Source organism: Odontesthes bonariensis, chromosome 9, assembly GCF_027942865.1.
Source record: "Odontesthes bonariensis isolate fOdoBon6 chromosome 9, fOdoBon6.hap1, whole genome shotgun sequence".
NCBI lineage: Eukaryota > Metazoa > Chordata > Actinopteri > Atheriniformes > Atherinopsidae > Odontesthes > Odontesthes bonariensis.
In genome coordinates, this window is record NC_134514.1 from 34,389,278 (window position 1) to 34,499,550 (window position 110,273).

The 110,273-nt window shown below is 44.0% G+C and overlaps 2 protein-coding genes and 5 non-coding genes across 8 annotated transcripts; all 7 read right to left on the reverse strand.

Annotated features, from left to right (window-relative positions):
- Nucleotides 1-1,782: 1,782 nt before the first annotated feature.
- fam131ab (family with sequence similarity 131 member Ab) lies at nucleotides 1,783-34,559 on the reverse strand. Of its 2 annotated transcripts, XM_075474107.1 has the most exons (6): nucleotides 34,261-34,559; nucleotides 30,681-30,820; nucleotides 24,018-24,111; nucleotides 23,721-23,903; nucleotides 7,059-7,190; nucleotides 1,783-5,207 (listed from the first exon to the last, which is right to left on the reverse strand). In XM_075474107.1, the coding sequence occupies exons 1-6, from the start codon at nucleotides 34,445-34,447 to the stop codon at nucleotides 4,561-4,563; spliced, it is 1,383 nt and encodes a 460-aa protein (XP_075330222.1). In that variant the 5' UTR covers nucleotides 34,448-34,559; the 3' UTR covers nucleotides 1,783-4,560. The 2 variants fall into 2 exon arrangements, with proteins under 2 accessions (XP_075330222.1, XP_075330223.1); XM_075474108.1 differs by lacking the exon at nucleotides 30,681-30,820 and having other exon boundaries at nucleotides 34,261-34,385.
- A 14,632-nt stretch (nucleotides 34,560-49,191) lies between these two features.
- Nucleotides 49,192-80,221, reverse strand: alp3 (alkaline phosphatase 3). The gene is made up of 11 exons (XM_075474264.1): nucleotides 80,146-80,221; nucleotides 74,454-74,570; nucleotides 74,056-74,171; nucleotides 68,354-68,528; nucleotides 61,125-61,297; nucleotides 60,877-61,017; nucleotides 60,283-60,352; nucleotides 56,609-56,743; nucleotides 51,478-51,669; nucleotides 50,261-50,377; nucleotides 49,192-49,502 (listed from the first exon to the last, which is right to left on the reverse strand). Exons 1-11 carry the CDS (start codon nucleotides 80,219-80,221, stop codon nucleotides 49,192-49,194), a joined length of 1,623 nt encoding a protein of 540 aa, XP_075330379.1.
- A 489-nt stretch (nucleotides 80,222-80,710) lies between these two features.
- trnar-ucg (transfer RNA arginine (anticodon UCG)) lies at nucleotides 80,711-80,783 on the reverse strand. Its single transcript has one exon. It is a non-coding gene; the product is annotated as a tRNA-Arg (tRNA).
- Nucleotides 80,784-81,335: 552 nt separating this feature from the next.
- On the reverse strand, nucleotides 81,336-81,409 carry trnai-aau (transfer RNA isoleucine (anticodon AAU)). The gene has a single exon. It is a non-coding gene; the product is annotated as a tRNA-Ile (tRNA).
- Nucleotides 81,410-84,193: 2,784 nt separating this feature from the next.
- Nucleotides 84,194-84,267, reverse strand: trnai-aau (transfer RNA isoleucine (anticodon AAU)). Its single transcript has one exon. It is a non-coding gene; the product is annotated as a tRNA-Ile (tRNA).
- Nucleotides 84,268-92,140: 7,873 nt separating this feature from the next.
- trnai-aau (transfer RNA isoleucine (anticodon AAU)) lies at nucleotides 92,141-92,214 on the reverse strand. The gene has a single exon. It is a non-coding gene; the product is annotated as a tRNA-Ile (tRNA).
- A 10,355-nt stretch (nucleotides 92,215-102,569) lies between these two features.
- Nucleotides 102,570-102,643, reverse strand: trnai-aau (transfer RNA isoleucine (anticodon AAU)). The gene has a single exon. It is a non-coding gene; the product is annotated as a tRNA-Ile (tRNA).
- Nucleotides 102,644-110,273: the final 7,630 nt, after the last annotated feature.

Consider the following 110,273-nt stretch of genomic DNA (forward strand, 5'->3'; position numbering starts at 1 on the left):
CACACGTTTACAGGTTCTAAGCCAAGACGCTGAACCCCATTTTGCCTCTGATGTGGAGAAAAAGCACTGTAAGACTACGAGGTGCTTTATGTTTGTGTATGAATGTGTATTAGTGGCTTGTAGTGTAGAAGCTGTTTGAATAGTCAACTAGATTAGAACAGTGCTATATTAATATAGTCAATTTACCATTACTTGGTTTTCCACTTATACCAGCTGTGTCAGTTTCTAATTCACTCTCATTTGAGTTTTCATCATCACTGTTTCTGGATTACTTTTAGTGCAAGAACAACTTTTATTACCGTTTTTGCTGCTGTTTCCGGACTTCTTTTGGATCCTCCAACAAACGCTGTTGCAAGCGCCAAAGAAAATCCATTTGTATTACCTGTGTCTCTCCCCTACAATAATAATTTGTTGCGACAGGGTTGTCCACAGCGATGTGGTGTGGAGAGAGGTAAAAGTAATTGATTATTGTTCGACCAGAACCAGAAAACACGTCACTGTAAGTAATCCTGTGAGATCTTCACCACAACATGAAAAGATAACCACTAACACACCAGACTTTTTTTTTTGCAAAGAACAATAACAATATTTTATTAACTTGAAACAATATCAGATGCAGCAAACAAGGATTTGTTTTTATCAATACAAAGTAGCAATATTCAAATAATTACATTCAGCCAAAAGAGCGACAAAAGTATTCAAGGAAAAGAAAGAGGAAAAAGAACGAGAAAGGATTGAGATTCAGAGTGCGTGTTTGATGCTGATGGTGATATGCATCCCAGTCAGGGTGTGGATGGGATGATACATTCATTTCGGGTCACTTTGTCCTCATACCCTGTTAGTTCAAGTGTGTCTGTCTCTGTTGGGGAGTTTTATGGCTTTGCTCTCTGAACTCTCTCAAGTCCTCTGTAATCTAGCGTCACTCTGTAGGTACCACAGCGTCGACCTAAACCCATGAAGATTGTGGGATGTTTTAAGTTAAGAATGATGTGGTCTGTCTTTCAGAATTCCAGACTACATTCAGTTCACACTTTCTTTGTTTCTGTCTGGGACGTGTCTGCTTGGTTTTGTTCTACTGATGGGAGCCGGTGGTGTGAGGAGTGCGGTCCTGAGCCCATGAGCTTTGTTCTGAAATGGTAAGTTGGTTTTACAGGGTTGACAAGGGCAACACCGCCAACTGAATATTCATACGCCCTCCTGCCTTGACACTGTCCAACAAATGTTTTGATGTATTTTTATAGCACTGGGTCCCCATGCAACTATAACACACACACACACATACACACACACACACACACACACAGTCAGAATCTGGAGCACTTCTCTCTGATAAGTATCCAATGTCAGCACTTGCCTGAAGCAACAAACTAAAATACGCTGCCCAGGGACACAAACACTGGTACAAGAGGGAACGTGTTTCAATCTAAAGACATCTGTCTGAATCAAAAGCAGGAGGCTTTTCTTCTATCATAGGGTGAAAAAATATCAATCACTTATCAATCAAAGAAAGAAACCCAAAACAAGAAGGCAATGAGTTTTCTGGGGTTTTCTCTAAAGCTGTCACCTGGAAACTAGTGATGGTGAGAAGGAGCAAGACAGACAGGTGGGGAAGTGCAAATGGACTGAAGGGGGGAGAAGTTAAAAAAAAAAGACAGACAGGAGAGATGTATACATCTTCCAATCATCAGCAAGTTAATAAAAGCTGGATAATTGGCCGTCAACAAAGGTAGCACTCAGAAGTCCCCTAAATTATGTAATAAACTGCCTGCAGGGAAGGATGGAGTGAGAGAGAGATTAAAAAAGTGGGAATGACAGACAGGAGGACAGGAGAGGAGGAGAGAGCAGGAAGTGAGGAATATGAGGAAGTATACAACAGCACCACCTCTGCGGAGGGCTCAGGATGCAGTCAGGGTAAATATCAATGAATAAAGTCACGGTCCTCAGATGTATGATAATAAAGACAAAACCCATTCATGTGGATGTGAGAGAAAAAATGAAAATGGGAGACACATCACAACAAGGTGCCTGCCTTTTCTGTCTCTCACTCACACACACATAAAAACACACGGGCCAGGGAGAGTATGAGGACACTGAGACAGACAGCCAGAGAAAAAGCATACACAGGAATGAACCGAGTGAGCTGATAAGTAGAGGAAAGTGGTGGCGGGGAACAATGGCACACTCGCGTCACGACGCCTGGACAAAAGCACAACCTCACCATACCTGCATCGACCACCTTTTAATTTCATCCAAAAAGACAAGGAGGCAAACCTGCACTCTGTAACCTCTCCTTACATCAGCAACGTACACAGGAACAGGTGCAGGGTGTTTGATACCTCCATCCAGCTCAGACTATCACTTTATTTGATATTCATAATCTTCTTAAGTGGTAGAGGGGAATAAAAACTAAGACCTGAGTGAAGCCATGTAAGATGTGATGATGCAATTTGAGAGGTCAAAGATGACATATGGGAGGCACAGCTTCAATGGTTCCCCCTGAGTTGTCACTGTCTATTCCAACTCTCTTTCCTGGGATTCCATGTCTTCATTAGTTTTAGGTGAAGAAGTCAACAAACTTAGCAATTTTCATCAATCTTTTTTCCAAGAATTTTTTTTTGCAATTTACTGTATTTAGTCGTTTCAAATCTCCAAAAGCAGCAAAAGCTCAGCCACAGTACACCAGACACTGTTTTAAAGGGAATCGCTGCATCTAATGGGTTTGACATCTTACACAGCCACACACACACAATCACGCACACAGTTTCACAAAATGTCACATACAAACTTGCCTCTTAAGGCTTTTCTAAATAAACAGCATAGTAGTGAAGACTGAATCTGTGCTTTGATTATTTGTAGAAAATAACTATGCACAAAATCACACACACACACACACACACACACATATGCTCACATATGCTCACATATGTGCAAGATGTCAGTGACAGAGGAGTGGTGTGTGCATGTGGGTGGGATGTATTGATGCTCTGGTGCAATGGGATTTCCTGAGTTGTATGAATGACAACTCCCTCAGGGAGTCCCTACAGCACTCCTTATGTCACCGTGGAGATGGAAAATTCTGTATGTGTCACATACATGTACCCGATTGAGAGGATCTTAGAAAAGGAGGGAAAATATGGAATAAAAGGAAAAGCTTTTCCAGAGTCAGTACAAGAGGAAAGGATGAACAGCATTCTGAAGAAAAAAAAACAAAAGTTCTTCATGAGGATCATGACAAATGGCAATAACAAACCGTATCACAGTATCCTCTTTTGAAATCGAAAATGAAAAACAAAACTCTTCTGTTCACATTTGTACTGTTACTTTTTCCTAGAAGACTATATCACACAGTGATAACAAAGAAAAGAATAGATCTACAGCCACGTTAGCTTCGTGCAAAAAACCACATACACTGGCACGCCGCATAGGCAAAGAGATAAAAGCAAGACAACGCATACAAAAATATAGAAAATCTCCAATGCAACTGATCTCTTCACAGGAAGAAACTTCTCTGCTTTTCAAACCAGTCACTTCTCACCACTGAACCACACACGTCACTTAAGGGTCGCTTCAGCGACATTCTGCTTGTGTTTCCTGTCATCACCGCTGATACTGCTGTGTGTTTTACTTAAGACAACCTAGTTAGTGGTGTCCTTCATGCAGGCATCCGCAGAACAGCCAGAAATATCCAGTCGTAGTTGATCATTATGTCAGGTGTCCATCATAATGATGTTTGGAATAACAGGAACAACATGTTTGAGTGATAGAAAACTAGTACAGTAAAAGCAGATCATTTCTGTCATCTCATTTGGGATAAAACCTTTTTTTTTTTTTTTTTTTTACTTTGTTGTTTTAAAATACATACTATGTTCTGTCACTCTGAAGACATTCCAGCATTTAATCATAATGGGTAGTGACAGTGTTAAATATTTTGGCATACTCAGCAAGCCATGCCTAAAAGGATGCTATTTAGTCTCTTGTAAAGGAGGGTGATGGGATGGGGGAGGTGAGAGCAGGTGCCTAGATGCAGTCATCCTGCTGCCCTGCCTTCCAAACCACCCTTCCGTCCCATGGGAGAAGGGGAGGAGATGGACAGGGCTAATACAGCACAGCTGAGATTACAAATCATGCTCTAGACCAGGTCAGCCCATCGATTTCAGCACTTGCAAAACACATGCAAAGATAAGTCAAAGTTTTGGACTCTTGTTTTGAAAATTGTGAGCGTCATACCCACGAGTCAGTGGTTGGACTGCTGTACCAAGTCCAGCACTCACTGTTTTCACACAGATGAAAAAGATTGTTTGGACGCCTTCAAAGCAAATAGAGTTGACACATACAATGGGGACAACGCAGTTACCAGGTGGAAAGAGGAGCTCAGATGCTGCAAGTAAGGCAAAGACAGATGATTTATACATCGGTCAAGAGAAGGGGGGGGGACAAACATCTTACTGAGAGGTTGAAATTTTTCAGATGCCATCACAGAGAGGGGGAGCTGTTGCAAAATATCAGAAAACCCCCAGGCTGGTGGAGGGATTAGACACTGAAGAGAGAAGACAAGAGTCATTAGATGTTAGGCTCCTCTGCCCTCTCATCCAGCTCCTCCTCTTCATCCTCTTCATCCAGGGAAACGACCCCAGAAGAAGCGACATCGGACACCCTCCTGCGTGAATCATAGTCAGGTGGGTATTCCACCCCGTTGCCCTCAGCATCCACCTGGCACACGGTGCTCTCATAGTCCTTGCAGGGGGTGTCACTGTCCTCACCCGGTGACAGGTACGTCTCAGAATAAGACATGGAGTAAGGAGAGTCCTGACCCCTGCAAGGCCTGCTGCCCCGTCCACCCCCACCCCGGCTGTGGAAGCCACAGTCTCCCCCACCAGGCACATTCTGCCCCACCCTCTGAAGTCGGGCCAGCAACTCCTCCCCTCCATGCAGCGCAGACAAGATCTTTGCTGCGAGCTCGGCAGCGTTGCTGTGGGAGTGGGTGCTGCGGTGACCGCCCAGGTCACGTAGCAGCGGGTGCTGCTCGTCAAGGCTGTACAGGCTGGAGCACAGGGTGTCCGGAGAGCCTGCTGTAGGGGAGGGCTCTCTGCTGCCACCTCCCTCTCCAACCCCTCCCCCACTCTCGGAACAGGGCCCCTGCAGACCCAGGTGTTGGCAAAGCTGGCTGTGGATCAGGTCCTTTAAGTAGGGTGGATAAGATGGCACATCTAGAGGGAATGATACAGACTGTGAGCATGAAGTTCTGAAGGAAGAAAACCAATAAGAGATGAAATATATTACAAAACCACAATGTTATCGGTTTGTGATCCTTCTGTGATGTTACAGCATGAAATACTAATACAAGCATTTCTGTTCATTTAAAGGCACCCTTTGGTGCCTCTGAGGATCGCCCTGTTTATGAGCAATATCACCGTTTTCTTTGTACCTTGAGGTTTACTATCAGATTTCATGGCAACGTAGATGACAGTAATTGATCATATACTTAATACAAATACTACTTCCAGACATTTTTACCACTTTTCAGGAAATGCATATATATATGACCTTTCAACTTTTTAGTGTGTAAATACGATGAAGTTTGTCTTTTATTGGTTCAAGTGAATTAACAAATTACAGGTTAAAGTCTTGGTTGCATATCAGAAACCTTTTATGGGAATAAAGTTTTTAATGTACAAAACTGTCAATACAGTTCTGAAATAAAAATAAAAATGCTTAAAAAACAATTGTTGTAAAAGAAACAGAATTTAACATTTAACGAAACACTTTTCTTTTTTTTTTTACCAAAAATGACTGTCAGAACGAGGTGTGTGAAGGAGGACCCGATTACATATATTCCAAATGAAACTGGATTTATTCAAATATCCAAACAAAAGGCACGGCTGAGCCAGAATACAAAAAACTTGATAAACCAAAACCTGACTATGACTGTGAAAACCTGAAAAAGACAACATGGACAAACCTGATACACATGAGTGACATGAGGATCTGGCAATGAACATGAAAAAAACCTGGAGACTAAATACTGAGGAGGGAGATTATTGAGCGAAGGCAGCTGAGGGGAAAAACACAGGTGACGTCAGTGAAGCTGATGGCAGGGCGAGAGTGACTGAGGAAAACATGGCAAAACTCGAGATTAGACAGAAACCTAAAACATGAAATTGTGACAATTTGTAAAGACTCATAATGATATTTTTGTTGTGTAATAAAAAGAGAGACCAAATGCAAATATTCTGTTTTCCCATTTTAGAATCTTAAAATTACACATTAAAACATAAACAGATACATTTCCTCTGTGAAATGTAAATGAAAAGAGGATCAGAAATGTTAAAAACACCAGTAGTAATTTATAAACATATATAATATGAAACAATCTGCAAACTGAAGCAGTATTTTTTTAAACAATAACTCATTAAGATGTATGTACCGAAACCATCAGTTTGATTATAATTTGATTGATTTTTTTTTGTGTGAATTCATCTTTAATTTTAGACAGAGGAGGTTAATTATGCATCCATAACCAAATACATTGCTGAAGGTCAAAGAAGTGGGTTTTACAGTATCACTGACTCAGCTCACATTTCATGAAGAGTTGATTACCAGAACATACAGGCCAGTACGTGTGAATCCACGGTTAAATATATGAAGACAGAGAAGCTAAGACATTTAGCTGAATGTTATTAGCTGCAGTACAGATTATTATTGGCTGAGCGTAATCAAGATGAAAGCTGTGGTACATGCACACCAGCACACTTGTGCCACTACTGTGGCCAAATACACTGTGTGTATGTATAACCCGCTCACACCCCATCCTCACAAAGACGTTGTCACTGCAGCAGAGAAAATGATATTAAACTTGCAGGAGGGATATCAAATTACACAGAGGAACAAAAAAAATGTCACGAGAGGATGAAAACTAGGGCACTGGGACAACGAAGGATACAGAGAAAGGGATGGGGAGAGAGAGATGGATGCGCAAGAGGGTGTGTAGAGGGGTAGGAATCAATACATGTGATTTGGCTGTTGTGTGTGTGTGTGTGTGTGTGTGTGTGTGTGTTTACCTGTGCTCTGTGTGGTGGGTTCATTGGCAGGCACAAAGTCTTCATCATATGAGTCATCGTTTGACTCGTCACCATCCACTGAGGACCAGGCCCTCAGCTTAGCCTCTGCGATGGCAAACTGCTCTGCTACACCTGCAAACGCACACATACGCACATGAGCTCCACATGCACACAAGAAATTAGACGGTTGGCATGGTAACAAGAAAGCACTGGGCAGCACTGTGCCTCTGCACCATGCAGCTGTTTTCTGATTGACAGGTCTGTGTGAGGAACAGCACAGCATAGCATTGGGGTGGACACAGACAGCATTCCAAATACAAACAATGCTCTTCAGCCGTCATTTGGCTGGTGCGTTTAAGATGGATGACACTCTGTGTTTGATGGCATTGATATGCAGGTTGAATTCCTGCCAGCACAGAGGAGCTTGAAGACGCACAAAGAAGAAGTGCAGGTTTAATCTGTGTGTCTCTCAAAAGGCCAGGAGAAATCTACCTTTGTGAGGTAAGCAGTAGAGTTTTCTCAAATTGGAATGAATCCAAGAATCACTTCATGAGGGGCCAAGGACAGATACCAATGGGTAGGGTGTGCATTTTCTTGGTATCTTAACATATCTACAAAGCAAAGGGAAGGTTGGAATATATTTAATGTGGAAAAAATGAACACACACACACTTAACTGATAGAAACATACTAAAATGGCAATTTTATTAATGATTGCATTTCTGAATTGATTTATCAGTTATCTTCAAGGCCATTCGAGCAGCAACATGTACATTAAACTAAAAGTTATGCACACTGTGAAGCCTGTGGGTTGGCAAAATAAATAAAGACACATGTCTTCTCAATCACCATCTTTAGGTGAACACAAACACAGCTCCAGAGAGAGCATCAAGCAGCCAGACTTCTCATTTTAGTTGCAACAGAACTGATTTCAACCTATCATGGCTGACCTAATTTTCCACATTTCGGCTATTTAAAAGCAGCCGCAATCAAAGGAAAGGAAGTTTCCTGATAACCCTTCCCCAACTGAAAGCCTTGTTTTGAAAGCAAAAAACAATTATTCCAGACACATGTTCATGTCAAACACACGGTTGAAGCACAAAAATAGGATGTGTGTATCCTATGTTTTTGTACATGGACTGTAGTTATATAGCTATTTTCTAGTTAACCACTTATAACACTTTTGTGGCTCAGTGGTTAGAGTCGGTTGTCCAATAACCGGAGGGTTGGCAGGTTCGATTCCCACTCTCGCCACTCAAAAAATTGGTGGACAGCTGGAGGGGTGTCCGTCCACCTCCTTGTCACAGCCGAGGTGTCCTTGAGCAAGGCACCCTACCCCCAAGTTATCAGGCCCCTCTCTTGTGGAATAAGCTGCCAGTAAATGTCTGGGAAGCAGACACCCTTTCCACTTTTAAGACCAGGCTTAAAACTTTCCTTTCTGATAAAGCTTATAGTTAGGGATGGCTCAGGTGATCCTGAAACATCCCATAGTTAAGCTGCTATAGGCCTAGACTGCTGGGGGAGCTCATCTGTCACACCTTTCCTCACTTTACTCTCTTTTTCCCCTGTTTAATTTCTCAAATGATATTATGTACATGTGACATTATTGTGGTCATTAACTTGTGTTTCCCTGTTACAGTCCCCCCCCCCCCTTTCTGTCTTCTCAAACCCCAGCTGGTCGAGGCGGATGGCCACCCTTCCTGAGTGTGGTTCTGCCAGAGGTTTCTTCCTGTTAATAGGGAGTCGTTCCTTTCCACAGTCGCCTCTGTCACACTGCGGTGAGGTCAAGTGGGTTTTTTGTCATGCCTCGTCATTTCCTGTTTTATTTTGAAAGATTAACTTCCCTCTCGTTTCTGGTCACTTGCCCTTCCTCTTGTGTTCCCGTCTGATTGTCGCATGAGTGATTCCACCTGTTCCCCGTTAACCCTGTGTGTATAAGAGTTGAAGTCTCCCCTTGTCTTGTGCCAGTGTGTCGTTATCGTTGTTGCCAACATACCTCACTCTTGCTTTCTAATACCAAGTCCATGTTCTATGCCACGTTTCGGATCTCGCTAAGAGAGTTTTTGTTTTGGATAACTTTTGTATTTATAGCCTTGTTAAAAAACAGATTAAGTTTGATAGCATTTTTGCGTTTTCCTCCGAGTGGAGTGATTTTTCGTTTCTTAGGAAATTTTCATATCTTAGTGCCTCCTAATTTTACAGGAGAGGGTTTTTGTTTTTCCTCCGTAGCAGGAGCGATTATTAGTTTAAAATATAAAGTTTCGAAGCCTTTGTTTTTCCTCCTCAGTGGAGTGATTATTATATCTATAACTTTTCATAGATATCTAAGATCTCCCAAAATGAGAGAAGTATATAATATTATTGATAACTTATATATAGCCCTTTCTGTTCTCTCTTGGAGAGTTTTGGACAACCGTGTTCCTCCTGAAATAAAAACCTTGGATTTACAACACCTGCTCCTGTGTCCTGCAAATTCTCTGGTTCTGACAGTACACACTGGCCAGAATGGACGCAGCAGGTTCCGAGTTTTTGAGCGCAGCTCTCGCTTCGCAGGGAGATCGTCTCTCCCAACAGGATGAACAGATGGCAACCCTCGGCCAAGGGCTCGAAAACCTCGCCCGGAGCCAGAGGGACTTCCAGGACAGCGTCTCGGATTACATGGGGAAACTCACGGACCAGATGCAGCGACTTCTGGGGCGCTTTGATCAGAGCACCACTGCATCTACCTCTCTGGATCCCGCGCCTCAACCCGCTCCGACCCACTCCGTCGTTGGAACCCGACTAGCCTCTCCGGAGCGCTTTTCAGGAGAGGTTGGTCAGAGCAGATCGTTTATTATTGATTGCGAGATGCACTTTGAATTAAACCCCCACCAGTTCTCCACAGACAGAGCCAAGATCGCCTACATGGTTACCCATCTGTCTGGAAGAGCGAGAGAGTGGGCCAGGGCCGAGTGGGAGAAAGGCTCATCACTCTGCACCTCCCTTCGGTGCTTCAAAGAGGGGCTGCGCAGAGTCTTTGATCCGGTCTCTTCGGGGCGTCAGAAGGCAAGAGAGCTGAGCGGACTTAAACAGGGCCGAGAATCAGTGTGCGATTTCGCCATTCGCTTCCGGACCCTTGCAGTGGAGAGTGGATGGAATGACAGGGCCCTTTACGACGTCTTTCTGAAGGGGCTGGCCGCCCCCATTCAGGAGCTGCTACTCCCTCTGGACCTTCCTGCTGACCTGGACTCTCTCATCGCACTCGCTGTCCGGACGGACAACCGACTCCGGGAGTACAAGACGCAGCGGGGAGGGCACCACCTGTCAGGGGGACATCCTCCCCCCCCTTATTCATCTCCACGTACAGCCATCCGCAGAACCCCGTCGCCTCATCTTTCTCATGCTTCCTCTCCTGCTGGAGGAGAGGAACCCATGCAACTAGACAGAGCCCAACTCACGCAGGCAGAGAGACAACGCCGCTTCAGGGAGAGACGGTGTTTCTATTGTGGAGAAACCGGACATCACGTCTCCTCATGCCCGGTGAGACCCCCTCAGGTGAAAACAAACCACGACAATTCAAGTTCCACGCCACGCAAAAGATTTTACACCCAGGTAAAACACAAAAACACCATCTTAGACCTGGAGGCTCTTATTGACTCAGGGGCTGACGAAAGTCTCATGAGCCGCTTTCGGACAGACCGTTCTAAGAAAGTAGTTATCAGAACTACCCTCCTCGAATTTCGTTCTGATAACTATCCTTCCCCAGCGGAACTGTTTCAGTCTGCATTCGCACATGAGTCGGGACCTGATAGGGACTAACGCTAGGCGTCCACCATTCCGGCACGTCAAGCCGTATCCAACGCATTCAATTCATTTTCAATGAAATCCGGCCGATCGTTGTCGCCGTGCTCGCAAAGCATGCTGGGATTCCGGCACGGCGAGCGGGGGACTTGCGGCACGTCAAAACGTTGGGCTCGCTCGAAGTTTATGCAAATTTGCCACGGCAGACGGAGTGCGTTATCCAATGACTGTGGATCATGTGATCCCCTGTGTCGGCTCAGCAGCTCTCTTCGCTCGCAGATCCACAGCCATGGTGAAATACGAAATAATTTTCCATTGCTGACGATTTATACACATTAATTTCCCTCCAAAACTCAAATTTTTAGAGGGAGAAACTTCGGTTGGTTAAAATCACAAGTTATTTACTTTTCCCCCGGAGCCCGTATGTTCTATACAACTTCGTATACAGGCCCCTCTGTACACGCCCACTGCAGCAGCAACACGGCGAGACTAGGCATCCAATCCGGCGAGTTACGTTGACGTGCCGGAATAGTGGACGCCTAGCCTGATGCGCCGCGCGCAGCCGTCTGCTTCAGTGACGTGTTAGCCGTTAGGCTAGGCGTCCACTATTCCGGCACATCAACGTAACTCGCCGGATTGGATGCCTAGTTGTCGCCATGTTGCTACTACAGTGGGTGTGTGGGGCGTGTAGAATGGCTCCGGGGGAAAGTAAATAACTTGTGATTTTAACCAACCGAAGTTTCTCCCTCTAAAAATTTGAGTTTTGGAGGGAAATTAATGTGTATAAATCGTTAGCAATGGAACATTATTTCATATTGTACCATGGATCCGGATCTGCGAGCGAGGAGAGCTGCTGTGCTGCTGCTGCTGCTGCGACACAGGAGAACACATGATCTACTGTCATTGGATAACGCACTCCGTCTGCCGTGGCAAATTTGCATAAAGTCCGGCCGAGCCCAACTTTTTGACGTGCCGCAGGTCCGCCACTCGCCGTGCCGGAATCCCAGCATGCTTTGCGAGCACGGCGACAACGATCGGCCGGATTTCATTGAAAATGAATTGAATGCGTTGGATACGGCTTGACGTGCCGGAATAGTGGACGCCTACCGTTAGCCGTTTAGCGCTACATTCAAACACAAAACAAAACGGTAAAAGTAATGAGAGTAGAAAAAACACCACCAAGAAGCTAATATGGAGAGTGGGGAGGCCACTGTGTTTATGGTCTGCATGATGGTGATATTAATCATGGACAATCACATCAGGCGTCTAATATCGAGGCTGGAAAAGCTCACAGAGAGAGTCAGTAGACGATACTTTTTCATTTCATGAAGGAAGAAAGGAGAGCAGAGCGCTGCAGACAAATGAGACCAGTGTAAGTTTAACTTATTAAACACCCGCCGGTTGTGTCCGTGTATGAGTAAACATTTCAGCCGTGATAGCATGACATGGGGCGTAGCTACCGACCACCACACACCTCCGTCAGATCGTTCTATAGAACCATGAAAAGACCCGACCTCGGAGAAGGAGCTAAATAGTTATAGGAACTAAGGGAGAAAGCCCCGAGTTCCTGTATGTCCGAACACGGGAGAAAACGGCCCCGCGGATTAAAAGGTTATTAGAACTGCCAAAGGTTCCTACAGTCCGAAAGCGGCTATGGTCTGGGAAATAGCCAAAAAACTGGGGCTAAAAACCGAGGCTCTACCACAACCGATTAAAGCCAGCGCTTTGAATGGCAGCTTGCTTTTTTCCATCACCCACGTGACAGAACCCACAACCCTGGTCACAGAGGGACACATTGATAAAATAACCTTTTTCCTGTTCCATTCACCCACTCACACCCTGGTTTTGGGACATCCATGGCTCATAAAACACATGTCCTCACATTGACTGGCCTACGGGCAAGATTCTGGGGTGGGGAAGAGACTGTGAGGGCAGGTGCCTGCAGACCAAGGCTGGCAGACCAGTTCAAGTCATGTTAAATACTGTTTCTGCTCCTATCACAGAGTTCCAGTCACCAGACCTGACGTCGGTTCCCACCTGCTATCACCATCTAAAGGACGTTTTTAATAAAGACAAGGCCATGTCTCTTCCCCCGCACCGCCCATACGACTGTGCCATCAACCTCATTCCAGGAGCCACCATTCCCAAGGGCCGCTTATATTCTCTGTCAAGACCCGAACAACTAGCCATGAAGGACTACATCCAGACATCATTAAAGGCGGGTCTCATCCGTCCTTCCTCACCACCTGCCGGAGCAGGGTTCTTTTTTGTGGACAAAAAAGATGGATCACTAAGACCCTGCATAGACTACAGTCCCCTTAACGACATCACAGTAAAAAACCGCTACCTGCTTCCCTTGATGTCCACTGTGTTTGACCAGCTTCAACAGGCTGCCATATTCACCAAGTTGGACTTACGCAATGCATACCACCTTGTTCGCATTAGAGAGGGGGACAAATGGAAGACCGGCTTTAACACCCCTAGTGGCCATTACGAGTATCTCGTCATGCCTTTCGGACTTACTAATGCTCCTGCTGTGTTCCAAGCTATGATCAATGATGTTCTTAGAGATTTTCTGGACTTTTTCGTATATGTGTATCTTGATGATATTTTAATTTACTCACCTGATTTAAGTACTCATAAGCACCATGTGAATCAAGTACTCCAACGTCTACTAGAAAATCACCTGTATGTCAAAGCAGAAAAAAGCGAGTTTCATGTTAACACCACTTCCTTCCAAGGTTTTATTATAGCTCCCGGCAAAGTCCAGATGGACCCAGCTAAGACCAGCGCGGTGGCCGAGTGGCCAACACCAGACAGCCGTAAGAGGGTCCAACAATTCCTGGGCTTTGCAAACTTTTATAGACGCTTCATTAGAGGTTTCAGCACCATCACTGCTCCTCTTCACGCCCTCACCTCACCACAGGTTCGGTTTCACTGGGGGCCGAAGGAAGAAGAGGCGTTCCAGCGACTCAAACGCCTTTTTACCTCTGCACCCATTCTCTCCTTGCCGGACCCCCAGCGCCAGTTCGTCGTAGAAGTCGACGCGTCCAGTGAGGGCATCGGGGATGTTCTCTCCCAGCGGTCCGAGACAGATGGCAAAATGCACCCGTGCGCCTTCCTTTCACGACGGCTGAGCCCAGCGGAGAGGAATTATGACGTAGGTAACCGGGAGCTGCTGGCGGTCAAGGTCGCCTTGGAGGAGTGGAGACACTGGCTGGAGGGGGCACTTCAACCGTTTATTGTCTGGACCGACCACAAGAACTTAGAATACATAAGGAAAGCCAAACGGCTCAATTCACGCCAGGCCAGGTAGACTTTATTCTTTAATCGTTTCTGCTTCATGTTGTCTTACAGGCCAGGGTCCCGGAATGTCAAGCCTGACGCCCTGTCCCGCATCTACGACCCTGCGCCTGCTGCCAAGGAACCTGAACCCATCCTCCCACTAAACTGTGTGGTTGGAGCGGTTACCTGGCAAATAGAAAAGGAGGTGAAGCAAGCAAACGGTGAGACCCCTCCACCTAGTGGTTGCCCAGATAATTGTCTTTTTGTCCCGGTTAATCTGCGCCCACAGGTGATCCATTGGGCCCACACCTCGCTGCTCACCTGCCATCCGGGAGTACGGAGAACCATGTTCGCCATCTCCCAGCGGTTCTGGTGGCCATCCATGGAGCCGGAGGTTCGGGAGTACATTGAGGCTTGCTCGGTCAGCGCCCGTAACAAAACATCCTCCGGGTCACGCAGGGGGCTGCTGCACCCGCTGCCGATTCCCTCCAGACCGTGGTCTAATATCTCGATGGACTTCGTCACGGGGCTCCCGGTCTCAGCAGGTAACACCACGGTTCTGACCGTGGTGGATCGGTTTTCGAAAATGACTCACTTCATTGCTCTGCCTAAATTACCCTCTGCCAAAGAAACAGCTAGCATTATGATGCAACATGTTTTTAGAATCCATGGTTTCCCCAAAGATATCGTTTCTGACCGGGGGCCCCAGTTCATCTCCCGGTTCTGGAGTTAGTTCTGCCGGCTCATTGGTGCTTCTGTCAGAGATTGGACTGAAGACAAGTTTCGGTGCAATCTGTTGGTTTCCTTAGCTCGGAAATTGTTTTTGAATTGGCTCTGTATGAATGAATTGGATTATTTATAAATAATTATGATTACAATTAATTGAATTCCAATTGGCTTGAATTGGACTTTATTTTCTAAGTGCCTTGAGATGACATTTGTTGTATTTGGCGCTATATAAATAAAATTGAATTGAATTGAATTGAATGTGTGACCATGTGCATGTGTCAACAGGTGCCAACCTGGATGGGTTAAAAGCAGAGGAAAAATTTCATGTGTATGCGTGCACAAATAAATCTGATCTTAATATGCACTCATACTCTATATAATTTTACAGGCAACGCAGTGGTATTCCTCTATCACATACATTTACACACTGATGGACGGATGCATCAGAGGCAACCTGAGGTTCAGGACACTTCACCATATGGTCAGGGAAAGCCAGAAATCGAACCGCTGCCGTCTGCTCTTCTTCCTGAGCTACAGCCATGTGTGTGCCTGTGCGCGTGTGCACATGCCTGCATGCAAAAGGGGGTGTTTGTATGAGGTGACTCAGCAAGAGCTATAAGGTCAAAGTGACCAATCCTCTTCTAACAACAGCAGCTCGCCAATCAGTGTCATTTCCTTTATACCTCTCTGCTCCCCCCCATTCTCCACTCCGTCATCCATCTGCTATGTATTCCTCTGTGTTCTCTTTAATGACATGCCTCTCTTCCCACTGTCTCTCTCAACAAAATTCTCTATTGACTCACCTGACTCTCCTCATTCCTGCTGTTCTCTTTTTTTTCAACCAGCAATCTTAGAGCTCTGTCCCTGTCTTTTCATTCCGATTCCCCTCTCCTCGTTTTCTTTCTCTTTATGTCTCCGTCTCTCTCAGTGGTCAATGCTCAGTATTCATATGTTGTCTCCCACAGAGGGAGAGATCGATGCTCTCATTCATCTTCCATTGTAGCTGGGTCCTGGCACAGCCTCCCTCAGAGAGAATTGTGCTGGCTGCTTTTCACTTCTCCTCTGAGAAGTCTTTTTTTCATTCTTTCAACAGAGGAAGAAAGAGAGCATTCACCTGCTGCAAACAAACTCTGTAATGCCACTGACCCACACACAGCACTACACAAAGAGTGCACATCAACAGATTCACACACGTACACATCTTCGTTTCTCTGTCGACCAAGCATGATGCCACAGCATGTAGGAGGAAGCCTACTTTAAAGGCATTTTTAATGCTATTTTGTTAAATACAAACTAACAGATTGCAACTCCGGGGTTGACTCCCTGCTTGTGTGTGGATATTGACACAATAAAGCAGATAAGGGAGAGATGGGGTTCATAGAAATGTAATGTAACGGGAGAATCATTGTGATTCCAGAGAGGGTAGTCCGATGATACACATCCCAAGACTTATCCAGCCAGGTGGTTATACTGAAGCAAGCCTGCTGACGAGGTTCATTGGGACAATGGGACGTGCCGGCTCTGTTCACCCCATACCTGAGGAGCTGCGTCAGAAATACCAAGACTGCCGAGCCATAGCTAGGATAAAGGCTAAATGGCGAACAGGACGGTGGAGGTATAAGCCTGCAGTTTCCTCCGTGATTATGGGGAATGTGAACTCTATGTCAAACAAGATCGACGAGCTGGCCGCCCTGGTAAGAAATGATAGGGCCTACGGGGAGTGCAGCCTGTTGTATTTCAATGAAGCATGGCTGACCGGCAACGTACTGGATGCTAATGCGGAGCTGCCCAGATTCCATCTGGTCAGACCGGATCGGGACTGTAAACAAAGCGGCAAGAGGAAAGGAGGGGGACTGGCACTGTATGTGAACATCAGATGATGCAACCCGGGCCATGTGACTGTGAAGGAGATGTTCTGCTCTCAGGACACTGAACTGCTAGCAGTGAGTCTCAGGCCATATTACATGCCGCGGAAGTTCTCTCATCAGCATAGTTGTTTACGTTCCTCCGCGAGCTCATGCGGACACGGCGTGTGACGTCATTCACACCGTCGTGTCGAGGCTGCAAACCCAGCACCCTGAGGCCTTGATTCTTGTCTCTGGAGACTTCAACCACTTTACACTTGACAATACACTTCAGGATTTCCACCAGTTTGTTGAATGCCCCACCAGAACAGGACAATTGACCTCCTATATGCCAACTCTAAGGAGGCCTACTCAGCCTTGGCAGCAGATCGACAACATGAGCCTGCATCAGCGGACGGTGCCCTCCATGTGGAAGACATCTTGTCTGGTTCCAATCCCCAAGAAGCCACACCCGAGCCAGCCAGAGGACTTCAGACCGGTGGCCCTGATGTCACACGTCATTCTGTACCTGCTGCACAAGGCTCAGTCTCACCTGGACAGGGGTAGTGGCGCTGTGAGGATCATGTTCTTTGACTTCAGCAGCGGCTTCAACACCATCCAGCCCATCCTACTGAGAGACAAGCTGAGCGGCATGGGAGTGGACGTGCACCTGGTCTCCTGGATTGTGGATTTTCTCACAGAGAGACCACAGTTTGTGAAGCTGGGCAGCTGCATTTCGGACACCATGTTCTGCAGCACAGGGGCGCCGCAAGGGACAGTGCTCTCCCCTGTCTTGTTCACACTCTATACATCCGACTTCCAGCATGAGTCAGAGGTCTGCCAAATGCAGAAATACTCTGACGACACTGCAATTTTTGGATGCAATGCAGATGGACAAGAGACGGAGTACAGGGGCCTAGTGGAAGACTTTGTGGGATGGTGCAGGTCTAACCATCTGCAACTTAACACCTCCAAGACCAAGGAGATGTGGTGGACTTCAGGAGGAAGAGACCCCATCTCCAGCCCATTTCCATTGAGGGCTCTGACGTGGAGGTGGTCAGGACCTGGGACTGCAGCTGGATGACAAATTGGACTGGACTGTTAACACAGACAGCAACCACTGTAAAGGACAGAGTCATCTTTATTTCCTGAGAAGACTGGGGTCCTTTAAAATCTGTAAAAAAAAAACTGCGGCTGATATTTTACCAGTCTGTTGTGTCTTTTATGCTGTGGCTTATTGGAGGGGCAGTATTAACAGGAGGGACGCTGGAAGTTTGGACAGACTGGTGAGGAGGACTGGATCTGTGGTGGGCACAGAGCTGGACTCTCTGTGTCAGTGGCAGAGAGACAGACCCTGGAGAAGACTCTGTCCATCCTGGACAACACACAACACCCACTACACCAAACTCTGATGAGACAGAGGAGCATGTTTCGCAGCAGGCTGCTGTCCCTGAGCTACTCCACAAACAGAAAACTCTCAAAAACTATTTTGTCCCCCTGGTCATGAGACTGTATAACTCTTCACTGGGTGGCCAGAGAGGATCATGATTAAACCCATTTTCACATACTGTTTGCACATGAGTACATTGCACATTTTCATATATATTTCTTTATACTTACTGTATATCCTATCTTATATTGGTACAAATTGAGTTTTTGTTTGTTGTTTTGTTTGCTGCCTTCGGGTATCTATCTATCTATCTATCTATCTATCTATCTATCTATCCACTTGCTCAGCCATCACATCCTGGTTTCTTTGGAGCCAAAAATGACTTTATTTGGAGAATACGTTGTAGGTAGGGGAAGTCTGATTCTTTATCAATCAAAATGTGAAATCATTTTCAGAAAGACCACCAGAACACAAATCAGAAGAGCTGAATCTATTTAATGAGATCTTAGAGATGCGTTTTAAAAATATTATTATTCACTAAGTATTTCAAGAGCAAAGTTTTTTTTATTGGAATTTTTTGGAGCCAGCACCAAACAGATTTCCCTGGTATCGCACTTTAACGCACTTCCACGTTAGCTTCATGCCCAGCAGTGGATGAGTTTGTCTGTACTTTTAGATAAGTAAAAGGTGAAGTTTTAAAGGCTCTGATAGAGATTGAAGAGAAGGATTTCATACACAGGATTCCAAAGATATTGGAGCTTTTTCTTTTCACTCTCTCACATTTTTTTTTCCATATTACTTGACTCAAGCCATCAAAGAAGTTGGTGTTATGACACAATCCACATGTGTGGTCAGTTGCTGAGCTTTTTAAGCAATACTGAACTGTACATTAAATGAGAGGATCTGCGTTGACACAGTGGGTGCTCATTCATAATCCAGAGTGATACGCACCATGTGATGGTGATTGAAATAAATAAATAAATCAATGTGCAATCACTGACACACACTTGTCTGATTCATGCTCTGTAGGGAATCTCCTCTGGAATCACTTTGTTCCCAAGAGGACAAAATTTCTACCTCCCAGATTTACATGTCCCCAAAAGTTGGTGTGATCTTCATCCCTACCATGTTCAAAGAATGCATGCGTGGGTGCACGTGAGAGACACGTGCACCCACTGCTTTACTAATGTATAGCATAAGTGTCTTATAGTGTGTGTGTGTGTGTGTGTGTGTGTGTGTGTGTAGGTGTTTGCGTGTTCTAGTCCAACTGGCTTGCATTCACACAAAACACACCAAACGCTCTCTTCACACATGCAGACGAGCTTGCTTTATGCACCACCACATGCACTGACAATCACACATTGTGTCTAGTCAACTGAAGCAACAGCTTTACCAGGCTGCAAGGAGAAAGCTGACAACAAGAAATGGAGTCAGCACAACTGGCAGCTCCCTGATGAAGTGGTCACACACTAATGATGTGAGCTGAAGAGAGAGCACTCAGCGTTTTCATATCAACATACCGGTAAATGGACTGTACTTATATAGTGCTTTTCTAGTTGGCCACTGAAAACACTTTTGAGCTACATGCCACATTCACCCATTCACTCACACACTCATACAGCAGTCTTAGTCTATAAAATGTAACAGGCTACATGGTGCTTTCTTCTCTATCACACAAATCCACACACTGATGGGTACATGGGTGTCTTGCGCAAGGACACTTAAACATGTGGCCCAGGGAAGCTGGAAATCAATTTACAGCTTTTACTGTGCACAGGCACTGGGTGCCCAGGTTCTAACTCCTATCCATAACTGTCTGAAGGGCTGAAAGAAACACTTTCGTTAAATTCAAATATAGTTTACTAAAAACATTTTCTGTGTTTAGCTCTTTTCTTTAAAGTGCACATAAAGCCATAAAATCTCATGACAGGGGTATGAGTGGAAAAGAGAGCGCCTGTAAACAGCTATATATTAAAGAGGAGAGAAATAGGAAAGCAGAATAGAGGAGGCACAGAGGAAAATCGCTCAGTCACAGTGGAACTAGCCAGGGGCAAAACCTTACTGTGCAAATTAACCTTGGGAGTCTGCATTGCAGGGACTGGGCAAATGAGTGAATGGATGGAGAGTATGAGGCAGGAACAGAGAGAAAAAGAAAGAAAAAGAGGTATAAAAGAGAAGAACATTAAGCAAAGGGACAGTGAGGGAGGCGGGGGTGATGAACAGAAGGGGCAGGAGTGAATAAAAGAAAAGCCAAAGGTGAGGTGAGGCAGCACTAAACAGAGGACACAAAGGAGTGCTCTCTGAAAGGAACAAACCTTCGGGTCTTTGGAGGAGGAGAGTTCAGGCCAGTACACAAAAACAAACCATCTCTGTCCATATGTCTTCACCTTCAGTGAGGCCATGCAACCATTTGGACTGTACTTGATTTGGCTTTGCAAAGGAAAAGCTCAGCTGAACCTTTTTGGAGGGTGTGGGTGAGCTTTGAAGCTGCTGGGTGATTTATGATTGCTTCCTGGTAAAAGGGACAGTCCCTTTTTTTCACGTTGTCCCAGTCAGCTTATTTCTTATAAGGCATAATATGTGGGTTATTGTCTTCGGGGGCTTTGGAAGCGTTCTGTAAAGTGAAAGAAAATAACCTTGATGATGTTAAAATGTTTAATTTAGGGTTCGAGTTGGGATCAGATTATGGAATCTTCATCCAGATGTGGATAGGTGACATCAATCTGATCCCAACTCGAACCCTAAATTAATGTTGTCACTGATTATAAAAGGTCTGTGTTATCATGGAAGTTCAAACTTACAGCCAAAATGCTGTTGCAGGATTAATAATTGGTTATCCATCATTTAAATCATTAGTTTCCCACAGCTCCTGTTTATATATACTTTTTTTAACTCCAGACATATTTTGATTTTTTTTTAGTTTGTTCAGATGAAGGTGGAGCTTGCCACCATGACACACATCCTGCTACAGCAGGGATGTCCAAAGTCGGTCCTGGAGGGCCGCTGTCCTGCAGGTTTTAGATGTTCCCCTGCTTCAACACACCTGATTCAGATTAAATGGAGCTCTTCAAAAGATTGTGAAGTTCTGCACAAGCCTGCTAATGATGCATTGATCTGAATCAGGTGTGTTGAAGCAGGGAAAAACCTAAAACCTGCAGGACAGTGGCCGTCGAGGACCGGATGTGGACATCCCTGTGCTACAGAGTGAGTAATCTACAAGCTCAGTATATCCTTCATTCTGAGACATTTTAGTGTAGAAACAGAGAAACCTTCTTATGAGTGAGGTGAACGTGCCGAAGTGGAAGTTGTGTTTGTAACAGCAGAGGAGGAAACTGTGTGCAGCAGACACTCTCTGATGCTTTCCAGAGGAGCGATGAACTTCAGCAGAGTGCAGAAAGGCTAAATGGAAACAGAAATGTTTCTTTAATTCGTCATCATGAGCAATCGACCACCTTTTGTGGAAAATCTGGATTTCACAGGCTGTTGGAAACCTTACAGCAAGGTTAGATATTATTCACTATTCAGGAAACAGGCAGCCTGCTGGATCTGAACTACCTTGACTGAAAGTGTTATTACAGCTAGCCTCTTTAAATACCATTAAAAGATGTTAAAAGACGTTTAAAAAGATATCAAATCCATATTTATTTTGTAACTTTCCTGATTTAAAACTGTAGAGCTGCATGCAGAGCAACAACTTACGGTGGCCGACACGTGCAAACGCGCTGCAAACGGCGAAACAAATCCAACAGTAAAATGCTGCAAGAGAAAAATGCGGCAATCACAAAAACGACCGGAGCACACGCGCTGCAAACATCAAAAGACATGCAAGACAGAAACGCTGCAAACATCAAAACACATGCAAGACAGAAACGCTGCAAACTTCAAAACACATGCAAGAAAAAAATGCGCTGCAAACTTCAAAACACATGCAAGACAGAAACGCTGCAAACATTAAAACACAACGAAAGTTCGCCAGGCCACTAGGCGGTCTCGACCTGTGGGATAGGGGATATCTATGGGAGATCTACCATATTAATGAAAGAGAAGAAAGTCAAAAGGTAGTTGTCATTTATGTCTTTTTTAAACACTTGGCCGTAATCTTTTACCTTATAATAGTGACATAACTCCGCTGCTCTTCTATAATAAAGTAAAAGATTTTGGCCAAGTGTTTAAAAAAGACGTAAATGACAACGTACCTTTTGACTTTCTTCTCTTTCATTAATATGGTAGTTCTCCCATTGTGGTCCCACAGGTCGAGACCCCCTAGTGGCCTGGCGAACTTCCGTTGTGTTTTGAAGTTTGCAGCGCATTTTTTTCTTGCATGTGTTTTGATGTTTGCAGCATTTTTTTCTTGCATGTGTTTTGAAGTTTGCAGCGTTTCTCTCTTGCATGTGTTTTGGGGTTTGCAGCGCGTGTGCTCCGGTCGTTTTTGTGATTGCCGCATTTTTTTCTTGCAGCATTTTATTGTTGGATTTGTTTCGCCGTTTGCAGCGCGTTTGCACGTGTCGGCCACCGTAACAACTGCTATCGAATCAGTGAATAGAGAAATATTGCTCATAACAATACAGTGATGAGCATCATTAAAGGTGAAGAGCAGCGAGGGGGAGTGCCGTTCATGCGACTTAAGTGATTTTCAGCTTCATCCATGACACAACAAAAGCAACATGACAAAAAAAAAAAACACATCAATATATAAAAGATTTTCCAAAATGCACAAATCACATTTTCAGAGGAAGACGTGTCTTAGGAGACTTCCATCTTACTTTACGCCCTGGTGGAGTCAGAGTGAGAGGCTGCTCTCACTCATAGGGGTGTAAAATGTGACTTTTAGGGCTTTTTGATGCAAGTAGGAAGCAATGTTTACCGGTAGAATGCTGCAAAAAAGGGGTGCATTTTTACAATTTTGAGTGATACACAGTTTAAATGTATCTAAATGAACTACATTCGTGTATCAGAATTGGATCGGAACCCAAAAAATGGACCGGTGTGTGTCTAATTCAGTTAGTCATCTTAGCTTGAGCTGAAATTTTGCATTACAAACAAATATTGTTAAGTTTCAATGTATGTATTTATCTGGCATCTAAAAATGCTATCACAGGAAGTGTGGGATCCGGTACTTTAATCAGTCTCGTCTCTTGTATTTTCTCCATACCACACAGTTACCCCACTGCAACTTTAATCCTGTGGTTGACTTTGTTAAGAATATGAATCTGACTGAGCCCGAAGGTGTTTCCTCCAGATTTGTAGTAGATTACAGTGCCTGCAATATTTTCTCATTCACATAAAGCTATTTTCAAAATGAGTTTCCACAACATCAATTCTGTCACCATAAAAACATCATTCAACAACTCAAACTATTTCACACAGCTAGATTTGTGCATTCCCCTTTAAAATACTTAATGCTTACCTTTTTTTAGGGTGATTTCTTATGCATCTTGTACGACATCTTGTATGAATTATGAATTATTACTTTACACACTTTCATAAGATCTCTGGACTTAGCAGTGTAAGCCATTGTTTTAGGATATTTGTTGTCAAGAGGCCTGCAAAGGACTCTCTGCTTCATGTTTGAGGGTCACAAAAGAGTAACTTTCCTGTAAAATGTATGAAATATAGAATAAAGAAAATATCTTACCAGCAGCAAAGCGTGCCTCTTGCTCTCCCTCAGTGAGGTCAGAATAAGAGTTGAAGTCTGACTCCAGGGCTACTGAGGTGTCCATAGGCTTACACCAGCCTTTCCACTCGATGAGATGGGCCACTCTGCCCTGTGCCATGGCTGTAGGCTTTGTCACATGATCCTTCACTACCTGTGAAATACCTGAAAGGCAAATATTAAGAATGACGCCGCAGTCGGTTGAATGTGTGCATGCTGTTTTTCTTTGCAATTGCATCAACTTCCATGAAGTTGATGATATGAAATGCTTTCACTCACCATGAAGGGAGGATCGTGCTAATGCAGCGATCTCTTGAATGGTAAGAGCTCTTCTTGATTTTGGTAACATTTCAACTGTGTCATCAACATTCACCTGAAACAACAAGAAATAAATGCCTCAAAACTTCAGTGTGAATGGGAGCCACTTGTGAATACATCCTGCTATGACTCAGGAAAACCTTGTACTGCCTTTTGGTCGACAAGGGACACCTGTCCTCAAAGTACTTCAGCTACTTCACTGTTCATCAAGGCTTTGAAAACAAGTGGATTGTCTCTTTACACTCAGCATCTTAATAAGTCACAAGCAGCCTGCCAGAAACCAATATGTGTACATGCACACTTACTTACTTTGTTGAATGATGATTATTTCAGGAACACCTCATAACTAAATCTACATTACATAATGTAATCCAGGTCATAATAGCACATGCAGGGTCAAGTTTAAACACTCCCGTAGAAACATGTTTAAAAACTGCCAGTCAGTGAGGGTTGAGGCTCGTTTGTTTGTGAAAATAACCTGCAAGCTAATTAGCAAACCAAGGGTTTGTTCCATTAACTGAGGTCAATCTTCTCAAGCTACACAGAGTATAGTTTAAGGCCTGACAAGCAGACTTTTGTGTGCTGTAAATTCATTCAATTAACGATATCAGAAAAAAGATACAGCTTGGTGTCCCCTCAGCTGCAGCACATGGGTCATTTCTGTACGGAGAATTAAAAGAACCAGACAGAGGGAAAAGATTGACTTCCCCTCCTCTTCTCCATCAGCCCTGCCTGCTCTGTGAAGTCAAACCACACAGGGGGTATCAGGTGTTGACAAGTTCCTTTGTCTGCTAACGCCTTTTATAGCCCTACCTGTTCTCACGTGGGAAACTGGCACATAAACAGCAAAGCCAACATTCTGAGCTGATGCAGTGGTGATGCTACTCATAATGGGTTGGCACACTTTGGGTTGACAATTTGATGATGGTTTCAGTAATATGTATCTCTCAACAGGTACTGATTGTGACTGATTGCAGATGTTTGTCTTGGTTGCTTTCATTAAGAGCAACGTCACTTAACTACTAGATTTGCTATAATGAGCAAACTATGAGTCTATTTTCCTTCCATTCATTGAGGGTCGCCACCCAATGAAGGACTCAATAACGGCAACATTTGATTTACATGGAACAGAACCCTGGACATCAGGTTATCACAGCAGCATTACCCTGACACTGACCTCCCAACTCCTCTGAACAACAACTAAAAACCAGTCAGATTAATACAAAAACAACAGAATTATCAGCCAGGGAATTCTCACAAAAGTAACGGGGGATCCCAAGCTTCTGATTGTATCAGCTGCCGCCGCGGGGTGCAATAAACCTTGTGTGCCTCAGAGCAGTTCTCAGATCCGAGGGAGGATAATCTGAAGATGTGTCATGTCCTAAAGGAGTGCTGGCATAATAAATTAGGTTGGCTATTTGATAAAAATCAAATATCAACCAGTTAATGCTGTACACCCACAGTTGAGTATATTTTGTTTTCAGACAAATCATCTTATTTTGGTGTTATTTTGGGTTATGTCTTCAGGGAAACCTCCTGCCTATAAACTTATTTCATAATTACTTCTCACAGTGGAGCAACCTGTGATGATATGAGAAGGACACTTTGGAAAGACAACCTGACGTCTGTAAAATTTTAGAGGCACATTGTGCTTAAATCTAATTTGGCTATAACTATATATTCAAATATATAAGGGGGGGAGCTTTTTTGAAGTGGCAACAACTCTGTGCTTCGCTGTCATTGTGCTGCCTTCCGGCTTTGCTCTTCTACTGACTCCCTCCCCCCTCTGTTCCCCCACTGCCCTACTGAATATCAAATTTATTTATATAGCACATTTCATGTACAAACAGTTCAAAGTGCTTTACATAAAATAAAAGCATTGCAGCAGGGAGTGCAAGAAGCATTAAAAATACATAAAAGAATATAAAAAGAAACAAATAAAATCATTTAAATCAATTTAAAAACAGGCAACAGTCTAGATAAGTTAAAAGATATTTCATGCATAGACACATGAGAACAGAAATGTCTTTAACCTGGATTTAAAAACGTCTACATTTGGTGAAAGTTTAATCTCCACTGGCAGTTTGTTCCACTTGTTTGCAGCATAACAGCTAAATGCTGCTTCTCCATGTTTAGTCTGGACTCTGGACTGGACCAGCTGACCTGAGTCCTTGGATCTAAGAGCTCTGCTAGGTTTATATTCTCTGAACATATCACAGATGTATTTTGGGCCTAAACCGTTCTGGGATTTGTAAACCATCAGCAGGCTTTTAAAATCTATTCTGTGACTGACTGGAAGCCAGAGTAAAGATTTTAAAGCTGCTGTGATGTGTTCAGATCTCTTAGTCCGGGTTAAACTCTAGCAGCAGCGTTCTGGATGAGCTGCAGATGTTTAATGCTCTTTTTGGGAAGTCCAGTTAAAAGAGCGTTACAGTAATCGAGTCTACTGGAGATGAATGCATGGATGAGTTTCTCCTGGTCTTTTTGGGAGAGGAAACCTTTAATTCTGTTGATGTTTCTGAGATGGTAAAAAGCTGCCTTGGTGACAGCTTTGATGTGGCTGCTGAAAGTCAGATCTGAGTCTATCAACACTCCGAGGTTACGAACCTGGTCAGTGATTGTAAGGTTCCGAGTCTCAAGATATTTACCAACGCTGACCATCTTCTCTTTGCTACCAAACAGAATGATCTCAGTTTTGTCTTCATTTAATTGTAGAAAATTCTCTCTCATCCAGGTGTTTACTTCCTCCAGAAACTGACACAGTACATCTGCTGGGCTGCAGTCGTCCGGTGACAGAGACACATAAAGTTGTGTATCGTCTGCATAACTGTGATAATTGATGTTAAAGTTCTGCAATATCTGACCCAAAGGGAGCATATACAAGTTAAACAGAAGAGGTCCAAGAATTGACCCCTGGGGGACTCCACAAGTCATGGCCACTCGCTCAGATTCATAGCTGCCAATTATAACAAAATAACTCCGGCCTTCTAAGTAAGACCTGGACCAGTTAAGGACCGCTCGAGAAAGTCCAACCCAGTTTTCCAGTCTGTGCAACAGGATTCTGTGATCTACAGTATCAAACGCAGCGCTGAGGTCCAACAGGACCAGGACTGAAACATTACCAGAATCAGTGTTCAACCTGATGTCGTTTAACACTTTGACCAGAGCTGTTTCAGTGCTGTGATGACGTCTGAAGCCTGATTGAAAGTTATCAAGACTTCCACTTTCATTCAGAAAGTCGTTGAGCTGGTTAAATACAACTTTCTCAATAATCTTGGATATAAAAGAGAGGTTAGAGACAGGTCTGTAGTTGTTCATCATAGAGGCGTCTAGAGTTCTCTTCTTTAGGAGTGGCTTAATGGCAGCTGTCTTTAGTGACTTGGGAAAAATGCCTGATGCCAGTGAGCTGTTAACTATAGCAGAGTGAACACAGAGGAAAACACGAGCCGTACTCAGAGCAGATGCTGTGCTGCATCTTACTCCAACACATACATATATTAAGTTTCAAATACACTGATCCTCTAATACATGATCCTGAATTTCAAACAAGCTTAATTCTTACTTTTGATCCCTTCATTTTAAGCTTAATGTTCAATGTTAGTATACTTGTGTCACGCAGTCAAGACATTTGGCCCTCATCAAAACAGCAGAAGAAAACCGCACACACACTCACACACACTGATGATGCCAAAATAACTACAAATCTCAAGGTTAACTTCTGTCTCTGAGGCAGCGCAGCAGTGTTCCCTAAAATTGGATTTAGGGAACACAGACAAAAGATCTCCATAATGGTTTCATGTCTTTATCTTTTTGTCTGTTCACAAGTGTGTGACCTTCCATTTGTTGGAATTTAAATATAAAAAAAGTTTTATCCGATTGGCACACTTCAGTGGCTTGCAGATGACGGAATCACAGAGCAGTTTTTTTTGTTGCCATGATCCTGTGACACAATCCCACAGGTCCCCTAAGAAGTTTCACAGAAAAGCACTTTTCTGCATTTGATCTATTTCCTGGACTAATTAAGGCCACATCACTGCACAAATCTTTTTGGAGCCATTGTGGCTAAATTACTTTAAATGACTTTTTTATTCTTTATTTACCAAACGTTACCTGCCAAACACGACGGTGCTCCTTGTTCAGTGGCCTATTCTGCGGCCACACACAACCATTTGGAAGTTATTATGCTGAGCTGTAAAGGAAGGTAACCCATGAATGATTTGAGAGGCTCAGACTGGTGTGATATCTGCTTTGCCTTGTGGAATGTCACCTAGACATCTCTCTCCTCCTTCAGCAGGGCACATTTCTTTCTTTCTTTCATTCTTTTTCTTTTCTTAATCTTTTTCACCTTCTCTCTATCTATTATCTTTCCCACATTTGGAAAAATTTCCATGGCAACCAGACACATTGTAATGACCCCACTGCATGCCCACATGACTGATCCACTGATGATGTCGCACATTCAGAACACTAACCGACAACAACAGCTAAATGACGGACTCTAGCATGTGCCTTCCTGTCTTCTTTAAACGTCAACGCTGCCTTCTCGGGGATGTCTTGCTAATATGGGCATATGAGATTAGGCATTTGTATTGTTCAAGAAATCATCAGTTGCTAAATATTTCCAAAAACCAGATGCATTGTTGTCTTTTTGTGGTTCCCAGAATAGTGAAGTATTACAGAGTACATCTTCAGTGAAAGAGGTATAGTTGGAGACTAGCCAACCCACCTCTCAGAGTGGTCAGTGCTTGATGACACACTCGCGTGAAGACAGAGAGGCTGCATTTCATCAGAGATTACTTAGGCTAATTGTCGCCTCACTGGCTCACTGCCCCACATAACATTCAAACCCAAAAACATCATTATCGTTATCATCATTCCAATCATCTGTGCCACCTAAGCATCTGTCTAACTTCGTCCCCACAGCAGTAAACAGACGCAGCTTTTTTTGTTTGTTTTTTTTAAACCAGAGAAAACACAAAACCAAGTTGTTTATGAGGATTCATATGCTGCCTTTGCATGCACAGCTCTAACTGTTTTTCTCTTTTTAAGACAGCATTATTTTTGTAGAGCCACTGCCCCAAGCAAAAAAAAAAACATTTTCCTCATCTTTCACACCCTGAGATGTGTGTTTTGTCTTGGGAGCGAGGCACCCTTTTGAGAGCATAATTCACAAATGTAAATGTGTTGGTCTGCAGACCTGTAAATTAAAAAAATCTGAGAGATGCTACAATTGTTTCACCTCACAGTTTAGCTCGTTCAGTCACTGAACCATCAGGACAGTCAGTATCGCTCCTAAGCAGAGATTCTACACTCAATTCTCTGCAGAGGCAAGAGGCATCACACGTCACTGAGATTCGATTTAAATTCCCAAGTTGAAAATTAATTGCTAATTACATCGGATGGCATGTAAATAACTATAGAAACCAGACCATTAACATTAATAAAAACTAAAATAGAGAAAGAACTCTCCAGAAATAAACATCACAGACCTTGATGCTTTAATTAACAAGGTAATTACTGAGCTTGGACTATTGGAAAAATAATTTGCTGCTTCACGTACTGAATCACAAAGAAACTGCCATCTCTGATTGGGCCCATCCGGTAGATGCCTGTGAAGGTTACAAAATGCTAAGAAATCTGTATCCTGTTGCAAGTCATGCAAAGTCAAATACATAAAACTGTTAGGTCACAGTCAGCCTGTAGACGTCAGTCATCTAAAAGAACTTTGAACATTTAGGGACAAAATGCCTTATTACTTAACACGAGCTTCTATTACAACTGAATTAGAACGCTAATTATTTAGCCTGATAAAAACAATGGTATTCATTGTAAATTTAAAAAAGTAAAAGAAAAAAAAGATGGGTAGATGTCATCATTGCCTTGTTTCGGTAGACAAATAGAGATCTGATGTAATTCACAAGCTTCCTCATGAACCCCATCTGCTGAAGCTATGGCCCCTTGGAGCTATTTCACTTCTTATTATTGACGTTACATAAAAAAATAAAATAAAATAATTCAATTGATTCAGCTTTTTCAAAGCAGACATCTTGTACAGGGGCAGTAGAAAAGTGAGACTACTGTGGAAAACTGCAGACAGGATGGGTCTTGTGCTTGTAATGTCTTGCATGGAAGTGTTTGTCACCTTATCACCAGAGTCCACATGTATAACAGAGTCCACATGTACAACAGAGTCCACATGCCTTGTGAAATGTGGAGTGTGAAAGTCATCATTTGTAAAATCTGCTGAATCTAATTATTTTTTTCAAAAGCTGTGTACCCCGCCTCCGGCCCAGTGACAACTGGGATAGACTCCAGCCACCTGGCCTCCCTGCATTGGATTAAGCAGGTATAGAAAATGGACAGGCTGGTCTCTTTAACATAAACTTCATCAATAAACTACATCTATGTAATCATCGAGCTCACTTAATTTTGAATTCCAACATCCATCAGCCTACAAAGCACTCAGAGTTAGTCAACAGGTTAGCCCAGGTGTATTCCGACCTTAGATCTAAGTCTCTGAGGAAAAGACATGCACGAGGCATCGTGAAGTTGAAAAAGTACACTGGGTTAGAAAGCTGGACCAAGCTGAAACTCTTCCTGGAATAAACAGAGAATTAAGGGCACCTCGCTGAAGTCCAGGGCCCCCAAAGGTGCTGTCAATATCAGTCTTCGCGCCAAGCAGGTCCGCGTGCTCCCCAAAAGTGTGATGTCAGAAATGGAGTTTGCCGCGCTCCAGTCCACGCACAAGGAACCGTCGACCGCAACTGTCAGGAGGAAGAGAGCCACGTGAAGGTTACAGCTGCTGAACAGTCGTAAAACTCATAGTGGCTCCGCAACTCATTCTTTCTCCAGAAACAGCTAAAGCCTGATATCAGACAACAACGCTTGAGTGTAGCTGTTACAGTCATAATGGGCACCCTTTTAAAGCTGGAGAAGAACAGGCCTACTCACTGTGAGTTTTAAGCTCGCCATACATGTGGCTCTATAAGGATGCAATCACTATGCCAACCTGTGCCTCCACCAGGAGCCCAAGCAGCCACCCAGGGATGAGGGCCGAAATGTAATGTTGTTGTATCTCATCGCAGTTTCCCCAAAAATAAACCCAACCATTCAAACACCGAAAAGAAAACATCCCTAAATTTCTTGAGGCTCAGCATAAGCCACAAATAAAGAGATATTCAAGTAAACTTTTCATTCAAAGAGCCTTCTGCGTTAAACAGCGTGTTTAAACTTGTACCAGAAACTGCTTATATCCGGGGAAGCACTGTCTGTCATATGTGATGCAACTCCCTTTAATGCATCAGAGACTGCATGTAGTGAGACACCATGGCATGGCATGGGGATGTAGAGGCTTGTGTATACATGCATTTTAAAGCCGTGCTCTGCATGCAGGTACGGCTCATTCAGGAGTCCAAGCCTTTTTTAGATATAAAGTCCGGAACTGCTTTGGTCAATGGGAGAAAGGCTGCAGAGTAACCATCATGCCTGTCATGACATCATGCAACTTGTTTGTTAGTGAAAAAAATCTCCGGTGTGGACAGGCCATATTGCCACGCTGCGTGATGACCTACACTACACAGAGCACAAATGTCACTGACCAACCTTCTGGCAACAACGTCACATTACTGCGAACCTATAACACGCACACACGAATATATATATACAGCATTTCGGACAGGATAGACTCTGGGACCGTAAAGGACCAAATCAAGCGCCAGCTGAGCACTGAGCCCACACAGATACAGCGCAGAAGGGATGCAGTAGGGACCTTGGACAGCTCCCATCCGCCACATACCGAAGCTGACACACTCTCACACGAGCAACGCTGCGCGTGCTCGCCACGCTTCAAATCAGATTTGCAAAAACAAGATTAAGAGGTGGGCCTCTAAATGTCAGTGCCAGGCTCTTCTTTCCAACCCGCTGCAGGGAGGCGTTTCTGGTTACTGACTGTGAAAAGAACAACTCGCTCGATAAGCCGCCATTACCCATGATACTGAGTCCGATATCAAGGCCAATCACTCACCCCCGCGGGTCAAAGACTCACTGTCTGGCATCATGAGCTCAAGTTGCCCACCAGAAGAATTCAATATGTGCCGTTTAACTGGGGTGATGAGATCAGTTGCCTGGGTGTATTGTATTGGTGAATCTAGGCCACCTAAGTCAATGAAAGTATTGTTTAGAGCAGTGAATGATGGGCACGTGCAGTAAACGAGACGATTTTCTTTCCAGAACGTGAGGGTCATTTGAGCCCGGTACTCAAACCTTGAGAGATTTTATAGTGACACGTCGGCAGCAAATAATCCAAAAATGCTTGTGTTTACCATGAATCTCCTCAGCCTCCCGGTGAGAGCAGAAAGGCTGTTCAGCAGTGCGCTCAGTTGGATTACTGCTCTTTCAAGCCAAGGAGAGGGCAGGTTCCATCCGTGTTATAGTAGCCTATAGCCATAACACCAGGGGTCAGATCGAGCAGGCTAAAAACCAGAGGCGTGGCCCCCCAGGAACAAGTCCTGCCCCCCTGAGAAATGCCCTGTCCATCCAAAGAAACTGGCCAGAAAAAAGGCCACGATATATTATCTCTGTTTGTGTCTTGTATTGATAGAATAAATGCAGGTGGTGATTTAAAAAAAAGCATATATCTGCAAAGTTTATAGCTTTATTTATTTATTTTTTTGTTATCGTGTCCGTCCCCCCCCCCCCCCCCCCCCCCCGCCTCCGTAACCTTAACCCATGCTGCTGGAAAAAAAAGGCAATTTTCACATTTTCGGATGTTTTTGTTGTATATAATGATCTGAAATGTAGACTTAATGAAGGTAATAAAAATCTGGAGTTGGCTGGATGTCTTGCCCAAAGTATCTACTTGAATTTAAACCCTCAATGGAGAATGTGGAGCATGTTAAACAAAAGCTAATGTAAGCGTTGTAATGGTGCATTTGCATGCATCATACAAGTTCTACATTTCTTTACAAAAAAGAAAAAGAAAAAAAAAACTTCATAAAAAAATTCCACACTGTTAACAAAATTGACGGTCATGATTTATGCTAGTGTGACCATATTTTCATTACCGAATTGAATTATTATTATTATTATTATTATTATTATTATTATTATGCTTAAAGTTGTAGTAGTAGTTTTCCACCGATTTTTTTCAGGTATTGTTTTCTATTTGTTTTTTTGGGGAACTTCAGACTAAAACTTCATCCATGAGGGATTCGTCTGGGTATTTTACTTACTCTCGTGACAGTGATCTCTCTAAAACGCAGCAGCATCTTCTAAAATGAGTATCACAGTCTTCGTGTTATTTTCATCGCTCCGTTATTTCTCCGTCATTTGCGTTCATACAGAAGTGGCTCACACTCACAGGCACGCTCCTTTTCTCTGTAGTATTCGTTGTCGTGGAAACAGCAGATAGAGAGACCACGGTCGTGCATCTCTCTCGCTCTTGTCTCTTTCGACTCATAACCGAGTCAACGCAATTAGGTGACGACCAGCACCAGTGTGATATAACACATGGATGGCTGCAGGGTAAATAAGAGAGGCAAACAGGTGGCTGCACTCTGCCTGTTGGCTGTGTGACTGTAGAGGCGCGTGAGCTCAGTGGGGCTTGATGGGATTGGGACACGTCCTCACGCACTCCGCGACATGTAGACGGGGACCAGCGACAGGATCATCAGGTGACACCCTCAGTTAGAAACGGGTGACCTGTTTCGCATCTTTACATGATCACCAGGAAAAATAAGAAACTATGAGTGTTTAAAGACGAAACTGGATGGATGGGCTCATAGGTGAAGGATTTATAGTTTCAGAGGAGAGCCAGTCGGAGTAGTAACAGAGGAGACAGCTGTGGGGGACACACGCGTCAGGGGGGTCAGGGTGGTACAGAAAAAGGGCCTTGGAGACATTTAGCTGCGGATGAAAGACACGCACTGTAGGTTACGGCGAAGGTGTAAACCGTGTGAGCAGATAGATGTGGAGGCAACAGGGAGCTTTATTTTCGTCACAAGCAAATGACCCTTTGCTGCATGTACGAACCCACAAAGACTGCTTCTGTTCAAATCTGGCGATGGCAGCTCATCTATGATTTTTATCTTAAAGGAAGAGGTGAAACCAATTCAATAAAACAATCATTAATGAATGAATAACCCTTAAGTAGCTGGGGATCCTGCGCGGTCACATGCGTGAGAATAAAAGCAGAAATGCGTCCTACCTTGAAACTTAACTGGGTCAGCGCGGTCAGAACCATCGTGGATCGTCGGGATGAGACTTAACGTCACAAACCTAAAGTGCGGTTTCGCAGCGCATCCCTCGACAGTGTCCGGAGCTCCTCTGCCTTCTCCCGTGCCTCGCAGAACTAGCGTGCCCACCAAAAGGGCTTCTTCCAACTCTCGCAGCATCGCGATGTTTAGGCATCAGAAAATCAACCTCTCAACTCTTCTACACACCACCCAGGTGAAAGCGCACCCCTCACCACACGCGCACACACAAACACGCGCACACCAATAAACTCCATCAGACTGTTTCAATTCCATAAATGTTACACATATGGCCCCTTATATGACTCAGCAGTGCTGTCACATTTCAAGCACAGCATGCTGTGCACCCCAAGCACCCAACATTTGCACGTAGCCTCTGCACCCGCGGAAAGGCTGCAGCAAAACAAACGCGAAAACAAAGAAAAAAAAGGCTTCCTCCAGCGTGCTACTCTAAGAGAGCAAAATTAAATCAGTTCTTACCAACTGGCGCTTTGGAGCTGATACAGCCCATTCTCACAGCTGCAAGTAGACACTTTTTTTTAAGCGCAATCTATCAAATTTCTTTCCCTAATTATCCTTATGTAAGGGACGCCTGGCGTACCTCACTGATCGGAAGCCTCTGTCACTCTCCTCGTGTGCAATGGGTCTACAGGGTTCCGGTACGACGCAGCAACGTGCTGCCGTGCTCACAGCGTCGGATCGAAGCCCAGGGCAGCAGGGAGAGTAGCCATCACTTCTGGTCCATGTAGTCTGTTTCCTTTTTGCTTCAGATGGACTGTTTTATGGAGTCTCTCTTGGGTCGGCTGTATGTCACCGGTCGCAGGGTCGTTCCCTGCAGTTCAGCACCACAGTGGACGGACAGCGCTCTGTCAGGAGGCCGCGTGGGTTTCTGTCCCAGCCTAAGAGCTAATAAAGTGATTGTGTGGAGGGGGGTCCTTACCGGTCACTGCCTGTCGAATCTGAATCACCGATCCCTGCACGCCCCGTATGCGCTCTTTCTTTCGCCCAGCCTGGGAGCGACCATTTGAGCTGGACACATCGATACAAAAATCCCACGCTTAAGTGCTTTTATACTGTCAGGATCGAGCGTCCACCTTCTGGCCGTTTTCTTCTCCGTGTAAGAGCGGAATGAGATGTGATTGGTTGGTGTCACCTTTCTTTGTAGCAGGAATGAGGAGTGGAGGGAGGAGTTAGCGGTACACGCATAGGAGGAGCAAGATGTTAAAGTATTGGATTCTTCCCCATCTTTATAGGCTACCTGTCGACGAAATGACAAATGAGGACCATGCTGTATGTTTCAACAGGTCTAAGATAGAAGATCGTAGAGGTGATGCGAACCTCGCGCAGACTATGATGCTGAGAAATAATAATGCATAAAAAAACCAAACATTTGTTCATAAGGTGTGGTGCTTACTGTTGTGTATTGTCAGAAATAATTCAACAGTCTAATAAAGAAAAGGTTGTTTTTGGACCCAAATATTCCCACAGGTTTTTCCGGCTGCATTGTGGTGGACAGGGGAGCCATAATGGAACACACATTTCCACACACAGCCCGACACGTTTCAGGACTCCAGAACTATATTTCGTACTCTCACAGTCTCATGTAGACCCAAAAGTCCATCCAATTATGGACAAGATTAAAACAAAGCAAATGAAACGAACCCTCTTTGCTCGTGCATGCACGGTCAGACTAACTCATGACTGTACAACAGTAGAAAACGATAGGCGCGGGGGGCGACACAAATGGGGAGGGAGTAGATCCATCTGTATGCGACATATCTGTAAAGTTGTCTTGAGGCAGGTTCGCGCTTAACCACGTCCATCCTCCCTCCTTCTGTCTACACTCCCACCAAGACTCTAAACATAGACCTGCAGAGCTGCTGACCCACAAGGCCGCTCCTCCACTGCGTCTTTTAGCTCCCGTGGAGTACTGCTTCATGAGAGGTATTTGCAATTCCTCCCCCAAATGGGATAATGCAGCGGTCTCCGAATGGGTGCCCAGTACTTGTATGCATGGTTAGATTTTAGGTGAAGAAACTAAAATCCCTCATTTCAAATGCACACAAATGAATCCAATGAAATCCTACTTAGTTGTGTGCCGTTTAAAAAGAAAGGAGAACATCAATGACAGCAGGAATTGAGCGGCTTTCTGTATCAGTGTTCAGTCTGTGAGTCTCTGAGAAAGATAAAATGCACAGTGCAATGACAGTTACGGACGATGACAGCGAGAATTAAAAAACTTTCTCTCTGCATGCAGGGCTTTGGGTGAAACACAACTTTCATCTTATGTGCGGAAATGCGCGTTGTGCTGTAAAGGGACAGAGAACAGCATCTTCCAGTGCAATTGCAATATATATATATTATATCATAGGCCTATATAATATCATGGAAGAGCATGAAATAGCGATTTGCAGTATCCGTCATCACACAGTTAACATGTGGGGTGATTGCCGTTAGTCACGCAGTTAGACATGCTTTCCATGTCTCCAAAAAGCTTGAAAATTTTACAGAGCTGCAATTTTCTTCCCACTCTTCTCCTGCAGTGTGCTCACAACTCTCATCCTACAACACATCAAAGTTGCGGCAAAATTTAGCTTTAAGCCTGCGCAGCCCATCCACGCTGCACGGTCCTCCTGTATCTGGTGCTATAGCGCCATCTAAAGGATGGTTGTTGTCGGGGCAGCTGAGGGAGCCGCAGGAGAGACTGATGCGCAGCACAGCATGTGACTGCAGAGCTGAGGACATGTGGATAAGTCAGTATTAGAGCCACAGGGGACTTACGCTGCATTGCCGAATAACCACATCTCCTGCTTATGTAGAGGGACAAACGTGAAAACGATCATCCTTAAAGCTAAAAAAAAAAAAAAAAAAAAAAAAAAAAACGATATACACATATATCACTGCAGTGGTCAAAGTGTTGGACGTACATGCTCAATCATTTTTTTTTTATAAATACATTTATGTTAAAGAAGGTGAGAGAAAAAATACGCATGAACAAATTTGGTACATTAACAGAAATCCTGACAATCTGTTTAGGATAACACTTGGCATTATGAGTGTATCATTTATTCTCATCAAATGTGCTGCAAATCCTGATTCGTGCCTGATTATGTAGACACTTCAGTTTCTGAAATAATTTAGCAGCAAGAATAGAAGACTGAAAAGAGGGTGTGAAAGCAGAAAACCTTTTTTCTTAGAGAGCTTGTTCTCTAGTCTGATGGAAAAAAAATTCACTCAGTTAAATTATGGTTTTACGAGGATTCCCAGCCTGTCCTTTGATCAGCCGATGGAAGCTGTTTGCAAAAAAAATGTATCTGCCCCTCTCTTCACAGAGCCCAGAACAAAATGCCCCTGATGATACACCAGTTCTCTTACTGCAGACCAAACAAGCCAACATGTCCAAACTGCTGGCTCTCAGCAACAAAAAGGAGCTTATGATCAATACTTTATAGACATAGGTTCAGATAGGCCAGCTTATAGATCTGGCTGTCTGAGAAGACCTGCCAGCTGCATGACGATGACCTGGGCTGATAACCACCTCGTGAGCCACAGTGTGCTTTGCTGGGAGGACATATCCTGTCCCTTTAGGACTTTGACAGAGAGCTTGAAGGTCCTTCAGGTGTAACTGCGAATGTAGGACATGAGCAGAGCTAGGGATAGGGAGCTGAAGGAGACAATGACCAACAAGTCAGAGAAGTCAGTTGCTGAAAAGAGTCTGTACTGCCCAGGGTTCAGGCAGCAGTGAAGGAAACAAGGGACATTCCTGAATAAATTCTACAAGACCTTAACAAATAATACAATATTAATGTATATATCTGTGTAGCTCTAAAATACCAGTTCCTTCAGTTGATATTTATTTAGTTTAATCAACTAGCAACAGCAACTAGACGCCCTCTTTCTTATCAATATTGCATTCAAAATCTTGATTGATAGATTAGATTTTTATTCAATTACCTAAACTCCTTTCACCTGCTCTTTTCTCCAAAAGAAGAGTGACACATCTCTAAAATGAATAAAGACAGTGCTGCAAATGCAATGCAATCTTTAGACATGGTCAGGAGGGTTTTGCTATCACTGTTAATTAAATCCATTTACTGTTTGAACTTGGTTCTAAAGAGCTGTTCTTAACTATGGGAGAAACACACACAATCTCTCTCTTACAAAAGATTTAGGAGGGAAGACTTATGCTACGACCCAGTCTTGTAACACTGTAACACTTAAATGACAATCCATATTTAAGTTCTCTTCAAAAGATCAAATACATTCAATATAACATGGCAATTACTTAACTTTAGAACTCTGCTATAAGGATTTCTCACAGTAACCGTCTTCCTTTGCTTCCTCACTATCTGTAGATGAATATACGCACAGGCCATTTTTGTTTAAATTAATGTCATTTAGAACTTGTGTTATGTTATACTCAGAAAGCTAATCATTCAGTGAATAGAAATGAGATCATCTGATGTAAGAAAATGTGTTGAGACCATTTGCAGCCTCTCATCATCACTTCCTTTGTGTCCACGAATGAAACAAAAGACATAACGTGTTCTCTTGCATCTCCTCTCCAGCTGCTGAGTGCTCCTCCACCATCTGATCTATAAATGAGTCCTCTGTGAGCCTGTGCAAAAGATGAAGAGCAAGCCCATCATCTGAAACAAATATGATGGCCTCTGGCCAGACTAAATAGTACAAGGAGTCAAAACTGGGCTTAACAAACTCTAATCCCCAACAGATGTCCAGAATAATTATCACAATCTGTTGCCGATAAAAATAGATGAACTTTGAATATTTTGCATTATTAATGGACTGCTGTAGTAATGTCATCAAACCAAGCTGCCTTCAACTTCAGTTAACACAGCGGATATTGGAAGAGAGGATCAAAGGAATGAGGAGTCATTTTTAGACCCGCATGTTGAATTACAATGATGATGACGTTGTTTAACTTTAATCTCAATGGTCTGTACTACAACCCCAGTTCTAAAAAAGTTGAGATGCTGTCCATCCATCCAGCAATTTTCATCCACTTATCCGATGTTGGGTTGCGGATGCAACAGGTCCAGGAGAGAGACCCAGCCATGCCTCTCCCCATCAAAACTCCCCAGCTCCTCCTGGGGAATCCCGAAGCATTCCCCTGCCAGAAGGGACATAGAATTCAATTCAATTCATTTTTATTTATATAGCGCCAAATACAACAAATGTCATATCAAGGCACTTAGATAATAAAGTCCAATTCAAGCCAATTGGAATTCAATTAATTGTAATCATAATTATTCATAAAATAATCCAATTCGTTTATATAGAGCCAATTCAAAAACAATTTCCTAGCTAAGGAAACCAACAGATTGCACTGAAACTTTGTTTTCGGTCCAATCTTCCGTCCTGAGCGTGCCTGAGAATCCCTCCAGTGAGTCCTGGGTCTGCCTCAGGGCCTCCTCCTCCTACTGGGAGTATAGAACATGCACGGAAAACCTCCAAAGGGAGGCGACCTGGAGGCATCCTAACCAGATGTCCAAACCACCTCAGCTGACTCTTTCTGATTCGAATGAGCAGCAGCTCTACTCCGAGTTCCCTCCTGATGGTTGTGCTCCTCACCCTATGTCTAAGGCTGAGCCCAGCCAGCCTCTGAAGGAAACCCATTTCAGCCACTTGTATTTGTAATCTCGTCCATGTTTCGCACTTTGTAGCATCTTGTCTTCTTTTACCAACAGTCTGTAAACATCTGAGAATTGAGGAGATCAGCTGCTAGACCTTTGGAAGAGGAATGTTGTCCCATTCTTGTCTGATATAACATTCTAGCTGATGACAAAATGTTTTCAGTTGATGAAAGGACTCTTCTACTATGAGGCCAGGCTGTTGGAATAGATACAGTATGTGGTTTAATATCGTCTTGCTGAAATATACATGGCCTTCCCTGACAAACACGTTGTCTAAATGAGAGCACATTTTGCTCTAAAACCTACATATGTTCTAGAATGCGCTGCTGAGGGTGGCAGCACGTTGGAGTAGCTCTGTACCTCACATTGAGATTTATTCTTTTTTCTAAATTTCATTCCTGTTTTTTCTTGGAAGAAATTGCATTTTTTGGACAACTGTTCCTTCCTGCCTTGGATGCTGTGCAACTGGATTGATTTTTCCCAATACTTTTGTATATTTTGCTCTTTTGTTATGATGCATAACCATAGCAACAAGGTGGTTTACAACAGGGAGCAGCTGATTAACATTGGAAAAGCAGAAATAATTCGACAACTGAAGCCAGAAATCCCACTGGAATTGAAAAGGAGGCGTCGTGGATGCAGAGCAGGAGCAAAGAGGAGAGAAAGAAAGAAGTTCAAACCATCTCTGCCATCCGTCATCATGGGCAATGTAAGATCGTTAGCTAACAAGTTGGATGAACTTCTAGCCTTGACAAGGACTCAGCAAGAATATTTGGAATGTAGCATCATGTGTTTTACTGAGACATGGCTGCAGGATCATATCCCCGACTCCAGCGTCTCTCTGCCGGGCTTCCTGACTGTACGAGCAGATCGAGATTTAAAGAGTAGCAGGAAAAGGAAAGGGGGTGGATTGGCAGTGCTTGTCAACAACAGATGGTGTCACCCAGGACATGTTACTGTGAAGAGTCGTCTCTGCAGTCCTGACATTGAACTATTGGCAGTAGGTTTTCGTCCATATTATTTACCAAGAGAGTTCACCAGTGTTGTTTTGGTGGCTGTTTACATTCCACCCTCAGCTGTTGCCGACACTGCATGTGATGTCATCAGTTCCGTTGTTGTTCAGATACAGACACAACACCCCAATTCTTTTGTGGCAATATCTGGTGATTTTAATCATGCCTCACTCTCTGCTACACTGCCAACTTTTCAACAGTTTGTCAGCTGCTCTACCAGAGAAAACAAGACATTGGATTTGTTTTACACAAATGTCAAGGATTCATACATTTCCAAATCAAGACCTCCCCTGGGTAAATCAGATCACAACCTTGTTTTTCTCTGTTCAGCATATAAACCCCTTGTCCAGAGACTACCTGTCACAAAAAGGACTGTTAGAAAGTGGTCACATGAAGCTGAAGAAGCCTTACAGGGTTGTTTTGATGCAACCGATTGGATTTCTCTTTGTAAGCCACATGGAAAGGACATTAATGCCATGACTGAGTGTGTGACTGACTATATAAACTTCTGTGTGGACAACACCATCCCCACCAGAACAGTGAGATGCTTCCCTAATAACAAACCCTGGATCACCAGTGAGCTAAAGGAACTATTGAACAAGAAAAAAAGAGCCTTTAGGGAGCGAGACAGGGAGTTACTGAGGAGTATACAGAAGCAGCTCAAAGTCAAGATCAGAGAGAGCAAGGAGGTGTATAGAAAGAAGCTTGAGAGTAAACTGCAGAGGAACAATATAAGAGATGTGTGGTCAGGAATGAAGAAGATCACAGGCCTCAAGCAGAGGGAGGATCGGATGGATGGAAGTCTGGACAGAGCAAATGAGCTGAACACATTCTTCAACAGGTTCAGTTCAGGAACAAGCTCACCATCCTCCCCTCCTGTTCCCAGCCAAAGAGACATCCCACCCTCTTCTGACCCACAGCTTTCCTGTAACATCTCCACCTCCACCTCAGTCATGGATTCTTCTGCTTCCACTAGTTTGTCTTCAACCCAATCAGGAGATGCTGCTGTCCCCTTTGCCTCCCCCTCCCACTTTTCTGTTTCTAGAAGTCAGGTGAAGAGGCAGTTGGAGAGACTGAACCGGAACAAGGCTGCAGGTCCAGATGGTGTCAGCCCCCGAGTCCTGAAGGCCTGTGCAGAGCAGCTCTGTGGGATTCTGCAACACCTTTTCAACCTTAGCTTGACACAAGAGAAGGTACCACTGTTGTGGAAGACATCCTGTCTGGTTCCGGTACGAAAGAAAACTCACCCTTCAGACATCAATGACTACAGACCTGTAGCCCTGACATCCCACATCATGAAGGTCCTGGAGAGACTCCTGTTGACCCACCTGTGTAAGCAAACCAGCACATATAAGGACCCCCTGCAGTTTGCTTATCGCCATGGAGTTGGAGTTGAAGACGCTATCATACACCTGCTTCAACAAACCCACTGTCATCTGGACAAAGCAGGCAGCACTGTGAGGATCATGTTCTTTGATTTCTCCAGTGCATTTAACACAATCCAGCCTGATCTGCTTCGTCTGAAACTCCAGAAGACTCAGGTGGAGGCCTCAACAATCACCTGGATTAATGACTACCTGACAAACAGACCACAGTTTGTCAGACTGAAGAATTGTGTGTCTAACCAGGTGATCAGCAGCACAGGAGCACCACAGGGGACTGTACTCTCACCATTCCTTTTCACTCTGTACACTTCAGACTTCCAGTACAAGTCAGACTCCTGTCATCTACAGAAATATTCAGATGACTCTGCAGTTGTCGGGTGTATCAGAGATGGACAAGAAGCTGAGTACAGAGAGCTGGTGGACCGCTTTGTGGCATGGTGTGGGAACAATCATCTCATCTTGAATGTTAACAAAACAAAGGAGATGATTATAGATTTCAGGAGAAACAAGGTCAGATCAAACCCTGTTTCCATCATGGGAGAAGAAGTGGAGGTGGTTGAGGAATATAAATACCTTGGTGTTCATGTGGACAACAGACTGGACTGGAGACACAACAGTGAAGCCATCTACAAGAAAGGACAGAGCAGACTGTACTTCTTGAGGAAGCTAAGGTCCTTCAAGGTTTGCAACAAGATGTTGCAGATATTCTACAAGTCTGTTGTTGAGAGCGTCATTTCCTCTTGCGTCATCTGTTGGGGCAGCAGCATCAGAACCAGGGACCTAAAAAGACTCAACAACCTGATAAGGAAGGCTGGTTCTGTTCTGGGGACGACTGTGGAACCTCTGGAGACAATAATGCAAAGAAGGATTTTGCATAAAATCAAGAGAATTATGGACAACCCTGAACATCCTCTCCATGAGACTGTTATCGGAAAACAGAGTCTCTTCAGTATATATATATATATATATATATATATATATATATATATATATATATATATATATATATATATATATATACGCCACTGTGACATTGTTCACAGGTAGATTTTTGAGGTTTGCCCCGTGTGGGACGCCATGTTTTCTCAGTATTCATCTACCTTTGTCCCAAAAGGTAAGCATGGTCAGGCGTCCTGCATTATACTCGAATATTATGTTGAAACTGTCCTTTTTTGTTGATTTGTTCATGAGTATTGGTCAGTCATATGTCAGACCAAAGGTCACTGTTGTTATTAACACTCTGGGGTCTAATGCCCACCGGTGGGCATTTTTGACACATCTCCAAAAACACATCTGTAACTCTGTGAGTTTTTGTCATTCAAACATATAAGTGACACCATTAAAAACCTTGAAACTTCTAGTTTTCAAATATATATATTTTAAAAATAAATTATATAGCTGGCCCTTTTTAAAGAGAGTGAACAGAAATCTTTGGATTTTCTGTAGTCTCAGACTGCAGCAGCCTCCTAGGCCACACCTATCACTATTCACATGTAAAGTACCAGGTGATTGAGTGGCTATTCACAGGTGAGAACACGCCCCATTCAGCCAGCATGTGGGGGAAGGCAGCAATGTCCTGCCAGTGACAGACAATTATAACATGGAGAGTGACAGGGGGGTGGGGGGGAATCAGGGGTGTTACACACCCATCTAATTAGTATTCAACTCTCAGAGACACTGCCTGGAGGTACAATTACTTTTTTACAGTTTGTGTGAAAACAAAAAAACATTTCTGACTGCACTTTTTACTTTTATGCAGCCAAAACTTTTGTTTACAAGGTTCAACCTTCAAAAGTCTTGGCTAGATATATTTATAGTGTGTTTTCTTGCACTGTTTGAAGACCTCTAAAACTTGTTTTTTTGTACAGTTGTGTTTACCCTCAATTTAAATAAAACTTGTTTGTATTACATTCACTTCACTCTCATATTGTTTTTTGTTAGGCTTTTCCGAATACAACCATATATGTCCCTTTTGCATAGATGTTTACAGTTAGTTGAAATACTTGAAAATGTCAAGGTGGTGACAGCTGCCTCAAAGTCTCTGAAAAGGCCTTAGACCCCAGAGGGTTAACGTTGTATTTTTTTACTGTTTGAAGTCTCGGCAGGATGTGGCTGTGAGTGTGTTGCTAGCATGCTAGTGTGGTCTGTATGAGCCGGGCGGAAATGTATGTTTTGTGTTAGCGGTTTATTTATTCAAAGATGCTGTATTTTGTCTTGTTTGGCAGCGATATTTATTTTTATTCTTTGTTATATGTTTTTTTTTTCTGTAAATTATTGTTTGACAATGAGATTTATTATTTCTTAGTATTCATCTACCTTTGTCCTAAAAGGTGTTACCGCGAGTAATAAAAAGAAACGTCTCGGACTCACAATCCAAAAGAATCCTCCTTCCTCCGTACAATACTCCACGACAAATAAAAATAAAATCAAAACGCAGAGTCCAGGGAGGGTGCAGAGGGTCTGGCAGCGGACGTGGCGAGGCAGTGGGTTACATATATATATAAGTAAGTATGAATATTGATGGAGCCTTTCCAGATGTACAAGTTTCTAATTCACACTAATGCACCTTCATACCATCAGAGATGCAGGCTTTGAACTGAGAGCTGATGACAACCTGGATGGTCCCTCTCCTCTTTAGTCTGGAGGACACAGCATCCATGATTTCCAACAAGAATTTCAGATTCTGATCCATCTGAGCATAGAACACTTTTACACTTTGTCTCAGTCCATTTTAAATGAGCTTTGGTCCAGAGAAGATGGCAGGGTTTCTAGATCATGTTCACATCTGGCGCTCTTTTTATACCCAATATGTCACTCACCTGCTGCCAAAGAACCTAATTAGTTGCAACATATTCCTCCAGACGTTTTATTTTAGTACAACTTGCCTTTTGTCACCCCATCCCAATTTTTGAGACTGCTGCCATTATATTGAAAATGAGCTAATAATTTTCATAAAATAACTGCGACACACACGCAGACAACCTGGTTTCCGACCATAAACCGCCCTTTAATCAGAAAGATTTTGGAAAATATTTTTTGGATGAATGTCATCAAACTAAAACATTTAGGTGCCAATAAGAAGCAGTGTAATTGGAGGAATCAAAATAATAAGTTCCTTTATCTTTCATTTTAAATCTTAATCACACAAGGTTCTTACAAGGGGAGAAACATGATAGTGGTAATACCATGCTTGGATTTCTCTTGCTGAATCTGTGCCAGTTGCCATGACTGATGGAATAATGAAATCTGAATCACACCAGTAAACAATGTCAGGACATCTGTCTGCGAACTGACTCTAAACAGTTGATGAGTCTGGCATAAAGACACTTATCCTAAACACCCAAATCACTCTAAAAGGAAAGGTACAATAACAAAGTTAATATTTTGGAATAGACAAGTCAAATGCTTGATTATACACCAACAGAAATGCTGCAGAAGTACCTGAAGCAGGCAGTTCATCTGAGGAAACCCAATGAAATCCACCTGCCCAAAGTGGAAGCTGGTCTGTACACAGGAATGGGCCGTCATTCCTCCCAGTTAATGTTCTGGATTGACCAACTGTTACTGGGAACATTTACTTGCAGTTCCTGTTTCTCCTCTTCTTCTCTTTCTAAACTGGGCACCTGATGACTTCTTTGGTCTTTTACCATGATGATGATTCATGATGACTCGAAATTATTACCTTTGCTTTTCCCATTAATACCGTCCATTCACCCGTCAATGTCACGTGACGTAAACAAATTCACGTAGGTGACTGCACAGATTATTGTTGTTTTTTTTTTTTACATTTTTCACATAACCCAATTAATTACATGAAGGTATATGGGTCTATGTTAATTTTAGGAATGAAATACAGTTTATTTGGATTGGAAGCAGTTTGTGTTGTGCGGCCTGGGATCAGTCAAAAATAATTATTAAACCGCGACTAAGCTTGACGTTAAAAAGGTGGAACTGCCGTAGGCCTACATTAACACAGACTGAAATGTGATGCGAGTATTTAATTGGGGCAAGCATTGAACTTAACCACTTAGGTACACCATAAAATATATAGTCGGTCTCCACAGCAGTGACAGCTCTTTGCGGCAGGGCAAAGCAGAGCAAGATCCAAGCAAAGCAGAGCAAGATCCGATCCAAGAACAGCAAAACGATCCAAGCAAAGCAGAGCAACATCCAAGCAAAGCAGAGCAACATCCAAACTGAGCAGAGCAACATCCAAGCAAAGCAGAGCAACATCCAAGCAAAGCAGAACAGGATCCAAGCAAAGCAGAACAGGATCCAAGCAAAGCAGAGCAAGATCCAAGCAAAGCAGAACAGGATCCAAGCAGCAGAATCCAGCTCAACAGAACAGAATCCAAGTAAAGCAGCACAAGATCTAAGCAGAGCAGGATCCAACAGAACAGACCCTAGAACAGCAGAACGAGATCCAAGCAAAGCAGCAGTGTTTATCTACGCAGATCAGCTCTTCATTCAGGGCCTATCAAAACGATGAGCCGAATTAATACAAGCAGAACATACCTGAGCAATAATAATCGCAGTGGATCTACATGATGAGATTAATTTGATTATAGCTATAGTTGGGTTATGCTCCCCATTTGAGCAAGGGCAATAACCATCCCCGGACACATGGCGGCGAATGAACCGAACCACAGGCCCAAGCACTCCACAGGCACAAGCACTCCACACCCCGCGCACCCATCAGGCTGTAATGCAGACATACCAATCAGCAGCGTGTTGCACCTGTTGGGGAGGTGAGGCGCGCTCCACCTTAGAAGCATCACCGCGAGGACCCAAACGGACCAATTAGGAGGATGGCTTGTAATCCAAATGCGCTGGCATAAGACCCGCGCCACACAGCTACAGTCACGCAAAATCATGTAAAATCGGTGTAAAATAGCCGTGTAAAATAGCCATGTGTCTAACTGCGGCAGTCCTGCCACATACAGGAGCCCGGCCGCGGCCTACCTCGACTCTGCCCGCGGCCCGCTGTGGACAGCCCGCCCGGTGCCGCGTCTTGGCTCGCTGGACTTGGGAAGGTTCGGTGTCCTCCACGACGTCCATCTCAGCCGAATCTTCCGAGTCCTCCGGCAGACTCTCCGACTCCGCCGGCAGCGGGGATCCATGCCGGACGACAGGGTAAGCAGCAGCAGCAATAATAATACTAGCATCGGCGTGTATGCTGATCGGAGCTACGTCTTGCAAGCAGAAAGCAAAAAGAGCAGTGACAGCAACCAAGTTTAAATGAAGCGCCCCAAATGCCAGCATCCAATTGCGAGCAGCAGCTGATTACCCATAAGCGCAGTTGGTTCGTGGACAGCCATAAGGGTTGGGTCGGCGTCAGCCAAGAGGCAAAGGCGCGTTGACTACGTGGTCTGCCAGAACTATCGCGTTGCTCCATTTCTGTCAGAACCACTCTAGTCAAAACGAGACGAGAAACAGAGATAAATTTCAGAAGCTTATTCTGAATGCATACAATTGTGTTTGGCGGTGTGGCTCTGTTCGGAGGAAGTTCCCGACTTTTCCATGAGCTCCATGGAAGCCAAGACAGGGAACAGCAGCATCCTCAGGTGGAGTGCCTTTCATTTCCTGTAAAGGCAACAACCCCCCAAACAGACCATACCAGAACGCAGACCAGCCAATTGGATTAGTTGGAACCAGGGTGTCCTACCCCCCCACGAAATATTAGCTACCAAACGTGTGTCACCATTATGATTAGTAGTAGTAGTATTACAAAAAGCAGAAAGCAAAAAGAGCAGTGACAGCAACCAAGTTTAAATGAAGCGCCCCAAATGCCAGCATCCAATTGCGAGCAGCAGCTGATTACTCATAAGCGCAGTTGGTTCATGGACAGCCATAAGGGTTGGGTCGGCGTCAGCCAATAGGCAAAGGCGCATTGACTACGTGGTCTGCCAGAACTATCGCGTTGCTCCATATAATTTCTAAATGTCTGACTAACTTTTGCCCTAAATTAAACTGTGCTGACAAGCTCTTTCAAACAAAAGTCCAATGAAAATAATGTCAGTACCAATCTAGCAATGACCATATTCATCTTAAAATATCTGCAAATACACTCATCATGGTTCAATATTTCAAGTCACAAGGTACAGCTTATAATTTTTATGAGAAATCTGCTTGTTAGCCTGTTGTACTGTAGCTTAGTGGAGAGGACCAAGAGCTCTGTTCTGTGTGAACAACAAGGTCCACCAAGCCAGAAACAGGGAAGAAAAGCTACAGTCACAAATGCGTGTGTTGCTTTGGGTTGTTGTTCTCTGTGCACACATGGAAATTAACAAGGAAAACAATTACGATATCTACCAAAGTATAAACCTACTCCTTTAATTGGCTAGCTAACTAGACTAAACAGAAATCGGTGTGTCATTAAAGCTTACACGTCAGAGCAGGAAAAAAACAATCATCACTAAATTTCTAAAAAGAATTTCCAAATTTGGAGATTTATCAATTTTAGGCTAACCAGAAAGCTTGTGTTCCTTTACAATTTTTGAAAGGTGGATAAAGTTTATTTTCTTCAAAGTCACATTGTGGATAAGTTCAGAAAACAGCATCAATAACAACACAATTAAACTGACAAATCAACTCTTCTGTCAGGGACTGAGTTATTTTCACAAGACTGAATAAACATGATACATTTATCTTACTGAGGCTTATTTCCCTGACTATAATCCATGTCTTTGTTGATGAATTTTAAGTATCTAATTCTATCAATTTATCAAGATGCAGCATAAACCCGATCCAAGAGGCCACTCTGGTGGTCATCTCCCACTCTAGTGTCCCTGATTGACTCCATTCCCACTGCTCAGTGACCCTGTCCTCTGATCTTACATCAGCACAGCCAGGGCCAGCAGCAAACTGAGGAGGCTACTCAGCAAAGCTGCTGATGCCCTAGCTGCCCCGGTGTTATCAGTGGGGTAGGTGGTGTGACCCAAAGGTGGAGTGATCTGCCCCTGGCAGTGTCTCAGGTCTGCGCCAACACAGGCAGCATAGCCCATAGCATGGGCAATGTAATTCTGCTCATGAACACCAGTGAAGAGGTGGGCCATGGGTCCGCGTGCCAGCACCGCCACATCCTCTCCGCTGTGGGTGGTCGATGTTAGGGGGGCGGCAGAAAACTGGACGTAATCTTTGCTTTCTATAAAAGACACAAATATTACAAAAGGTTACGTTGTCAAAACTACATTGGAAGAAACAAAGATGCAACAATTAAACTTTACAGCAGTTCTAATGACTTTTTCATCATTTTCATTGTCCTTAAATTGAATCAAGATTAACAAATATAGTAAAAGAGGTTTTCTGAGCAACTTTTTGACCTGACCCCTCCCCTGCTGCTCTTCAAGTGAGAGCTGCAGCGGTTTTCACAAAGAGGAAGAAGGACTGCAGCAAGTCACTGGCCAGAGCTGTAAACAGGTCAAATATGCTCAGTAACTTCCACGTGTGTTTCTTACTGATTACATTCTAAACCAGATAACAGCACATCTAGACCGCTACACACCTCCACCTTAATGAGAGGGGAGATGGTGAATTGTTAGATTTTATGCAAACGTGTGCACACAGCTAAAGTGCACAGCAATGAAGGAGACACTGATTTGAAGTGATTAATATTATTTCATGATCCTCACACCGCTGTGCCAACACAAGCAGGTGCCTTCACACCCTCCACCCAATGTTTGGGCTGTGAAGCAAATTAAGGAGAAAAACAGAAGGGGAGTCTTTGGTTAAAAATTCACCATCACACATTTTTAGTGTGTCATAAGACATCATTGACAGTTTTCCTCTCCTTTTTATGCTTAGTCTGCCTTTATTTTGTGGCCGATCTGGAATTTTGCACATAAAATGAAATCTGCGAAATTTTTGTAAGTATAAAGGTGGGTGGAAAGGAGTGTGTCTTACTGGTGGTCACATTGCGGAGGTCAGGGCGTTTGCCATTAATAATTTTGTGTCCAGGTCCATTGCCATACATCAGTGTTGTGTAGGGTAACATGTCTGTGCCCCACAGTGGAGATTTACCTGGAAAACACAGGAATTATCTTTCATTCATCTTGTTGATCCTTTCTGCCTCAGAGCACTGGACACATGCACACACACTCAATGCATACACAAACATAAAACCACTAAAGGAGGAGTTTCTGGGTCCCAGAGGTAGCTGCCGCAGGAGGTCTCGAGCTTGTTGAATATCCCAGTGTTTCTCTCCAGATGAGCCATTAGCCTGGCAAGTTTCCCTGCTGATGAAGAGCTTAAGAATTTTACCATCCTATTAATCACTGATGTGAAGCTGGGAGGAGGAGGGGAAAATAAAGATAGGAAATAGGGGAAAGCATGACAACCGTATCTCAATCAATACGCTCAAAAAGCTTTGAAAATTGGTATTGACATGATTGTGAGCTGAATATTTTAAAGTAAAATAGAGTTTACTTCACAAGGCACTGAAAGCCGCACTGGAAATCAGATAAAAATTTAAAAAATTTAGCAATCCTTACAAGTCTGTCAATGTAGTTAAGAGAAGAAGACAGCGAAGTAAAGTGTTTAAATTTGATATTTTCAAGTTTATAATTCACACTGGCTGTTCTGGCTGAGACTGTCAGATTGTTTTCTGAAAAAGAAACACCTTCTCTGATTTCAGACATTTCGGTAAAGGAGAGAAAACAGAGAGGAAGAGGATGTTGAGAGCTGAGGTCATTGAGGTACAGAGCACACAAGATCCTCAAGAAGATCTTCACAATGGCACGATGGACTGACAGTCAGAAAAAGTTAAGAGGGGAAATGTAACAGGAAGGAAGGTGTTGCTGACAGTGGTGGAGACAGGTAGAGGGAAGAGAGACGAGCAGAAAGCAAGAGACAGAAATAGAAAGACGAGCAGGAGAAAGGCTGCCAGATATAAGTGTTTACCCAGTCTGTAATTACAGGGGAAAGAAAGCAGAGAAAATGTCAAGCTGCTAATGGCTAAGGCCCACTAAGCTGTGAGGAAGCCAGCAGTCTCACACAAACACACGCACACAATGTGGATAAAGACATCTGAAAGGGGGAAATGGACAGGTTAAAACGAGTTAAGTGCTGCTACAAAATTTGTTGAAGAAAGCACTGCATTCAGGAAGTCAGGCCACAATTACCCAGAATGCTCTGCCCTCGAAATGTGTAACCATTGAAGGTAAGAGGGTGGGAGTGGTCAGCTGTCACTATAGTGAGAGTTTCATCCTCTTTGGTGAGTTCAAGACCCTTGGCTATGGCATCATCAAAAGCAACTGCCTCATGGAGGGCCATGTATGCCCGGCCTGCGTGGTGAGCCTGGTCGATTCGCCCACCTGGACACACACACACAGACGAAAGGCTTAAAGAGGGTGGTGAAGTGGCTTCTGGTATTAGTTGGTACTTTAAGTCACAGAAACAAATGTCCCAGTTTAACTAAACCAGGTGAGACTCATTCACTTTTCCCTGAAATGGATTGAATCGGCTAAAACCAGATGATATTATCAGACAGCTGGACAAGACAATAGTGAACAAGTTAGGCTGACACATGAGACTTTCCCTTGAGTAGGATCAAAGACAGATTAGGATTTGAGACTTGATTTGATATATCGACAAATTTTAATTGTTGATATATCTTGTCAAATTTTAATTAAACAAAATTTTTTTTTGTTTTTTAACAATTAAATTTTTATTAAGACTTCAAATTTTCTGAAAACTATGTTAGTATGAGAGTTTTACTTGGTTGAAAATAAAATGATAAGGCGGTCTGTCAAATCCTCAATTTTTATCTGTTAGTCCAATAAAATGTACATTACTTTACCTTTTAGTTAGGAAAACAAGATTGTTTTAAAATTTGTTTTTAATGTCTTATTTGAAGAATTACTTGACTTGACTTGAAACATAACTGTCAACTGATTTGAACTTGTTTAAAGCTATTTGAAAACCTGCCTGAAGTTCCTTCATATTGCATAAGACTTGTCCTAAAACACTTGAACACTTGTCTTGTCTTGTCTTCTAAATTGTCTTCCCATGTGTCTAGGTACCTGACTTATCGCACTTACTCTAGCACTAGTTATGCTCTTAGCTGTTTGGTTTTGGAAGGAAACGCACTTATGATTTCTTGTTACCTGAAGTTCTTTTGCCTACCGATGTAGAACGCACTTATTGTAAGTCGCTTTGGATAAAAGCGTCTGCAAAATGACCGTAATGTAATGTAATGTCTTGTAAGACCTTTCAGAATCTGATTTATCTCAATTGCCTTGACTTAATTGCTTTATTATTCGGTTAAGTCTGTTGATCTTCTATTCTTGTCATGAATAGCTTTAAATTTTTCTCCGACTTGGGTCTGGATTATCTTTAATGAAACGACGCTTGAGTTTGCTTTGTCTCTTAGAACTATCCTCTTAACTCTGACCCAAGACTTGACTCTGGCTTATTTTCAATGACTTGAGTCTGACTTACCTTTAATGCCTCAACACTAAACTGTTGTTAAATTACCATAGAAACATAGCCTGGCTGACGCGTCCACAATCTCGATGAGATGGTGGTCTGGGAACTAGGTGTGCATTTTCTCATATTTGAGGCGTGGTTTACGAATGCCTGGAGCCGTTTATTGGGCGCTACGAATGTCTATCAAATGACGTCAGGTTCTTCCCATGCTGCTTTGCGCGCGATTCATAGCCAATTGTATCACTTATACCAGATGACGACAGAAATTCGACGAGGAAGAAGAAAAAAAAGTAAAATAAAAGTAAACTTGCGCTCTAAGCTACTTAAATTAACAACAAAGTAGGCCTATATGCTATATTCTACATGAATTTTTATGTTGTAGAGTTGTGAATTTATTTTATCAATGGAGAAATTGAGCAGCCTTGCTTTGTTGTCTACAGTAGTAGATCAACCCTCATCTTACTTTGAAGCTCCCAGCTCCCAGAAGTGACGTCAACGAAGCTTTAGAAGCAGAAAAGCTATCAGGCTTGTGTTGATGATAATAATAAACTCCTGGACTATGTACAAACTTCCAAATGCATCGTTTTGTGAGTACAGACCATATTTGTACTACTGTAGAAGTTTGGTGTCATGACATGTGATTTTAGTGTGGTAATTTTGGAGATACTGCCAGGGTCCGTCAGCGCTTGTACTAAGGTATTCGGGATAACTCGGTAACTCAGCTGATGTTCAGCCAATATCGGAAAAAGTTCGGGTGGGCTACTTGGCTGGATGTCACGGTTCAAATGACCTTAGGGTGAATCTACTCTGAAACACTTTCTAAGGCTGCATCGAACGGTAACGTTGTGTCCGCTGTCAAGCTTCGGTGTAGCGCATGGACGTCGTCATCGTCTTGCTGCGCGTGCCCCCCCCCCCCCCGTTCTGTGATTGGTTCCCAAACTCTGGCAAAAATAAGGGCGGTGGTTTCCAGGCTGACTTTGCAGTGAGAATGAAATCGAGCGCAAAGCAGCATGGGATTTCCCAGGCTAATAGAAACAATTAATTTCCAAATGAAAAAGTAAATAAGACAGGCTATCTGGGATGACAGAGGACTCTGGCCTTTCTCAAGTGACTCAAAACTTGACTTGCCTCTTACCAAAAGCTCATAAAACCATGCATACGCAGGTAGATTGGACCTTTTCTCTTGCAGAAAGAGTGGATCTTGCTGGGAAATGAAGTGTGTGTAAGTAACTTTGTTTTTCTAAAACTTTATCCCATCCCTCCGCACCTGTCGTCTGTATCTAAATCAGAAATTGAAGTAGACCTCAGTTAATTAGTTGTGATCTCAGTGAGCTGTCAGTTCTTGGGTGCACCATATGTCTGCTTCTATTTATACATTTGCTGTTATTTTCAAGTCATTGTTAAGACACTCTGCAGAACCGTGGAGTCCCCAGGCGGCTGCCTCAGATTAAAGGAGAGATGGAGGCAGAAACATATCACGCAAACACACTAGTGCGCGATAACACATCCTGCGGAAAACTCATTGAGCTGTAGGCAGAATCAATGTCAAGTCACCAAGTACTGCAGGTACATATTCCTCTCTGACATGATGCATTATGGAGGTTGGAGACATAGCCAACGGCACAAACATTAACCTAAACCAATGAATACCAGTGCTGAAGTTAAACATATTGTACATAACATTAGTTAACCATCCCATTTAGTGCTAAGAAAGTATGAAGATAAAAGTTTATAAAAACAGCCGCATTCTTTCATATGCCTTGACAGTTAATCCTGGTAAACACTGCTGGTCGTGGGTCTGTTATGATTACAGCTTTGCTTTAAAAAAGAGAAATGTCTGAATTAAAGTGGAGACAAATATTCATGGCCGCTTGTATTTCTTTCTTTCTTTTACATTCTCAGAAGAACAAACCCTTTCTTAGTGCGGGGTTACATTGCATTGAATGCTTAGTATTCCTCTAGCTTCCTGAAGTTCCTGGAATGTTGGCCCATTTCTCCAGACAGTACTGGTATAATTAAGATGTGCTTTTGGGCACGTTGCTTGAAATTGCTTCATTAGTTCTGCACACACATCTCCCATTGAACTTTTAGTCAGGACTTTATGATAGCAACACCTTGTCTTTGGTGTCGTTATGTCATTTTGCCAAACCTGTGGAAGCATATTTAGAGCTAAAGTAAATTTAACTTTAGGTAGATGTTTTGAGATGTTTCTTCAGCATATCCAGAAAACTTTCCTACCTCTTAATGCCATCCGTTTTGTCCTCTAACAGTGCTCCTCATCATGATGCTCCTACCAGCATGCCCCACAGTTGTAATAATGCTCTTCAGCATAAAACTCAAAACTTTAAAACCAGACTTTGTTGTTTCATGCATGTGATGCAACTCTTTTTTTTAATTAAGGACTGTTTCACTAAGTGCAGTGATGTCGTGTTCCTCTATGGCCCGGTAGCACAAAAAACACAGCAAGATTTTGTCTGTGGACATGAATCAACTGGTGAACTTTTTGTCATTTTTTCACTTTTGCCCTGAGACTGAGACAGGTACTTACATTTAAAGGGGAACTCCGGGGCATTTGAAGCGCATTTCCATTGCTAGAGGTTGTCAAATACTGACGGTAGGACACAGACCAGTGCAAATCGGCGCTCCATGTGCGGCGATTGCACTGTTTGCGCAGCCTGTCATGCTAACCAAATACGTGGTGGCTAAGGGCCAAGCGCTAAACCTTCCACGTAAAACAACAACTTGCACACTGCAGAAACGTCACACCACTTTATAAACCATCCGACAATAAAGTCACAAGCCTTACCATCAAAACCATATGCATGGTTCTCACATTACTGGCATGGGGACGTTACAAAACAACTTTATAAACAGCATGTCACTTACCTCTTGTCGGTAGGCGCGCGCATGTTAAAGCCCAAAACAGTCAATGGACGATGATCCCATATACAAAACAATTATCTTCTCTAGAAAAACTGCGTTCAAGTATTTAAAACATTACAACAATATTACTGGGCATGTATTGTTGTAATGTTTTAAATACGACAAGAGGTAAGTGACATGCTGTTTATAAAGTTGTTTTGTAACGTCCCCATGCCAGTAATGTGAGAACCATGCATATGGTTTTGATGGTAAGACTTGTGACTTTATTGTCGGATGGTTTATAAAGTGGTGTGACGTTTCTGCAGTGTGCAAGTTGTTGTTTTACGTGAAAGGTTTAACTCTTGCCCCTTAGCCACCACATATTTGGTTAGCATGACAGGCTGCGCAAACAGCGCAATCGCAGCACAGGGAGCGCCGATTTGCACCGGTCTGTGTCCTACCGTCAGTATTTGACAACCTCTAGCCATGGAAATGTGCTTCAAATGCCCCGGAGTTCCCCTTTAAGTTCTGTTGCGTGTGCAGGTGGGGTCCTTCAAGAAATTGGAGATGTCCATCCAGATTGCACCCTTGTGGAGGTACACACGTGGGTTTTGTTTTTTCTTAGTTTGTCCCAGCTTTTTTATTTTAACTGAGTTTTTAAAGCTGATATTCTGGAATGTTTAAAGCTCTTCACAGGAAAAGGCAACTTAGCATTATGTAAGCATCAGACCCACTGGAACTGTGATATAGCAAGTTATGAGTGAAATAATGGGGTGAACTTCATTCCACATGAATAACTGCCAACTTCATCTATGGTCATTTAAATATCATAAATACAGGATGATAATTTGATAGAGCAACCAGAAATAAAGTTTGTTTTTCTCCCTTTCTTTTTTAGTGAAAACTTATTTTTTCTTGTAATTCTCTGTCCAACCTCCGAAGTTATGGGAGCTTTTGCCTTACCCTCCACAAGCAGGAAGAAGCCCTTAGGGTTTTTCTGCAGGATGCGGATGGCCTTTTCCGTGGTCTCAACAATGGTCGGATCCATGCTTGGGTCTCTTTCTGCCTCAAAATGCAGATCACCGGGTTCAAACAGAGCTGGGGAGGGATAGGTAAACCGAATTACAATTACAATATCTCCAATTAATCTGCCCTCAGAGAAGGCATAGCTGCACACAAAGATCCATTTTCCTACTGGTACTAATTCCAGCACATAGATGGTGATAAACCCCAATGGAGAGAAAAAACATAGTCTTGACTAATTGAGCAGAGTCAGTCCTAAAAATAGCACAATGACTAGATCTACATTGCTCCTGCACCACCACACACGTGAAAGAGGACTGAAATCATGATATAGCAAACCACTGCAGTGTTAGCTATAAACCGGATCTAACACTGCACAGTAGTAATTTCTCGGCAACTTCTGAGAAACTATAACAGAAATAAAAGAGTGACTATTGAACTTACATTTGAGCTTTGGAAACAAGCACAATAAATTCATCAAGGAATCTGATGTTGATCAGTTGTGGTATGTCCACCTAACCAGTGTCAAGAATCAAACTTTCAAGAGTCAAAGCAGCTTGCATCATATCTCTGGTTGTAAGGTTGAGAAAAGAACACTATCCTAATTTAACATAATAGCACACTTCTTAGTTGATATTTAGTTAACTTGAATGCATAATTTGGTCATATTTAAGACATTTGTATATGTATTCCAAGTTGGTTTCTTGCAGGAAATTAAATTAGGTGGTTAACACTTCATCTCATCACAACATCCCTCGTGTAAAGAATATGAAGATAAAGCGATCATTCGGGTAACATTTGCACCACGCAGTTATAGGTATAATATGTTAATTAGTGAGCTGTTGACTACTTTTGGCAGTTTTCCCTGCTTCCACTGTGAGCTAGTATTAAACCTATGGTGTATTTTTTAATGGACAAGTTTTTAAAACTGTTTCGAGAAACAGCCATTAAATATCATAACAGCCAGTGAAATATATATCAATATGAAAATCACAACAACAGCGAAAGTATAAATCATTGTACTTGAATGTCTAATAATCATAAAAAGACTGTTTAACAGTCACAGATGTGATAGCATTTGTATACATACAGTAATCAAGGCTTACATCACTAATACATGAATGAGTGACACTATATTTGTTTTGTTCTTCAAGGAACAAACAGCCTATAAAACTGGATGCAAACTTCTCAACATCAGGTCTCTTTCATCCAAATCCTTATTATTAAGAAGAAAACTTGTTGCATCAAGATTAATATGTCCATCTACTTAAAAACAAAAAAACTTGCATTGCTGGAGGAGTTGCAGCCGCAAGAAAATTCAAGCATTCTCCATACTCCAAGAATTTCCTCAACAAAAAACACACAAAAAACCCCACTTCTGTTAATTGCATTGTATTGTGCATACACTGAGTTTTTAATTTGAATTCTCTGACTAAATTTTTGCATTATTGTTGGTGGTTTTAACAGTTTAACACTTGCAGAATTGACCATTTGACTATAATGATAACGGAATTACAACCTTGATTTCTTAAATCTCCATATATGAATACTGCAGAAGGCAGTTCTTTAAACTTTACTCCAGCTGAGTTGGGCCGTGTGGTCGACAGTGCCACAGCCTCTCCGTGCTCAGCTCTTGATACTGTAGCTCCACTAAAGATGAGAGTTGCAACACAGTTTCGGAACAACACAGGATTGCGTATCTTGAAACATACACTGAGAAAACGGGAAAGGAAATGGCGTACCACTGATTTATATTTCATACTGTCATGCATCTATAATAATAACATCTTTAATAACAGTAACACTGCAGCAATATAATTTCAATTCAATTTCAATTCAATTCAATTCATTTTTATTTATATAGCACCAAATACAACAAATGTCATCTCAAGGCACTTAGATAAGTGATAAGTTTATTCTGGGATTAATAAAGTATCATTAAATTGAATTGGGATGAAAATCCGACCTCCAAATCTGAGATCATGGTCCTCGGCCGGAAAAGGGTGGAATGCCCTCTCCGGGTCGGGAACAAGATCCTTTCCCAAGTGGAGGAGTTCAAGTATCTCGGGGTCTTGTTCACGAGTGAGGGACGAATGGAGCAGGAGATTGACAGGCGGATCGGTGCATCGTCTGCAGTGATGCGGGCTCTGCACCGGCCCGTCGTGGTGAAGAAGGAGCTGAGCCACAAGGCGAAGCTCTCGATTTACCGGTCAATCTATGTTCCTACCCTCACCTATGGTCACGAGCTTTGGGTAGTGACCGAAAGAACGAGATCGCGAATACAAGCGGCCGAAATGAGTTTCCTCTGCAGGGTGTCTGGGCTCTCCCTTAGAGATAGGGTGAGAAGCTCGGTCATCCGGGAGGGGCTCGGAGTAGAACCGCTGCGCCTCCGCATCGAGAGGAGTCAGATGAGGTGGCTCGGGCATCTGGTTAGGATGCCTCCTGGACGCCTCCCTGGTGAGGTGTTCCGGGCCCGTCCCACTGGGAAGAGGCCCCAGGGAAGACCCAGGACACGTTGGAGAGACTATGTCTCTCGGCTGGCCTGGGAACGCCTCGGGGTCCCCCCAGAAGAGCTGGAGGAAGTGGTCGGGGACAGGGACGTCTGGGTTTCTCTGCTCAAGCTGCTGCCCCCTGCGACCCGATCCCCAGAAAAAGCCGAAGATGATGGATGGATGGATGAATTGAATTGAATTGAATTGAATTGAATTGAATTGAATTGAATTGAAATTAAAAAAAGGGCTAGGGTCTTTTTTAATCAATTTATGTTATAGAACCAGAACACAGAGCATACTCTCCCAAAGTGACGCTGGAAAAGTGGTCCACGCATTCCTCATATCCTGGTTGGACTATTGGAAGGGCATCTTTAATCTGGATGCCCAAACAAGCCCCTTAAAATCCTTCTGTTGATTCAAAATGCTGCTGCCAGAGTACCAATTGGTACATCCAAGCCACATTTCTCCTGTGTTAGCCTCTCTACACTGGCTCATTGCTTAATTAAGAATGAAATTCAAAATCCTTCTGTTGACATACAAAGCCTTCAGAAGTAAAGCTCTGTCTCATCTAACCCTACAAGAGTTCTTCATTCCCCAAACACTGGCCTGCTTGTGGTATCAAGATTTCTTTATGCTAGAACGGATGGCAGAGCTTGTAGTTTCTAGGCTCCTCTCCGGTGGAACCAGCTGCCTGTCTGGATACCAAATGCTGACACTTTGCTTTTAAGACTCATTATAAAACACAGCTCATTGGAAGATCTTATATGTATTTCTTTGATCTGTTTTTGCACTGTACCTGTTTTAATGTTTATTCCACCCTTTGGTTTTTACTAATTTTCCCTGTTTTTCTTCTGTATTAAAATACTATTACTTACAAATTGTGTTACAATCATTTTAATCTTCCAATCTTTATATTTTCTGTTATCATTCCATGTATTATCTTTTATGTTATATTGTTGTTTCATTCAAATTCTTACTTTGCAAAACAATTTGGGTTGCACCTGTGTTTCAAAGGTGCTATATACTGTAAATAAAGTTAAGATGGTGAAGTTGTACCTTCACATGTAAACAAATACCTAAAAGGGCAAAGGAGGATGGAAAAACAAATAGACAAAATTTTACCCATCAAGTAGTCGGTGGTTTCAGGATCAACTGCATCAAATTCTTTTTTATTCCACACATAATGGGCTTCCTGTAACACAGAGACCAGAAACAATATTAAATAATAGTCAGTAGAGTCAGTAGACTCTAGAATCAGGGTATTTTTAAATCCATACTAGTGTTGTTGTCAGATAAATTCTGATATGCTCATATGAATACTACTAAAACAACATTTGTCAAGAAAAAATGTGTAATCATTGAAGACTTTTAAAAAATATATATTCTTTTTTATAATTAAAACTCCACATATTTCAGTTCTACAGTTTTACAAATTTAGGACATAATAATACATCATCTGGTCCATATTAGGTCTTAAAATGAGTTAACCAAAGCTTAGATTAAGATCAACGACACATGACATATTATACCGTCTCATTATTGAACAGAAAATGTGAAGAAGCAGTGTGTGAAAAACAGTGGCAGCCTGGTGCTGATGATCAATGCACTGATCAATTGATCATCAGCAGGTGTGAGCGCCTCCATAAGGAAGAGTGGACCAAAATACTTCCTCAACCATGTGAGAGATTGATGTTGTGTTTGGTTTCCTGTTGTTACCTTTCCAGTTTTCATGCTTTTCCACTCTTGGATGAGATTTCGTCCATCTCTTCTCTTGCCTAAGGAGGAGAAATCTGTGGGGTACTCTGGGTCCTTGGTGCCCCTGGGGGTCATATACTTTCTACCTCCACCAATGATTACCTGGAACACGTCAGAAACCCACATATTCAAACACAATTTGCAGATTTAAGAATGAAATAACATGTTAAAAGTTGTCATGAAATCATCTGTGTTGTGGGGAAACATACATTTATATCAATGTTTTTGATGAGCTGGGATGCAATGTCAGTGCAGCCGTCCTTCTTGGCAGCATCAGGCATATCTGCATCACTGTACCACTTCCTGCTGGCACTGTGGGCATAGGTGGTTGCCGGGGTAGCATGTTGCACTCGAGTGGTTGTTACTATGCCAACAGACTTGCCTATAACATAGATACAGTAGCAGTCATTTTTGATATACAGTGACTGTGCTGTATAGAAAAGGTACCCTGCAGAACTGAGTCAGTGTTTACTGCCATCTGTTATCTGCCAACACATATCATTAAAAATGCACTTATTTAGCATCTTTTAACTATAGGTCTAGGTTCTGAATAGTCCCTTACAATGCGCTTCTCACCCACCCCATGACATGTATTCACTTTATACACAGCACGCAGCACTTTTTCCACAACAATTGTGTGTTCAGTGTTTTTTTGTTTTGTTTTTTCCCTTGTTTTTTTTATTCTGATCTCACTGTGAAGCACTTTGTGAATCCTTTTCTGCAAAAAGTGCTATATAAATAAATTTTACTTACTTACTTACTTACAATCACAGACAAAAAAGCATATTAGAAGCAATGTGGAGGATCAGTATCTTGCTCAAGGACACTTTGACATTTACTGTGCCTTGAAAAAGTATTCATATGCCTTGAATTCAGTATTCATGTTCCTTGAACTTTTCCGCATTTTTGTCAATTCCACATTACAACCACACACTTAAATGTATTTTTTTTTGTGACAGACCAACACAAAGTAGCGCATAATTGTAAAGTGGAAGGAAAATGGTACATGATGGTTCACCATCTTTTACAAATAAAAATCTGAAAACTGTTGCAGGTATTTGTCAATACAAAGCATCTTTCACTGCAATTACAGCTGCAAGTCTTTTGGGGTATGTCTTAACCAGCTTTGCACATCTAGGGGAGCAATTTTGGCAAAATACCGCAAATTCAGTCAGATTGGATGCAGAACGTCTGTGAACTGCAAATTTCAAGTCTTGCTACAGATTCTCAACAGGATTTAAGTCTAGAATTTGACTAGGTCATTCTAACACATGAATATGCTTTGATCTAAACCACTCCATTGTGGCTTTGGCTGTATGTTTAGGGTTAGAAGGTGAACCTCTGCCCCATTCTCGAGTATTTTGTTCTCAGGATTCTTCCAGGATTGCCCTGTATTTAGCTCCATCCATCTCCCCATTAACTCCGACCAGCTTCCCTGTCCCTGTTGAAGAAAGGCATCCCCACAGCATGATGCTGCCACCACCATGTTTCACGGTGGGGATGATGTGTTCAGGTTGATGTGCAGTGTTGGTTTTCTGCCACACAGTGTTTTGCATGAAGGCCAAAAAGTTCAATGTTGGGCACATCTGACCGGAGCACCACACCAGAGTTGTGGCAAACTGCCCAGGGCTTCTTTTGGCTTATTTTCAACAGCAGCTTTCTTCTAGCCACTTTTCCATAAAACCCAGATTTGTGGAATGCACCACTGATAATTATCCTGTGGACAGATTCTCCCACCTGAGCTGGGGATCTCTGCAGCTCCTCCAGAGTTACAACGGGCCTCTTGACTGCTTCTCTGATTTATCCACTCCTTGCCCGACTTGTCAGTTTAGGTAGACGGCCATGTCTTGGTAGGTTTGCAGTTGTGCCATACTTTTTCCATTTTTGAATGATGGATTGAGCAGTACTCCGTGAGATGTTCAAAGGGTGGGATATGTTTTTATAACCAAACCTTGCTTTAACACAACTCTATCTCTGACCTGTCTGGTGTGTTCCTTGGTTTCCATGATGCTTGGTCTAACATAGGTGTTACACACTGTTACTCTTGTTGTTATTTTGTGTGAACTAATCAAAGCAATCTTAATTTATTAGAGATATTTCTTAAATTCAATTTATTTCATCAGCTTATGTGAGTAATTTTAACTTGACTGAGTGTGGGACAAGTCACATTTGATACCACAGCCTGAGCAGTTAAAATTGCCATTACCTCACAGAGAACTGTTCCAAGCAACACTGCCTAGCCTGTTTGCTAGAAAAACAAGCAATGCTATTTGCTATTTTCATGGTCAAAAGTCAAAAGCTTTTTATCATCATGTGCAGGCATAAAAAAATGTTATCAGTGCAATGAAATTCTTGTTTTATGGCCTTTGTGAGCTCAGAGAACAATTCAATTCAATTAATTTTTATTTATATAGTGCCAAATACAACAAATGTCATCTCAAGGCACTTAGATAATAAAGTCCAATTCAAGCCAATTGGAATTCAATTAATTGTAATCATAATTATTCATAAAATAATCCAATTCTTTCATATAGAGCCAATTCAAAAACAATTAGCGATGGTGAGATACTAATTTTGGGGCAATTTGTCAAAATCCAAATTCTTTAGCGTGGTATACGTCTACCACTTTATTCCTCTTTTAACATAAATATGTTCATGGGGGCGAGGGTTAATTTTATCATAAAAATGGGAGGAAGTGTTCATGCTGATTTCTGTAAATTAGGCAGTTATAGTTGACTATTCGGAGCTAAAGCACGTCTGATTGAAATACAGAATTAATATTTAATGTGGAAAGATATTTACAACTGCAGCATTTGTGGGATTGTGTTGTAAATCAAAGCAGTGCTGAACATAAAGAATTTCAGCTGGCAGGACACTCAAACTCATTGACCTTTAGGAGGCAGCCATGTAATCTATTGCTGTACTTAGGCACTAATCTGAGGTATTTGGATTTCACATGAATACTTCTTTAATCTGCTACTTCGTACTTCTACTGTTTTTATCAAAATAACATGTTGCTCTTTCATTTTTGTCTCATGTCATATCACTCCAAATGGTATACAATAGATACTTTAAAAAATAGAAATAAAGTGTTTTTTATAACGATTAAAAAAAAAGTGTTGTGGGGTGAATGCCTGATTTTAGTTTTGTATCATGTCACCTTTGTGACTGCACTGAAGTCTGCCGGTGTGATAGATGTCGTTTTTTTTCTGGAAGGCTCAGTAAATGTATTTCACCAGATATTAGGGGGGGGGGGACGAAGACATAAGTAAAGAAAACACATCTACTGACACCTCACATTGATCTTGCGACCTCATGGAATCCTGGCCCCTGATTTTTCAGCAAAAAAACGATGATCAAGTAGAACTCCTCCGAGGACTGTTCCATTTCCAAATGCGATTTTGTAACATCATTTACTGAAGTTTCTTTTTCAGGTCAAAGACTAAAAATAGCATTCTTCCTTTATGTAGCACACACATATTTACACATTGGACTGTCAGTCAGGGCTGTGACACATTGCATGTGTGTGTTAAGAGACATCTATAGCTACTGATAACAGTAGAATATGATAAGATTCATTGTGTTTCCCAATGCTGCACACTGTCCTGAACCAGGCCCGTAGCCAGGGGGGATCGAAGGGTTCGTTCGATCCCCTTCCCCCACTCGAACCCCCCCCCCCATACACACATGCCCCTCAAGATATGTAGCCTAGACCATTCAAAGAACTAATTGTTCATCTCTGAATATGATTCAAATCTAAATTAACAATATCAAATCCAGACAAATAAAAAAGAAAAGTAGACTCAGAGAAGTGACGAGTATGAAAAATGGTTAATGTTTCTGTTTACACATTTTGTTCAGACTGTTTTACACCAATCCAGTCGGTGGCGGTAATGCCCCCATTTCTGTTGGTAGCCTAATCGCCTATTACATGGGAACAAAGAAGAATCAGAAGAAAGGTAGAGAAAATGGGTAAAAACTGAGGCTGCAGCTGCAGTTGCTCCCTGTTCTTGGTGGTCTCTGAACATCACAGCTCACTGCAGAGTGCTCGGCTGTAAAATGGGTTTCATTGAAGAGCTGAGGGATTTTCTTTTGTCACAAACAAGAAGTTTACTTGCCAAGCAGGGCAGTGACAGGTATCCTCAATGCTAGCTTGCGCCTCAAACAAGAATAATCAAATCCCATTGGTTCTTTCAGTCGCAGCATCGTTTGAGGGCATCCTGCATTGTGTCATTTGTGCTTCAACAAACAGCAGAAGTCTATTTACATCTGATAAAAATGCCAGATGTCAATGCCAGTATCCTTTCCTCTGTTTTTGCCATTCTTTTACAGCATCAAGTAAACATGAACTTTTTACCTGGTGAATTTGTGGAAAAATTAAGACTTACTTGGCCCATCTTGCTCTACTTTTTCTCTTTGGATATAAACTCATATTAGACAGTTCAAGATGAAACCAGAAACCTGGAGATTTCTTCATGCTTCCATGAAATTAAACGACATCTTTAAGACTTTTAAAAAAAATACTTTTCCCTGCTCCTCTAAAGAAAAAACGTTCACACTTGTCTAAATGTATCTGTGAACCATAAATCAATATTTCAAATCTCAAGAGCAGTGTCACGCCCACGGGACTCTGCCCATGTTTTTAGTTAGATTTTTTATGTGTTAATCATGTCTTATGCCCCTTTTCCATTGCCGAGCAAGCCGGAGTAGCCCTTTCTCTACTTGGTGCGATATAGGCACCAGTACCATTTCCTTTTCTACACAAACCGTGACCTGGAAGTGGGCGGAGTCGGCCCGGTCACCACTAACGTGACGTCAGTTTCAGGCGCGGTTAGTCAAAAGTAAACACGACGATGGAGTGTAATGTGTAATGCAGTTGACAATTCATATTGTTTAGTTAAACCAAACTCTTTATTAAAAAAGACAGTACAAAAGTAAACAGCAGGAGTTGTCTCAGAGACAGGCGTCGACGCCAGTGTTGGTGCCGGTGGAATGCAGATAGCAGCTGTTGCCTCAGCTGCAGATTGCCATGCCAATGTCGGTTCTGAAGCCTGCGGGATTAGAGGATCTTCGCTGACCCTAGCAACCGAACACTCATCGGTTGCACAAACCGAGTCTTGAGGGAAAAAAAAAAAAAGTGAACATACGAAACGCATACACGTAACCGCATAGGTGAGACACTGTGCTAGCCTTCCAAAACAGCGTTGTTTGCTAGCTCACTCAGAACAACTTACATGAGACACCTGTGTAACTTTTTACACAAGTTAAAGACTGAACATGTATTTGTTACAATATAAAACATGCATTTGTTACGATATAAGCGTTGCACCAAGGGGATAAGAACAATACTTACCATTTTCCATCGCCTCCAACAAAGATGTCGCCGTATCCACGCCACTCTCCCTGCCTCGGTTTGCCGGGCGGTGACCGTCCATTTGGTCGAACCACTTCCATGTCTTTCGGTTTGACCCACTTTGGCTGTTGTGGTCCTTTACCTGCCGGTAATCACTCTTCAGCTTGTCTCGGCACTGCTGAGAATTCCGGTGATAGCCATGGCTAGCCATCAGCTTGGCTATCTCCTGGAACACCTTCTCATTTCGTGTCGCTCCGTCCAGTTCCTTCTGTATGCGGTCCTCGGCCACCACACACAGAAAGGTCTGCACCTCGCTCATCGTCCATGGGTTGGCTTTCCTTCTCTGGTCTTCCATCTTCGCAATTCTGTTTATTCTCTGTTGCTCTCGCAGGTGTGTTTTCATACATGGCGGGTGATTATTTAAAGCTCCCCGAGCTTCGTCGCGTGTATGACGTAATTTCACCTGACCAATCAGTGGACAGCACTGATCACGTGACGTTTTAGTATCGGCTAGTACCAGAGCATGTGAACGGAGCGGAGCGTGGAGCGGACTGTGGAGCGGAGCAGTGAAATATGGTTAGAGCGGAGAGCGGTTTTCCATTCAAAAGCCGGAGCGAGGATTTCGCTCCGCTCCAGTTTGCTCCGATGCGCTCACAACGTCATTTAAAAATGTCGGATTATAAAATTTGTAAAATAACATTTTTGATTTAATGTAGTCTAGTGTAATAAATTAATAATTAAATAGGAAACGCTGGGCAACATGAATGGAGCGAGATGTTACGTTCACAGCTGCGGACAAGCAACCACGCGGGCCTTGTCACCCGTAGTAAATGAGGAAGTGAGCAATTCAAGTCGAGGGCGCAATGGTGTGTTCTGTGTGGTGGAGCTAGCATTAGTTGCAGAGAGAGTGCGGATAATAAACAGGGAAACGCCCGATCTGTAGGGCCTACAAACGCTATCGAGCGTGGATTGTGTATTTCGTCTGGAGTTTTGGGACACGGGAACGCTTGGAACAGGTCAGGTACCATGAAGACATATTCCCCTTTCTGATTGTCTGAATTAAGCTGACTGCTCAGGTGCCAGTTCTAACCCTACCTGGTGCCCAACATTTTCTAAACATTATTTTTTGTACGTCAGAGCCACCGTTACAGTGGCGATAATTTAACAGCCAGTTAAATAAGACAATACACCGGTCACATCATTAAATCAAACGCCGTGGGTCTCAGGGCCCTGTCATAATTACATGAAGTAATAAAAATGTCAGAAAATTCCTTCTCCTGAAAATTTGAGCGAGCGTGGAGCGATTTCACCTGAGCAGCAGGAAAATTAAGGTGAGCGCGGAGAGAGTTTTGAGCGGAGCGTCCAGGCGCAACTTTGAGCGGGGAGCGAATGAGCGAACATCCTCCTGAGCGGGGAGCGGGAATTGCGCTGCGCTACGCTCCGCTCCGTTCACATGCTTTGGTTAGTACCGACTAGACCCACCTCTGAAGCAGGTACTAGCCGGTACTAAAAATCGTAACGGGTCCCACCTTCAACCCGCAATGGAAAAGCTCTCAATCAGGGTAGAGTTGTACTGTTACAAAAACGTTCAGTGGAAAAGGGGCATTAGTTTTTAAGTCCATGTTTAGTTTTGCCATGTTTTAGTTTTCCCTCACTCATTTCATTAGTTGTCACTCATGTCACCTGTCTGTTATTGTCACCAGCTGCACCCTGTCAGTAATCACTCCCAGTCCTCTATTTAGTTTCCAGGTTTCCCCTTTCAGTTTGTCAGATCCTACTCCGTCATCCATGGTCCTTTTCACAGCAAACCAAGCTAAGTAATTTAATGTCATGTCATGTCAAGTGTTTTTCCATAGTCATAGTATTGTTCTGTTTTCTCACGGTTTAGTTCGTTTTCCGGGTCAGCCGCGCCTTGTTTTGACCTTTTTGTTTTTGTATTAATAAATCAACTTTGCTTTTCACCCATCTGAGTCCGCATCTGTGTCCTACCTCACCCACCCATTGTGACAAGCAGTAAACCTCTCCCTATGGTAAATTGCAAAACTACAGGTTGACATGGTTAATATGTACTGTGGTGAAACTCACCAGCATCTTTGGCCCACTTCAGGATGGACGTGACCTCATTCCCTTTCTGAGTTTTGCAGACCCCGTTGCGAGCCGCTGCATTCACTCCAATGATGTTCAGATTGGATTTCACTCCACACAAATATGCTGTAGCTGTGGCTGCGCTGTCTGGAATCTGGAAGTCCACACTGTAGGTCTGCACAACCCAAACACACAAAGAGGAGCTCAGGAAATCTGAATAATCATTCATTTGTCTTTAGGCCTATCATACACACATGAACATGGCAACAGAGACCAGTTGAGGGGTTTCAAAAAAAAGACAGAGATTAAGCGTGTTACTGTTTCATGTGTGTCTGTTAAAAGATATCTGTAAACTTATCAATGTAATAAATCGGGCCAACTTTGGAAGCAGATCATCATCATGATCTTCATTGGAGCCAAAAGCTGAGAACTCACTGCTTTTCTATTCACCGCTCTGACCTTTAGCAGGAGTTTAGTTAGTATCTTAATTCCTCCTCGGGTCTCTCAAAATCGGGACATTTATTTTTATTATATTTATCAATCTATTTATCAATTTAGGGTTTGATCAACCCTTTCCTGATTCTGACTGCTGATTGTCTTCGTTAGGGTTTGAATCCCATTCCTGCTTTTCTTACCTCTTTTATTTCTTCCCCTACCCGAACCAGGGTTTGCATCCCCACCCCGCTGTAACTGGTGTGCAGTTGGTGAGAGGCTGAGGTAGATTATGGTTGTTGTGGTGTGAGGGGCAGTGTTGGCTGGCATTAGGGGGGTGACTCTGGGACGCCAGTGGTCATTGTCTAGCCTCCTGGAGGTGTCGTGGGCCCAACTAGATGAAACACTGATGAAAGGAGGTTCCCACCTGATGACCCCAATGATATGTTGGTCAGCACTGCTCATTGATCAATATAATACGGAGTGTAGGGAATTATTCACTGAGTCTGGTCCTTTATTTTATTTTATTTTTTATTTTCTTTAGCACAAGTTTCTTGTGTTTATATTGAATCTGTTGCTGTCCCAACTGATGACCCGATGTGGCCTTTGTTCACGCATGACAAAATTACCTATGATAACTTTAGTAGAATATGCAACCTCTAATGGTTGGGAGAGTAACTCTATGTTTTCCAAATCAAACCAAAAAATGGCAACGTCCAAACCTAACCACGAAGTGACAATAGTGTTTATCATGTCAATAACTTAAAATATAACTTAGAAGTCCAAAAAAAAGGAAAAGTTTCTTGGTCTTGAACTTCACAATTGATTCCTCCGTATGAGGATTTGGTAGCTTTTTGAAAGAAACGCTTGAGTCCCCCTTGAGCTGTCACCTTACCGTGGTGGGGGGGTTTGCGTGCCCCAATGAGTCTGGGAGCTATGTTGTCTGGGGCTTTAAGCCCCTGGTAGGGTCACCCATGGCAAACAGATCCTAGATGAGGGACCAGACAAAGAACAGCTCACAAAAAACCCCTATGATGATCAAAGAAAATGGACACCGTGTTCCCTTGCCCGGACGTGGGTCACCGGGGCCTCCCCCTGGAGCCAGGCCCAGGGGTGGGGCCCGCCGGCGAGCGCCTGGTGGCCGGGTCTGTCCCCGTGGGGCTCGGTCGGGCACAGCCCGAAGGAATGACACGGGTCCCCCTTCCGACAGGCTCACCACCTGTGGGAGGGGCCATGGGGGTCGGGTGCAGTGTGAGCTGGGCGGCAGCCGAAGGCGGGGACCTTGGCGGTCTGATCCTCGGCTACTGAAGCTGGCTCTTGGGACGTGGAACGTCACCTCTCTGCTGGGGAAGGAGCCTGAGCTGATGCGCGAGGCTGAGCGGTTCCGGCTAGATATAGTCGGACTCACCTCAACGCATGGCTTGGGCTCCGGAACCAGCCTCCTCGAGAGGGGTTGGACTCTCTTCCACTCTGGAGTTGCCCGCGGTGAGAGGCGTAGAGCAGGTGTGGGCATACTTATTGCCCCCCGGCTGTGCGCCTGTACATTGGGGTTTACCCCGGTAGACGAGAGGGTAGCCTCCCTCCGCCTTAGGGTGGGGGGACGGGTCCTGACTGTTGTTTGTGCTTATGCACCGAACGGCAGTTCAGAGTACCCACCCTTTTTGGAGTCCCTGGAGGAGGCACTGGAGAGTGCTCCTCCGGGAGACTCCCTCGTCCTGCTGGGGGACTTCAATGCTCACGTGGGCAATGACAGTGAGACCTGGAGGGCGTGATTGGGAGGAACGGCCCCCCCGATCTGAATCAGAGTGGTGTTTTGTTGTTGGACTTCTGTGCTCGTCACGGACTGTCCATAATGAACACCATGTTCAGGCATAAGGGTGTCCATATGTGCACTTGGCACCAGGACACCCTAGGCCGCAGCTCGATGATCGACTTTGTAGTCGTATCGTCGGACTTGCGGCCGTATGTCCTGGACACTCGGGTGAAGAGAGGGGCGGAGCTGTCAACTGATCACCACCTGGTGGTGAGTTGGCTCCGCTGGTGGGGGAGGAAGCCGGTCAGACCTGGCAGGCCCAAACGTATTGTGAGGGTCTGTTGGGAACGGCTGGCGGAATCCCCTGTAAGGAGGAGTTTCAACTCCCACCTCCGGCAGAGCTTCAACCATGTCCCGGGGGAGGTGGGGGACATTGAGCCCGAATGGGCCATGTTCCGTGCCTCCATTGTTGAGGCGGCCGACCGGAGCTGTGGCCGTAAGGTGGTCGGTGCCTGTCGTGGCGGCAATTCCCGAACCCGCTGGTGGACCCCAGTGGTGAGGGAGGCCGTCAAGCTGAAGAAAGAGTCCTATCGGGCCTTTTTGGCCAGTGGGACTCTGGAAGCAGCTGATGGGTATCGACAGGCCAAGCGGAACGCAGCCTCGGCGGTTGCTGAGGCAAAAACTCGGGCTTGGGAGGAGTTCGGGGAGGCCATGGAGAACGACTTCCGGACGGCCTCGAGGAGATTCTGGTCCACCATCCGGCGGCTCAGAGGGGGGAAGCGATGCACCGTCAACACCGTGTATGGTGAGGGCGGGGCTCTGCTGACTTCAACTAGGGACTTCGTGAGTCGGTGGGGGGAATACTTTGAGGGCCTCCTCAATCCTACCGACACGCCTTCTGATGAGGAAGCAGAGTTGGGGAGCTCGGACGTGGGGCCTCCCATTTCTGGGGCTGAGGTTGCCGAGGTGGTCAAAAAACTCCTCGGTGGCAAGGCCCCGGGGGTGGATGAGGTCCGTCCTGAGTTCCTCAAAGCTCTGGATGTTGTAGGGCTGTCTTGGTTGACACGCCTCTGCAGCATCGCGTGGACATCGGGGGCAGTGCCTCTGGACTGGCAGATCGGGGTGGTGATCCATCTCTTTAAAAAGGGGGACCGGAGGGTGTGTTCCAACTATAGGGGGATCACACTCCTCAGCCTCCCTGGTAAGGTCTTTTCGGGGGTACTGGAGAGGAGGATCCGCCGGATAGTCGAATCTCGGATTCAGGAGGTGCAGTGTGGTTTTCGTCCTGGCCGTGGAACAGTGGACCAGCTCTATACCCTCCGCAGGATCCTGGAGGGAGCATGGGAGTTCGCCGAACCGGTCTACATGTGTTTTGTGGACTTGGAGAAGGCGTTCGACCGTGTCCCTCGGGGACTCTTCTGGGGGGTGCTTCGGGAGTATGGAGTGCCGGACTCCTTGATATGGGCTGTCCGGTCTCTGTATGACCGGTGTCAGAGTTTGGTCCGCATTGCCGGCAGTAAGTCGGACATGTTTCCTGTGAGGGTTGGACTCCGTCAGGGCTGCCCTCTGTCACCGATTCTGTTCATAATTTTTATGGACAGAATTTCTAGGCGCAGCCAGGGCGTTGAGGGGGTCCGGTTTGGCGACCTCAGAATCGGGTCTCTGCTTTTTGCGGACGATGTGGTTCTGTTGGCGTCGTCAGGCCGTGACCTCCAGCTATCACTGGAGCGGTTCGCAGCCGAGTGTGAAGCGGCTGGGATGACCATCAGCACCTCAAAGTCTGAGACCATGGTCTTCGGCCGGAAAAGGGTGGAATGCTCTCTCCGGGTCGGGAATGAGATCCTTCCCCAAGCGGAAGAGTTCAAGTATCTCGGGGTCTTGTTCACGAGTGAGGGACGAATGGAACAGGAGACTGACAGACGGATCGGTGCGGCGTCTGCAGTGATGCGGGCTCTGCACCGGCCCGTCGTGGTGAAGAAGGAGCTGAGCCAGAAGGCGAAGCTCTCGATTTACCGGTCAATCTATGTTCCTACCCTCACCTATGGTCACGAGCTGTGGGTAGTGACCGAAAGAACGAGATCGCGAATACAAGCGGCCGAAATGAGTTTACTCTGCAGGGTGTCTGGGCTCTCCCTTAGAGATAGGGTGAGAAGCTCGGTCATCCGGGAGGGGCTCGGAGTAGAACCGCTGCTCCTCCGCATCGAGAGGAGTCAGATGAGGTGGCTTGGGCATCTGGTGAGAATGCCTCCTGGACGCCTCCCCGGTGAGGTGTTCCGGGCCCGTCCCACTGGGAGGAGGCCCCGGGGAAGACCCAGGACACGTTGGAGAGACTATGTTTCTCGGCTGGCCTGGGAACGCCTCGGGGTCCCCCAAGAAGAGCTGGAGGAAGTGGCTGGGGACAGGGACGTCTGGGTCTCTTTGCTTAAGCTGCTGCCCCCGCGACCCGATCCCCGGACCAGCGGAAGATAATGGATGGATGGATGGATGGACGCTTGAGTGCACATGACTCATGTTTCTGTCCTGCTGCAATACTTTACAGGACACCGGTATATAAGGGTATGAACAGAAACGACCAGCACTGGAGGACTAGTTGTTGAATTTATCGGTTAGGCTTAGTGATGAGCCATGATGGTGTGTCGAAGTCAGAATGAACCACTGACAGGCAGAGTGGACAGGGAATATTTCATGAATAAAAGTAATAGGAAAGGAAGGGAACAACCCAATCAGAATTTGTTTTCAGAATTACAGCCACTTATGATGTGACAGCTCATCAGTTGTTCCAAGGGACAGTTTTTAAAAGACACCCCTGGTCCACAGTCTTCTGATTTTCATGTGTGGATGGACAAAGTTATAGGACCAGTTAACCCAAAACTACTTGTTTTGTTGATGTTTCACCAAAACTGTCACCTCCTCTGTGGCTAGTGTTAATTCTATAATGATGCTTTCTCCTTAAAGTAGAAGTTAAAATGATGATGTGCAAACACCACTGACCCATTTTTAGATAAACTAAAAACGCAGATGAGTATCATGTTGCCCAGTGTGCAGTTGTTATTTATCACATGGCAAAAAAAAAGCAACACAACATCTTATCATAGTTAGAGTAGACAAGTTTCTAACTATGTGGACATTTATACATGCACACAAACACCGCTGTCACACAGCAGATGCATGACCACATGATCATGTTAATATTCAGCACTGATGTTCTGAGGACAGAAGGCTTCAAACACTGTTCAAATATTAGGTTCAGTCTTTTTAAAAATGACTTTTCTTGTTCGTATGACACACATGTTTAATGAGCCCCCAAAGGTAATGTGTACTACAGCTGGCAAGACACATCGAATGGTAGTTGTGGATGAAAGAAAACTACTGATCACTAATGAAGACAACATATCTGTAGTGTCCATGTTTGTATAATATAGTACTGAATTTAAATTACTGTATTGGACATTTACACGTGTATGCATCTATACATACAATCCACTGAGTGTGCATGTGTGTGTGAGCATTCACGCACCTTAGCCAGCCCTACATGGGGGAAAGTGTCCATGGTCATCACTGTCTCCTCCCCTGTTTGGTTCTGCAGCTGTCCCTTTAGAATACGAGCTGCAGTGTAGGTGGTGATTCCCATGCCTGATGTACACATCACAATCAGACATTCAAACATCTTCACAAATTCTTCCTTTCTTAGACTTAGGAACTTCACCAGAATTACTGTAAGGTCCGTCTGTGTTGTAAGATTCAATTCAGTTCACAGATCACAATGTTGCTGTGCTTTGCCGGATCTTCATACTCTCTTTTGGCACATTGATGAATATGATGAGAAAAAGGCCCAAACATAGATAAGAAAGTAAGTCGGATGATAATTCCTGTTAGTCTTAACGGTTCTGCCGGGTCAAGCTTTATGTAACTTACCATCTCCAAGAAAAAACAGGATGTTTTTGGCAACATTGGTGTTAGGCTTCCTCTCCAGTACTGACTGTAAAGTCTCCCTGGCCTGCGACCTCCAGTACTCTGAGTCCTCCTCCTCAACTGCAGGCAAACACGCAGGTCAAACATAGTGTTAATCAAGAAATGCTGCTGGGAAAAATTGGGGTGTTTGATGTGTTGCTTAAAGGGGAAGTTCGGTTTTTTAAAACCTGGACCTTATTTCTGGCATAAAATTAAATATTTTTATGAAATATTTGTTATGAAATATTTCATAAATAATTTAATATGAATATATTTCATAGAATATTTCATAAAATATTCATATTTCAGAGAAAGCAGGAAGAACACTTTGGGGTTTTTTGGTTAGGTAATGTGGGCAGTGTTTGTCAACTAAATTCTGTGTTAATAGTTTGAGATTTTCACCCATGATTGTTTTTTTGACGGGTGACGTTATTTTATTTTTAGTTTATTTTAGTTTTTTTGGACATAAGATAGCCTACAATTAAACTACTACGAAAAACAATGAAAAAAAATTAAATTAAACATTGTGCAGGAGAAGTGGATCACAGATTAAATTTGTTTTAAGAAATATGCATGTTCATAATGAATGACTCTCAGCATTCATTTGGGAGAGGGAAACAGCCAAAGGCAGGCAGGATGTAGTGCTCATGTGCCACCGCTGGAACACCCCCACATTTAAAATCACAGCTCCACCCCTGATCTAGTCACCGATGATAGTTTGGTGAAAGTCGATATTTAGATCACTCGAGATCCGCGTATATCCATATAGGGAGAGAACAGGGCATAGACAATACAGCCTCTAAATAAGGCATTATCTGTCTTTATTTCACCAATACTTTAAAAAGAATGAATGAATGAACGCATACTATTGCACTGTTAGCTCAGAGTTTTTGTGTTGTTGCTATTGGGGTCTATTGAGGGGCATTCTATACACGTCTACTGGGATGCCGTCACAGAGCACGGAGTAAATATAAAATGTGCTGCAGCGGCGCGCGGCGTTGACGTCATCCCAGTAGACGCTTGTGTAGAAAGCCCCCCGATCATAATGATACAATGGAGTTAAGTCTGAAAACTCATGTGAAAATTATATTTCCTGCTTGTAAAGACAAAAATAGTTTGTTAATCATTTCCACTTGAATCAGTAGCTGAAACGTTCCGACACAAACTGCAGGGAAACTGTGTCCATACCTAGTGAAATTCCTCATCTTTATGAGATTGAAAACCACTTGAGTGCACCTTTGAAGTATATCATATCCTTACAGGGAACCATCGCTCTCATCACAGGTGTAACTTTATGCTTTGAACAAACATCAAACTAGAGTGTCAGATTCAAGGTGTTCTGTGCAGGAGATCACTGTGAGCAGAATTAAAAAATCTCCTCTGGGATGTGACTGTGTGTGTTAGGATGCCTGTTTGCTGCAACAGCTGTCACATCTCACTCTCATGCTCTCTTATCTACTGTGGTACATCACTGTGTGTTGTAAACAGTTTGATATGGCAGTCCACCGTGAATGCTGATAAAGGAGTTGCGCAATTCCATTTGGACTGAATGTACTGATCTGAAAAGTCTGGAAGCATCTAAAACAAGCAAATGGGGAAGGAAATGGTTTGAACAATGACACGTAAGAATAATAACGGAGAAGAAAGCCAGAGCAGAAAATAAAAAGGAAACGTAATCCACGAATGGCAGAGAAAAACAGAAAGAAGCCTGATCCTCGGGTGAAAACAAAATCCCACAACAACGTGATTTTAAGACGTCTGTGATCATAAATAACACCAGAATCTGTTGGTATGTGTAAGAGCAGAGGAAGAAGAAAAAAGTCCTAAAATGTCACTGAAACAGAAAGAGATAAATGTGTTGTGATTTAATTTGAGGAAAGTTGTTAGAATGAATTCATCTATATTTCTGAATAAATGTGACTCTAAACATCATCACACGTTCTAAAAGTGGAGAAAGCAAACCTGATTAAACAAACAAGACTAAACTATGATGCATTAATTAATAATTAATTGAGAAAAATGATCAAATGTTACATTTCTGTGCGTGACATAAGTATGTCAGTTTTACATTATGTTGGACAGTACTGCTGCTGTTTGAGAAATAAGAACATCCCTGTTTACTGGGTGAGTTTGTGCAACTCTCCTATAACGGTTTTCTTACAGCTCACACAGACTCACTGAATTTCTGCCAATATATTTACACTGTCTGGTATGAAAATAAAAAGTCACACTGGGATTTTGTTGGACCACCATCGTCTCAGTAAACTTATCCAATGTCACAGCATTTACATTTGCAATCATTTCTCTACGACACTTGCATTGATGATGGACAGTCAACTGCTGTGTAAAATCTTTATCAGATCATCCCAAAGATTCCCGGTAGGATTAAAATCTGGATCCATGTGTGAAAATGATGCCTCATGCACCATGAATCACTCTATCACAGCTCAAATTCTCATATTGACATCTTGGAACATGCTTGTGGTATCGAGGAAGAAAAAAAGATCAACTGATGGAAAACCCTGCTCGTTCATTTTATTCAGGTAGTCAGCTGACCTCATTTTTTGAGAACATAACATTACTGAACATTTACCTGACCAGCTGAAGCAACCACAGATCATTTAATTACTGTAGTTGAATCCAGGTGGTGGCTCTTTGGTCAGGTCGTGTTTTACATGGCTTAGAACCGTTTATAGTCATATCATCAGACCTGTGGCTATGTGTCTTGGACACTGTCTTGGTGAAGAGAGTGGCAGAGCTGTCAACTGATCTACGAGTTGGATCCAGTGGTGTGGAAGACTCCCTGGCAGACCTGGTAAACCCAAACAAGTAGTGAGGGAGAGTGGGAGAGTTTATCACACATATCAGGAAAGTTTGGGAACATAGAATCTGAATGGGCCATGTTTAGGGCCTCCATTCTGGAAGTGGCTTCCACGAGATGTGGTCGGAAGGTCAGTGGTACTTGTCATGCCGGCAACCAGAGAACCCGGTGGTGGTGACCAGTGCTGAAGGAAACAAAAGTTAAGGTTAAAGAAGGAGGCCTTTCAGGCTTGACTGGCCTGGGGGACATCTGAAGCAGCTGACAGGTACCAAATGGCCAAAGAGAGTCACAGTGTTGTGCAAAGTTAAAACTCAGGTCTGGGAGGGATTCGGCCAGGCCTTGAAGGAGGATTTTTGGTTGGCCTCAGATATGACCAACCAATTGATGGCTTCAAAAGGGAAAGCAGGGTCTGTCCCAGGTTGAGCTTGGCCTGGGTAGAGAATTGTTGATCCAAACTGAGGATATCGTCAAGTGGTTGAGGGAACACTTTGAGGATCTCCTCAATCCAACCACCATGTCCTCCACTGAGATGGCAGTGTCTGAGGACTTGGAAAACTTGGCCATCGACTTTGTAGAGGTTGACAAGGTTGTTAAAAAGCTTCTCGGAGGTAGGGCACCAAGATGCTAATGGCTCTGGACATTGTGGGGCTGTTGTGGCTGACATGCCTCTTCAAATGTTGTATGGAGGTCTGGAACAGCACATTTGGAGTGGCAGACCAGGGTGGTGGTTCCCATTTTTGAGAAATGGATCTGTGAAAGAGTGTGTTTTAACTACAGGGGTCTCACTTCTCCTCAGTACATTTTACTGCAGGGTTTTGGAGAGGAGGCTCTGACTGATCGTTCCACCTCGGATTCAGGAGGAGCAGTTTGGTTTTCTCCCAGTTCATGGAACAGTGGACTAGATCTTTACCCTCGCAGAGTTACCGAGGGTGTCATGGGAGTTTGACCATCCAGTCTACTATGTGTTTTGTTGACATGGAGAAGGCTTACGACTGTGTCCCCCGAGGGATTCTGTGGGGGGTGCTGCTGGAGTATGGTGTACTGGAGTCATGTTTGCAGGCTATTCAATGTCAGTATAACTAAAGCGTGAGCTGTGTTTGCATTCTGTGTTCAGCACAAATTTGAGCTTGTTAATGGTGCGTGTTGGACTCTGCCAGGACTGCCCTTTGTCACTGATCCTGTTTGTGCTGTTCATGGACGGGATCTCAAGGCCACAACACAACCTCAGATAAGAGGAAGATAATGGATGGGTGGAATATTTGAACTTGTTAACCAATGTTACATATTTGAGCCCTGCTATGATTTTAAGTTTCCTCCCTTTTACACATTCTGGCTGTGGATTGGTGTCCACATTCTTTAGAGATAACCTTGTAACCTTTTCCAGTCTGATGAACATCAACATATCCTTTTCTGGGGTCCTCAGAAATTTAATTTGTTCATACAAAATACACTCCAGCAAACCTGAGAAGATCAGACTGCGATAGATCTGATCTGTTTCCCCTAAATGAAATAGGAAGCTCACTCCCTTTTACCTGACTGTCATCTTACTGATTTAAAAAAAAAAAGAAGGTGTTTTTTAATTCAATTTTTAAACCAACAGTTAATCCTAAAGGTTCATATACTGTACTTATGAGACTTTTAGATCTAATACTCTATCATATTCCTCAATGATTAATTGAACAAGAATTGTATTTTTGTCTCTTTTTGACAACTAGGCCATCCCCATCAATGTTTTGGATCGTATTTTCATACAATGATGTTGTGACTCAAATCTAAGCAGAAACACTGAGAATTTCTGAAATCTTTAATCATCTTATACATTTTTAATTGAAATCAAATCAGAATCTCTAAAGAGTTGGACTTAAAGATTGGACTTCAAGTACCTTGGTATTGATCTCTCAGAGGATCTAACTTGGGGAGTGAGCACCAAGGAGCTGGTGACGAAGGCCCAGCAGAGATTCTTTTTCCTGAGGACCCTCAGAAAAACTGGGCTCCCACAGAAACTCCTGACCAACTTCTACCAGTGCACCATAGAAAGTGTTCTGAACTATGGATGCATGATGTGGTTCTCCAGCTGCAGCTCAGAGGAGAGGAAGGATCGTCAAGACTGCACAAAAGATCATCTGTGCCCCCTTCACCTCTGGAACACATCAACTCTGCCTGGCTGAGGAACAGAGCTGAAGAGATCAGGTCTGACTGCGCACACGCTGAACAAGGTCTTTTTGACACCCACCCGTCTGGCAGGCTCAGGGTCACGAAGATACAATCAGAAAGACTGAAACACAGTTTCTTCCCTGAGCTGTGAAAGGTCTACTGAGCCTGAGCTGGACCCTTTTGTTTTGTTTTGCATTCTTGTCCTGATATTCCTTGTCCTGTCTTTTTATTCCTAGATCTTTTTACACCTTATCCTTTTTATTCCATGCTGTGTACAATTACAATATTTATTCGATAATTTACTACACATGTTGCTGTGTATAGGACTGCTGTCAAAGAGAATTCCATTAAATGTGCAATAACAATAAAGACTTCTATTCTGTTCTCTAAAGACATCTAGAGGGGCTGAATTAAGATTCTTCTTTAAAGTTTGAACAAAGGATTGAAGAAAGGCTAAAAGATATTAAAAGATGGGCAAAGTTTTGGTTAAAAGTTGAAAGTTTATAAACAAATAGGAGATATTAAAAATCTTAGCTGAAGAAAGTGAAAGATACTTTGAGTGTCCTAAAAAGCTTTCAGAGGACGAGCAATCAGAATTGAGATATTGATAATGAGCAATGCAGCAAGTATGCCCACAATTATATCAGTTTTTCTTTCTTATTAATCTGTCTCTGGTCTTACCTTTGCCGCTGGTAAATCGAAAAGTCCCGAGCAGAAAGAGAGCCAGAATGGCCACTCTTGTCCGGTCCATGGCCATGTTCAAGCTGGAGTCCTGTTTCTCCAACCCACCCAAAGATCAGCTCTGTAACTAAAATAATGATTATCTCTAATCATGCCTGTTGCCTTTATCAGTACATCATAAATAGATTAAAAAAGAAAAAAACTGCAGGACTGTAGCAAGTTTCTGTCCTCTGACTGAAAAAACTATGCTGTTGTTCACTTTGGAGGCAAAAAAAAAACTGTTTAATGTTAGTATTTATTAAGGAATCATTTATGAGGCTGTGTTAAAGTCAAAGGGTATAAAAGTGAACACTCCCTCCAAGAATGGACTCTGGCAGATGCAATGGACTACAATTATGTAAGAAAGACAGGGTTCACAGGGCTCAGATGTCTATTTTCCAGTTAAGACATGAACAAAAATAGAATACATACATTTACTACCACTCATTTTTTATTTGTAAAAATGTCCCCATAACTGACAGAGAGAAATTTCTGTACAGTAATGACAGCATACAACTAAACAAGATAACCACGAAGGGACTCGAACCCTCAATCTTCTGATCCGAAGTCAGATGCCTTGTCCGTTAGGCCACATGGTCTCACCTTTGTCTTCCAGCTGGCAAAGGGCAAAGATCTTCCTTCCAACGCTCACCTCTGGTCACTCCTTATGAGTGGTGACTAAATGAATGAGATTGCGTAGGGGCTGAAATCATCTTTCATTCTGTGGTGATTAGGCTCACCCTCTTGGATCAGGGTGATAAGCGTAGTCATCTGGAATACGCTAAGAATACAGTCTCTGCCACTCTTCTTTGAATGAAGCCAGATCAGGCGGTATGGGCATCTGGTCAGAATATCATGTAAATTCCCCCCAGGGGAGATATTCTGGATCAGTTGCACGGTGAGGAGGCCTGAGGGAAGGTCCAGGACTCACAAGAAATAATACTTTGCTGGTCTTGCATTGGTATCTCTCTGTGTCCACCCGAGAAGAGGTGTAGATTATGTCCTGGGAGAAGCGGGGCTGGGGATGTCTGCTCACACTGCTTCCCCTGTGATCCGGTCCAGGACAAGCAGCATCAAACATATCTTTAAAAGTCATGTGTTATGGAAGGGTGTTTACACATGTGGTGTTGCTGCTGATGTTTGTGAAGCTTTGGCCAGTATGGGGATTGAACCCATGACCTTGGTGTTATTAGCACCACGCTCTGACCAGCTGAGCTAACCAGCCTATTTTTGAGTTGCCCTATGAGCAAATTTGTTCCAGAATAAGTGCTCTGAGTGTTTTCTCTGTTACCTATTTAAGTCACACAAACATTCTATACAGCTTGCCTTTGGTATTGCGCATTTGGATGTTATCAGCAGGTGAGTTGAAAGACTTTTAGTTCTTAAAAAACTGCTTTCTATGCAATTATTTCATCATATGCTACAATGACTCGACGTGATAGAACTTACTCATTCAAGTCTATCATCTTTTTGTATAGCTTGAGTGTAGGAAGTATTGGGAAGCCAAGATCATTGCGTAACATCAGCTTAACTTTGGATTTTTTTACCAGTAACAGACTGGTAAAATCGTCCAACTTTAATGGCAATGCCATTCAGAGGATTTCTGGCATGGAGTACAACTAGCAAAGTACTTACCAGCTTTCACCATGTGTTTATCTGGTTAGTACTTAGTACAGTGCTCTTGATTTCTGTACAGTAAGGATAGCATACAACTAAACAAGACAATCACGAAGGGACTTGAACCCTCAATCTTCTGATACTAAGTCAGACGCCTTGTCCATTAGGCTACATGGTCTTACCTGAGTCATTCAGCTGGCACAGGGGTGGTCTGCGTCGAAGGGTCTGTGTCGAAGCCACGTAGGCTCACCACTGGGGTTCCCCAAGGTTCGGTCCTGGGTCCTCTTCTTTTCTCCCTCTACACATCATCTCTTGGTTCTGTCATCCACTCCCATAACTTTTCCTACCATTGCTATGCAGACGACACCCAGTTGATTCTTTCTTTTCCCCCTTCTGACACCCAAGTGGAAGCACGCATTGCTGCGTGCCTGGCAGACATCTCGGGGTGGATGTCGATGCACCACCTTAAGCTCAACCTGGACAAGACTGAGCTGGTGTTTCTCCCGGGGAAGGGCTGCCCGTTCCGAGATCTGGCCATCACCATGGATGACTCTGTGGTGACATCAACCCGGACCGCGAGGAATCTGGATGTGACCCTGGACGACGAACTGTCGTTCTCACCAAACATCGCATCAGTGACCCGTTCCTGCCGATTCCTCCTCTACAACATCCGGAGGATTCGCCCCTTCCTCACCGACAAGGCAGCACAGGTGCTCATCCAGGCTCTTGTCATCTCCCGCCTGGACTACTGCAACTCCCTCCTTGCTGGCGCCCCGGCTTCTGCCATCAGACCTCTGGAGCTGGTTCAGAAAGCTGCTGCTCGTCTGGTGTTCAACCTCCCCAAGTTCTCCCACACCACTCCCCTTCTCCGCTCTCTACACTGGCTCTCTGTAGCTGCTCGCATCCAGTTTAAGACTCTGGTGCTGGCCTACAGGGCAGTGGAAGGAACAGCTCCTTCATACCTCCAGGCTATGGTCAAGCCCTACACCCCCGCCCGACCACTTCGCTCTGCGGCCACCAGGCGCCTGGCTGCCCCGTCACTCAGGGGTCCCTGCGCACGATCGACACGGTCACGTCTTTTCTCTGTTCTGGCACCCCGATGGTGGAACGATCTCACGACTGATATCAGGACAGCTGAGTCGCTGCCCATCTTTCGCCGCAGGCTGAAAACCCACCTCTTCAGGAAACACTACCCTGCTCCGTCCTAGTTCCTTACGCACTTATTGTTTCCTCCACCACTGGCACCCTCTATATTTTCATTAACCCCTACCCGAACCAGGGTTTGAATCCCATTCCTGCTTTTCTTACCTCTTTTATTTCTTCCCCTACCTGAAACAGGGTTTGCATCCCATTCCTGCTTTTCTTACCTCTTTTATTTCTTCCCCTACCCGAACCAGGGTTTGCATCCCATTTCTGCTTTTCTTACCTCTTTTATTTCTTCCCCTACCTGAAACAGGGTTTGCATCCCATTCCTGCTTTTCTTACCTCTTTTATTTCTTCCCCTACCCGAACCATGGTTTGCATCCCATTCCTGCTTTTCTTACCTCTTTTATTTCTTCCCCTACCTGAAACAGGGTTTGCATCCCCACCCCGCTGTGACTGGTGTGCAGTTGGTGAGAGGCTGAGGTACCTGACTTATCGCACTTACTCTAGCACTAGTTTTGCTCTTAGCTGTTTGGTATTGGAAGGAAATGCACTGATTTCTTGTGACCTGAAGTTCTTTTGCCTACCGATGTTGAACGCACTTATTGTAAGTCGCTTTGGTTAAAAGCGTCTGCAAAATGACCGTAATGTAATGTAATGTAATGTCTGCTGCCAAGTGTGAAACAGCCAGGAATAAAAGTGTGCCCCCAAGTCTGAGGCTCTGATCCTAAGTTGGAAAAGGATTGAGAACCCTCTCCTTGCTTAGAACCAGTTGCTGCCTAAAGTGGAAGAGTTTAGGGATCAGACCATTTTGAAAACGACTGGAGGATCTCGTTCTACCAGTCGATCTTCCTTCCAACGCTCACCTCTGGTCACTCCTTATGAGTGGTGACTAAATGAATGATATTGCGAATGCATAAGGGCTGAAATCATCTTTCACTTCTTTGAATAAAGCCAGATCAGGCGGTATGGGCATCTGGTCAGAATATCATGGGGAGATATTCTGGATCAGTTGCACGGTGAGGAGGCCTAAGGGAAGGTCCAGGAAATAATACATTGCTATCTCTCTGTGTCCACCCGAGAAGAGGTGTAGATTTTGTCCTGTGAGAAGCAGGGCTAGGGATGTCTACTCACATCGCTTCCCCTGTGATCCGGTCTAGGACAAGCAGCATCAAATATATCTTTAAACGTCATGTGTTATGGAAGGGTGTCTACACATGTGGTGTTGTTGCTGATGTTTGTGAAGCTTTGGCCAATATGGGGATTGAACCCATGACCTTGGTGTTATTAGCACCACGCTCTGACCAGCTGAGCTAACCGGCCTATTTTTGAGTTGCCCTATGAGCAAATTTGTTCCAAAATAAGTGCTCTCAGTGTTTTCTCTGTTACCTATTTAAGTCACACAAACATTCTATACAACTTGTCTTTGGCATTGCATGTTATCAGCAGGTGAGTTGAAAGACTTTTAGTTAGTAGACCAGAGGCGGCAGCCTACCAGCCCCGCCAGGCCCCCGCCACCCAGACATGGGCCGCGCGCCGGAACCGGCCCCCACAAGCCCGAGCGCCACCAAAACCCCCCGGCAGGGGCCCCGCCCAACACCCAAGAGGGCCAGGCGCCCCAGACAGCCAACCGCAGTGGGCCAGCGCCTGCCCCAGTGCCCCTGGGCAAGCGCCCTGGGAGTCAAGACGTGCCCACAGGTGGGTGAGGCCGCGAGCAGCGGGGAGAAGCAATGCCCCCCCCCCCCCCCCCCCCCCATCAGGAACAGCACAAGCAGGCCAGAGGACAGTAGGACCCAGACCCAGACCCAGACCCAGTCACCCCATAAATCATATAAGAGAAAAAATAAAAAATAAAAAATAAAATAATAATAATAATAAAAATAAATAAATAAATAAATAAATACATACATACATAAAGGAAAAAAAAAGAAAAAAAACATCCACAAACACTCGCACAGCACATGCATCCATCACCCACCTCCACTGGAGTGTGGCGTAGCGGGCACATCCGGGGGCCAGCAGCCCCCCAGCCACCACAGACCCCGAACCAGCAGGACAACTCCTCATCCTGCCCCCCCCCCCCCCCCCCCCCCCCGCCCCAGGCAGCAACCAGGCAACAGGAGTGCGGAAAGACCCCTCCACTCTCCCCTCTGGCTCTTTGATATTTTCTAATAGTGAGCATTTAAAATTGAAGGGCAAGCAACCTTGTGGAACTGGGAGCGTGGCCCTCCGGGCAGCCTACATACCCAAAGAGACCAGCCCACCAGATACCACTCAGAGCTATCGCCCCCCAAAACCTAATGTGTGTGTGTGTGTGTGTGTGTGTGTGTGTGTGTGTGTCTCATGATTAGTAATGTCTAAGGTGTAATTAAAACAAGGGCGGGGGGCTGCAGAGTGCAGCAAAGGGGACCACCTACGTGGACCCATCCGCTGCCCCCCACAGAACACACCCGCCCTCAAACCCTACGTGTGTGAATGTGTGCTGTGTACAGGAGAGGGGTATGGGTATCTATAAGACCGGGGGAGAGAGGCTCCCCCGGAGAGGGCAGCCAAGGAATGGCTGCAACAGGCACCCCTGTTTCCTGGGATCCGCCACAGAGCAGGAGGGCTCGATATTCACCAGGTCCGGGGCCCGCAGCGTATTCGGGGAGCCACTTGGCAACCCGAAGGCACCCATCCGCCCCACCCCAGACGGCCCCTACAAAGAAAAGAACAAAACAAAACAAACAAAACACAACACAACAAACAAAAACAAATAAACAACAAACAAACCACACAATCACTCCAGTCATAACAGCCCGGGCCTGAGACCCACCATCACCCAGGCCCACCCAAGCCGCCCCCAACAGGGGAGAAGCATCGCCACACCCCACCGCACGCCACCCCACCCTAACAAAGAACAGCCTGCAGGCACATCAGAGACCCCAGAGCAACCAGCCCGACACCAGGACCCGCACCGACCCACCATTCAGAGGATTTCTGACATGGAGTACAACTAGCAAAGTACTTACCAGCTTCACCATGTGTTTATTTGGTTAGTACTGTTAGATTTGGTTCTTTAATTGGAAGCTCAAGAACGGACCGGAGTAATTCAAGTGAAAATGAAGTGTTAATTGGTAGTCACACGTCAAAGCATATCAGCGCTGGGCTCAGTGGAACAGAGCTCCCGCAGGAAGTCCGTCAGACTGAGCCTCGACTTCCGGTAATCATTTGCATTTATAGCCTCATGAGTTGGACTCACACTCGACCGAGTATGATTGGACATGAGTAGGTTCAACATGCTTCGTCATATTCTCTGGATCAGCCAAAACAATGTGTGTGTGTGAATCTGCCCTTGCTTTCCCAGGCTTTCCCAATTGTTTTGTCTTCCCATTCCTGGATCACTTTAGGTCATCATGGAAAAGTACTGAGACTATTTAATTTATAATGTCTAAGAACAAAGCCAATTTTTACAATTCCCCCTTTGAAGTGATTTCTATCATTTCAACTAATTCAGACAAATAACTGAGGTAGGAATGTAATCTTCTGTATTGTGTCACATCTGTTTTAGCAGCAGCAAGTTTTTTAGCAGTCCCCCAAGCTGCAAGACGCCACTTACCTTTTGAGATGTAGCACAATCAGATAGGAGATTTCTGTCATCCCCCTTTTGAAGTGACTTCATGTGTTATTATGTAAGCTTATGTGTAAGCTGTTCTTCTTTGCAATTACAGCAGCAAGCAAGTCTTCATTGCACAGGCATGTGGAAATAGTAAAAATAATTCTAATGCTTTAGCTAAACTTTCTATATCAGGACTATTCCATCATTTTACTCGGAACAGAACCTCTTTCCGAGAGGGTTAAAACCTTCAGAAGTCACTGATTATAACTCTGCAAATGAGCACATTTAGAAAACAATCCTAATGCGTTAGCAAAAACCTTCTATATCAGGAGCATTGATCAAGATTCTAGAAATAGAGACTCTTTTCTAGTAAGTGTAATGGGGTCCTCGCCAGCAGGCAGCGCTGCCTCGTCACCTGGGGAGGCTATTTAGGTAGGCCGGTAGCAGGATCCGTCTTTTCTCTTCCTCTGCCGGGTCATTGGGAACTCAGCCAGTGTGAGGGAACGCCTGGCTTCCGTGCTCAGTCGCCACTGAATTTACGAATCAGTTGCTGTACAGCGTCCCACGATTTGCAGCGCGAACGCAGGGGCACTGATCACTAATATAAGGCGTGTATATTTTCGGCTGATTGGCGGACGGGGACACGCGGCTCGTCGGGCGTCCTCAGACTGACAAAGGGACTGTCGCTGTTTTTTCTCCCTATATAAGGAGTCTGTTAGGGCGGGCCTTCGTTCTCTTTGTTTCTTTATTTGTTTATTTGTTTTTAATACATTTGTATCGTTAGAGGGCATAATCCATTCTTTTATTTGGTATTGAGCAACTTATTGCTCTGATAGCCGTCTTAGACCAGGTGTACATTTGGGGCACCTTTTTTGCTGTGACTTGAACTGTGTAAGCACCTTATCTGTGTGTAGTGTGAGACGTGTACTTGGTGCCATATTTAAGTAGCTCTGTGGATATGTGGTGTTTTGGGTCCTAAATGCATTATTCTGAAGTCTAAGATTGGCGGCCTGAAGAGTTACTGGGTATATTGTTGCTAGACTGTCTACATTGCTCTGATACTATTTTTATCCTATTGTGTCCGAAATCATTGTTAATAAAAATTGTAATTTATTGATAGACGCATCTCTCTGTCGTCCTGTTTATTCTGGACACTTACCTGGAGTATAGTGGATTAGGAGGGTTGAACACCTTTACACCAACACCCTTAGGCTAGCTTTACACGACAACGCTCTGAACACAATCCACAAAAGTGGCGTTGCGTTCCCACTTTTTATTTCGTGTTTAGACGAGCGTCTTTGGGTGGAAATCTGCATGCACACGGTGACGCAAAAGTGTGTGAAATTTGATGTAGTATGCATGCCAGGTGGCTAGGTGGTACTGTGAAGCACTGCCATACAACAACACCAAGAGTGCGCGCATGCGTTGAAACTTCCTTCTACTTCTCTCCGTAGTAGCGCGAAATAGGAAATAGCCCACAGTCGAAAACCAAAACATGGCGAAGAAGTGAATAGCTATCAAAGCAGCTAAGACAACTTGAATGTCTGACTGATGGAAATAATCCAACATGTTTGTTATTGTTTGGCTGTACTGCACATGGTTATGACGTCAACGCGTATGCGAGGATACCCAGCGTGAGCAGCTCAGAGTACACATTTGCGTTTTCAACCCTTTAGACGGGAACGCGACGGTGGAGCGTCTTTAAGATTTCCACTCTGGAGGGTGGGTTAATTTTTTTGCGTTTTTAAGCCCAAAAACGCTGTCGCCGTCTAAACGAAAGGCACATCTGATCAAATATTTTGTCGGTTTCACCTGGGAGCGTTGTCGTGTAAAGCCGGCCTTAGAAACTTTTGCCCACTACATAATTGGCGTTGTCGGCAGGATCAGAGAGGTTGTTATTTGTTGGTTTGTTTGTTTTTTTTTGTCTAGCTTGTTTTTGTTTCATTGTGGGCCCTTTAAGATATAGAGTGAGGTGGGGAGAAAACAGCGACAGGTCCCCGGCTTCGAGGGAACTACAGGCTCATACGACCATCCTCTCTGAGTGACTCATCTCACCCCTTCAAGAGAATGGAAGAGCTACAGGCCCTCATGGAGCAAATGCAACAGCTTAAAGCATCTAATGACCAATTAAGAGAACAGTTACAACGACAACCTCAGGTATTGAATTCTGGGTCGGGGCCATCTACAGACCCTTCTGGTGTGGCAACTGCTGGTGGCCTGGTAAATGAAGCCACAACCTTTCGGTATGTACATGTACCCAGAGAACGTAAATGTTCCAAGTTCACTGGAAAAATGTCAGTTGATCTGTTAACAGTTGAACAATGGGTTGAAGAAGTACGCAGATGTTTGGAGGTTAGGCATATGTCAAATGCTGAACAACTACTGTTTGTTACTGATCATCTTGAGGGGGTTGCCAAGTCCGAGGTTAATTTCCATGCTGGTGCTAACAGAGATACTCCTGAAAAGATTTTTGCCATTCTAAATGAGAATTTTAGTTGCACCCAGTCTTATGTAGCAGCACAGTTGCAGCTTTTCCAGCGCCATCAGCGGGAGGGTGAATCCCTCCGTGATTATTCACATGCTCTGAAGTCTTTAATGGATGTTGCAATACATAAAACACCCGGTGGTATTCCCAACTCTGACCTATTGTTATCAAGTATCGTGATCAATTTATTGAGAATGTGTTTGATGACATGTTACGTAGGGAGTTGAAACTGCGTGTTATTCAGGAACCACAAGTTTAGTTTTTTGGTCTAAGGGCTATTGCGATAAGGTGGGCTGAAACATCAAAACATGGGGGCAAAGGCAGGCCTAGAGTTTATTCTTGTGATACACACTCCGCAGCAGTGGAAAGTTTGGAAGTGAGTGCAAGTGCAGTTACTGCAAGACCCAGTGATGAAATGGCAGAGATTAAAGAGTGCCTTCGCAAAGAACAACTCCAACTGGATGCCATTATGAAACATTTCGCTGCCATGCCCTCACAGTCAGCTCAGAGTGAGGTAAATTCTGATTCAACTAAGCGGCCCTGCTTCCAAGCAGATGGTAGGCCTATTTGTCTTCGCTGTAACAAAGTAGGCCATATTGCTCAATTCTGTAGGGTAAATCTAACTGCCCCCAAAGCTCAGGAAGCTGGGGCACACAGTCAGTTAGGGGGAAGGGGTTCTGACTCTCAGCCGTCGGAAAACTAGTCTCCTCTGGCGCCGCGAGCCAGGCACCAGAGAAGGTTCTTGTGGGCTCACATGAAGATATGATGGAGGATTCTTCCCGGCTTGTGGGAGCATGCCCAGTAGTTGAGGTCAGTATGGGGGATGTCGTAGTCCCTTGCCTTCTAGATACTGTTTCCATGGTCACCACAATTAGAGAAAGCTTCTTTGAGACATTTCAAGTCAAAGGGGGGAAGCCAGCTGAAAGAATGTCATTGGTTAAGTCTTAAAGCCGCTAATGGGTTAAAAATCCCCTATAAGGGGTATATGGAGCTTGATGTTACCATTCTGGGCAGAACTCTACCCAGAATGGGCGTGTTGGTTGTTGAAGATCCCCCATGTGAACACACTGAGCCACACCTCCAACAAGCTGTGCCTGCCCTCCTAGGAATGAACATCATTGGCCGCTGTTGCCACCTGCTCCTTGAACAGTTTGGCCCATGGTTTTTTGAGTCCCCTACCCTTCAAGCTGCTGGTAAAAAAATGGAGAGAAACGTTCTCCACATGTCAACGTATTGAAGCTTTGAACATGCAAGGGCACTTGGGTAAAGCTAAAGTCTATGGCCGAGCCGTTTGTGTTCCTGCAGTCTCATTGAAGTGGATTCAAACCACCTGCCCCTCTGCTGCCAACCTAACACTTCCTTCTGTACTTCTAGAGCCCCTAGCAGTTGGAGATCACCTTCCTTCTGGCATCCTGGTGTCATCTGCTCTCCTCGCTGTCCACCAGGGCCAAGTTGAGATCCCCGTAATCAACGTCGGCACGGAAGACGTGTGGTTGCAGCCTCATACACAGTTAGGTGAGCTACATGTGGTTGATCCATCGCCAGTAGAAAGTTCAGTTTTGATAGAGGAAATGGAAGAGCAGGGTACTGTAGCAGTAATTCACGAAGTGACTGCAGTGAGTTCTCCCCCCCTCAATCTTTCCAGCCTTTCTTGGCCCAACCTTTCTATTGAAAAAACCCAACAAGGGCACAAGCTCTTGCAGGAATACGCTTCAGTTTTTAGTAAAGGGGAGGGGGACCTGGGATGCACTACACTGGTGGAGCACAAGATTCCTTTAGTGGATGATGCGCCATCACAGTATGAACAAGTCAAAGCCCATATTCAGGAACTTTTGGAAAGAGGTGTTGTGCGGCAAAGTTGCAGCCCCTATTCTTCTCCCATTGTCGTGGTGTTTAAAAAAAATGGAGAGATGAGATTGCGGATTTGGATGTTATCAGCAGGTTAGTTGAAAGACTTTTAGTTCTTAAAAAACTGCTTTCAATGAAATTATTTTATCATTTGTTATATGCTACAATGACTTGACGTGATAGAACTTACTCATTCAAGTCTATCATCTTTTTGTATAGCTTGAGTGTAGGCAGTATGGGGAAGATCATTGCGTAACATAAGCTTCTGGATTTGTTTTACCAGTAACAGTCTGGTAAAATCCTCTGACTTTAATGGCATGCCATTCAGATGATTTCTGACATGGAGTACAACTAGCAAAGTACTTACCCGCTTTCACCATGTGTTCATTTGGTTAGTACTTAGTACAGTGCTCTTGATTTCTGTGTAGTAATGACATAATACAACTAAACAAGACAACCACGTAGGGACTCGAACCCTCAATCTTATGATCCGAAGTCAGATGCCTTGTCCATTAGGCCACGTGGTCTCACCTGTGTTATACAGCTGCAACAGGGGTGGTCTGCTGCCAAGTGTGAAACAGCCAGGAATAAAATTGTGCCTCCAAGTCTGAGGCTCTGATCCTCAGTTGGAAAAGGTTTGAGGGCCCTCTCCTTGCTTGGAACCAGTTGCTGCCTCAAGTGGAAGGGTTTAGGGATCAGACCATTTTGACCACCACTGGAGGATCTCGTTCCACCAGTTGATCTTCCTTCCAACGCTCACCTCTGGTCACTCCTTATGAGTGGTGACTAAATGAATGAGATTCCGAATGCATAAGGGCTGAAATCATCTTCCACTCTGGGGTGATTAGGCTCACCCTCTTGGATCAGGGTGATAAGCGTAGTCATCTGGAATACTCTGAGAATACAGTCTCTTCCGCTCTTCTTTGAATGAAGCCAGATCAGGCGGTATGGGCATCTGGTCAGAATATCATGTAGATTCCCCCCAGGGGAGATATTTTGGATCAGTTGCACGGTGAGGAGACCTGAGGGAAGGTCCAGGACTCACAAGAAATAATACATTGCTGGTCTTGCATTGGTATATCTCTGTGTCCACCCTAGAAGAGGTGTAGATTATGTCCTGTGAGAAGCAGGGCTAGGGATTTCTGCTCACATGGCTTCCCCTGTGATCCGGTCCAGGACAAGCAGCATCAAATATATCTTTAAAAGGCATGTGTTATGGAAGGGCACCTACACATGTGGTGTTGTTGCTGATGTTTGTGAAGCTTTGGCCAGTATGGGGATTGAACCCATGACCTTGGCATTATTAGCACCACGCTCTGACCAGCTAAGCTAACTGGCCTATTTTTGAGTTGCCCTATGAGCAAATTTGTTCCAGAATAAGTGCTCTGAGTGTTTTCTCTGTTACCTATTTAAGTCACACAAACATTCTATACAATTTGCCTTTGGCATTGCGGATTTGGATGTTATCAGCAGGTGAGTTGAAAGACTTTTAGTTCTTAAAAAACTGCTTTCAATGCAATTATTTTATCATTTGTTATATTCTACAGTGACTCGACGTGATAGAACTTACTTATACAAGTCTATCATCTTTTTACATAGCTTGAGTGTAGGCAGTATGGGGAAGCTAAGATCATTGCGTAACATCAGCTTAACTTTGGATTTTTTTACCAGTAACAGACTGGTAAAATCCTCCGGCTTTAATGGCATGCCATTCAGAGGATTTCTGACATGGAGTACAACTAGCAAAGTACTTACCAGCTTCCACCATGTGTTTATCTGGTTAGTACTTAGTACAGTGCTCTTGATTTCTGTACAGTAATGACAGCATACAACTAAACAAGACAACCACAAAGAGACTTGAACCCTCAATCTTCTGATCCGAAGTCAGACGCCTTGTCCTTTAGGCCACATGGTCTCACCTGTGTCATCCAGCTGGCACAGGGGTGGTCTGCTGCCAAGTGTGAAACAGCCAGGAATAAAATTGTGCCTCCAAGTCTGAGGCTCTGATCCTCAGTTGGAAAAGGGTCGAGGGCCCTCTCCTTGCTTGGAACCAGTTGCTGCCTCAAGTGGAAGAGTTTAGGGATCAGACCATTTTGACCACGACTGGAGGATCTCGTTCTACCAGTCACCAGTCGATCTTCCTTCCAACGCTCACCTCTGGTCACTCCTTATGAGTGGTGACTAAATTAATGAGATTTCGAATGCATAAGGGCTGATCATCTTCCACTCTGTGGTGATTAGGCTCACCCTCTTGGATCAGGGTGATAAGCGTAGTCATCTGGAATACGCTGAGAATACACTCTCTGCCGCTCTTCTTTGAATGAAGCCAGATCAGGCGGTATGGGCATCTGGTCAGAATATCATGTAGATTCCCCCCAGGGGAGATATTCTGGATCAGTTGCATGGTGAGGAGGCCTGAGGGAAGGTCCAGGACTCACAAGAAATAATACAATGCTGGTCTTGCATTGGTATTTCTCTGTGTCCACTCGAGAAGAGGTGTAGATTATAATATATTTTATTCATAAAGCACTTTACTTCAATTAAATGACCTCAAAGTGCTACATTTTAAAACTAGCATTTAAAAAAACCCAGTAAAATAATTTTAAGTTATATCAGGCAAATTAAAGGCTTTTCTAAAAAGGTGAGTTTTCAGGCCCTTTTTTAAAAGAATCCACAGTCTGTGCTGCCCTTAGATGGTCAGGGAGAGCATTCCACAGACTGGGTGCAACTGAGCTGAAAGCCCGGTCGCCCATAGTCCTGAGCCTTGTCCTCTGGAGCTGGAGGAGATTGGCTTGTCCAGAGCGGAGATGACGTGAGGAGGAATGGGGGGCGATGAGTTCTTTGATGTAGGGGGGGCAGTGCCATAGAAGCACTGGTGGGACAGAAGGGAAATCTTGAATTCGATCCTGTACTGGACAGGAAGCCAATGGAGGGATTTGAGGATGGGTGTGATGTTGTGGTACTTCCGCACCCCCATCAGGATCCTGGCAGCACAGTTCTGAATATACTGCAGCTGCTGGATGTTCTTGCTGGGGATCCTGATGAGGAGTGCATTGCAGTAGTCCAGCCTGGAGGAGACAAAGGCATGGACAAGTTTTTCGGAATCAGGGAGAGTGAGTATGGGGCAGAGTTTGGCAATGTTTCTGAGGTGGAAGAAGGAGGTTTTGCAGAGTTGTTTGATGTGAGCCTCAAAGGTCAGGTGAGGGTCCATCCTAACACCGAGATTAGTGACTGAGGGTGAAAGGTGGATGTCGTGGAGAAGGTGATGCTGGTGATGGTGGATGACCGGATCTGGTGCGGAGGGCCAACAAGAATGGCTTCTGTTTTTGAGCTGTTTAGTTGCAGGAAGTTTGGCGTCATCCACGCCGCTATCTCTTCCAGGCAGGTGGAAACTGTGGATAGGGCTGCAGAGGGGGTTGGGTTTGTTTTAATGTAGAGTTGGGTGTCATCAGCGTAGCAGTGGAAAGACATTCCATGCCGGCTGATGACACGACCAAGGGGGAGCATGAACAGTGTGAAGAGGGTGGGGCCAAGGACAGAGCCTTGAGGGACACCACAGGTAACGGAGTGCGTGTCTGACTTTGCACCTCCCAGGGATACATATTCTGTTCTGTCAGTGAGAAATGATGTGAACCAAGCCAGGGTAGTGTCAGAAAGTCCGATGGAGGAGTGAAGGTGGTATAGAAGGATGTGGTGGTCGATGGTGTCGAAAGCTGCAGTGAGGTCAAGAAGGATGAGAAGTGATGGAGAGCCAGCGTCAGGGGTCAGTAGCAGATCATTGGTAACCCTGACCAGAGCGGTTTCCGTACTGTGGCCAGAGCGGAAACCAGACTGGAACTTCTCATACAAGCTGTTAGTGGTGAGGTGGTTGTGAAGTTGAGCAGAAACTACCTTTTCCAACACCTTTGATAGGAAAGGTAGGTTGGAGATGGGGCGGTAGTTTACAGGTGTTTCTGGGTCCAGGCTGGACTTTTTGAGTAGTGGCTTGATGACAGCAGTTTTCAGGGACGTGGGAACATGGCCGGAACGGAGGGACTGATTGATGATTGTGGTGATCATGGGACTTATTGCAGAGGAGTGACTTTTAAAAAGGACTGAAGGAAATGGGTCCAGGGCACAGGTGGAGGGCTTCATCTTCCTCAGAATGGCTTCGATGTCATGCTGTGTGGTGTCAGTGAAACAGCAGAGGAGTTGAGTAGTCTCGGACTGAGGGTCTGAGGGAGCAGAGAGAGCGGGGGGGCTGGAAGGAGCGGAGGGTGGGGAGGTGGGGGTGCTAGAGAGAACGGAGCGAATGTTGTCTACTTTAGACTTAAAAAAGGAGATGAAGCTGTTGCACCGCTCCAGCGTGCTATCTGAGTGTAGGGGGGTCTGAGGTTTGAAGAGGTGATTTAAGGTTGAGAAAAGTTGCTTGGAATTACCAGGGCTATTGTTGATTATATGGGAGTAGAACCGGGACCGTGTGTCACTGAGGGACTTGCTGTAGGCCTTCTGGTGTTCCCGGTAGGCCAGCTTGTGAGCCGCAAGTCTGGAGTCCTGGAAACGCCGTTCAAGGACACACCCCGTTCTTTTTAACAGACGTAGCTCACTGGTATACCAGGGGGCTGTACGTGTGAAGGTGACAGTTCTAGCCTTTAGTGGCGCATGACGGTCCAGGAGGGTGCTGAGTGATGAATTGTAGAAATCCACAGATTCTGTGACTCAAGGGGGGTTGGCAGTGGAGAGATGTTGGAGGTCAGTAGTCAGGGTGATTGGGTTGATGTTTTTAAAGTTCCTGAAACTGATTTGTCTGCTAGGCTTATTGAGGGGGGACGGGGTGGGTAGCTCCATTGAGATGGCTTTGTGGTCAGACACGCCCAGATCGTGCACCGAGAGATTGCTGATGGAGGTGGAGTTGGTGATCAGCAAATCAAGGGTGTGGCCTCTTGAGTGTGATGGGACATTGATGTGTTGGGTGAGGTTGAGACTGTCAAAGAGATTGAGGAGTTCAGCTACAGAGTAGGAAGGGGGGTTGTTAACATGAATATTAAAATCACCAAGTATGATGATTTTCCCTGGGGTTGTGCAGAGTGTGGTAAGGAGGTCATGTATTTCAGGGATGAAGGCTGGGTTGGGTTTGGGGGGTCAGTATAACAGGAGAACTGTAGTGGAAAGTGGTGGTTTGCATTTAAAGCTGCAGTCGGCAAGTTTTCAAAATTGCGAGTCTAAAGTCGGAAAATTCGAACTGACACAACTTTCAGGTCCCTCCCCCAACCTCTAACAAGCTCCGAATCGCCCCCCAAACCCCTCCCCCTCTGTGGACGAGGTTGTGCACGTGAGTTCACACCAGTGTGAGCGCACACAAGCTGGGGCAGACTCACGCTCAGCAGCGTGTGCACAAGCTGTGATTGACAGGTAGGATTCCTCCACCCTAACTTGATTGGTTAAAAACAGCCGGGAGCGCTTGGTTTTTGTAAGCATGATTACAGGCTTCAGAGGGAGCTACAGATTTCGTTATTTTTCCTAAACAGCCTATTTAATATTCTACTTCCAGAATCCCATGACAGTTCAAGCTAATATGACTAAAAAAAAGTTGCCGACTGCCGCTTTAAACCCAAGGCATTCAAAAAAGGAGAGAACAGGCAGGGACAGGGGGGACGACTCAAAGTCTCTCCGGTGCACTACGGCAAGGCCACTGTTACACCGCTTGCACACATTGAAGACTTCAGTGGTGTAGAAAACGTAGAGTTTATTACTTCACTGGTGGGACAGGTAAAACACAACACAAGCTGTAGGTATCTTAGCATCTCACGTACATCCACACTGAACGAGAGCGGCTCCTTTCTTTTTCGTTTTTCACACACTCTTCTTCTGAAAGGTTTGCTAGTCAGTGTCACAGCTTATACTGCCACATATTGGCGAGTGCAATAATACTTTTCACATAAAATGTACAATTAACTGACTATATAGCCTAAACATAGAGAAGTCTTATTCCAGGTGCCACATTCCTCCCCTGCAACAAAAATGTTGTCCTCAACACAAGCATTCATTTTACAGTACACCCATAGCTCTAAAATATAATAGTTAACTCATAACTGTAACATAAGGTCCTCACTTAATGGCAATGACTTTCACTTGAAAGAATGAACAAGTAAACAGTGTTAAATGCATTTCACAGGTTTTACCATTCAAGTATTTTACTACTGTATACCATGTGATTTCATCACAGCCTGCTCTTAAATAACAGCGTAGTTTAATCTCTGAGCCGTTGTAACAATAGTACTCATTCAGTAATTTCACTGTATTCTCCAGAGACTTCTGACTCTTACTGTACCTCTTTAAAACATTCCATTGACCTTATTTCAATGCCATTACTACATCTCTGAACCTTTAGCTCATGAATAGAACTTATTTTCAGTCATATAACACATTTTAGAGAATATTATTCACTTCTTAACCATGTAAATTTTCTTTTACTAAACCAGTTAACACATTGACTCCCAAGTCACGTAAAACTAAGTTTTTACTGCCCATGCGTTGGCTCCCACATGGTAAAAATACGTTTTTACGGTTTTTTTATGGATTCTGAATCTATACATTCTAATGCACATTCTGTGTGATTTTTGTAATTATGTGATGAACAGAACTGACATAGATGGCAGTCAAAAACTGGTGTCATCATCTGGACATTTTGATCATTACGCCAATGGCTTTGCGTCAACTCAAGAACAATTTTGATAACGCTGCATTGATTGTTGTGCATTTCCGCATTTTGTCCAATCGCACGTGTCGGTTTCCAGAGGGTGACGGTAAAGTAACATAAACAAACAACAAGAAGGAGAAGAAGACACGCGACAAGTCTAAGGAGGCGGTCTTATGAACAGGTTAGCTTTGCAACATGCGACACGACGCAAATCCTCTGACCCGGATATGTATCTAAAGTGCGACAGGCTGAAAGAGCGCACGTTTCACAAAAGCCCCGATATCTCAGTTTGTTGTTGATTTTGGTGGATACCCGCCTTGGTTTAGCTAAGGATAGCTCGCTAATGGCGGCACCTAGAGACACGCAGTTTTGACCCACAAAGAGTTTAAAGTCTCAGCTTTCAAACGAGCCATAACATGTTTCAGTGGCCCTATCACATAATATGCTGTGACTGTACAAAAAACGGAAAAAAAATTATGGTTTAGAACGCTGGGATTCTACGACATAATTCTGTAAAAACCGCCGGTATTCAATGTGTTAAGTATCAACAACCATTTACTACGGTAGGTAACTTAACATTGCAATTTTTTTTCATCTCAGTCCTTAATGTCCCATGGCACTCATAATGGACAGAAACCACTCAGTTAGCAAACAGTCCATGTTTCTGTGTCCATCTTTCACAGAATAATCTGCCACAGTCCATAGTAGACCTCTTAACAGACAGTCCTTTAGTAATATTCTACAGGAGCAAAAGTAGGATAAACCAAGGGTGTTCCAAACATTTGTGGGAGTAGCCATGGCATATTGTATTGTCCATACACCGGTGCCATAGCGTTCACATACAGCTGGTTGATGTGAGGCCCTACCACACACTGAGTAGGTTGACCTAATGATTCATACGTCAATGTCTCTTTAGGTCGTCTTTCTCTCTGAGACCTGTGAAACTGAATGTCAGAAGGTTCTGGCTTTTGGTTGCTAGACAAGTCTGTAGACGGAACAGTTAGTGCCATTTCCGGGGTCGGTTCGTCATTTACAGTCGTGTCATTGTCAACTAGCAGTTGCACTGGAGTCTCCATTTTGAACTCCTCTGCCTCAGCACGAAGTTCAGGCTGAGGTAATTTTTCAGGAATACTTTGAGGTGTGTCAGTCTGCTCTCCAGGCTCGTGGTGATGGTGTCTCAGTCTATGAGACCAGTAATGCACCTCGTCATCTGAACTCTCTTCTGATTCCTCTCTTATTTCAGTCTCTTTCAGTCTCTTTCTTTGTTGGATATGAGGATTTCGTCCTCTTACAGTGTTTTGGGCTGGTTTCTCCAGTGGTAAAGCATTACACGGCATTAACATGTTCCGATGGAGGATTCTGCCTCTCCCTGAGCCACTTTCAGGCTTTACCTCTGGACTGTCTTTTCCCTTTTGAGAGACCACCAGGTGTATCTGATTTTCCCAGTATGAGTGCAATTTACCTGGTCCTCCACGCTCTGACATGTTTCTCACAAGGACCCGGTCACCTGGACATAGCACTGCATTTGGTCTCTTTTGATCATAGTATGTTTTTCCTCTAGCTGTAGTCTTTTTGATGTTTCGTGATGCAATATTATATGCTTCCTTCATTTGCTGCTGCCATTTTTGAGCATATTCCTGATGTGAATTACAACCTTCCTCATCATTTATTCCAAAGATCAAGTCTATTGGTAAACTGGGATTTCTACCAAAAAGCAAATAAAAAGGAGAGTATCCTGTTGCCTCACTGGTTGTGCAGTTGTAAGCATGTACAACTTTATTTACATAGTCACTCCAATTCCCCTTTTTGTCCTCATCCAAGGTCCGCAGCATTGACAACAAGGTGCGATTGAATCTTTCAGCTGGGTTCCCTTGTGGATAGTAGGGAGTTGTTTTTGAGTTGGCCATCCCAGTAAACTTCTGCAACTGTTTGAATAACTGGTTCTCAAATTCCGCTGCCTTGATCATGATGTATTTTAGCAGGGAAACCAAATTTAAGAGCAAAGTCATTAAAAATCTTCTCTGCAGCTGTTTTTCCTGATTTCTTACGGGTTGGGTAGGCTTGGGCAAACTTAGTGAAGTTGTCAATCATCACCAAAATATACTCATACCCCCCCTGCTTTTTTCAAGGTGAAGATAGTCTATAGAAACCATCTCAAATGGTGCTGTTGCGGGGACATGACACATGGGGGCTCTACTTTGCACTGCAGGTTTTTTCTGGATGTTGCACTTACAAACTTTGGTTATGAAAAACTCAATGTCTTTTTGCATTCCAAGCCAATAAAACCTCCGTCTAGCCAGGTGTAAAACAAGTTCTACCCCCAAGTGACCCATTTCACAATGAAGGTACTTGTATACCAGTTCTTTGTACTTTTCTGGATGCACAATTTGTGTACAATTTGGAGGTAATGTACGGTTACACTGTCGTAAATACAACACCCTTTCGCTTTCACATTTCACGTTTGTTGACGAACCGGCGAGGAGTCAGAAGGTGCAAGCTATGTCGACCGAGAAGGTAAGAGTAATCAAATGTACCTGGGAGCGTGAGAGGGGTCTCTTTGTTTTTGCGGTAGGTGTGCCAGAAAGCAAGTCGAAGTACTTCCGCTCAGCTCCCGGGCCGCTCCCGGGCCGGTCCAGCAAAGTTACATAGCGCAGTTTTTCCAACTCAGACCCCCGAAGGGCATAGGAGACAGGCCAATCGTAATATTAAAACTCATTCCAGCCGCACAATTTTTTTCAAGCTGTTATTTTAAGGTAGAAATGTTACATAGTGTAACATGTTACTTTAAAGGTGATACATGAGAGTGACGAGTTTGAAGGTTTTTGCTTTTTCCTTGCATTGTACACAGGTTCACGGGCTCTGGCTTAGATGTTTTTGGGTTGGAATCTCTTTGGCACTTTGATTCCAAGGTCATGGCACGTCCCCAAGTCACAACCTCTGACCGTTTCCCGACAGTTTCTGTCTCTCCACTACTCTGCACCCTTTAGCCCAATGTGTCTCACTGCCACACTTAAAGCAATGGTTACAGTCTTTGTTGTCATGCTGACATGCTACACATCGCCTTCTTGGTCTTTTAAAAGCAGTCGCTGGTGCTTTTGTTTGACTACCATCAACAGTCTTTCTATCACGCTGCACTGTTTGCACAAGTGATGCTACTTGGCCTGTGAGCTCCCTAATTGCTGTGTTGCTCTCCTCCATTTTTTTGAATAAGGGATTTTCTTTGGTCAGTTTGTTTGGTTTAGCTGAGACTGTGGTTGTCAAAGAGTCGTTTTCATCCTCACTTCTCTCTACCAAATTCAGACTTGCTCTATGAGTTGCTTTGTTCGTGGCTTTAATCTTTTGGGCTCTCTCATTTTCATTATATTGAGCGACTTGCATCTTTTGCAGAAGCAACTCATCACTACTGCGCTCATCCTGCAGATACATCCTCATCTCTGCTCTAATATTGTCATTTGACAAGCCGGTCATGATGGACTGAGAACACTGGCTATGGACTAGCTCCTTGTTGTATTTCAGGCCAGACTGGGCACGCTCTGATGCAAACAGGACTTTTTGGCGCAGATCAAGTACTCGAACCAGAAAATCAAGTGCCGTTTCACCTGGTCCCTGTACAGCTTTTGTCAGTTGTTGGTACAATACTGTTGCATCCTTTTCAGCATAGTGGGCTCTTAAAATTTGTCTGAGAGTGGCTAGAGTAAGATCTGGTTTCCCCTCTAAATAGCTCCTTAGTTTTAATCCTGGGTTTACTGCACGAATCAATGCCTCCATTACTTCCACTTCAGGATAGCCTTTCCTAAGACCACTGTCAATCTGGTGTTCAAGTCTGCTAAAGCTCAATGTGTCTTTTGAGGTTGACTCACCGACATGTCCACTGATTCTGAAATCCTTTCTGAAACCACTGGAAGAAGTACAGCAGCTGTTGCCAATGGAGTCTCTGCCTCGGTATCGAGTCCCCTTGTCTCGTGCTGTCTCCTGTGCTGCTTGTTGCTCCAGCGAAGACACGGGCGGGGCGCTGTCTTCTTGCTGTCCTCCCGACTTGGACTGTGAATCAGCCGCCTCCCTCTCGCCATCGTTGTCGATCACTGCTACAGAGGAAAATGGCGCTGGTCCCGCGTTGTTGGTATCCCGCCGGCTCTCTCGCAGGGCATCAAGCATATCGTTCAGCTCCAACAGCACAGACATGCCTTCATCTTCTCTCTCCACAAACTCGTCACGTTCACAGAAATTCACGATGTGCTTAACCAGTGCACGGCGGCTTTTATTCTTAATGTCCTCATCGTCTTGTCCAGCGATTTTACAGTACCCACAAACTCTGTATAGGTCCTTTACGGTCAGTCAATACAACTTTATTTCTATTTCCAGAAGAAACTCTTTTCGGTGCTCCGACATCTTGTTCGTAAGGTTTTACTTTCTAACACTTGAGAAAAAAAACAACAAAATGGGACGGCGTCGTACTAGCTAAACTGTTAGCTCTGTCAGCTTACTCAGGTTGCTCTGACACACCGGCGATTTCGAGCTTTTCTCGTCTTTTTTCCGTCCTCCGCTGTGAAGTCATGAATCTCGGTGGGACCTCCAAATTGTTACACCGCTTAAACATATAGAAGTCTTAAGTGCCACACCACCACCACGGCCAGTTGTGCGGGCTTTGCTGAGGTAGGTGTAGCCAGGGGGACAGGCTTCATTTAGACTTGAGTAGACTTCTGGTTTTTGCCAAGCCTCAACTAAACACATGAAGAGTATTTCCTCATGTATGATGTGGTCGTGAATAAAAGATGCCTTGTTATTAAGGGATTGTGCATTTAAAAGTTCAATTTTAACAGGGGGAGCTGGGGTGGTGATGGAGTGTCTCTGTATGTCCTATTATGTCCTGTGAGAAGTGGGGCTAGGGAATCCTGCTCACACCGCTTCCCCTGTGATCCGGTCCAGGACAAGCAGCATCAAATATATCTTTAAAAGTCATGTGTTACGGAAGGGCACCTACACATGTGCTGTTGTTGCTGATGTTTGTGAAGCTTTGGCCAGTATGGGGATTGAACCCATGACCTTGGTGTTATTAGCACCACCCTCTGACCAGCTGAGCTAACTGGCATATTTTTGAGTTGCCCTATGAGCAAATTTGTTCCAGAATTAGTGCTCTGAGTGTTTTCTCTGTTACCTATTTAAGTCACACAAACATTGTATACTGCTTGCCTTTGGTATTGCGGATTTGGATGTTATCAGCAGGTGAGTTGAAAGACTTTTAGTTCTTAAAAAACTGCTTTCTATGCAATTATTTTATCATATGCTACAATGACTCGACGTGATAGAACTTACTCATTCAAGTCTATCATCTTTTTGTATAGCTTGAGTGTAGGAAGTATTGGGAAGCCAAGATCATTGCGTAACATCAGTTTAACATTGGATTTTTTTTACCAGTAACAGACTGGTAAAATCCTCCGACTTTAATGGCATGCCATTAGCCATTAGCTTAACAGCTTTTATGCTCGCTTTGAGAGGGACAACCAGGAGCCAGCCATCAAGGCTGTACTCATGACAGGACACCAACCCCTCACCCTCTCCTCCACCGACGTGTGCACCGCACTGAGCAGGACCAACGCACGTAAGGCTGCTGGCCCTGATGGCATCCCTGGACGCGTACTTAGGGCCTGTGCTGGGCAGCTGGCTGAGGTCCTGACTGACATTTTCAACCTGTCTCTGGACCAAGCAGTTGTCCCCACATGCTTCAAAACCACCTCCATCGTGCCGGTGCCAAAACATTCCAAAGCTGAGAGCCTCAACGACTTCCGCCCTGTCGCACTCACGCCCACCATTATGAAGTGCTTCGAGAGACTGGTCCTGGCTCACCTCAAAACCTGCCTACCTCCCACACTGGACCCCCTCCAATTCGCCTACCGCCAGAATAGGAGCACGGAAGATGCCATCACCACGGCACTACACTCCGCTCTTTCTCACCTGGACAATAGCAACACCTACGTGAGAACAGTGCCGTAACCAGCATTGAGGACACAGAGGTCATGACCTCGGTATTTTCCCCGGTGTTTTTTCTTTTTTTTTTTTTTTTATTCAGAGAAATGTCAAATTAATATATGATGAAAATCGTTCTGACTTCGATTGGTGAAAAGATCAGCATGCATTGTCATTTGTTTTTCTGAAAATAAAGTCCACATAATCCCTTTATTATCACGTTATATTTTAAAACTGAGCGGAAAAACGCCACCCGACTTTTTTTTTTTTTTTTTTTTTTTTTTTTTACGCCACCCGACATTGGAAACATGTTTATCATATGACGCAGCTTCGGCGCGAAAGTCAGCTTGGAAATGGAAGCAAGCAAGAAATCTAAACAAACTAAACTCAGCTTTGGAAAGCCAACTGGCCAGGGGAAAAGAAAGAGAGGTGAGTTAATTTCGCCAATCGCCATTCGCCAGAATGAGTGACATTTCATAATGTTCATATGCGGTCAAAGCGCGGCTAGGAATAGGAGGATGCTAGATCGTTGTCCTCAGCATTTCAATCAACAGTCACAAAGCCCCTTGGTTAAGATTTCGTTTTCCAGTCGGCACAAACACAAAAAAAAATCGCGACCTCACCTGTAATGAAATTATTGGGAATCGTGACACGGCTTGGGTTGTTAAGCTAACTTTTTTTTAAATCAGGGCTTGACAGTTTTGTGCCAGCTGTGGCTAGTGGTCATTCAGCCTCACTAGCTACAGTTTTGTTCATTGCTATATGGCTTCCTACATGTAAATAAAGCAGACTAATAGAAACTGGGTCAGAAACTTATATTTTTATTTTACTTAAAACAATTGATGATGCACACAGCAGGGCAAAATCAGAGTGGTGTAAAAAGTGTTACTCTATAGCTCTGGGCAAAATAACAGAAGGAAATACCCCGTGTACTCTCTCATATGACACAATCTTGAGGTTAGTTGTGCTGCTCATGGTGCATTATGAAGCCAAGTTTTACCAGCATTAAGCTAGTTGTCAGGCCCAGCATGATACCTATGTCTTCTCTGTGTTGAGTGAATGGATTGAATTGAGACTATACATCTAAAATACAGCCAACATCTTGTGGTCTGCTTGGCACATTCTACGATGTTAATTTAGTGGCTGGATTCAACCAGTTACTTAGGTAAAATGATTGCATTTTCCCTAATGAACCATTTGGATTTTATTGCAAATGGTGTCTAAAATTTTGCACATCGGTTAGACCAATAACCCAACTCATTCATTTGACCTTTAAAAGGTCATTCTCACTCACTCACTGACTCACTCACATTCATTCTCACTCACTCACTCACTCACTCACTGACTCACATTCATTCTCACTCACTCACTCACTCACTCACTCACTCACTGACTCACTCACATTCACTCTCACTCACATTCACTCTCACTCACTCACTGACTCACTCACATTCATTCTCACTCACTCACATTCATTCTCACTCACTCACATTCATTCTCACTCACACACTCACTCTCATTCATTCTCACTCACACACTCACTCTCATTCATTCTCACTCACACACTCACTCACATTCATTCTCACTCACTCACATTCATTCTCACTCACTCACATTCATTCTCACTCACACACTCACTCTCATTCATTCTCACTCACACACTCACTCACATTCATTCTCACTCACTCACATTCATTCTCACTCACTCACATTCATTCTCACTCACTCACTCACTCACTCACTCACTCACTCACATTCATTCTCACTCACTCACTCACTCACTCACTCACATTCATTCTCACTCACTCACTCACTCACTCACTCACTCACTCACTCACATTCATTCTCACTCACTCACTCACTCACTCACTCACTGACTCACTCACATTCATTCTCACTCACTCACATTCATTCTCACTCACTCACATTCATTCTCACTCACTCACTGACTCACTCACATTCATTCTCACTCACTCACTGACTCACTCACATTCATTCTCACTCACTCACATTCATTCTCACTCACTCACTGACTCACTCACATTCATTCTCACTCACTCACATTCATTCTCACTCACTCACTGACTCACTCACATTCATTCTCACTCACTCACATTCATTCTCACTCACTCACATTCATTCTCACTCACTCACTCACTCACTCACTCACTCACTCACTCACTCACTCACTCACTCACTCACTCACATTCATTCTCACTCACTCACTGACTCACTCACATTCATTCTCACTCACTCACTCACTCACTCACTCACTCACTCACTCACTCACTCACTCACTCACTCACATTCATTCTCACTCACACACTCACTCTCATTCATTCTCACTCACACACTCACTCACACACTCACTCTCATTCATTCTCACTCACTCACTCACTCACTCACTCACTCACTCACTCTCATTCATTCTCACTCACTCACTCACTCACTCACTCACTCACTCTCATTCATTCTCACTCACACACTCACTCACACACTCACTCTCATTCATTCTCACTCACTCACTCACTCACTCACTCACTCACTCACTCACTCACATTCATTCTCTCTCACTCTCACTCTCAGTCACTCACATTCATTCTTACTGACTCACTCAAATAATCTACTTTTGTTCTCACAAATTGTTATAATAAACTTGTTCACCTACATATTCATCTCCTTGTGATTTACCTCTGTTTATTCACGTTTCCAAACTGTATTTTAAAAAATCACCATATTAGGATGTTTTTTTTGTCAAATAAGATTTATCGCAATATTTGACCTCGGTATTTGAAAAATCCTGGTTACGGCCCTGCGTGAGAATGCTGTTCATAGATTTCAGTTCAGCATTTAACACCATCATCCCCTCCAAACTGATAACCAAACTCAGCGACCTAGGTATCAACGCTTCCCTCTGCAACTGGGTTCTGGACTTCCTAACCAACAGACCCCAGTCTGTTAGGCTAGAAAAGCACACCTCCTCTACCCTCACCCTGAACACCGGCGTCCCACAGGGCTGCGTGCTGAGTCCTCTCCTCTACTCCCTCTTCACCTACGACTGCACACCTGTACATGGTTCCAACACCATTATCAAGTTTGCTGACGACACAACGGTGGTGGGCCTCATCAGCAACAATGATGAGGTGGCGTACAGAGAAGAAGTTCAGCATCTGGCAGAGTGGTGCGCTGACAACAACCTGGCCCTCAACACCAAGAAGACCAAAGAGCTCATTGTGGACTTCAGGAAGAAGAGTGGCACACACACCCCCATCCTCATCAACGGGACGGAGGTTGAGCGTGTCACCAGCTTCAAGTTCCTGGGTGTCCACATCTCTGAGGACCTCTCTTGGTCTCTCAACACCTCAACTCTGGTTAAGAAGGCACACCAGCGTCTCTTCTTCCTGAGGAGACTCAAGAAGGCCCATCTGTCTCCTCAGATCCTGGTGAACTTTTACCGCTGCACCATCGAGAGCATCCTCACCAACTGCATCTCGGTGTGGTATGGTAGCTGCTCTGTCGCGGACCGGAGATCACTTCAGAGGGTGGTGAAAACTGCCCAACACATCACAGGTTCTCCACTCCCATCCATCGAGGCTGTCCAGTACAAGAGGTGTCTGCGGAAGGCGCGCAGCATCGTGCGGGACAGCTCTCACCCCAGCCACAGACTGTTTACCCTCCTCCCCTCCGGGAAGCGCTACAGGGTTCTCCGCTCCAGGACCAGCAGGTTCAGGAAAAGCTTCCTCCCTGCAGCGGTCACCCTGCTGAACTCTCAACCTCGGTGCCCCCCCCCCACACACACACACACACCCAGAGACTGTGGATTGCAACACAAACCCCCTCAGCCACTGAACCTTGCACTGAACTGAACTGTTAATACTGCATTTTCCCACTATAGTGTATTCACTCGTATTGTATTTATCTTTTTCCATTTATTTTATTTAATCCATTTACTCCATAATACCTCACTGTGTAACTCATTGTAATTATTCCAATCTACCTTTTCATCTACATTTGTATTTATTCACCACCTCACTTTACATGCACATACTCTGCACTTTAACTGCTTGCATTTATTCACTGCTACACTTTACTTTACATATGCACATACTCTGCACTTTAACTGCTTTTTTTTGCACTTCTGGTTAGATGCTAAACTACATTTCGTTGTCTCAGTACCTGTAGTCTGTGCAATGACAATAAAGTTGAATCTAATCTAATCTATCTAATCATTCAGAGGATTTCTGACATGGAGTACAACGAGCAAAGTACTAAACAGCTTTCACCATGTGATTATTTGGTTAGTACTTAGTACAGTGCTCTTGATTTCTGTACAGTAATGACAGCATACAACTAAACAAGACAACCACGAAGGGACTCGAACCCTCTATCTTCTGATCCGAAGTCAGACGCCTTGTCCGTCAGGCCACATGGTCTCACTTGTGTCATCCAGCTGGCACAGAGGTGGTCTGCTGCCAAGTGTGAAACAGCCAGGAATAAGATTGTGCTTCCAAGTCTGAGGCTCTGATCCTCAGTTGGAAAAGGGTTGAGGGCCCTCTCCTTGCTTAGAACCAGTTGCTGCCTCAAGTGGAAGAGTTTAGGGATCAGACCATTTTGACCACGACTGGAGGATTTCGTTCTACCAGTCGATCTTTCTTCCAACGCTCATCTCTGGTCACTCCTTATGAGTGGTGACTAAATGAATGAGATTGCGAATGCATAAGGGCTGAAATCATCTTTCACTTTGTGGTGATTAGGCTCACCCTCTTGGAGCAGCCGTGGTGAGGCTGTGGCACCCCCTGTGGCACCCTCAGGTTGCCACTGGAAGTGCCATTGCTGGTTGCCACTGCCACAAATTGAGCTTGCTGTCTCTCGATTAAAGAGACAGCCAGGGACCAGGTGTCACAAAACCTAAAGACTTCCCTGTCTCAGATGAGGGCCCTTCAGACACTTCACTAACAAGTCTTGATTTGAGAAAGATTGGACGGAATATTTTCACCCTGTGAACATCTATTATGCATTCTTTCTTGTGATAATTGGTAAGGTAGTTTTTAAAAACTTGACTACAATTTATAGTTAATGCCAACATCAACTAGTGGTTTTTTCTAATTAAATATTATAGTCTCTAGTACAACTGAAATTTCAGGATATAACTAATCATTTTCCTACTTTTACTGTATAACTGTTTTCTTCAGGGAAAGCGAGCAATGATTAACAAGGCAGCAAGATGTTGTTGTTTTTTATCTCTGGCATCCAGTCCCAGTTCTGAGGACGCTACATACATTGGGAGTCCACAACGGCATGACATTGTAAGTCATACTTCTTTCCTAGCTGTTGTGTACTCTCAGACACAAATTCTTTCTCTGTTGTTTTGCTTTTCACATCTAATTTCTCTTTTCTCTCTTTAAAGTTTCAGGACCATGCCTCAGATGAAGAGTTGGGTTTCTCCTCAGCCCAGAGAACGGCAAGTACATTTATATTGAATATTATATTACTATGATAAAATTATATTATATTGAATGAATAGGTCAGGCAAAGGTCAGATATCTTACACCCAACTGCATGGAAAACTTTATCTCACAATTGTTACATATCATATTTCCGCAAATAAACTCCTTTTGGCTGTCATGTGCATGCCAACTGAGCGTAATTTAGTTAATTTACTTTTATTTAATATATTGAACAATATAAGCATCAATCAACAGCTGGACAAACTGTAGTGTTTGTCCGATGTGTTTATTGGGATCCAGAAAAACAAGCATAAAATAATCACGATCTATAACATACAAAATGAACACAACATTATATCTGACGGTATTTCCTCCCATGATTTCTCACATCAGGTTTGGTATATGTCTGTTGTACCTTAATGAGGTTTAATGTGATTCTAATCTCTTTTTTCTCCTTTCTACCTGGTATTTCATAACCTGACTCACGTCATCTGGCTGCGTTCACCAACTACACGCGGGGGCGTTCCCTTTCCTCACACAACCATCTGAGGATCCTGGGAGTCATATGTGTTTCGTCCGATTAGAAAATAATCAGAGCCAATCATTAATCGCTGGGTGGGACTTTGGATGAATGGTCGCGTTATGGCCGCCCATTCATGCTCCAGAGGGCGGGAGTCAGGTAAGGTATTTCATTCTCCCTTTAAGAAGCTGATGGATGATAATACTGGCCATGGCATGGCACCTGGAATTAATTAAATCATGTTATCCCTTCATGGTTGGTGTTCAGATTGGAATTAGAGGGGTTGACATATTAGAACACAGTATGTTTATTAAACAATGATTCAGGGTGTTTTCACATTATTGTCCTGTACTGAACTTAAGTACCATTATGTTGACTAACAAACCAAATGTTTTCCCACTAATTATTACATTCACCTAGACCTGCCAGAAATTATTAAATTAATGAGGGAGTGTGTGGAGTGTGTCCGAGCGGGCATTGATGTCCTCGTTCAGGGGGACCCCCTCATCTGCATCGTCATCATCTCCTGTGGACAGTGAAATTGAAATGGAATGTTGTAATTGGGGGATGAACGTATGTATTCATTACTTTACAGTAATACATAAAGAATTTTATATTTCCACTATGGACCTTTTGTCTTTGGCAGCATCATCTTGTGTTTGTAATTGGGTCAGCAATAAAGTGATGAGACAAGTGTCTCTGATGTACGTGCGGCCAGCATGCGGAACATAATGTGTTGTGTGTGTTTCTGTATGGTGGGAGGGCTTAGGAGGGCAATAATAAGGAAT

Coding starts and splice junctions, on each gene's coding strand:
- fam131ab (XM_075474107.1), bottom strand. CDS start 34,447: ATGCTGCGAGAGTTGGAAGAAGCCCTTTTGGTGGGCACGCTAGTTCTG. Junction 24,112..30,680: donor GGGCCCTGGACTTCAGCGAG/GTGCCCTTAATT, acceptor TTGTTGTTTCAG/GTGAATGTTGATGACACAGT. Junction 7,191..23,720: donor AGAGGCACGCTTTGCTGCTG/GTAAGATATTTT, acceptor GTGCGTTTGCAG/GTGTAGCAGAGCAGTTTGCC.
- alp3 (XM_075474264.1), bottom strand. CDS start 80,221: ATGGCCATGGACCGGACAAGAGTGGCCATTCTGGCTCTCTTTCTGCTC. Junction 56,744..60,282: donor AACCACCGACTACTTGATGG/GTAAAATTTTGT, acceptor ATCCCTCCCCAG/CTCTGTTTGAACCCGGTGAT. Junction 49,503..50,260: donor CCTCCGCAATGTGACCACCA/GTAAGACACACT, acceptor TGTCTTTTATAG/AAAGCAAAGATTACGTCCAG.